We start from the raw sequence: 144,179 nt of genomic DNA on the forward strand, positions 1-144,179 counted from the left end.
CATCTGCTTTCCTACATGATGCCGTGTCCTTGAGGCTCCAGTTCACTATGATTTTAAAGCCTTTGTGATTCTATTAAATCAATTCAGCAAACATTCAATTTTCTAAGTACTTACTGAGCTCAGGAAGTCAGTAGAATTGACATCACTAATGCTTCGGCATGCTTCTTGTCTTCATGCAGTCAGTCTAGCTTTGGGAAACAGAGACAAAAGTAGCTCAGAGTGACTCAAAGCTCTGCTTTGGTTCTCTTTCTGTGAGCATATTTTAACTGGGATTTCCTCTCTTTGTGTCTCCAGGGAACAGTCTATGTCTTATTAAGACCCTTACGTCTTTTTAAGACAAGAATCCATTTTCATCTACTTCTTTGTAACTAGATTCTTGTGAAATTTAAGTATGAAAGACTTTCAAGCATATAAGGAAACTCATATATATTTTAATATCTTCTATAGACAAAGCATTAAAGTAGATTATTTACATAATTATATAATTCCAAAGTAATAGGAAATAGTATCTTTATTTTGTAGAAGGACAAACTAAAATCAGCAAAGACAAACAACTTGCCCAAGTGAACAGATGAGTTGAGAGTAAAACTCAGTTTGACTCCAAAGTCTTATACATTTTTCATAATACTAGGGTTCTTGGAAGTTGGTACTGTTGGATTTGGGGACAGATAATTCTCATTGTTTTCATATATTACATGTTTTATGGTGTCTTACATCATTACTAAGCTATACTAGGAGATGTCCATAGCATTTCCAATGTTTGTGATAGTCAACATCTTTTCCTTGATATTTCCAAATATCTCACAATTAAATAAAATTACCATATGCTAGACTAAAAGAAAACATCCATTAAATTACCTAATTTTTCTATATTACAGAGAAAATTTATATTTATCAAATTATGTAGGGTAGCATGTTGGGAACTCTGGCAGTACAAAGCTGTATGTAGCATTCTACATTTGTTAGTAAGATGGGATTAAAATGGCTAGGACTCTAGCTCAGTGTTAAAGCACTGGTCTACCATGCAAAAAGCTCTAAGTTTGATCCTTAGCAACACACACACACACACACACACACACACACACACACACACACACACACGGATTGAAATCAAGAAAAGATTTTAGGATTGGGCGAGGTCAGCAGTGTAGCACAGGGAGTAACCTGCTTCTTCTCATAGCTGATAACCTGAATTTATCTGATTCCCCAGGATAAGCATCCTAGGAGAGAATGAACTTCTAAAATTTTCCTCTGTCTCCACATATATGCCATGACATGTGCATGCATGCCCATACAATTAAATAAATAAATTAAACAAATTAAATAAATAATTTAAAGGTGCTGGGACTTCTTACAGATATAGCAATCTATCTCATCTACCAAGAGGGGGAAACTTTTGAAGTGAAGCACTGTCATTTCTTCGATGATCTGACCAACCTCATCAACACCCTAGCTAACTGTTTCTCAGCCATTGAGCTAAGATCAAGTGTAACAGCCTTAAATGATGAGACAACATGTGAGTAGTTATTATCACAATCATAACAATTATGTTAAAAGATTGACGGGCTTTTGCTGATTTTAAAAATAAAGATGTTGAGGCTGAGAGAAATAAAGACAGGGATGTCAAATCGCCTATCCGTGAAAAAGAAAGGCCAGAATGTGCATTCATTTCTGTCTGTTTCCAGCCAGAGTTCAGAAGCATCTCAAACACTGGACAGTCACAGATGCTGTAAGAGACCCAAGTGCAAGCAGTTGCCATAAGCCTCGGAAGTAAAGTGAAAACAGCAAATTAGGCATGAGTTTCAGTGCTATGCAAAATGAGAATATTAATCATTCATATTTAGAGAAGACAGCCCAGATGTCTAGAGACATTAGCCTGCTTATGCAGCATAAATGAAGACATCACTTTGTCTAATGATCATTTAAGAATCAAATTGTAGTATGTTTTTGCCTCAAACATGGAAGGCTGGTTCTAACTAGTGACATATTAAACTTGTGCAAATTAGGAACACTGGGGCAATGGACAGCAACCATTAAAACATAGTCTTGATAGGTTAGGAGAAAAAAAACACCACTAATATAATGTTCTTTTTGCATTCCCTAGTGAAATGCCTGGAATATGGCTGTGTGAGGCCTGACTTTCCTTCACGTGATCTAGTAACAATGTCAGCAGAGAGTTTGCCAGTCTGTTTCTTTGGGAGGCCATCAGGACCGTGCAGAGGTGTTGTTATGAGAGAAAATGGACAAGCTTACAGCGCCACTGGTTTCAAACAGTGTCAAGTATTTGTTGGGTGAGTCTTTTTAGACTTGATTCTGCCCACCCTGAAATAGAATGTATTGCCCTCTTTGTGACCCCCTCAATTTCACTATTCCCCAAAATATTTTTTGTTTCATTTAAAATACCAATCTCTCTGGAATCTTCAGATAAATATATTTTCCTGTTTTGAGGAGAGGTGTTTAATAAATAATAAAAGACAAAATATTTAAACTTAGCAATTAGATGGTAATTCCATGGTGCTCTGACATGTCTATCTATAATATTCCTTCTTTATAAATGTATCTTCACATAACTGTCTCGGAGTTGCTTATGGAAGACAGAATTTGTTCTGTATAGTAAGTGGTAAACGTACACTTGCTGCCTTCAGTTAACCCAAGTGAGGAAAAAAAAAAAAAAACATTATAGAAGAAGAACTAGACAAAGAATTTAGAGACTTTAGCTTCTAGTTCCGAGTTCCCACTGGCTTGGCTTGGCTTCAGTTAGTGACTGAGTTTCTCTGGATTGAATACATCTTAACCCTCCAACCCAACTCATACTATGTATCTCCTAAATCTCCAGTAACTGAAAAACTACAGACTCATAAGTTTGTTCAATGCCTACAGGTTCCACTTTAATTAAGTTCATGTAAATTCAGTAATTGCAGTCATTATAAGAATACCATTTCGTATTTCATGGAATCACCATGCAAACTCAAAACCATCACAACATGCACAATAAATGTTAGCTGGTGAAACAGTGGTTGTGGCAGCCCTATTGAAAAGTTTATAAGTGGGAAATTTAGAATTTTAATTAGTTATTTTTGAAAAGCATGTCTTTTAGTTACCTATAGTATCTGAATATGACTTTTCCTTGGCATAACTTGATACATTTTACTATTTTTACGCACTAAGTTTAGAGTTCTAATAAGAAGCAAAATAGTCAATCAAGTTCACTAGTACAGAACGTGAGATGAATTATTTATTAGTAGCTTAGGAATGTCTCAGTTTTTTCCTCTGGCAGAATATTCTGGTTAGCTTTAACTGTCAACTTGGCACAGTCTAGAGCTATATGAAAAGAGAGTCTCAAGTAAAGAATCACCCAGATCAGACTGACTTGTGGCCATGTCTATGGGGAGCTGTCTTAATTGTTAATTACTGAAGGAATGCCCATTCCCTTTTGGGTGGTACCACTCTGGGCAGGTGTTCATGAGCTATATAAGAATTTAGAAAACATGAGCCTGTAGGTGAGGCAACAGGATGCATTCTTTCATGGTTTACGCTACAAATTCCTTCTTGAGTTCCTTCCCTGACTTCCCTCAATGAGGGAAAGAACAAGAAGTAAGAGGAAAGGAGGGAGAAACTTGGGTTACATCATGATTTTCACTCATTTGTTGGAAACTCACTTGTTAAAAAAGAATGCTTTGCAATCAACAGATTCTATGCAATCCCCATCAAAATCCCACCGCAATTCTTCACACAACTCAAAAGAACAATACTCAACTTCATATGGTAAAACAAAAAATGCAGGATAGTTAAAACAATCCTGTTACAATATAGGAACTTCTGGAGGCATCACCATCCCTGACCTCAAGCTTCACTCTAGAGCTATACTAATAGAAATAGTTCAGTATTTGCATAAAAACAGACATATGGATCAATGGAATTGAATTGAAGACCCTGACATAAATCCACACACCTATGAACACCTGATTTTTGACAAAGCCAAAAATAAACAATGGAAAAAAGAAAGCATCTTCAACAAATGGTGCTGGCATAACTGAATGGTAACATGTAGAAGAGTGCAAATAGATCTATATCTATCACCCTGCACAAAACTCAAGTCCAAGTGGATCAAAGACCTCAATGTAAATCCAATTACATTGAAGCTGACAGATGAGAAAGTGGGATGTAGCCTTGAACACATTGACACAAGAGACTATTTCCTGAATATAACACCAGTAGCATAGACACTGGGAGCAATAATTAATATTTAGGATCTCATGAAATTGAAAAGCTTCTGTAAGGCAAAGGACACTATCAATAAGACAAAATGACAGCCTACAGAATGGGAAAAGATCTTCACCAACCCCACATCTGACAGAGGGCTGATATCCAAAATACATAAAAAACTCAAGAAACTAGACAACAAAATACCAAATAATCCTATTAAAAAAGGGGGTACAGATTTAAACAGAGAATTCTCCACAGAAGAATCTTAAATGGCCAAGATATACTTAAAGAAGTATTCAACATCCTTAGCTATCAGGGAAATGTAAATCAAAATGACTCTGAGATACCATCTTACACCTGTCAGAATGGCCAAGATCAAAAACATTAATGACAGCCTATGTTGGAGAGGATGTATAGTAAGCAGAGCACTCCTCCACTGCTCTTGGGAATGCAAACTTGTACAGCCACTTTGGAAATCAGTCTGGTGGGTTCTCAGAAAATTGGGAATCAATCTACCTCAAGGTCCATCAATACCACTCTTGGGCATATAACCAATGGGTTACTCAACCATACCACAAGGACACTTACTCAACTGTGTTCATAGCAGCATTATTCCTAATAGCCAGAACCTAGAAACAACCTAGAAGTCCCTCAACCAAGGAATGGATAAAGAAATATGCAATGGAGTGAAAAAAAATGACATCATGAAACTTGCAGGCAAATGGATAAAACTATAAAAAAAAAATCATCCTGAGTGAGGTAACCCAGCCCCCAAAAGACAAACATAGTATATACTCACTCATAGGTTGATATTAGATGTAAAACAAAGGATAACCATACTACAATCCTCAGCCCCAGAGAAACTAGGTAACAAGGACTCTAAGGGATGTGTTGACATCCCTGGGAAGAGGAAATAGATATGTCCTGGGTAAACTGGGGGCAGGGGGTGGGTAGAGAGGATCAGGATAGTTGAGTTGGGGATTGGACAGAGGGAGAGAGTAGAGAAATAGATATCTTGATAGAGAGGGCCATTATGGGGTTAGGGAGAAATCTGGTGCCAGCAAAATTCCCAGGAAACTACAAGGATGACCCCAGTTAAGACTCCTAGCAATAGTGGAAAGGGTGTGTGAACTGGCCTTCCCCTGTAATCATATTGGTGACTACCCTAATTGTCATCATAGAGCTTTTATCCAATGCCTGATAGAAACAGATGCAGGGATCCACAGCCAAGCACTGGGCTGAGCTCCGAGAATCCAGTTGCAGAGAAGGTAGAGGGATTATATGAGCAAGGAAGCATCAAGATCATGATGGGAATACCCACAGAGACAGCTCACCTGAGCTTGTGGGAGCTCATGGACTCTGAATGGACAGCTAGGGAGCCAGCATGGGAGTGACCTAGGCCCTTTGCATCTGGGTGACAGTTGTATAGCTCGGTCTTTTTTGAGGCCCCTAGCGATGGGACCAGGACCTGTTCCTAATACATGAACTGGCTCCTTGAAACCTATTTCCTACGGTGAGATGCCTTCTTCATCCTTGAGGCAGTGGGGAGGAGCTTGGTCCTAACTCAACTTAATATGTTGTGCTTTGTTGATTCCCAAGGGAGACCTTACCCCATCTGAATGGAGACGGAGAAGTGAATGGGGGAGCAGTTTGAAGGGAGGTAGATTGAGGAAACAGGAGGAGAGGAGGGAGGGGAAATGTGCTTGGTACGTAAAATAAAATAAAGATAAAAAGGAAAATATTTACAGGAAAAAAGAAGAATGCTTTGAAGGTGATATAGATCTACCAATTTTCACATGATATTGAAAATTTTACTTATGAGGACATACGTATAACAAATACTTCTAGTTTATTTTAGACTATTTAATATTATTTTCACTTTATTATTATTAAATACTCTTTATTGGGCTAGAATCAGAGACAGAAACAGAAAGAGAGAGAAGAGGGACCACTTGTGATTTAAACTTTATCAATATAGTTGCTTATTTCATTAATGCACAAGGAAATTTTACCACTCCATTCCACTATGAAACAGTACTTCATAATGCTACCTAATGATAAGTGTGACACCTCATCATTGTTCATGTTCTCTTAGCAACACAACACAAGAATATTACACAGCTCATTCAAGAAGGGAGAAATACACATAGACATGAATATTGGATAAGAATGGCTGTGATCAATCCAAGTGTGCTAGTGTACTTTCTTTAAAAACAAACTAATTAAAGAAAAACCTTCTATTTGACTAAGGCCTCCATATCTAATTACTAAGGTAAAGAAGTACAAGTTGGGGGTGGGGAGGACACAGCAAACATCATCACAGGCTTGCAAGCAGCAAAAGCTTAACTATAACAAACAAACAAACAAACAATAATTCCAGAAAACTGTTTAATTTGTTCACTAAGTCGTGAAGAAAAATAGAAAGTTATGAATGATGGAAGAAGACCAGAGAGGCATATCAATAAAAGTTGATTCTACAAATTGAAAAAAAAAAAAGCATACTGAAAACCAGGTGTCTCTTTTCTTGGTACACGAGATATATTTGGTTATATTTTTGTAAGGTACCATTCTCTTTGTAATATTGGTAATGAAATATACATATGAAATGACGCTCTACAATGGGAGCTTCCCATCAGCATACCAGTGTGTGAATTAAGGAACTTAGAAGGTGGAATTAAGCTGTTTTACAATGTTCATTGCCTTATATGTTGAAAATTTCCAGTTTACATAAGACTGAGTTAAAACAGTCCAGTAGAATATTTTAGTCAAATGTATAGTCTTGGCGTATAAAACTAGTGTCTCTTGCTGTCAAGTGATTTCACGTACATAAAAAGAAAAGAAAAGAAGAGAAAAGAAAAGATATTAAATTCATGGTATGGAAAACAAACAGAAAACTAATCAAGCAGAGTTTAGTATCCTATCTATGACAAAATTTGCAGTTAGAAGCAAATAGAATAACTCATAATTTAATCAGACTCTCCCCATCATGTATAAAAACACATTATTTGACATTTGAAATTACCCTTAGATTATCAATTTTATAGCCTTGGATTTGTAATTTTGATAGCCCTGGGGAAGGCTGCATTCTTATACCCACTTGAAAATGACCTAGGAAAAAAATGATTTGTGAGATTTCTCTTTGAGTGATACCACAAGGAGTGCTGGGAAAATAAGCCATCTCCTGTCAGAAAGTATGTGACCACAATTTCACTAAGGATCTTCACTTCGCCTAGGATACAGAATCTTACAAACACATGCCCAGAAGGAATTTTACATTTTTCTTTGTTCATGAAACTCCCAGGTCCCACTGGAAATGGATAAATTCTATCACTGTAAAAGTTTATACTGGGACAGATCATTGTAATGTGCCATATCAGTGACTGGAGATAAACTATCACTAAGGAGAATTTTAAGCGTTGGGAAAGATCCTTGTGTGATGAATGACCAAATGCAACTATGTAAAAGAAAGTATAGTAAAAAGTTGGTATTCAGAAAGATGGACTATATCAGTCAATGGGAAAACATTTGCTATTTGCTTCTACTGGCAAATAGGAAAATAGCTTTCCATAATCCATTTGCCGTCCTTAACTATAACTATGTGACTGCTACTGGCCAATGCCATGTAACATGTTGAATGTTGCTTCCAAGACAAGCCTGTTAAACCATGTAACATTCTGTGTGTTCCTGTCTCCTAACCATGTTTTGCATGGTAAATAAAAAGCTGAAAGAAAAGAGTCTGGACTGACATGGGTTGGCATATGAAGGCAAGTGTACAAAACTTTTGGTTCACATCAGACTACAATCGGCATCAGAAAAGAACTTAATTCCATAAGCCTCTGAAATTCCGGTAATGTTTGTTAAAGCAATGAGATTCATATTTTGTGGTAAAACTTGATTTAAGCTCTCAGAACTTAAGTAATAAGAATGTCATATAATTTGACTTGGAGTGGATTTGAAATTACCTGTGCAGTTGATAGCTTAGGGTATCTTTAATCATGGTATTTGGGGAGGGTTTTTTTAATCTTTTTTTTTTTGAGGGTCTAGTGCTTACCAAATGTTATCCTTGATACTAGGAATTGATCAGAAAATAAATACCCACCTTATATATGACACATATTCTAGTGGGAAATAATCACATTCAGAAATTTGCTGAAATCTCTAGGGAAAGATAAGGCTTCATACTATATTTTTTTCATTGGTCCATGATTCTTGATTTTTTTTTTGCCATCCCTGTTGCAATCTTTGTATGGTCAGAGCTCTGTTGAACCCAATATTTAACAAGCTTTTGGCATCTCCCTCTCAGCTCCAGGTATGAAGGGAGAGTTTGAGAGTTATCTTTCCGCTCAATATACAATGCTCTGTGAAGGCTCGTTTTGCAAATATTACCTTTTCTGTGGCTTGTTTTGCAAATATTGCCCCTTCTGTAGCACAACCATGTTTTACAAGTTCAATAGAAACTAAGATTTCCCCTATAATTATTGAATCAATGTGGTACACAATAAGCCTCATCTCTTGTTATCAAGTAGTCCAGATATTCTTCTTGCCCTTGGAACTCACTTTTAATCCTTTTTCTTCAGTATACAATGCCCTGAGATTCTGGGATTTTAAAGGTGTTTGAGAGTGGGGAACTGCTGAATGGGGTGGAGAGAGAAATAGATAAATTCTAAAACTACTTTCCAGAATCATTGCACCTTCAAAAGCAGGTATAGGCAACAGAATATCTCAATATGTTTTTCTATTCTCTTGGGAAGAGATACTATATCGAACAGTAGAGAAGAAAGGAGTAGAGAAGTCTTGATTTTTACTTTTCCACTCAAAATCTGTATGATGTGTGTCTTTGAGCAAGCCAGTTAACCCAACTAATATATCTTCCTAATATACAAACAGGCATATTCATAGTAAGTCCTTGTAGGTTGCTATGAGAACTGAATTATGTACTTAGTTAGCATGGATATTGGGTAATGGAGAGTGACCTTAAATTGTATCTCAGAAATGCACTTTTCAGTTTATGATCACTGTGACATAGAGGAAAATGTCCTTGTGATTTGATCAATTGTCTTGTTTGAAATTTACATTTGAGATTCAGTTTTCTATATATTTACAGATGGAAAGCTGGAAAGTGACATATGGGGCAAGGTTATTATAAAATTAGAAGCTGCTGCATCATTGAAGGAGGGAACAAATCTGAAGTGACCCAGCTTTGCAAAGACACTGCTTTGTTTTAAAATCATCAAAGGAGCAAGGGCCCTTCACTGACATGATTTAGAATTTAAATGTGTGCTTGTCACAGAGGGCTAGACATCTAACAGGTTTACCTGATTGCTGAAATCCTCTCTAAGAGGCACCCTGACTCTTTGCTGGCTCACTGCACAGCAGAGGCATTGACAGCAGTTCACTACCTTCGTTCTTACTGGGTGAGCTGCCATTTCAAAATGCTGCCAGAGGTGACTTTTAAAGACCTCACCCCAGCCTTGCTACAAATAAATACATTCTAATAAATACATACTATTGCCACAAAATGTATCCTGCATCTCACATCCTTACTAAACATTTACAGATGGTATTTTTTTTCTTTATGGAGTTTTGTAAAAAATGTGAAAACACCATCTCTCTAATCAGTAAATTAGGTTACTTCAGATCTTGCTTCTTTCTGTGCTTCAATCTGTGTCTAAAATAAGACAATAAGAATTAGAAAGCATAGGGCAATATGCTGTGTTTTGTCCAGAGGAGTGGTGTTAAGTAGTTAAATGCAAGGGCTTTGCACTAAAAGACTTGTGGATTTCAGTTCAGTGGAGATACCAGTAAATGTGAAGTGGATTAAATAATTTGATCATTCAAGTCCTTAGTTTTTTTTAAGTGAAAGTAGACATAAAACCAAAGCAGGCAAACACACAAACAAACCAATACTACAATTCTAAGCAAATCCTGTTGGCAAATATCTGTAACTCCAGTATTTGAGGGACTGAAGTAAGAAGACCATGAATAAGGCTACTCTGGGTTCCACAAACTATTCTAAGCTAACCTGGGCTTCACGGTAAGCCGCTATCTCAAAACAAACAAGCAAACAAAATAAACTAAATAAATGAATAAAAAAAAAATCACTTAATTCCATGTGATATTTCTCCTGTCAGTTTCCTGTTGGGGTGTAATTTCCTAATAAGGAAACACCCATACCCAATGGTAATCAACATCTGTCAAGGCAGAGTGCATTTTTATAAGTTCATGTACTTCCTTGGGGCTATTTCCCACTCACTCTCTGCTGTTCCACTCCAGAGACAACCACCGTTCTGACTTATTTTATTTTAAATTAGGTTTCCCTTAAATGAATCTAACTGTAAATGTAAGAATGGATTTGGAGTGCTTAAAATATTTGTTGTTGCCTAGTAAATGTTCACTTAACTATTTCCCTTATTATTAATAATATATCCACACAAAGAGAAAACTACGACATTGATGAATCATCAGCGCTAGTGGCAAAGACATGAGAAAGTCTAGATTAACAGAAATAGGGTTATATAAGGGTAGAAGTTTTGAAAAAATAACTAGAAGCAGGAGGTTGTTTAACGCCTGTTGAATGACTGCTGGATGCCAACATTATGTCAATAGTTTATTTAATTTAATAATAATATGTCAAAGTAGATGTTCTCTCTCTCTCTATGTCTCTCTCTTTCTGTCTCTCTCTGTCTCTCTGTCTCTGTCTCTCTCTGTCTCTCTGTCTCTGTCTCTCTGTCTCTGTCTCTCTCTCTCTCTCTCCCTCCCTCCACAGACACAGACATTAAGCAGTCCTTAATATAACATTACATCACTAAATAACAGGTGCTATAATTTAGAAATGGCGGGCCCAAGTCTTGGCCTGTTGGAGCGGGTGAGAGAGAGAGACACCATGCAGACAGCGCTCAGTGCTCACGTAGAGGATTTTATTAGCTGAAGGGAAGAAGGGACGCAGAGGGCAGCTCTGGAGGTAAGGGCCGAGGAGAGGAGGAATAAGAGAGAAAGAGAAAGGAAGAGAAGAAGAGACAGGAAAGGGTGAAGAAAGGAGGTGCAGACTCCCAAAAGAGATGGGAGGAAAGGTTTGCCTTTAATAATGGGATTCAGTGCATGTGTATATAGACTAAATCCACCCAGAGCATGTTCACCGTAGGACCTGGGCTGTCTAGGCATTTGCCTGAATGTTAGCAAATGCATCCTGTCAGGTCCCCTAAGGGTGGTCCAGGTGATGTCTAAATGCTAACAACAGGGACGAATTTAAGCCTTCTCCCAGCTCTAGAGCTCCAGCATTTCCACTAGAAAACTGGGACTCCTGCATTAGAAAGCAGCACAGGAAAGGACAAGGACACTAGTTGAGTCTGAAAATAGAAACACAATCATAATGGTGTTTGCTTTCCAAATATTATTTCATCTAACCATCAGAAATACCATTTTTCCTCCTTTTAGTTGTGTGGAATCTGCAGTGCAAAAGAGCTGAGCATCATGTGATTTTTCTTAGCTTCAACTGTCAATTTTCTACTTTTCAAGAACAGAAACTAACTAACTAACTAACATAATGTGTTCAGGTACAAAAGCTGGAAAATGAGGCACAATATCAGATCTAACTAAGTATTTAATGTTATGGGTATAGCTTCTGAAATTACTAAGAGACACAATCTCACAGCAAGCTCCTCGATCCTCGATCCTGTGGCTCTTAAAATCTCTCTGCTGTCTCTTCCATGGTATTCCCTAAATCTTAGATGTGGGAGTTGGTTTGTAGAGATACTAGTTACCAACACCAAATGAGCAGCCTCTAAAACATACATACAAGCAACATCAAACAGGCTAAACAGGTTTTTTTAATATATATATATGAAATATGGATGTATGCATCCATATATGCATGAAACAACAATAAATAAAAAACATGCTATGAATTCAGAAAAGAGCAATGAGGGGGTATATGGGAGGGTTTGGAAGGGAGAAAGGATGTAATTATAATATAATCTCAACAAAAAGAAAAAGAAAAGAAAATTATGTATGGATTGTGTTAAACACCTCTGCTGTGGGATGGTCTGTATGTCAAGTGTGTTGCTGATTGGTCAGTAAATAAATCACTGATTGGCCATTGGCTAGGCAGGAAGTATAGGCGGGACAAGGAAAAGAATTCTGGGAAGTGGAAGGCTGAGAGAGAGACACTGCCAGCCGCCATGAGGACAAGGAAGATGTAAAGTACCGGTAAGCCACAAGCCATGTGGCAAAGTAAAGATTAATAGAAATGGGCTAAATATAAGAGTAAGAGCTAGACATTGACAGGCCTGAGCTAATGGCCAAGCAGTTTATATAATGTAAGAGTTCGTGTGTTTATTTTATAAGTGGGCTCTGGAACTGGTGGGACTTGGTGGCGGGAGCTGGAGAGAAATTCTCCAGCAACAAATGGCGTCCAACGTGGTGGCAAGAGTTTCCACCTAAAAACTGAGAAAAAAGATTCTAAAACGGAGCTAAAAACAGCTTCCTAATTGTCTCTCTCAAATGAGCAGCAGCTGCTGGTTTGAGCTACTGGCGGGTTCCTGGCGTGTGCGCTCAACCTGCAGTATGGCGGGAATCAGGCCTCTGCAAGTGGCACATTAAGCTGCGTGGTGGATTTAGCCTTTGCAGGTACAAAACAAAAAAAGAGGTTTCTGGGCTACACGCTGCTTGGATAAAAGCATTGACCCACGATAGCTCCCAGAGCTGGCGGTAAATGTAGCCATGTTGGGAAGCTGAGGTGGGCGGAGCCAGCAGCCACAGCTGCTGCAGTTTAAGGCAAGAGATTCACAATAAGACAGATTCAGATGTAATAGTTTACAATGTGTGTAAAAGATACGTAGGCTTGAAAGAGACAAAAAAGGTGATATATAGAGTTATAGAAACAAATACATAGTTTTAAAAAATAAAGTCATTAAAGAGACAGTAAAGGTAGTATAAAAATAAGCCACGTAAAAATGGATATTACACAGAGAATCTGGATTGTGTTGTCTTTGGGATTTTTAACTGCAGAAAAACATTTGATTGTAAAAGCTATAGAGTTATGCCAAAATGTATATTTTAAAGATACCTTGACTTCAAAATTTGGATATAAGGATATGTTGCTTTGGAAAAGAGTCTCTTTTGTTTCCACAGAAAGCCAGAGGCTATGGATTTGTTCCAGATTAAGATACATCAGGTTTGACCAGCCAAGACCACCTGAAAGGTCTCCAATGACACCATGGCCCTGATGATCCAACATCCAGAATGGTTTCAAGGCAACTGGCTCAGACGACATACCCTCATGGACTATTCCATAATTCTAAAATTTTCTTTGTATTCCCATAAGATACAGCGCCCCCCTCCAGCAGGAAGTAGTAAGAGAAACTACGCCCAAATTCCCAAATATACCAAGCTGGCTTTAGAGATGGAATTGGCTCACTCCCCCTCTAAACCCAGACATATTGCTCAAAAAAAAAAAAAATGGTTAAGAGATTCTTGTGTCCCAAATCAGAAGAGCCCTCTGGTGTGGGACAGAGAAAAAACAATATTTTTATTTAAATCAGGTTGATTATAAATACAATCTCTTTCTAAAACAAAAAGGGGGATAGTTTAGATATGATAGGATGAAAGGGTAGATTAATGAACCTACTTTTAAAGAGTAACAACTTGTTTAAAATGTTTTACATTGCTATAGATTTTAGTTTATTGATACAAGTTTAAACTTAATTTTGTTATACTGTATATATATTTCTATTCTTGTTTGAGGTATTATGTTTATGTAACTCATTTAAAATTATAATGGATAATTAAAAAATAGATTAATAATTAGTCATCTATGATAATCATATTTGTAGCCATGTTAGTTAAGTCTTCTAGGTATACATAGTTATATTTCAGATAGATAGGTAGTCTTCAAACACTTCAAAGACCTACAGAATATGGCATTTAAAATGTTTTAAAAATTTAGACTTTCTGGACAGTGAGACATGTCTGCTCCTGACAGCACCGATTTACTTCAGAGAGGAGGATGGGCATCAAAGACACTCCATACGGAGCTTATCTTCACCTTGACAAAAATAGCCATTTGGGCAAGAAACTGTTCTTGCCTGGACTGCCTGATCAACTGGACATGCAGGACCCATACAAAGGTGACCACTGAACTTTGCTTGACAAAATGGTCCTTCAGGTTCCTGCTTTGCAGAGAAAACTGCCAGACATTCTACAGGACACAGAAAAAAGTGAATAAGAGACTCTAGGCCTGTGGGCTAAAGACAGATGCCCCAACTTTACAAGAGAACTTTGAATGACTGTCCAGGCTGCCAGCTGTCTCTGTCTACCCTACAAGACTCCTAAAAGTTGCTTATATCCTTCTCCATTTCTCAGGTAGTAGTATATCCTTCTGAGGTCTTTGATGTGGTTAAAGACTAGATACTTACAATTTTCCTTAGTGATAATAAGAGATAAGTTAGATATAAAACCTTAAACTTACAAATATAAGATAGATAGGATCTCTTCTTTAATATTGTAACTGTAATTCTTGCTTGATAATTGTTTTGTTATATGTAATTTTACTATGTTAAAGTTAAAACCTTCCTTTTTAAGAAAAGAAAAGGGGAAGTGCTGTGGGATGGTCTGTATGTCAAGTGTGTTGCTGATTGGTCAGTAAATAAATCACTGATTGGCCATTGGCTAGGCAGGAAGTATAGGCGGGACAAGGAAAAGAATTCTGGGAAGTGGAAGGCTGAGAGAGAGACACTGCCAGCCGCCATGAGGACAAGGAAGATGTAAAGTACCGGTAAGCCACAAGCCATGTGGCAAAGTAAAGATTAATAGAAATGGGCTAAATATAAGAGTAAGAGCTAGACATTGACAGGCCTGAGCTAATGGCCAAGCAGTTTATATAATGTAAGAGTTCGTGTGTTTATTTTATAAGTGGGCTCTGGAACTGGTGGGACTTGGTGGCGGGAGCTGGAGAGAAATTCTCCAGCAACACACCTCATTATTAATTTAGTTGTATTTACTTTGGATAATGGATCAATTAAATTGGTTTTTTAAACTATTTTTTAAATTTTTATTATATACTTCAAATGTGGAAGTACTTACTGATTGATAAATAGAGCAATAAAGAGCTCTAAACCTTATACAATCTTGAAGTAACCCATTAAAACACAGGATGTATGTTGTAACAACAATTAATAAAAAAAAATCCAGGCCCCACTCTCCTTTCTTCCCCCTCTCTCTCCAGATGGAATGTACCGCCTCACCTTATTCTGCCTCACCATTGGCCAAACAGCTTTATTTATCAACCAATCAGAGCAACACATATTCACAGCATACAGAAACACATCCGACAGCACTAGATAGATACAGTTACAATCTTCTTGTATCTTAGCTAGAACATATTAGTACTAGAGTCAGAATCTTCAAGATAGGACAGTTATTGGAGTAATCCTGGTAATTTGCCATTTACCTATGTTCTTGACATTTCTGGACATTTAGCCTGTCTTTCTTGTTGGATGTTATTCTTGTTAGTTGTAGTTCCATTTTTGTTTATGTTATTATCCTTTGTTTTTCCTGGACAGTATTTGATAATCATTCTTATTGTATATAGTTTGCATTAAGACTAGAACCTTCTTATCTAGACAAAAAGGGGAAATGTAGTGTTTGCTCCACCCATGACCTTGGGCTAAATGGCCCAAAGGAGGCAGTGCTTCCTGTCATTGTACATGACCTCTTTTAAGGAGTTGGAGAAGGGTCACATGACCCTTCTCCCTGCTCCAGTCTGTGAGGTGGATTCTTTCCTGGTCAGATCAGAGGAAGACTTCTGCTGTCTACTCTCTTCTGTAATCATGAGTGTATTTCCTCAATTTATATCTTAATACATTTTGTTACCCATTTAATAGACTCACATGGATTGATCATAATAATTATTCCAAGGAGTTTTAATTTCTCAGTTAACAAAACTCCAAAATCATGTACTTACAGCTTCAGTACATTTTTTGCTAGTCTGATGATTAGTAGATGAATCAGTCAGGAATAAATCTACTCTATAAGGCCATGTCATGAATAAAGCATAATACAACTGTGCATAAAGCATAAAATATGAACCTGGGCTGCTCTGGTGTGTGTTCTTGCTAAGGCTCCTTCCTTATACAGCTTCTTATCTTTCCTGAAGAAATCGGCAGTTCTATGTCAACCCAACTGCACCATTTATCAGAAAAGCAAATGAAATGAAGAGGTAAAAATATCATATCAGAGTCCAAGGAGAAACATGCCCAGGACAGCCAATGCTACTGCTCTTCCCTTTGACCATGCACAGCTTAAAGAATGCTCTACTTTAAGAGCCTAGCTGTTAATGTGCAAAGTGCTAACATTTAATTCTGATGTGAATTGATGAGCTCTTACACATGCTCATCCAATTACTCAGCCTCAGAATACCCCAAAAGATAGATGGTAGGGCTATGATAGGAGTTCAATTCAGCATGTCCAGATCAGTCAAATGATCAATTTTGTATTTGAATTTCTTCACTATGCTAGTAAATAGTATATATGCCTTTGATGTCAGAATATTAGCAAATAAAAAAGTAGATAAACAGATAGAAAGATTAGATAAATATTTAGGTAAAGTAGTTTGGACTTTACTGTCTTCCCTGAATGTGCCTCTGGTTTTAAATGCCTCATGCACAAAATGGAGAAGCTTCTTTCATATGTCTCTATAATGCAGGGTTTGGGGGGCTAGAGATAAACTTCTTACCACAGTTCCAATTCCTAGCACCTAGTAAATGTCCAAAAAAATGTGTTTATTATTTATGCTGGAAAAACACCAAATGCACTAAAACGTGGACTGCATAGTGTTCTGGAACATTGAGAAGGATGGGGAAACTTTTCAGAGGTCTTGCAACACAAATCTCACTAAGACAAAGAACAAAGAGGTGCAGGGATGGCGTGGAGAGAAACTGGACATTGGTTGATTCTCTTTCCTCTGACAGGCATCACTGACCTTTCTGAGCATGATATTACCTCAGTTGAATACTAGATTTTCAGTCCTGTTACTAGAGGTCAGTCAGAGGACGTGAAAGCTCAAGACCTACCCTGTCCCCCAGAGCAAAGCCTTCCTGAGAAACGGACTAGGCCTTACCATTTACTCTTACCGTTTTAAATACTTAGTCATAAAGAATGTGCTCTGTGGTTGTCAATGGTGATTAATTCCAATCTTTGCCACATGTATGATAAATTCATATAAGTCACAGTTTAGGAGTGACTAGTAAACATATGAAAGACACTGCTCAAATGTTTTTTCCTCAGAGGAACTATACAGATTATCAAAGTTTGGGAAAAGATCTCTAAACTCATGAGAATTTATTTTAAGGGCATGTGGGATCATAAAAGAAGACAGGATTTTCTTTTAATGTAACCATACCTAAAAAAGATAAGAACTCTGGAACTTGAAAATCGTGTAACATACAGAGCATCTCTTTATGCTTGTCTGGGGTCCCATTATCATCATGGCTTATCATACAAGTCTGCTTCCTTTGTTCCAAACAAGGTAAGTTAATCATCTTTCTTTATGTATGTTTCAGCTTTAGACTACTTTGGGAAAACTTCTGATTAACTTGCAACAGCAAACTCTTTGGTGAGTCTCCACATGTCCCCAAGGGCAGGCATTCCTTAGTAAGCTGCTTCACAGACTTTGGTGACTTTCTCACGGACACACCCAGAGATGCACTCTCAGTCCTCATTTCTGGGCCTGTCAGCAGCTTGTGACATTATTTCCCTCAACTCTTGAAACTCTTATTTGTGTTCCAGGAGGCTATTTTTTTTCACCAAGGACCAGGCTTTGCTTTGCCTTTTATTCTGTTCTTTCACATCTCCCAATGTTGAGTATCTGAGGACCTCCCTAAAATTGTTTGTTTTTATAGTATTTACATGTATTTACTATTAACATCATAACTTTAAATACTGTGTATATGCTTTCAAAGTTTTGATAAAATCTTGCACTTTTTCTCTATTCTAATGTCATGCATCACATGTCTAACTATTTTATATCAGATTCACCAAGCTTAAATTTAACTCCTAACCTCTACACCATCATCACGACTTCTCTCATTCATCCCAGAACTTTTAGAGTCAAGATAAAACTCTCAAATCTCTTCTGACTTCTTACGGTCCAATCTATCAGAAACTCTCACTGACTTTTAAAACTTTGTAAGCCAGCGAGTAGCTCACCCTAGTTTGCCATTCCACTCCTGGCAAACAGACCCCTCTAAACTCTTCTAGGCATGCACTGGGTCATCCTTCTTCACAGTAATTGTTATTGATCATCTGAGAGTTCTTTTTACTCAGTTTGCATAGAAATTCTGAAAATGCAGACTCAAGCTTCCTTGTTATCAGCTCTTAGCTCTTTGTTTTTACAGTTCCAGATGACCAGCCCTTAGTGGTCACCACCTCAGCCCCTGGTTCTTCCATGCAATTCAAGAAAAAAATCATGAAAAAGGTAAACCCAAACTATCCAGTTGAGACATTATTGGAGCTTATGATGCAGCACACAGAAGGCAGTACACGGGACAGTTTTTTTGTACTGTCTCCCCAAGGATGGGAGGAGTGAATCTTACATAGACAAAAGGTGTGGATTAACACACTCACAATCTGCTGTCAGCCACAGCATTTCTGTACAATCATGCCAGCTCTTTGCCCTAGGCACTGCAGTTTGTTTGTACTTGAAAGGCACTCTACTCTTTTGCTGGGTTTCTGCATTTAGCTGTCATAGGAGAGAGGTGGGATGCTCATCCAAAGGCTATAGGATATTCGCTGACAAGTGTTTGGGAAGTAAGCAGCTGAAGCAATGGTGATTGTTCCTGCTGCAGAGATGGGGCAGCTGAAGCAATGCTGCCGCAGCAGTCACAACATCAGATGCTCTTGCCAGGACACCCTAAGAGTGAGAACGGCTGCAGCAGCAGTAGAGCAGTCACAGCAGCAGCTGCTCTCCACTGAGCACCCTAATCCTGTCCGGAGATGCTGGCACCACCACAGTATCTCAGCACACCCTGCTCTAAGTCCTGAGTCTCTACTGAAGGCACCTGGCATCACAGGAGGCATGACTTCTGCCTTGCCTTCATCCCATCTTGCACACAGTGTGGCCTTAGCAATCCACAAAAACAATCTGTGCACAGACAAGTACCCACCTCAGGAAGGTGACCTTACCCTATCTCATAATAGTTTCTTATTTTGTTTGAGTCAAAATCAAGGTAAGAAGTCCTATAGTGTCTTCACACTCCTTGCTACAGCATTATTCACTCATTCGTTGGTAATCTCCAATACTGTCTTCATGTCCCTGGCTTTCTTGGGTTCCTTGGATACTCCAAAAACATCTCTACCTTGAGATCGCTATGTTTGCTCTTCTGTTTTCCTAGAATTTTGTCTTCCAGGACATTTTCAGACCTTGCTTTCTCATGTCCCATTTATTTCTGCTCTACTTTCATCTCAGAAGATTTCCTTGACTAACTTATAAAACAACTCAGCACACACACTGTCTTCCACTCAAGTATTTTACCTTGAACATTAATGTTGTAATACCTAATATACCACATATTTATTGGTGTACATTGACTGCACATTTGTATTAGCTATGTGATAGTGGGGATCTTGCTTTATTTATAACATACCTCAACAATGTCAAGAAAACTAGCAAGTTTTTAAATAAATGAACTACACTTGAAGAAAGTATTTTATTGTAGCAAGAATGCAGAAGTGAAAAAAGAAATAAAACAAAAATAAAGCAGAAAGACTAAAATAAACGAAGTATAGAACAAAAAAGGCAGGGGGAGGAAAGGAAGGAAGAATAGTGTCAAAATAAAGTTCCATGTGAACAAAAATTTCTCTTATTTGGGGTAGAAATGAATGTGTAACTTGATATATTATTTATATTTTTAAATGAACGAAAATGCCTATAATATATATACAGAGAGAAAGTACTGTAGAAACATAAATAGCAGAATAGTAACAGAGTGTACAATTCAGCATTGTGATTATAGAGAAAATATTTGCAGAGAAACAGGATTCTATTTTTTGTTGTTATTTTATATCTAGAAAACAAACCAAAGAAACCCTCAGATTTTCCCCTGTGAACAGTGTGTGTATGTGTGTGCACAGTCATATGCATGTGGATACTAGAAGACAACCTTGGGTGTCACTCCTCAAAGTTTTTCTCTTATTCTCAGGTAGAGTGTCTTGTGGCCCAAAACTCACTAAGTAGTCCAAGATGGGGGCTGTGAGGCCCTTGAATCTGCCTGTCTCCAGAACTGGGATTGCAGGTGCTCTTCACCAGGTCTATTTGTTAGTATTGTTGCTTACTTGCTTCCTTTATTTGTTCAAGTATATTCTAGGGATGGAATTCAAGTCCCTAGGCTTGCTTGGTAAGTACTTCACTGACTGGGGTACTTGTGAATGTTTTTGAACAGAAAAAAAATGTCTTAAGAATAATAAGATGTAGTAAAGATAAAAGAAGAATGTGTGTTACTATTTTCCCATCTGCTTCCTAAGCAGAAAGCTCAACCACTGGACTAGAATTGATATAGAAACCGTTTTACCCATGAGGGAGAGACTTCCCTTCCTACTCCCATTTCCTCTGACTTTTCAGACTTCATTCAAAATCCACAGTATAAAAAACATGCACTGTGTAGAAGTATATTGTAACAGGTCCAATTTCAGATGTACCTCTAGGCAAAAACAAATGGCAAGCACCTACATGATTGAGCTAAGTACAGAGGTAATAGTATACCCATCCATGCCCCACAAAGAGTGTAAACTATCAGGAAGAAAATAGTGTTTGTATTTGGGAAATAAAGCAGTGTCTGTGTCACTCATGTGTCTTAGTCTTTAGGAACACAGAGAAAAAAGTAAACAAGAATACAGTGGAAACTTCCTGAAATAAACCAGGGATGCTGCAGGGTATCTGGACATGCTCATAGTCTAAGGAGCCTTGTGGTGTTCTCCTTTGTGACTCAGGTATGGGAGGGAGTTGATGGCTACACAAGGATCGAGATCATTTGCTACTGTGCAAAGAATGAAAACTCTTTTATCTCTTATATCCCTTTGTAGCTCTACACATGTACACCGGGGATAATCCATTTCCAAACTTAAAGAAATTCTAACATGAGTAGAAAATCCTTACAATAAGAAAAGGACAGACTGGGGCTTCTGATTGTGTGTCTATATAACTGAGGTCTTAATCTAAGGTCCCAGAGTTTTGGCTGTCATATCAGCACAAGACATGGTTTTCAATACTGGGCAAAGTTTTACACATTAAACCAACTCAACAAAACAGCATCACTTCATCAGTGGCTAGTACTTATAGCTTTCTTTTGTGGGGTCAATCCTTCCAGAAATCCATTGACTTTTTTTTGGGGGGGGGAGTGAAACTGGAAGATCAGAGAGACAGAACAGGCCACAGCTAACCTTACCTGGCCAACTTCTCAGCTGGTTTTGTTTCCTCAGACTGGAAGCCTCTGAGTCCTCATCCAAAATGAATCTCAGCTGAACTGCTGCTCCAAAGCCTGAAAGCTTAACCAGCCAAATGCGTCTTGTTCCTGGTCCTCATGCCTTATATATCTTTCTGCCTTCTACCATCACTCCCTGGGATTAAAGGCTCGCTTTCTGGGATTAAAGGCATGAGTCACCATGCTTGGCTGTATCCTTGAACACATGGATTTCTGCCTAGCTCTGCCTCCCGAGTGCTGGGATTAAAGGCGTGTGCTACCACTGCCTATCCTCTATGTTTAATATTGTAGCTGTTCTGTCTCTGACCCCAGATAAGTTTATTAGGGTGCACAATATTTTGGGGAACACAATACCACCACATTTCCCCTTTTTTGTCTAAAATTAAAAAAAGATTATAACTAATACAAGAAAAATTATATCCAATAAGTATATACAATATACACAGTCAAGATTACATTAACAATGTCTAGTCCATTAACATTTGACAGATTTAGACAAAAAATTCATATATATACATATAAAACAATGTCCAGTCCAGTAACATTTGATAAACTCAGACAAAAAATTTTCATTACTTATCTTATTTAAAACAAGTAGCTCCTTTTTAAAAGTATTTTTCTTTTCATAATAGATTCAGTAATCTACCTTTTGTCATTTTTATATCTTCCCCTTTTTCTTTTTAGTGTAGATTCAGTGATCTACCCATTTATCCTATTATTTATCTTTTTTTAAACAAAAACTCTGAAACTAATCTCCTTGTTCAGCTTTTTTTCCTGACCATTAACAATTAACAACCTGTAACCAACCATCATAAACAATGACAATATCCAAAACTCATTAAATGACCAAAAACTATCCACCCCACTTCTTGGGAATGTGGGTGTCTTTTTCTTAAAATTACTTCCTGCTTTCTAGGGGTGAAGAATCTTTAGGGAATCCTGAAAAGAAAATTTTTGGGTTAATTGTCAAGTCCTGTATCATTTGTTCAGTCTCTGCATAATAGGAAAGTTCAGGGCATGTCACAAGTCCTTGTTTGAGTAGTCTGTCAGGCTGGATCATCTCAGCTAGCCATCTCAAAATTGTCTTGAGTAGTTTGTAGGCCAAAGCAGATCTTTCCATGGTGTTAATCAGCTTAATGGCTTTACCATAGTCCATGTGGCACCGTCATTGTGGGATCCTGTCATCTTTTTGAAGATTTCAAAGTTGCTGTTAGGCATGGTCATGACTTTTTGTGTGTGTGTGGTTTGGAGCAATCACAGTCTGATAAATGTCTGTCTCTTTCTCTTTTTTTGATTTGTCAATAGAAGTTATTCAAGACCTTAGGAATCTCCACCAGGCCCATTTATATGCCAGTATGTATCAGCTATTCTAGAAATGTAGTCACACCAACAGACAAAAGAATATACCCTTATGATGGTTATTCTCTAGCATCTCATCCGAAATTTAATGCAACAACAGATAAAATAGCAAAATCAAAGGGATTTCAACACCAAATATGGAATAGTGTGGTTTTAAAACCACCTAGCTTTTAAAAGGGTGTATTAAAATAATAGGGTGTTCTGTTTTTACCAACACCCTGCAGAAGCATCTATGAATCAAAAAAAAAAATCAAACTCAAAGCTGGGCTGTCACTATGCATTGAAGGTGACCTATAGTGGTATTTGCTCTGCCCATGACCTTGGGATATAGGGCCTGAAGGAGGTGGTGACATTATATGTGACCTCTAAAAAGTAGAGGGAACCTCCTCAGGAGTCTCTCACAGGCCCCTAAATTGAACATGGTCCAAACATTTCCAATCATTGTAGAGGAAATTCCTCCAAGGATGATTAAATAACCCAGGGCCTAATATAAAGAATGATACTGCACTGGATAATAGAACAACTTTGATAGATGGATAAAAATTCCAAAAAACACCATGAAATGAATATTTTAGCAGACTTCCATAAATGAACAAAGACCAAAGCTTAAATTGGGAATTAATAACACTTTCCTTGAAAGATTACTGGACACAGGTGTGGATGTGACTGTAATTACACCAAAATCAAGGCATCCGAATTCGCCTCTTCAAGAGGTAGATGTCCATTTTCTCAGCTAGCTCAGTTGGTAGAGCATGGGACTCTTAAATCTCAGGGTCCTGGGTTTGTGCTCCACATTGGGTGCCACTTAATAAATCAATCCACAAGAGTCTATTTAATGGGTAATGGGGATTTATTAAGATATAAATTGAGGAAATATACTCATGAATACAGAACTGAGTAGACAGCTGAAGTCATCCTCTAATCTTACCAGGAGCAAATCTACCTCACAGTCAGAGTCAGGGAGAAGGGGCCTGTGACCCTTCTCCCTCTCTTTTTTAGAGGTCACATACAGTGGCAGGAAGTACCACCTCCCTAGAGCCCTATAGCCCAAGGCCATGGGTGGAGCAAATACACTATACTGACATGCTCACTGTTTTAGAATTTGGATTGGTCAGGTCAGGCTAAGGGGAACCTGTATCCTGTGTTTACATTTCCACCATGTACTGGAGAACAGACCCAACGCCTGTGAAACCCAAAACAACCTTTTCATTTTTTGTCTTCTGAACAACAATGATATTAAATGATTTTTGTTATTGTTTCACCTTTTATAGGTTTGAGGAAATAATAAAAATTAATTCCTTTTACTTAGAAAAGTTAATACCAAACTAAATCATTGATATTTATTTCCACTTGAATACATAGTAGATCCAAGGAACTGCAAGTGTTTCCTTAGTGTTCACTTTGGTTTTAAATAAAGTTCTTTGGTCTCTTCTGATTGTTTTAGTAATTGCTTAAATATTACAGATAACTATATCTGGCCTTTATCAAAACATAATCTAAATATAAGGAGGAACTTCTCTTCGATTTTCTCATATGTACACTGATTATGTATAGTGTATAAAATGCAATAATATAATGACAAATAAACTCTGAGATTAAAATAAAGCCTGAGTTGTTATTAAATATTCAGTGACATTCATGCCCTGGAGCACAGGAAAATCTCTTTCCTTGTTATGTTATTTTATTTTTCAATTTTCACAGAATTCATTACCACTTCTCAAGTTGTAGGTTTTCTTTGATTGATGTTCTGCAAAATGAAAGGAGGTGGTGAAAGGAAACTTCATGTGCACCTATGTGGAAATTTTTCACACTGAATTCTGTTGTCACCAGCTAGAATCTTCAGAATCGAGTGAATGGATTCAAAGTGTAAGCATAGATGGCTCAGCAGTGGGTTGGGTAAGGAGGAAGAGAGGATCTGGTAGAAGCTGAGGGAGGAAAATATCATGATTAAAATATAATGTCTGCTTCTAAAAGTGGGAGCAGGGGTTGTCCCTAAAACTTTGGCTGGCTTTTGGAAACCTGTTCCTCATACTGGGTTGCCTTGCTCAGCTTGAATAAAAAGGGAGGAGCTTAGTCCTACTGTACCTTGATATGCCATATTTTGTTGATACTCATGGGAGCCCTGCCCCTTTCTGGACTGAAACAAAGGAGAAATGGATGAGGGGAAGAGGTTCAGAGAAGAAATGGGAGGAGAGGCTGAAGGGAAAACTGTGGTCAGGATGTAAAATAAACAAATTTAATAAAAAATATAATGTCTGGAAAAGTTTAAGTGAAATAGAAAAGAAGTGTGAACTGCTCTTACAAAAGAATGGAGTTCAGTTCCCAGGAGACTCACAAGTGCCTATAAGTCCAGCTCCAAGGCATCTGATGCTTCTGGCACCTGCCTAGACTTCCATAGATTATGCATTCATAATGCACATATATGCTGTGGGAAGTTCTGTATGGCAAATGTGTTGCTAATTAGTCGATAAATAAAACACTGATTGGCCATTGGCTAGGCAGGAAGTGTAGGCGGGACAAGGAGGAGAATAAAGCTGGGAAGTGCAAGGCTGTGTCAGAGAGACACTGCCAGCCGCCATGATGAGAAACAGCTTGTGAAGATGCCGGTAAGCCACGAGCTATGTGGCAAGGTATAGATTAATGGAAATGGATTAATTTAAGCTATAAGAACAGTTAGCAAGAAGCCTGCCACGGCCATACAGTTTGAAAGCAATATAAGTCTCTGTGTTTACTTGGTCGGGTCTGAGTGGTTGTGGGACTGGCAGGTGATAGAGATTTGTCCTGACTGTGGGCCAGGCAGGAAAACTCTAGCTACACATATACATTATTAAAAAATAATAAAAATAAACCTTGAAAATGTTTCAGGCATATGTGTGAGTATACACATGTGCACACAAACCCCACAAACCCACAGAGTTTCATCCAAGAGATTCCATTGAATGAGAGAATATACTTAGAGGTGTCAAATGAACTTTTGTAATTCCATTAGTGTTTGTTACACTCTTAGAACAAAGATTAGGGTCAAATGTCTCAAATTTAAATGTATAGTTGTTGTAGAACATGCTCTCAGCACAGAAGGTCACAAATGCCTTTTGTTTTGTGTGACATTTGAATTCCAATCACATCAGAATATCACTAGCTAACATCTTTGGAGAGCAAAAAAGTCAGGGACAACTCTAAATATTCTACATCGGTTATCTCTCTTAATTCACTGAGGAATTCCATTATCAGGATCTTAAAGTTTTATCAGCAAATGTTTAATCATGAGTTGCTTCCGAAGGCTTCCCCTAGAAGAAATTAAAGCTCAAACAGGCCATACAGTGAAAGGAAAGAGAGAGGAGAGCAGGGAATTACCCAAAAGTTTTTTTGAGATTTTTGAGATTATAAATACAGCATTTCTCCATTCCCTTTTCCCCCTTCAAGCCCTCCCATATACCTCTCCAGGCTTTTCTTCAAATTCATAATCTCTTCTCTTATTGTTACTGTATGCATACATATGTATATATGTATACATGCATCCATGCATAAATATGTATATATTCCTAAATTTAACCTGTTGAGTCTGTTTAATGTTTCTTGTATGTATGTCTTCAGGACTGACCACCTGGCACTGGACAACCAATTGGTGTGCTCTTCCCGGCGAAAATCATATATCCTACTCAGTTACCTATAGTTCTTTGTGTGCAGGATACCTGAAAGTTTTTTCAAAAGTCATTCTGTCTCCTACTCTAAATTTCAAAGAAGAGAGTAACTGGTATGATATTAACAAGTATCATTAATTCCAATTCAAAGTCAGCCAAGATAAACTGAAAATTAAAAGTATGAAGTACCAAAGGGGATGGTGTGATTATGTGTAGCTTTAACACAAGAAAATCACATAAACAAGTCTTTAAAATGGTAGATTAATATTATTTTCCATAATCCAGAGGTTCTTAGTATCTAATATTTTGTAAATTTCCAATCTAATGGACCAAATAACGTGATTTTTGTTTACATTTTTGAGACTCACTACATAGAGTCAGAACAAAGTGATGTCCAATGTAGTATTCTCCTGCCTCAGACTTTCTGAGTGCTGGGATGAGATTACAGACATATGACACAAGGGCTTGCAAACCTCTATAGATTAAGGTAAAAAACAAAACTAAATTTTAAAAAAAAACCTAAATTTTGCTGGGGACATACTTTATGCTGATTTATTCTGTCACTGTAATTCAATTTTCTTCAAGATTAAAATGAAAGCAGACTCAATAGTGTTTTTTAAAATGCATTTTTTGTCTTAGATTGAAAGCAGGCTAAGAAGATTCTATTATGATTTCAAAAATGTTATAATTTATAGTGCTTTGGTAGAATAAACATAATACCATAAAACACAATACTTGACTCATTGATTTCATTAATATTATTTGCCAGCAGATTTACTGAAGCCTACAGGTTACATCTCCCTAGCAGATAAAAGACTCCTAGGAAAACCAATTTGTGCTTATCATTTTTTATTTAGTGCCGTGACACTTCTCCCCAAGGACTTGAGTGCAAACTGACTCTTTTCAAGTGTACTGAGGAGAGGAGGGAAGTGTCTACGTTTGTGTTTAATCGGGTCTCCAGTAAAAAATGACGTCATGCCTTTGGTATCTGCAGGGATTTCTCTTCTATTCATACATTTGCCAGTCCACCCCAGCACATACACAGGGAGGTTTTCTGCAAAGAATCTGCAACAGTTCTAAGTCCGGGCAGAAAAGAGGAACCTAGGTTGCTCTGCTCACTGATTATTTTCAAATATCCTCATGAGAAGGAGAGATCAGTACATGATTTCTGCAAAACAATTTTCAGGTGGCTTTAAAATTTTGCATAAATTATGAATCAGTAGTTTCATTTCCAGAAATTTATTCTAATGAATTAATCATGACTATATATAAAGGCTTATCTTTGAGATATTTTAAATTAAAATTATTGGTGAAAACAAATAAGTTTCTCATTAGTGATGTGATTGCATACATAAACTATACTGGATTATAATGTGTATAATTTTTATCCACACTTGAAATTTATGATATATAAGAAGTTCACCAACTACAAAGATATTCATCATAAAGAGAAAAAATCAGATTTCATCATCAGTTTAAACATTAATTCCCTTTAGACAGAAAAATGGTGGTTACTTTGGGAAGTGAAATCACTCATGACTTTTGTATTTATTTTATTTTTCAAAACATACAGAAGCTTATAAAGACCTAATCACTCTTTTGTAGAATTAAAAACATTTTTATTTCTTTAACCACATGCTTCCTAACAACATCTTTTGCATCTGATTATCAGGTTACCAACAAAGAAACAATAGTATATGTAGTTAACCAAATTAAAATTAAGTGCTACATATTCATAGTTGTAGTGTTATATATCATTTGCATAGTTACATTGCTGTCCATATAGAAACAGTTGGGCACTATTTCAATTAATTTTCATGGAATTCAGGGAAGACAGACTGAAATATGAACTGGAATAGTTATTATTGTGATCATGGAGAAAGTGGGGAACTAACAAAAACGAAAGCTTTCTACGTGCTTGAAATACTTCTCTCCATGCAAAGCACTCATTGCTGTGCCTGCAACAAAGCATGTACTGCAATATTCCTGACATTTCTACTGTCCATGTTGTTGCTGTGGAATCTTCACAGTAACCAGAGACTATGTACGGTATGATTAGCAACACTTCAATTTTGCAAATTAAAGAGCCAAAGGGTTAGAGTATGTGTGGAAAATGCATGCTAGGCTTTACCAATATCAAAGCTTCTACATGTAGAATTTCTTCAAATACAAGGTTCATGGCAAGGCAACCATTATCTGGCACACAGATGATTTTTTAAAAATCTGTAAATTTGATCACTACAAAAAAATAGGCTTTTCTGGTTCCCACTATAAACCACAATTTGAATACTTTTCTTATCATATCCTCTTTAGGATACCTACACATGTATGGATTTCTCTTCCAGCCTTCCTAATTACTAATTAAATATTTACTGAATATCAATACATGCAGTAAGTATCATCATTTTTTAAAATTATATATACAATAACTGAATTTGGGACATTTGGACATGCTAAAACTTAAAAATGAACAAATTACTTAAAAATCTGGTGTGGCAAAGACGAGATTACATTGTCTCTGGCACATTCTCAGATTCTCATAGAACTAGGAGCCTGAATTCTGGTCAGCTCAGTGTGAGCAAGTGTTTAATACAACACTTATAAGACTGTCTCTACTCTTAGGAACTTCTCTCATTCACTTCTGTCTGCATATCTAGAAGCAAAGGACTCCAGGGTGATGGAGAAACTCAAGATAGGAATAACCTCATCTGGCAAGCTCCACACCATGATTTCAGTGACAGGGAAATGGTTAAGTTACGCCTGAAACATGAGGAGTCTTTTATGGTTGAACTATTGTGGCTTAGCATAATTATCACAGTGTGTTGGTTATCGGTTTATTGCATTTCTATTCCAAATTCGGTCTGTGGTCCTTGCCTTATCTCTTTTTTATTTTTAAAATTTTCTCTAATTTCCTTGCAGGTTACCAGGGTTCTTTATGGCATTTTCATGCATACTTTGTTGGGGTTCATCCCTTCTTCTGTCCCTCCACTTTTGTATCTCATGTGCTCTATTGCCCACCCTTTCTTCTCTTAGATTCTGGGGTTTTCTATATTCTCACTTATTCTCTTGTTTCCTAGACAGTCCTGACAGCTACTGCCACTTAATACTTGCAGTTAACAGTAAGAAGCTAGGGTCTGCACTGTCTTTCCTTTGGTTCCAGAGGTGAGCCTTCTTCTAATCTTCTGTCCTTTGCCAGCATGCACAGTGCACAGCCTTGCCAGTAGAGGGTGCTAGAAAGATCCCAAGGGGAGGAGGGGACTTTTCTGCTTAGATCCAGTGCTGGTCTTCCTTCTACAGTCTGATGCCAAAGGATTCTGTCCTAGCTAGCAGTTCTTTTGTCAGAAGACTTTGGTAGTGGTGCTCACCTCCCAGTGGGTTTCCGTAGCATCCTTGCCAATGATTTCCAGAGAGTGGTCCCTGTGTATCTACTCATGCACAAATCTCTTCACATTTATCCACTGGGTTCTCTGGACCTCAGCAGATTCTCTAGCAGTGTCCCCATGTCAGCCTCAGGCAGAGGATGAGAAGTACGGAGGCTTGACTAAGTTTTCTCCCTTGAGGAAGTGCTCTCTCAGAAGTGCCGGCTTTCTTCTATATTCCTTAACTACTTCTTCCTAATTAATCTCCACTTTCTAAGAAGGAAATCCTCCTATTACATGTTCTTTGTTCAACTTCACATATGTCTCTCTCTTTACTGAAATTCTACAGTTTCACATGCAAAACAAGTACATTTGAAAATTATCATTTCATTACTATCAAATAGCTGTTATTACATGGAGAAATGTTCAAACTGTGGTTCCTGAGCTTTCGGCAGTCCCTTACTTCTGGTGTCCTTGCTTGAATTACAGGTCTTACCATCATGCCAGCTCCTCTCACACTTCTTTGGGCGATATTCAATGGGTCCATCTAATTCCATATTTTCATAAAATTTTTATTCCTATCTTTTTTAAATTTTCCTCAGAATTAGCCATCTTTCTTTAAAATAGACTCCCAAATTATAGTTCATAGGCTTTTTTAAAAAATTGCTTTCCTAATGGATATATAAATATACTTGAAACATTTCTGTACTAATTTTTAAATACAAATTGATACACAATGCAAAATGCTCTTTGTCTAACATACTGTTCTCTATAATCTTACCAAGTAATTTAATCACAAAATCTTAATATGATTGTTTTTATCAGGTAGGCCACGTTTTACCATTTTATTATTTTTTTGTGAGACCAACTGATTTTTATTAGCATGAAGCACCCATTCCTTCATCAACTTTATATTTCTATACTACTAGAATATTTGAAGATAAAAGCCCAATTAAAAAAGTGGGAGTTGTAGTTGTTAATGAGCATTATGGTCAGGAATGTGGGCGTTGTGGACCATGAACACAATTAACAGGTGTGTTCGTTGGGGTTTCTATTACTGCTTTGAAAACACCATGACCAAACAGCAAGTTGAGGAAGGAAAGGATTTATTTGGCTTACATTTCAACATTGCTGTTCATCACTGAAGGAAATCAGGACAAGCACTCAAACAGGGCAGCATCTGGGAGGTAGGAGTTGATGTAGAGGTCATAGAGTGGAGGTGCTTATTGGCTTGCTTCCCCTGCTTACTCAGCTCGCTTTATTATAGAACCCAGGACCACCAGCCCAGGCATGGCACCACCCACAATGGGATGGGCCCTCCCCCACTGACCACTAAGTGAGAAAATGCCTTACAGTTGGATATCATGGAAGCTCAATTTTCTCAATTGAAGCTCCTTCCACTCTGATTACTCTACCTTGTCTCAAGTTGACACACAAAGCCAGACAGTACAACAGGATACAGGTCTAACCCACTCTTGCTATGTAGAACTTGGACTCTGCTATAGTAGTCAGGGACATTTGGTTTATGGACAGTAGAAAATCAGCTCAATCTTTACTGAACAAAAATGCAAAGAAACAAAATGAGAATTTCTTATTTCTTATAGCAAGATAGTAAAGGTTAAATCAGGATTCTTGCATCGTTGAAACCCAGAGACTTAGACAGTCTCTTCCACTGTCTTTGCTGCCCCACTCTCGGTGCTTGGCTCTCACTCCACTGTGTACAGGTTAGGAGTTTGCTGACCTACTGCTGGAGTGAGAAAATGACAGACACACCCTGTAGTCTGCTTTACTAAAGTTTAGAGGTGGGGAGCACAGAGGACTGCATGGTACAGCCTGCATCACAAATACATCCCTGCATCTCACATTAGTTAAGGAGGGAGTATTCAAATTAACCAGAAAGGCAGATATACTGGCTACAAATCTCTCCAGAATCATGATAAGAACATTTTTCTTTTTCTATAAGCTTATTTATTTATTTATTTATTTATTTATTTATTTATTTATTTATTTATTTATTGCTATAATTTGAAACCCTCCAACCAACAGAATAGTAAGGATTATTAAAAGGCACTGTATTTGGAAGAGATATATTGTAGAGTCTAGCAATAAATAATATCTATTACCTCTTACTGTAATAAAAAATACTATAAAAATGAAGACTGCCACATAGTAGAAACAGAGACAATCACCTCCATCCTTGGTTCCATCTTTTCCCTGTCTTATTAACCACTCTCTCTTCCTCTAAGGAAATTCCAAACTTAAAGTGCAGAGAACCATGACATTTTATTCTTCAGGTTTCCATGACAACAGCTATCACAGAAAAAAAAACTAACACATATTAAGCACTATGTATTTTGTTACAAACCTTGACAGGTGGCCTATTTAATACAAATACAGAGACATGCTCAGAGCAGTGACTTGATAGCTATTTGATTAAAGACTTCTATGAATACAAATTGATTGATGTTGCACATCCAACATAACTTCTTAAAACTTCAGTTCAAGGTAACAGAAAATACAAGAACGTATTACAAGTATCAGCACATCCTTTGGTATTTGATGTGGAAAAGCAAAAGCAAAAGAAACATTTGCATAAGGTTGATTCATGTTCGAATGGAAAGCATGATCCAGACCTTCTGCATTGTTAACTTCCTGGGCCTTATGTCTAAAGTCAGCTAGCATACTGAATTTAGGAATATACTGCCTGTGCCTGGACAACTAATTCGACTGAAGAAAATAAGCTGGTTGTTGAAATGGAGCATTTCAGACTTAGCCGTGCTAACAAACATGTGTGCAGCCACACTAACAAACGTATGTGCAGCCACGCTGACAAACGTATGTGCGGCCATGCTTTGCAGAGGCACTTTCCTCCCGTGTTTCAGACTCTTGCTTTAGTTCATCTGTTCTTCTCACCTTGCATTTGGAGTTTCTTATGCTCCTTTCCTTCCAGTATTGGAAGATGTTCTATTGATTGGGGGAATTCAGAGCCCCAAAGAATATCAGCAGCTAAATTTAAAGCTATGCACAATGGTACTTCCCAGCATCTGAGAGCAAGTGGTGAGTTCAGCAGGGTGGGCTGGGGAGACAGATATCAACAGTGATACGAGCCCACTTCAGAAGACACCTTCCTATGGCATCAGATCATGACAATTTCCCCCAGCTGAACTACATTAATGCTTCAGAAAAAAAACAACTTTGTATTTCTTTTTTTTTTTCTGGCTTTTCTTTGTTTCTTGTGAGGACTTTGTAATTTATTTGCTCACTATTTATCCCACCTTTCACTGGATTTTAATATATTCATGAAGTTGTGTGTCTATCATTACAATTAATTTTCTACTGTTTTTGTTTTTCCCCAAAGAAAATCATTCTTTTCAGCTATCACTGAAAGCAACCACTAACCTGTACCAGTGAGTGAGTTCTACGGCTGTATACATCTCTAAAACATATATGTCATCTCATCAGATGATTATGCTCGCACTTCTTTAGCTTAGTAATAACTAAGTCAACAGGAGAATAGCACAATAATCACTTTTTACTACTTGCCATGTTCTAGGCACTGTGCTAAGTGTTTGTATAGTGTGTAGCAGCATCTCTCTCAGTGCTAAAGAGAAGTACTTGGTAGCAGCTGGTATTTTAGCAGCACTGCATCCTGCAATCATCTAAGAAGAGAGTTTACCATAACATTTAACAACATGGCCATTGGTATCAGGCTTCCTGGGTGTGAGTCCTTGTTCTGACAGCAAGCAGCTGAATGAACTTGGAAAGTAGACCACTGACTACAGAGATGAGTGATCCCATATTACTACACTGTTGTTTGGATCCTTTATTCTAAGACAGCCCTTCCCCCCAGACAGGCACACAAAAAACAAACAAGCATACTAACAAACAAAACCCCCGAACCCTAAAAAACCCAGAATATTCCAAATAACAGGAAAAGGTAGCCAAACAAATTTTTCTAGGTGTCTAAATCTTGATGTTCTAGGAAGAGAATCATAGGAACACACCTTTTCCCCCCTTAATTACAATTATAGCTAATGTCCCAACATCTAAAAACAAATTATATTTTAATAAGAAATATTTTACCTTATTGGACATTTACCTTCTTTCTTAGCACAAAATGAATTGCTTATGTGTTTGCGTCTTTGACCATAGCATCTTAAGGTCTAAGACCATGACTTAGTCATTTATCTCTCCAGAAACAATCCCAGCTGCAGTAGTGGCAACATAGTGATTGAGAAATAAATATAAGTTAGTGGAGAAGGTCAATGAATTACCTGGTTTAGCAGGTAAAAGTGCCTCTTGCCGAGCTTGATGACCTGAGTTTGATTCCTGGGCCCCACAATGTGATGGTAAGAGAAAACCGATTTCTGAAGTTTTTTTTTTTTTTTTTTTTTTTTACAGCCTCCACACATGTTTTCAAGAATGAGTGTCCATGCATGTATACACACATACAAAATAAAGAAATAAATGTAATTTTAAAATTTGTGATGATGTATAATATTAATAATTAGTAAATAATAAATATGATTATACAAATTTAGATGACAGCTTCTGTCTTTAAAAACATGTATCAGCCCTATGCATCAGTGGATATTATATATATATATATATATATATATAATATATATATATTATAATATATATATATATAATGTAGGAGCTGGAATGAAGGTGAGTGATGAGAGCACTGGATGCTCTTCCAGAGGCCCAATGTTCTATTTTCAGCATCCACAATTCAGTTCACAATTGTCTGTAACTTCAGTTCCAGTAGATCCAAAGCCCAGTTCCAGCTTCCAGCAGTACTGCACAAACACGATACACAGATATACTAATAGGCAAAATACCCCTACAAATGAAATAATAAAATTTAAACATTTTAGAAATTAAGTAGTAATGGCTGGGTGGGGTGGCACACACCTGTAATTCCAGTTACTCGGGAGACTAAGGTAGGGATAACACGAGCTTGAGGCCACTCTGTATCAACAAATCAAAACAAATACAACAAGCAAAAAATGTAGTGTTTTATAAATTTCACAGTTACCGACTAGATGCCCTGATGTCTTAAGATCCACAAGCACTCAGAGCTCAAACAAAAATGAAAATTACTTACAGATCCTGAGACTCACTGTCGATAAGACAGAAAATGGAGGCAGGGACGAACAGAAACCGAACAGGTTGCAATAATCAGTTTTCCACTCAGTGTAACTTTGTCTTTGGAGGCCTCTGGAGGAGGAAGCCTGAGGTTTATTCAAGCCAAAGTGAGAAAGGTAGACTATTTGCTAATTTACACTAGTCTTGCATGAGGCTTGTCCAGGAGGTCTGAATTCTGTGGTGCTCTGACCCTAGGCATCGACTAGAGCAAGCTTGTAGGCAACGGCACAGAAGACTGTAGCAGATCTTCCACAGAAGGTCTTTGGTATCCCTTGCTATTGTCTGTGTACTCTGCATGTACTCATTCTGCATCTTCAGAACACTCTGGTCTTTCATGAATTTTTCAAGAAAGTCACTGGTTTTAAGCATTTTTTGACTTGTGACCCCTTCTCACAGAGAAACTTTTGCAAAACCATGAGCATATAGGTATACAGACTAGGTATAGATCTCAAATATTTACAGATAACAAATAATAAATGAATAAATTTTAAAAATTCCTTGCTGTACATCCAATTTTACCATTTTTTGAAAATTAAAATCTATTTGCATCTTAATGAGAGGGATGTGATTATTTTTTTCATAAAGAATTAAATTTTTCAGAACATGGATGATCTTTCAAGGATATTTCATGTTGTTTGATGTCCTGATTTTGTAGTCATTAATGTTGACAACTCTACTTCATATAAATATGTAGTACGAAATGGTAGAAGTGCATTTAGGGTCATTTCAGCAATTGCTTAAAAGTCTATCTTAACCCCAAGTCAAAACTCCTTTAATGGTTTTTTGAAATTCAGTTCAGAAATTTAAATAGCAACTTTTCAAATCAAGTATTCTGACATGATGCAATTCAAATCGTTCAAATATTTATTTTACATGTACATGCTGAGGCATGGACGTCAGGAAAACATTAAAAGTTTTCTCTTTACAGAATTACGACACTACACTTCTGTAAGAGGAGAAAACTCTTTATGTACAATAAAAGCACTGCAATTCTCAACACACAATAATCTCCAATCTGAGCCAAAGTGCTTCAGGCAGCATTTGGTGGCATTACACACCCAGTGAAAAGAGCATGTGTCTTATATTCAAAACTAAGGCTTCAGTAAGACCTTGTGATACAGCACAGGTTGAGTGCAGCCAGAAACACACTGTATTCATGATATGTTTGTTTTTAAAATAAGGTTGAGTGGTAGTGTGTTCAGGAATCCTTTAGTGTTGCTGAATTTTCACAATCCCTACATTTGATTATTTTGTCCCTTAAAAAGTCCTGACCCACAGTTTATGAAGCTTGAGTCTTATTAATAAGGAAAAGGGGAGGGATAAGGAGAGAGTAATAAAAATAGGAAGGGGAGTGGAACAATCTCTGCTACCTTCTGTTGTGGTTTATCTTTGAGATCATAACTAATGTTCATGATTTTTCTCTACCACTCTCATTCTCTTGACTCAGTTGCTTCTAGACCAAGTATTCCATATAACACTACAGGTCAGACTTTGTCCCCAGGAGTGTGAGTCCCTGGTTATCCTCACCAGGGATATTGCAATTGCTCCAGCAGCTATCATTATGCATGGAAACATCAGAAGGATCCCAGTGAGCCCAGACTTCCAGACATATGCCTCCCTGATCCATTGGTGTTCAGCAATCCTGTTTCCTCTTGCACATCATGATGAATTATCCTGTCTGAATTAAGTACCTTTCCTAAGTACCAGTTTATGAACATAAGTGTCCAGAACTAATCAAGCAGCAGCTGACAGTGAAGTAGAATCCTTCCTAAGTATCAAGATTTCTAGTTCTAGTTTGCTACAAATGACAGGATCATATTCTTTTTTATGGATAAGTGATATTCCACAGCTATCTACACATTTTCTTCATCCATTTGTCTGCCAATGGATACCTTGGTTGACACCACAACTTAGTTGTTGTGAATAGCGATGCAATAAATATTTGTTTGATATGCTCTTCTCAATTCCTTTTGAGTATAGATCTAGAAATGTATGGCTAAACCATGTAGTAGATACATTTTTAGATTTTTAAGGACATTTATATTGCTCATCATAGCTGTTGTATTAGTTTTCATCCCTATCAACAGTGTATGACTTTCATTTTCTTTATATTTTATCAGCATTTGTTATTTTTTCTTCTGTGATGTTAGCTATTCTGATTAGAGTAGAATTATATTTCATAGTGTAGAATTACATCTATTTCTTTGATGTCTAGTTATGTTCTACCTTTATTCGGTGACCATTGACATTTTTCACATTGGAGGAGAATCTCTTCAGATCATTTTTATTGGGTTATTATTAATGTTAATGAGTTTTTAGAGTTCCCATATAATTTATATGAAATCTTTATCAGGTGAATCGTTTGAACACGTCTTCCATTCTGTAATTTGTCTCCTCGTACTCTTGATTGTATCCTTTGCGCAAAAGCTTGAGTTTGAAAGAATTATATTTAATCTTCAGCTGTCTTCTACCCACCTCATGAGAATCTTAGTAATCTGGTACTACTGCTTACAGCTTTTCTCACCCAGCAATGAGTCCATCCTGGCTGTGCCTTGTTTGGAAATGAGTCAATTAAAGCATCTGATACTAAGACTCTTCCTCCTCAGTTTACCTCCATCTTAACAAACTTAGGTTGTCTTTCACATAGTAAGACCTGGATTTGCATGAATGTGATTTGTTTGGAAAGTTAGCCCAAGAACATCAGTAGAGGAACAAGGTAATCATTTTGAATAAATCAAATGGAAAATTCTCTCCATAAAAACCAGGTACTTAATGTCACTAGGGACAGTCCTCAGAACATGCACTATTCTTTGTGACTGAAAAGAAATTTGAGGGTACATATAGCTCATTCTTTGCTCTTATATGTGAGAGCTGGTTCAAGAAACATGAATTCCCAGAAAATTCTGGACTATCTGCCTCATGGGCCAACTGCATCAGAGGTAAGTGCACCTCTTAAGGGAAAAAGAAACACAATACTAACATGTGTGTGATGCTTACAGAAATAATGAATGTCGAGAGTATACACTAAAAATATATGTTGTAAAATTTGAAGATTTTGTGAGTGTACTGTGAATATCAAAGGAAAATAGTTCTATTAAAAATGTTACCCACCTGCAATGTTTCAACAATATGGCCAGTTGTTTGTTTTTATATTCACTGTTCTGTAACATTCCTGGTCAGAATGTATAGATATATTTCTGTAATTAGCCAAAAATGCATGAACACTGGCTATTTCCTTGACCTAAATACTGAATGAAACAGTTGACGCAGACAGAATGAACTCATCCCAATTCCTCACCTCCTTTCTAAAATCAAATGTAGAAATGGAATTTGAGAAACACGATTGCATTGTCAAAAAAAGCCACAGTACTAAGAAAGAAATTGAAGGCAATATCAGAAATAGGGAAACAGCATCTTTAATGTTTTATTTTCCACTTGTGAAAATATATATATAATATATCTTACATGTACAGAGCAGTCCCACAGCTTGAGTCCGGGGATACTAAAAGAAAGGCACATACAGGGAGCAGATCTTTCCACACAGTTTTCAGTTAAACCAGCATTCGGGGCACAGCAAGTAACGACAAAGGCAACAAAAGCACAGGCTGCCTGTGCTCACGACTCTGAAGAGCAACATCACAGATAACCCTCAGGTCTGCCAAGAACGGCAAAAATACCGTTTCTATTTAATAGACCTATAGGACCACCCAGAAACAAATTGAAACCTGAACAAAGAGACATACCGGGGCAAGGCAAATCCCACACTTAGTTTGACCTCTGCCTTGCTCTCTTATTCCCCTTCTCAAGAAGACCAGAGGCCTCAGCTGATTTAAAGGAACATGTATCCCGGCTGGATGTGTCCCTGAGTGACTTTGCTCAGTGATAAAACAGCATTTTACAACACACTAATATTTAAAAAGCTTGTAAACACTGTGCTGATGGTTGGGAAAACATATAAAGAACATTTGCTGTTCCTCTCTGACAGGAAACATGCCATCATACGTCTTTGGCTTGTCACGTGTGCTCCTCTATCCTGACACTTACTCAAAATGGTAATAAAGCAGAATTGAGGCACAATTCTTTAGGGCCATGGGGTTCTGTCTGGCATATGCCAGCAGAGGCGCCTTCTAGGATTTGGCACAGCCAGAGCAGCTGACAACCTTGGGTGATGTGAGGTGGGGCTTCACAATGTCCGGTTCTATAGTCTCTATAAGGTCACACTCATTTGCAAGTATGTGCTTCACCAGGCATCTTGAAGCTTCATCAATGTTTATATTTTCCTGAGGGGGAGAAAAAAACAGTTTTCTTTTAATACAACATTGTAAAATAATAGTCTTATATAAGACAAAATCCAATATTTAAAGTAGTGTGTGTGTGTGTGTGTGTGTGTGTGTGTGTGTGTGTGTATGTTGCTTTTGTCTCCATGCATATGTGTGTATAGGCATGTAGAGGTCTGACGACAACCTCAAGTGTTGTGTTTCAGGTACCTCCACCTCGCTTTGAGACCTTGAGTCTCACTGGCCTGGAACTAGCCAAATAGATTAGTCTGGCTGGCAAGTGGGGCTCAAGTATCTGCCTGTGTCTGCCTCCCTGGCACTGGGTTTAAAGGTATCTTTGTAGCAGCTTGTCTGGATTTGTTGCCTTGGTTCTGGGGATCAAATGCTAATCCCTGTGCTTGCAAAACAAGTACTTTACCCACTGAGCTTTCTCCCCAGCCAGGGCAGTGTTTTTGGTGATTCATGTAAAAATCATTTCTGTACATTATCTGTATATCCTCTTATTTTCCCTTACTCTTACTGCCTTCTTCCTTCCTTCTTTCCTTCCTTCCTTCCTTCCTTCTTTCCTTCCTTCCTTCCTTCCTTCCTTCCTTCCTTCCTTCCTACCTCTCTCCCTTCCTCCCTCCTTCTCTCCCTCCCTCCCTCCCTCCCTTCTTTCCTTCTTTCCTTTCTTATTTTGCTCCTTTCTTTCTCTTTTTCTATCTCTTGGTTCTTCACAAAAGTTAAGGTATAGATTTTATTTTGTCAAATAGAAACAATATTGTTTGCTGGATTTATTTAATGTTACTTTTTTTAGATTTCAATTTTCTTATTTTTCACCTGTTATATAATCTTATAAGAAAAAATACACTTTCAGTCTAGCTTAGATTTATAATTGCACCAATGCATATTGCTTTTAAAGTCTCAGTAGGAATAGAGGACAGCAGTCTTTTGCAACAGTCATTAGCAGTTTAACCAATATTTCTATCTTTTCGCCTGCCAGACAACTGCCATGTTTCTGGCTTCCTTGAATTCAGGTATGAACATGTGACAGCTGGCAGCCAACTCAATATGAGAAGCACAAAAAGGTATATGCCCTACTTTCTTAGCTAGAAACAATAAAAGTTAGTATTTAATTGTCCTGCATTCTTTTCATATGAATTCATGGAAACTTTGAGGTGGGGAATTCTAAGACTCTGTTCCAATGAGCTCATGATGAGACACGCAGCATAGGTGGGAATTATGCCTTTGCTATTTGAAATCACTAAGATTACAAATCATTTTACTGTGGCATCACCTAGCCACTCCTGATGGAGGTAACTCTTTAAAGGAAAATGTAAAATCATAAGTGGATCCAGGGCTGAGAAGACAGCCCAGTGAGCAGCACTTGCTGAACAAACCTAAGGATCTGAGTTCAGAGCCTCAGAATCCACGTGGAAACCTGGATGCAGTAGCCCAAGTGTTTGTAAGGTTAGTGCATCCCTGCTGTGAAGATGTGAGACACAGACAGTAATGCAGTAATGTCTGGATTCTATCCCTTCATTGGCAGTTCGGTACATTGAGATTGAAAAAGAGTAAGTAGCTAGCCCCAAGCCACAGGTGTGAGTGCAGAGAAAACAGTAAATAGTGATAATGACCACATGCTTACCGCCGAAAGGTGAGGGAAGTGTGCATGTAATGTCGAAAGCCAGCTTGAACTCATTTCAACTCTTCTAAAGATTTCCATAGTAAAAAAGGAATAAAATGGGCAGGGTACTCTGAGACAGGCTACATTGTTTTAGCTTCTTTTTCTTTTCTTTTTCTTCTTTTTTTTAAATCAAAATTTTTTTCATTTATTTTACACACCAATCAAAGATCCTCCTCTTCCCTCCTTCAGCCCCCCCAGCCTCCCCCCAATGCACCCTCACTCCCCCCTACAAGAAGGCAAGGCCTCACATGGGGAGGCACATTCAGTAGAGGCAAGTCTAAGCCCTTCCCCGTGCCTTAAGGCTGCACAAGGTGTCCCATCATAGGTAGTGGGCTCCAAAAAGCCCCTTCATGCACCAGGGATGGATTCAGACTCTACCTCCAGGGGGCCCCCCAAGTAGATCAAGCTACACAATTGTCTCACCATGCAGAGGGCCTATCCCATGCAGGCTCTACAGCCATTGATCCAACTTTCATGAGTTCCCACTAGTTTCGTTTGGTTGTCTCTGCAGGTTTCTCCATCGTGATCCTGATGCACTTGCTCATAGAATCCCTCCTCTCTCTCTCTCTCTCTCCTAGTGGACTCCTGGAGCTGGGGTGATGGGTTGGCAATGGAGGGTAGGGGATGGGGGATGAGAACAAAAGGGAATGGGATGACAGAGCTGGAACATGGATGGAGTGGGAAAGCAATGAGAGAGATACCATGATGAAGGGAGATATCATGGGGATGGAGAGAAACCCAATGCTAGGGAAATTGCCAGGAATCTCTAAGGGTAACACCAGCTTGGACTACTAGAAATAATGGAGAGGGTGCCTGAACTGAACTGGCTTGCCCCATTGATCAGATCGGTGAATACCTTAACTGTCATCACAGAACTTTTCTCCAATGTTTTAACTTTCTTACAGGACCCCACAGAGATATCATCCCTCCCTAGACAGCAGGAAGGAATTTTAAGAAAATGACACCCCCTTTCCCAACAGGTTTTTTTTTTCTCAGTGTTATGGATAATTGTCATTTGCTAGGGTTTGGTTGTAAGTTGTAATAGGGTTGCAGTTCCATTTTTGTTACGTTATTACCCTTCTTTCTCCTGGAAAATACTTGATAATCAATCATTCTTATTGTATATGGTTTGTATTAGGTTTAGAACCTTCTTATTTAGACAAAAAGGGGAAGTATAGTGGTATTGTTTCACCCATGACCTTGGACTATACAGCCAGAAAGAGGCAGTGCTTCTTGCCTGTATATGTGACCTCTTAAAAGGAAAGAGAGATGGGTCACGCTCTCTTCTTGGTGCGATCAGATACGAGATGGCCAGATGCATTCGCTCCTGGGCAGAACAGAGGACAACTTCGGCTGTTTACTCGGTTCTGTATCCATGAGTATATTTCCTCCAACTTACATCTTCTTTAAAAAATTAATTTATTTTTTATTAAGGAATCTTTTTATTCATTTTACATACCAATCACAGATACCCCTCTTCTCTCTTCTCCTGCCCCTCCTGCCTCCCCACCACCACCAACCCACTCCCATTCCCTCCTACAAAAAGGTAAGGCCTCCCATAGGAAGTCAGCAAAGCCTGGCACATTCAGTTGAAGCAGGTCCAAGCCCTTTCCCCTGCTGTGTGAGGTGTTCTATCATAGGTAATGGGCTCCAAAAAGCCAGCTCATGCACCAGGAATGGATCCTGACCCTACTGCCAAGGGGCCCCTTAAGCAGATTAAGCTACACAACTGTCTCTCTTAATAAATACCAATTACCCATTAAACTGACTCACGTGGATTGATCTTAACAGGTGTGTGTGTGTGTGTGTGTGTGTGTGTGTGTGTGTGTCCATGCATGCCAACTTGAGGAAGTCGGTTCTCTCCTTCCACAGGGGATTGAACTCAGATCACCAGGTTTGACAGTAGGTACGCTTACTTTCTGAGTCCCCTCTCTAGCATAATATAGATCAAAATTCTCGCCTCTTTTGTCTCAAGGCCAAGGTGGATGATCAAACACTGCCTGTTAAAACTTCAGTTATGTTTCGGGTACCACTGAGCTAGTTGGCATCTAGGTAGACAAAGTCAGGCTCATACTGCAGGTGACTGTGCAGAAATAGACCTGCTGGCTAAACTGTAAAGTGCTTTCTGGGGATTTTTGTATGCATATGTGACTCAGAGCAGTAACAGCATCCCAAGAGCATCTTCTGCCTGAAGGGGAATTTACACATTCTGTAACACCCAAGCTACACACAAGCTAGCAGAATCTGGCTGATTCATTCACACATGTGCAGTATGAGGAGATGGTCTGCTGTTCTGGCCACTTCAGGTCAGAAGGCTCAGGCTGAGGCCACTGCTATGGGTTTGCTTCACTGTATCAATAGATAAAGGCTTAAAACTGCCAATAAAGCATTTCACTAAAACAAATGTTGTGAGTGGTATGGTTAGACAAGTGGGTTATTTACAAAATAGTGTTCTTATAAACTCACCACACATACACACACACACACACACACACAATCTATGAAAACAACTTGACGCCATATTCTAAAGGTAAGGAAGCCGTAAGGCCAGGAAAACTCACCCAGAGCAGAGCTTGCCCTTGCTCAATCTGTCATTTCCATCAAGACTCAACTTCTGTGCTGCTCTCCGAGCACTACACATAGTTTCTCAGGTTTAAAACAGATAGAAAAATAGCCTCACTTCTAAACCCAGAGTTCTCAGTCATGGCTGCATCTGTCTACCATGTTAGTTTACAAATGTACATAACCAGGCTCCCCCTCTCAGGCATAGATTCAATTGATCTAGCATAATAACCCACATGGACATGCTTCAAAAGATTCTGGGCTGAGGAGATGACTCAGCTGGTAAGAGCACTTGTTATGCAAGCCTGAGCATCTGCATCCAAGTCTTCAGCATGCATGTAACAGCTGGGTATCAGAAAGGTGGAGAGGTAGATCCAAGGAGTTCACTAGCCAGTCAGCCTAGCTGAAAAAGACTGAGCTTCTGGTTCAGTGAAAGATGCTGTTGTAAGAGAATAAGGCAGACAGCAGTACATGAATACACCAATGGCCTCTACATGCACAAGTACTAGGGTGTGGGCACCCATGGACACACACAAATATTCGTTCCTTCATATATACATACAGTACACATACATATGGACAACACACACACACACATTCAGACCAGGGAGGTGGATTAATTGGTAAAGTGCCTGAGTTCAGTTCCCCAACATCCATGCAAAAACTGAGTGAGGTGCCATGCATCTCTCATCCCAGCACTGGAGGGACAGAGACAGGAGGGTCCCTGGGACTTGCCTGCAAGCCAGTCTGCCAAGCTGGTGAGCTCCAGATTATGTGAGAAAACCTGTCCCAACAAAGGAGCGGGGGATTGATTAAGTAAGGCCCTTAATGTGAGCCACTGGTTTCCATATATACATGCATACATGTACACAGGCAGAGTATATGCACCTCCTTTATGAACAAAAATACACAAAAATTTAGAAATAAAATGTGCATCCAGTTATAAGACACCCATAGTAAAGATATCTTTATAGTATAGATATCTTTAAATACTCTGTCCTTTTTATTTTTATTTTGGAACTTCTGAAAATATAATTCAGTAAGTGCTCTACACTGGAGTGATTCTGATTTTTCCCTGGAGTAAAGCATCTAAGTCTATGTGAGGTCAGGAGATCTTGTCAGTTTTTTAATCAACTCTTTAGGACATCTGTCTGAGGTTGAATTATTTAATCTTTGACTGCCAGTGCCGGGGGGAGGGGAACACTAGCAGAAAACTTTCACATCTGCCTCATTAGAAGCTGGTGAAGAATTCACTTTCCACAATCTTTCCAAATACATCAACCTCAAACAAAATACCAAATGTACCAGAGGCCTGAGGTTAGGGCACCAAATTCCTCAGCACTGTGATGTTCTAATTAGAGCCGGTGGAAGGTGGGTAATAACACTACAGTAAGAAGTCTCACACAGACAGGGACTTAAAACTCCTTACTCCGAGGAGAACATGCGTCACTTGTCTATTGAATGTGCCAAAAGGTCTCTTGCTCCTTGTTGGTCGATATTTCTTTTCTGTGGTCGATGTGAACACTGGTGACAGACTTGAATTTGTGTCTGCCTTGCCCTTTCTTCCTCTCCTCCATTTTGTTTGGGACTTCCTGACCCTTGTGGATCCCAAGCTTTGACTAGGACTTCCTTCATCTGGAACTTATGCCTCACACCCTGTTCTCAGAATGAAGTTTTTCACTTAATCTTCATGGTAATACTCAGTGATTTTTTTTTTAAAGAGAAAATTCAGTTCGTAGAATGTACACAGGATCCTGTAACAGTAAGGTACGGGACCTGGCTCATTCCTTCACAGCCTGCATTTTCCATTTGCTTGCAAAATGCTTGACTACCTTTCACTTATGTCCAAGCAAGCTATTAGTCACAAGCACCCAAGGCTTTGTACTCTGCTCCTATTTCTGGATGAGAAGGCACATGTGGTACATTAAGAGAAACTAAAAGTTAGCCAGCATCAGTCTAAGGCTATTGGAAAGGACAGACTGAGCTGTGTCACTACTCATCTGGGCACAGAAGGACCATGCTGTCAGCAGAGAGAAGTTTTCAAATGCACTGAGCTAAGAGGATGATGTTCCTCTGCCAACACTGCTCCTGTGGCCACCTTGCTCTTATGGTCTTACTGTCCTTTACTTTCAATGGTTATTTTTTCCGGTGCTATGGTTTGAACCTGGGGCTTTTGGCATACAAGGCTACTGCCCTCCTACATCACCTACCATGTGTCCTTTACTTTTTTAGGAGTGAAAGCCCAATTCAACCTTCTTGTGTGTTTTCCTCCCGCTTTGGGGATCTGCCTCTCTTATCTGCCAATGAACGCTTCCTCCATCACCCAGGCAGTCGTGCACCCCACTTTAGCCCTGAAAGCACCCTAGATTTACAGAGTCACCAAATACTAATGAGGAAGGGAAAGAAGTCATCACTACTTCATCCTCCTCTGACACCCCAGAAACTGAAGGAAAGGTGACATCCATACATTACACAGGCTATTGGACTGCACAGGGGGACAGGCCACATGAACCCCTCTTAGCTTTTGCTGCCTATTCGCATCCTCATTTCTGAAAACAAATTATCTTCTGAGCGGCCTTGTGTCTGTTTTGTGAAATGCTTCCTCTATGTTCTCTGGCTCTTTCTAGCCTCCTCAAGTGACCCTGAGGACTGTGTCTTTCATGCCTTTTGCTGGTGTCCCCACAACAGAACTATGTTTAACTATAATACACACTGTGTGTTACTAGCTTCCAACATGACAAGAGCTCTCTAAATCATATTATGCAATATTACTAATACCTATGGACAAGCTATTATAAATCATATACCATTTACATCCTTTCCTGTCTCAGCTAAGTTAATCCTCCACCCAGAAAAACTCTAAGCAAGAAAAAGGAGATTACAAAACTTTCCCAGCATTACCCATACCCATATATGATGCAGAAATATATTATATCAAGACAGGGCCACAGACCAGTTGAGTTCCTGTTCTTAGCCTACTCTTCTCCATAAATGCTTATGTAAGGCACCAGGCATCAGCTCGCCTTCCTCCTTGCTCTATTGCTTTCTTTATAAACCTGAAAGATTAGATATGGGCAGTCTACAATGTTTTTCACTTGATCTATGGCTAGTAATTAATTTGGTGGCTTTCAGGTTTACTGCCTTTAAATGGCATATGCATACTGTCTCTAGCTTGTTACCTAACTCATTCATTTCCATTAAATTCCTGAATCTGAAGAAACATGGCATCATACCTGTTGTTTTCTCCTCCATCAAATGCCTGCAACCCTAAAATTAGGAGGACAGCTTTTTGAGTTTGCCATTCCTGAGAAGTATTTTCCAAATTCAGTATGTGTAACTTACCATGAATGATCACTCAGTCAGAATACTCTTGGATTCTGCTACTATTAACACTTCACTTTTAATTTAGTCATGTCTTAATTACCCTCACTGTGAGTCTTTTGCTAACACAGTGTTAAGACACCCAATAATCAGTTTTAAAAAGAGAATACCCAAGTTTCAATGCTATTACTTAGTCAGACTTAATAACTCCATTCATGAAGAATAGCTTCAGTTAATATCCTTTCTCATTTGTCAGCTCTGGAAGGCAAATGACCCAACAGACACAAATATTAATAGTAATAATTGCTAATACTTCTTGAACACTTACTCAGTATTCTGCTCTGCATGCTGCTACATACATCAACTCATCTGAGAAGTAATATACTATTAACCCCACTTTAGTGAAGAGAAGATTGAGACACATATAGAATAAACACTTAGCCACAGCATGCGCTGGATGTATTTGGTTCAATTTCAAGTGTTATTGATTACCACCATGAGCAGAAATGATCTGTCTTAAAATCTATTTCTGTTTTGATTAAATGCTTTTGTTCTGGTAACTCTGTGTGTTAAGACGGCAGACTGAAATAGGAACATCATTGTCTCAGGAAGCAGCAGGGTGTAATGGAATTAAAGAAAGCTTCAGAGTCAAGATCTATAGTGTGAATTATCTCTGGGACCAAGGAGAAGTCAAAAGGTTCTGCCTCCATTTCTTAGTCTGCAAAATGAGACCAGTAATAACTCTATTTCACAGGGCTCTTGATAGAGTCAAATGATAAACAGAGATGAAGCACCCAGACATTACTCCAATACAGCCACGGGTACTTCAACAAATGTAAGTCCCTACTCCTATCTCATTCTCATCTTGCTTCAAGTCATACTTTGGTTATCATATTCTGTGGGGAGTCTCATGATTTGCTTTGGCTGGAACAGAAGCCCTTCAAACACTGTCACATAGTTCAGATCAGCAGAAAAAGGCTTATTTGTATGCATCCTTCACTGAGATGCCAGGGCTATTGCTGTATTCCACGTCCACCACAGTGGCTGTAGACAGCATGTGAGTAAATGAACAGCCAATCAACTGACTAAATGATTGATCATGTCCTCAGAAGAGTGACAAGTTCTGGTTCCAAAATGAAAATAAGTTTAGATATGGGTGATTTGAGCAGAGAGTGAGAAAGAAAACATGCTCACAACAGAATTTACTCCACAAGCCATGCTGCCTATTCTAATTTGTTCCCAGTTGCCAACATCACTCCATCCAGAGAAATCTGGGCAGATTGACTGAACCAGTTTATTATCATTGAACTGGATTCAGTTAGATAATTGGACTTTCACTCAATCTGACCTAACTTGTATATTTATTTCCTTTAGAAATAATTACTTATATTTGTTGTTCCTAACTGCTTAGACCAACCATTGCTGCTTAATAACTCAATTTATTTAGGCAAAAAACTTAATTTTCTTGAGCTTTACCTATATAAGGTAGAACTAGTTAATGAAACCCACTTCTCAGAATGTTCAAGTTACATTTCCACTGATGAGAGAAAAACATCCTGACAAAATAGGGAAGAAAGGGTTTATTTGGCTTGTTCCAGGCTACAGATCTTTACTGAGGGGGAACTAGGCAGAAACTTATAGGATCGCATCCACAGTCAAGAGCAGGGGGAGAATGAGTGCATGGATCCTTGCTCACTTGCTCTGATGACTTTCTCTTCCCTTACCTGCCCCGGGTGCTGTGCTTAGGAAACGGTGGCATGTGCAGTGGGCCAGGTCTTCCAACATCAGTTAACAGTCAAGACAGTTCCACACAGCCACAACCACAGAACAACTTGATCTAGGTCATTCCTCATTCAAAACTTCTTTTGTGCTGGAGACATCTCAGCTGTTAAAAGCACTGGCTGCTTTTGTAGAGGACCTGGATTAGGTTCCCAGTACCCACATGGTGGCTCACAACTGTCTTTAACTCTGGTCCTGAGGGATTGGATACTTGTTTCTGGCCTCCACGTGTGTCAAACACAGAAAGAGTGTGCATATACATACATACATATATATATGTGTGTGTGTGTGTGTGTATGTGTGTGTGTGTGCAGGTGGAGCACTTATGTTCATAAAATAAAAATAAAACAATTTTAATTAAAAAACTGTCAAAGTGACAGTTAAAAACTAAGAGGTGCACAGAACTATAAGGATTATAAATATTACATTTGGCAATATGTATACATATTACATAATATATACATAGTATATAATATGTAAGTGCTGCTATTTATGAATGGATGCAAATATCGTACATATGTCTATATAGGTATATAATTAGTATTATCTTTCCATAACACTTTTTTTTTATAAAATTAAATGAGTGGTCAGTTTAAGACTGATAATATCCTTTCAGTGTTTCAGTTTGTTTTTTCTTTATATATTATCCTTTGGTTCATTCATCTGTTAACTCTTTAGCAAGTGTAGTGGTTTGAATGTGGTGGTAGGAATGGCCCTCATATTTGAACGCTTGGTCATTAGAAAGCAGTACTACTTGACAAGGATTAGGAAGTATGGCTTTGTTGGACTAGGTGTGGCCTTGTTGGAGGAAGTGTGTCACTGGGGGTAGGCTTTGGAGTTTCAAATGCTCAAGCCAGGCCCAATGTTTCTTTCTTCCTGCTGCCTGCAAATCTGATGTAGAACTCTCAGCTACCTCTCCAGCACCATGTCTGCTTGTGGGCCACCATGCTGCCCACCATGACAATAATGGACTCAACCTCTGAACTGTAAGTGAGCCCCAGTAAATGCTTACCTTTATAAGAGTTGCTGTGGTCATGGTGTCTCTTCACAGCAATAGAACCCTGACTAAGACATAGATACTTTGAAATTCTTGCTTTTTCAAGTAGTGCAAATAAATTTATCTTTAGCACTATAATCAGAATAATGCTAACTAGGATTAAAACAAAAAAGAGCAAGAATGGTGTGTAAAAGTGGAGATGGTGGAAAAAGCCAAGAAACTCATTTTTAATCACATTTTCATATCTGGAATGTCTGTGATGTTAGTTAACTACCAGAACCCTAGCCTGCACCCTGGAAACTAAGTCCACCAACCTCCCTTTCCAAATCCTTGAGTTCTAACTACTAAGTTCCACAGTCAGATAATGGGTCATCCGCAGCCTGTGAACATCCTGAAGTAGCACATAGCATCTGTTATATAATTTCTTTCTTTCTGATATAGAGTCATATATTCCTTTCTTCATTCCATAAATTTATAATTAGAAAATTAGACACTATAGGACTTGAAAGATCACATCACTAAAGAGAATAAATGATTAGTTAATATTAATTAAATGATTAGTTAATATTAATTAATAATTAAAAACAATTGATTAGCTAGGAAACAATCATGGGCTTTTCAACAGATCAGATACATATTGTCTCAGGCTGTATTTAAACACACTGGGTCAGGTACTGTGATTGTCACCATAGTCCAGGAGTCTTTGTTTATGTTTAGAGATAGTGGCAGACATGATGTGCCTTCCTCCCACACTCATTCTCCCCCTAGTTCATGCCCCATATAATCTCTTGAGCTTCATGCCTCCAGTTTCTATCCATTAACAGTCACCCTTCCTTTTCCTGCCAGGTTGTCTCCAGGCTATTTTAATGAAAGTATAATTCTGTTCATACCTCATCCTCATTATCAGCTTATAAAACTTTATTGGCTCAGACCACTTACTTGAATGAGTACAGGCTACTAAAGCATGCCAAGCTTGTTTCTATTGTCTCATTTCTACTGACTCCCCTGCTTAGCAAAGCTCAATTGAACTAGATCATAGGACTTGGTGAAGGCTAGAGCACTCATTGTGGCCTCTACCCAAGTTAGTCATACTTCCCTTTCAGGCTGTAGATCAACAATACAAATCTGGTTTGGTTATTCTTATTCCAACTCTCTGTGTAGATAACTTGCCCATTCAGAGCATCATGCAGAGAACACAGGAAGGTTTGTATCTACAGTGTATCATTAGGCCATGGTGGATTCCATTTGAAAATGGAGGATTAGAGAAAAGCAAAAAGAACTGCCACCCCATTTAATTCCTCCTGAGCTCACACATGGAAAGAGTACCAAGCAGTCATACCTGTGTCTGATCATAGGACTATTACATAATGCTGTATCTCTCAGGTTTAGAGCTTATCTTTATACAATTAGCAGCTACTAACTTGATGTAGTAGTGGTATGTAGGAGAGTAGTGGATGGAAAAGATGGACCAAGGGAGACATTTGTCAACTGTTTTTATATAACATGATATTTAACCTTTATCTATGTTATTTAACCTTTATCTATGGTGTACTTGTTGTGAGATATTTGATTACATTGTGTAAAGATATGTCACTGTGATTGGTTTAATAAAAAGCTAAGCAGCTAAATGGCCAATAGCTAGGCAGGAGGTATAGCAGGGACTTCTGGACAGAGAGAGCTCTGGGGAGAAGAAAGCCAGTGTCACCAGCCAGATACTGAGGAAGCAGGATGGGCAAAATGGAAATGAGGTAATGAGTGCATGGAAAATCATAGACTTAAAATATGGGTTAATTTAAGTTATAAGAGCTAGTTACAAACAAGCCTAAGCTAAGGCTGAGTTTTCATAATTAAGTCTCTGTGTCATTTTTTGTGTGTGCCAGAGACCCAAAGAAAAATCTGTCTATATATACTATTTCTACTTTTACCTTTTTCACCTTTCTCCATTTCTCTGAGTCTAGCTGAAATTGAAGTGTGTGTGTGTGTGTGTGTGTGTGTGTGTGAGTGTACACGCGAGTGTGTGCGCATGTATGCGAATATCATGTTAACAAAACAGAGTCACATAATGAAACACTTAAAACAGTGGGCCTGGTTGTTTATGAAAAGACATTGTATACTTTGATAGGTTGGTACGCCCTGCCAATCAAAATGAAGTGGGACTAGATATCTCTTCTAGGTGCTTCCTAGTACTCTCCTGCAGTACTATTGCCTGGTATGTAGGGAAATGGTTTTTAAAATGTCATTTTTAGGTAAGTTATCCTGTGAGAGAGAAAGAAAAATGAGGGGGAAAAGTATGAGCTGCCTATGTTGATATCCATTATACTGAAGTTCCTTTAAACTCAAGACCCATTAAGATAGGGAATTCATCTTGGCACTGGTGTCACTGCAAACTGTCCTAGTCATTAAAGGCATGTCAAATCTCTCTCTCTCTCTCTCTCTCTCTCTCTCTCTCTCTCTCTCTCTCTCTCTCTCTCTCTCTCTCTCTCTGTTTCACTAACTGTGAAGGCAGGAAATTTATACTTTATACTCTATCTTTTTCCAAACAGACTTGAAGATGACCCTTGAGACCATCTCTGTCTGTTGACTAATGCAGTGAAACTTCTGAGAGACCTTAGAATAATGCTCCTTTAATGTAGAAGATTTCTCATATTGAGGCTTTAAGTAGGAGACATTTGTTTAACGAATCACTTACTAGAGCAAGTACACTCTATCAACTTGATTAGCCATAAGTTTTTTGGCTATAAAATTTAGAAACCCATTGAATTGTCCAGGGCATCTGGAGTTTACTTCCTGGGAGTGACAGAATTGCTGAAAGACTCAGGCTATTCCATGAACATAAGGCAATAAAATTAGACTCTCAAATGCTATCAGGCCAGCTTCATTTCCTCCATCTGTAGTGGCTTTATGTATATGAAGAGACTTGGAGCTTCTAGGTTCATTGGTTCATCATTTTGATGTCTGAGAAAAAGATTTCCAGTCCTCAACTTCAAATGCAAAAATCTCTGAAGAAGAACTCAGATGACTTTAAATTTGGTTGCATGTTCACATTCAAGGCTAGAGCAACTTCCAGCCCAGGGGTTCCAGGAGTGGCCTCATTTAGATCTCATGGACACGATTAGTAATTGACAGTGATTTGATAGGCCCAGCACGAAAAAAATGGTAACTTATATTTATATAACATGCAGGGGAGGGAAAGAGGGACATGTATATGAGCAGAAAAGGAAACCTGACATGGTAGAATCATTTTGAACTTGAAAATCTTTAGTTGTCCATGTTATGTCACTTCATAGACATTTATACCATCAACACCAGTGTAGATAGGGTACATGCTTGTGTTTTAGATAGCCTAAACAAAACATGAACAAGAAAAATATTTTCCACAAAGCTAAATTCTCCAGCAAGTACAGGGACATCCAATAACTTCACCATGTGGTGGACACACGGATAATTTGGGCTACTTTACTAGGCATAGTGACAGAGATGCTGAAGAGAATAAAACAGGAATGCCTTGAAAGAATTACCTTAATCAGAAAGCTATTATTTCTCAATATATTCTTTTGTAAAACAATGATGATAATAATAATATAGAAATAACAATAAAATACTAAAATGACCTACTTGGAACTTAACTAAAACCTAATTCGTATTTTCTGGTTGCTTTATAGGATTTTATCAACTTATTAGAACAAAATGAACAACATCTTTGCCAAGTAGAAGAAGCTGCTGCTGCAGATGTGAACTTTAAATTTTTAGCATTATTGCTGGGAACGTCTTAAGGTATATACACACTGCCCACATCATCAAGCCTTATTCAGAAGAGGAGTTTCTGTCACTAAGCGTATTCGCTTCTCTACTTATGCAGCTGTTACTGTACATGCAACAATATACCTATAAATAACAACTATGTGCCTGTAGATAATGAATCCATCCTGAGGACTGAAGTGTCAAAATAAACATAGTAGTTCGAACAGAAATAGAACAGTGGTTAATGGGGCTGGCTGCTCTTCCACGGGGCCTAGGTTTGATTCTCAGCGACCACATGGTGGTTCACATGTACTTCCAGTTCCAGGATAAATGATGCCCTCTTCTGGCCTCCATGGATACCAGGTATGCCTATGGTACACAGACATACAAGCATACAAAATACCCTTACACATAAATATAAATAAGTAAAGTTATAAAAAGGAATAAACATGCATAGAAACTTAGGTTAGAGTTGTTTTTTTTAACAATTTCCTTATTGGTAAGAAACAAAATAAAATATTTACGGCTAATTCAATTAGTCATTAGATTTTAAATTAATGTTAATCTTGTGTTTTTAATTGTGATTATTTTCTAAGTTCTCCATATGATACTTATATGATAATATTTCCACTTAAAGGTAGAACCAAGAAAATAAGTTTTAAGCCATAAACAACATTAGAACACTTAAAGTTTATTTTACTCCTTAAGTGCAGACAATATGAAAGAAAGAACACACTGATAAAATGCAGAAACTAGAGAAATAAAGAGGAAAGTAATATAAAAAAATCAGTATAACTAAAAAAGATCAGGTTAAAATGAACTTGTACAGAGGAGAGACAGTCTGGTATCTTAATTCAGAACAGATTCAGAATTAGTATGAACTTGTACCAATAAAGTCACGAAGCGAACCCAAAATTTAGGACATGATTAAAGAAACTGCTAATGGTACTTTAGAACAAAAGTACTGTCACAGAATGCAGGAACTCACAGAATGGAAGGACTCACTAAAGTGAAGCTCTCCAAGGGAGATTAGATGGGGCTCTAGTTCCATTTTCTATGTGTTTCTTCAGCACCATTTGTTGAAGAGGCTGCCTTTCCTCCCATGTGTGTTTTTGATATTTTTATCAAATCTTGGGTGGCTGTTGTTATCTGGGATTTTACGTGAATCCTTTATTCTGTTCACCTACAATTTTGTTTTGGCCCCAGTATATGTCATTTTGAGTATTGTGGCTCTGTAGGAAAACTTTAAATCAGGTATGGTGATATTATCAGTATGATATTTTATGCTCAGCGTTGCTTTGACTATTCTGGGTCTTTTGTCTTTAGTGTGAATTTTTGGAAGTTTTTTTCTAGTTTGTTGGAGAACAAGACTGGAATTTTGATGGAAATTACATTGAATTTGTAGATTACCTTCATTGGTATAGTATTCTCACAATATTAATTCAGTTTATGTGAATAGTAGGTCTTTCCATCTTCTAGTGTCTACAATTTTCTTCTCAATGTTCAAGTATTTTCATTAGAGAGGGCTTTCTTACATTGGTTAGATTTGTTCTGGGGTTTGTTTACTTGTTTTGTTTTTGAGGTAATTGTGAATGAGACTGCTTTCCTAATATCTCTTTTATTACATCAATTACAATATATATTATTATTACCATTATATTTTAAAGACAGTTGCAGGGTTTCATAAGTTAATTTTTCATCCCACTGCTTTGGGGAAGTGTTTGTCAGTTCTAAGAGTATTCTGGTGGAGTTTTTATGGTCTCTTACATATAGGATTATATTTTCTGCAATAAGGATGTTTTGATGTCTTTCTCTTTCTTTCCTATTTGTATGTTTTTTATTCCCTTCAGTCATCTTATTGCTGTAAGACTTTGAGCAGAAGTTGGAGAGAGTAAGGAGGTCATGGTGGTTCTGGGAGGAGGTCATGAGAAGAATCAGGTGTTTGCATGAGCAAATACCTTGCATGTATAAAATTCTCAAAGAATAAATGAAAATACTTTCTAGAGTGTGAAAGTAGACATCCTTTTTTTTTCATGATATTAGTAAAGATGCTTGCAGGTTTTTCCCTTTTAAGATAATATTGGTGATAAGCCTGTGGTATATAGCCTGTATTATGTTGAGGTACATTTCTTCTACCAGTAGTTTTGTTATGGTTTTTATCATGAAGAGATGTTGGATGTTTTTTTCCAAAGGCCCACTCTTCTATCTAATGCATTGTCTTCAAACCCTGACAGTCTGCCTTCTACTTGACTCTCATTCTACTCCTGTGGGTTCTACTGAGATTTTTATTTGACTTAGAGTTTTCATTTCTAAAATTTAAACTTAGCTTTTAGTATTTCTAACATTGTGTGGAATTTTTCTTTATATGTTTTATTGAATTCTTTATTTCACTCAGCTGTTGATGTGTATTCTCTTTGAATACATTCAGGATTTTGTGTCCTTGATTTTGTTAAGTAGGCTTATAGTTATTTTTCTGACTTCCTTTGGGATTTCATCTAATCCACTCTAATTGGAATAGCTGACCATGCCACTATGTATCTGCAGTCAAGACTTGCTTTCCTGTTCTACCCTGTTTCTTGTGCATCTGCAAGGCTTAAGCGCTTGGGCTTGTGTAGTTGGTTGGATTTTTCTTTAATAACCCATATTCTTTAAAATGAAAGTAACTGCAATGTTCAACTTGGTCTAGGCTGTAATAGGGTTAAAGTGCCATTCTGCTTCTATTGGATTAGGGGAGTAGTTCACCAGCCATGATCTCCAGTAGCTTTCTGAGAGTAGAATACTAACTGTGAAACAATTATAGATAGTAAACCCATTGTGACCATGGTCAATTACAAACAATTCAGCTGTATTAACTTCAAGGGAATAAAGGAGCAGGAAAGTGTGGTATATAGAAAATATTCATTACTAAGGGTGAGAACTGAAGGAAAATAAGCTTAGTAAGACTAGGGATTAATATTCGAGTAAAAGAGAAAACTAAAGAAGAAAAAGAAAAGAAATAAGAAATAAAGAATAATTTTTTTAAATAAATGAATTTTTAAAAAATAAACGATTTTTATAAATAAGGAAAAAATGAAGAAAAGAGAAAGTTGGTTAAATAGTTTAAAATTATTAATGCTAGAGATACTTATATTGAAGAAGTAAAATCATGATTTGATAGTGGATAAAACAGAGAGAAAATAAGATATGAGAGAGATGAGAGTTACATGTATTGTAGGTAAACAGCAGAAAGAGCACAACAAAAGAGGTATAGAAACAAGTGGAATAATCACACAAACTAATTGAACAATATAAATAAAAAACAAAATAAGGAACACTTATATGTAAATGGATTTGTTACTTTTCTGTTGCCGTGATAAATCTCATGGCCAGGATAACTTATGTAAGAAAGAATTTAGTTTGGCTTATGTTTCTAGATGAGAATTCACCATGGAAAGGAAACAGCTATAGCAGTGAGCCGAGAACTCATTTCTTCCACCTCAGTCATGAAGCAAAGAGAGCAAATTGGAATTAGGGTAAGACTATGAGCACTCAAAGTTCACCCTAGCAACATACTTCCTCCAGAAAAGCCATACACCCCAAAGTTCCCTAAACCACACAACCACCTGGGAACCAAGTACCCAAGTGCTGGAACCTATGGGGGACATTTCTCATTTCAACCACCACAATAAATCAAAATTTCAAACAAATAAAAGCCAAAGTGGCATATATAGCTTCAGTCAATATCCCTTCTTTGCTGAGATGCATGTTAGATCCAAATTCTCCAGGAAATGTGGTGATATTTTATTTGGGCTCTAATAAATAAAGCTTGCCTGGGGATCAGAGGACAAAGCCAGCCACCATACTAAATGTAGAGGTCAGGCAATGGTAGCAAATGCCTTTAATCCTAGCATTTGGGAGGCAGAGATTCATCTGGATCCCTGTAAATTCAAGGCCACACTGGGAACAGAGCCAGGCATGGTGGCACATGCCTTTAATCCCAGCACTAGTTAGCCACAGAGGTCTGGAGGTCTGTACAAACAGACAGGAAGTAATAGAGCTTGGCAGAAAGAGGAAGTGGTGTAGCTGGGCGGAGAGAGGAAGTAAGATGGCAGGACACAGAAAGGTATATAAGGCATGAGTATATATGAAGTAGCTCTCTTGGGCTGAGGATTTCCTAGTGGAAAGAACTTGTGGCTGGCTTGTTCTATTCCTCTAATCTTTCAGCTTTCACTCCTGGTGTATTTTGTTAATAAGAATATTTAGGATTCGTGTTACAATGAAATATTTCCTAGAGCAAATTGATGATGGGGCATGCTGTTTGTATCTCCAGATGAAACCTGGTATATTTGATTGGTCAGTATGGATCTGTGCTGGATTTCTGCACAAACATCAGAAAGAGTGGGCCATCCTCCTGGAGTTTCCCAGACATCCATATTAAGTGTTGCCCAGAGTACCTCACCCACTAATGTGAAAGACTGGTACACTTCCCTGAGTAGATATCAGCACCCAAGGCTCTGACGTGGCAGGCCCTATTTACCTATACTCTTATCTTACTAATGCTTGGATTGCTTGTGTCAGCATCATTAGCCTTGGCTTGAATAAGTTTGCTCTCCTAAGCTTGAGTTTAGGTTGGCTCCCATGAGGTTCTCTGGGCCTCACACTGTTAATGGGAAGATGAGGGTTTGGTGTTCTAGTGACACCATGGTGCGGCATTGTCTCTCTAAGCACCCCCCTCCCAGCTGAGCAGCTTGATTGGAAAGTTTCTCTTGGGATCTGTTCCTTCCTTACTCCAGCACTGTAGGCGGTAATGAAGCATGACTGACAGTGGGTGCATCCTCACCCAGCAGCCTCTCTATGGGTCTTTCAGGTCTTTTGCTTTCACATCTACAGATTTTCCATTGCTTTCTTTTTGGCGCAAGCCCAATTCTCTCTTTCCCCTCCTGCTTTCTTCAGCGTTCTGGGTTTGACTGTGAATTCCCTTATAAAGTTACCATTCAATATTTCTATATTTTATCTAGTCTCTTACAGTACGAAAATTACTGTGATCGTCTGTCGCCATTCCACACTCTTCACCTCTTTTTGGAGTCACAGATGTGTTCCTTCAGATTTATCAGAGCATAGGAAAGTGCTGCCTGTCCATACTGGGCCACCTTCCTTCTCCCTATGACATTCTCATTGTTTTAGGACATAACTGGGCACAGCAGGATAAGCCAGCCTTTGAGTACTGTCCCAGCATGTCAGGTCAGTGGGCTGGCGGCTGAGGAGCTCTGCTACTCCTCACTTAAGTCTAATGGGATATTGATTTTCCCCCAATCTCAGCAGGCTCTTGCAAGAAATCAATATCTCACTTGCAGTGAAGCAGACAGAGATGAAATGGAAGGCCTTGGGATGATAAGGCTGTCACCAACAAATCAAGAATGCTTCAAAGACGGCAAACAAGACACCATCAGAGAAGGCAAAGCGCCACAAAACAGGGGCCAAACAAAGTCAATACAGAAAACAATGAAGTAGCATGAGGAGGGAGAAGGCAAACAGGTCTTAACAAGGAAGCCCTCCTGAAACAGGAAAACCTTTGCCAGGTTTAGAAAGAGGAGAGAGACATTGGTTCTGACAGAGGAGGCACAGCTTTTGTCCATTTTTTTTTATTATTATTTTAAGTAGGAAGCTGGCAAGGAGAGCATGTTGGTGAATCAACTGTCACGAATTTCAGTCCCAGCTTGGATACTAACTGGATGACTGGAAGTAAAGTCTACTTACTCATCTACTGCTACATTTTACTCCCCACATGATAAAATTAGGACAAAATACTATTTTTCAATTGCAATAATTGGTATATATTAACAAGGATTGGAGTGAGAAAGCAATCAGCAAGTAAACAAGAACATGTACACATTTCAGTTAGGCATGGCAGGACAAGGAAATGTGCCCATTTATTTTCTTTACCAATATTCTGCAAAAATCACCTGAGAGTAATACAATACATTAAATAGCATCTTAATGATTAAAATAAGAAAAATGTGCATTTATGAGATCTTGACATAGTTTTAGAAACTTGGAAGTAATGGAAAATTGGTAATGGGTTGGTTAGCATGTAGATAGCATAGTCTGAAGTTCGTGTAGAGGGAGATGCAAATGAGAGAAACTTCATGTTCACAGAATCCAACCATCCTTAAAATTACATGTTAAGGTAGCTAAAGTCAGAGGGACAAACTGAAAGAATGTAGCACTCCATTCCTTCTGCATTCTACTACCTAAAATACCAGCAACATTGGCAACATCTAGAGTCTGTATCAAATATACCCATATCCTCCAAGCAGCCTAATAATAAAAGAATAGAATGTTTAATCAAAATGAATACAATAAAATAAAGATTAAAAAGTATCGAAATTATGTGGAAAAATGAAAAGTTCACAGACTTAAATGAAGTTACACTAAATCAGAAAAATCAAAAGGAAAGAACAACAAAATAGTAGAAAACTACCAAAGGAATATTTTTTTTTTAGACTATAAATGTCTGTGTTAAAAGGACTCAGAGTCCAGGAAGATAAATGAGCAACAGCCATAGACAGCAATAATGTGTGAAATTACAGATTACCAGGCTTAAGTATATGACCCCAAAACCTGACAGACAATGGAAAATATCTTCAACATAAACTTGTAAGCATCAGAAGGTAGGAGCCCTCTACAGAGCAACACAGAGTATTATCCAACAGTGGAGCAAGGCTTTCCAGCAACAAAGGGAAATAGTTTTAAATCTAAAATTTGATACCCATCCAGAGAACTAAAATTGAGTGAAGCTGAGAAAACTCATACTTGAAGCTATCAGAATCTGAAATGTCCATGCAGCTTTCCCTAAACAATCTCAGAAGCCTGTGTTCCAATAAAATAGAGCTGTAGCACAGGGCACCAGGGAGCGGGTGAGTCATACAGTGGAAGAGCAAAGGCGACCCCATTGAGGGGAAGAGCGAAGTTCCAGAATTCCAAGTTGTATGATGAGTCTTCAGGGCAATCAAAACAAACAGGAAGTGGGAAATAGAGGAGCCTGGGATGGAGCCTACTAGAACAAAGCTATCTCAACAGAATAATCAGTATGAGGGAGAATTTTTGAAAACACTGAAGAATAAAGTTTCACTGAGGATAATCCTTAATTACAAACTACTTATGGAAATAAAGTTGTCATGTTTAATTATATCAGATAGAGTTATTACTTATGATTGAACTAAAAGCAGTGGCAGAACCACTGGAGAGATTTGGGGTCATTGAAGTGGAAACAGACATGGACAGGAAGTCACCTAATACAGCAAACAACATGTATATTTGTCTATGTACCACAGACTAAGACAAAATAATAGGAAACTTCTATTTATATTTTTGGAAATGAGGAAAATAACATGGAATATGAGGTTTGGATAAAGAGAGCTGCATTCTAATTCAGACTCTGCCACAAGCTAAACAGATGATCCCAGGCAAATAAGTTACCTTCTCCAGCATCTGCTTGTGCTTCATAAAGGTTGGTGAGAAGCTGGTAGAATGAATAACTGAATAACTTAGGAGAAAGTCCCTTTAAAAGAAAACATGCATGTTTATAAAGTTCCATTAATATTAGAATTCTCTGTGGCCTTGTAGTGACAATTTTCTAAGGACTTGTAAAGTTAGATAACTCTGGAGTAGCAGCAACATGCTCTTGCGTAGACACTTGACATTGAGATGAGAAGTTTGAGTGCCTTCAACAGTTCCTGGGTCCCTAATGTAGTTCCTAAGGCTCCACTCTACACCCATGAAAAAGGAGTTATCCTGAGTTCCCCTTGAGTCTTTCCTTAGTACCTCCTTATGCTCAGTGACCCTGAACAAACAGAAAGCAAGGTGCTTCGCCAAGATGTGGGTAGCAGTTTTACTAGCAAATTCTCTCACAGTTCTTACTGAGAGGACTTTTTTTTTTAAACCAAACTTCACACTGTACCAGAGTTGTTTTGTGGGCTTTCTCCTAGGGGACCGGGGGCTCTTTGATTAAGAGAAACTGACCTTAGTTTTCAGTGTCTCAGCACTTAGCAAAGGGCCCACCTGCAAACACAGCAGACATTCACAGAATACTTTGGGAATGAATGAATGAATGGATGAACATTAATACAATGATGTTAATTAGTTTCCAAATCAAAGTCACTAAAGCAGAATTTTCCACACACAAAAAATGCATTTTTCTACAGTTATTTCTAAAAATTAGACCAAAGCACCTACAATTTCAATAAGCCCCTTAGATGTCCCTGATGAGAAAGCATCTTCAAAACTCATTCACTGTCAGTGGGCAGATCATTGGCCTAGATCTGAAGATGAGACCTGATATGTTCAATAAACATCATTGAAAAACTTTCCTGGGGCTCTAGGGGTGGCTTAGCATGCTTATTACTCTTGTAGAGGGCCTGAATTCTGTTCTTAGCATGCACATTGCAGCTCACAACCACCTTTATCTCCAGTTCTGGGAGATTTGATGTCCACTTTTGGCCTCCTCAGACTCCTATATACATGAAATTCATAGAAACTCAGTTAAGCAAGCACACATACATATAAATGAGTGAACAAACATTTTAAAGAAATTTTATAAGTTTTCTTAGAATTCTGTTCTTTATTAGTAAAAACAGACAAATATGATAGCCATTTTGTATGCCACAAATGACAGTACCAGAAAGACATGAGAGGACCATGCAAAAGAAAATCAGTGAGGAGAAAATGTAGAATACCCTGGGGGATCAGATCCACGGACTAATGTCAGGTTCTTATTGGACTCTAGGTAGCATTATCAGAGTTTGCAATCCCAGTTTAGGACAGAGGGCGTTGAGGGAGGAGGAGGCCTCCTTCACCTTCTTTCTCCCCTCTGGTCCCATTCCCCATCCACACAGCAGGGTACAGTAGCAATCTGCTTCCTGTGCTAAGTATCTGGAGAGCTTTCTAGATGAAAGGACTTACATACTGTAGAGTCCTTCTGGAAAACACAGAAGTAATTCAATTTTTCTTCTCTGCAGAGTTCTCTAAAGATAGAAATTGTCCATAAATGGCAGGGAGAGAATAATACAGTAGACAAATTTTCTGGAAGTGGCCTTGAAAGGCACAGCAGTAAAGAATGCTATTCTATTCAGTAGCTTCTGACAAAGCGATCACCTTCTCTGTAATAGACATTGCATTGGGTGACAAACAGGGACACTCACAGATGAGGGTAGGGCCCAAGCTATAGAAGAAATGATTACTACATAAAGTCTGAAGTGAAGGAAGAGATAATCTGTGGTCAGTAATCTTGTATATCAAGCTGAGTCCTGAATGAAGAGAACTAGGTTCATAAAGGTAGGAAGTAGATTCTTCCAAGCAGAAGGGTACAAAGACCTAGAGAAGACTTCATGCCATGCAGCATAATTATGGAAGGAGATGAAGTAAAAATAAATAAATAAATAAATAAACAGCAAAGCTCTGGGGAAGCAGGTAAGAAGCTCTCTATGGGAGTTTTTGATGCTCAGGAGAGAAGATCCTAAAGGATGAGTAAGAGGCTATAGTAAAGATTAGTTTAGCTAACTCTATGTGAAGTTAGCTAACATCTAAAAAAGATGGTGGTATTTGTAGAAATGCACCACAGTCTAGACACATCAGTTTTGCAGTCTCTGGGTGGTAAGAAGGCACAGATCTATAAAGAGATGGAAATCTAAAGAGTGGAAAGAATTAACGCCTAGAGGTAGATATCCAAACAGAAACAAGAATCCATATTCAAATTCTGGTTGTATTTAATCATCTCTTGAATGAGGGTGATGACAATGTGGTCTACTGGTAGAGACTAGAGTCCAAAATTTAGTTATAACTTACACCTGGTTGCACACAAGCAGTATTTTCATCCCTAACACCCCAGAGCTTTGTGAGATGTTCTTATTACCTACAGTTTTATGAAGAAGGGTTTTTGTGTTTCCTATGAAGCTTGAGCTAGGTGGAGCCTTGGTAGGATCTTTAATCTTTGCAATTCCAAAAAGAAGTGCATAGCTCTTTTTTTCTTAAAAAAAAAAAACTATTGAAATAAGTATGATGTAGAGTTGGGAAATGATTAAAGGAGAGTGCAAAATGAAATTTTGAGTGTCTAGGGAGATAGATCAGTGGATAAAACACTTGCCTTGAAAGCATGAGGAATGGAGTTCAGATCCCCAAAACCCACATAAAAGCTTGGCGGGTATAATGAGCCCCTTGCAATACTAGCACTTGAGTGACAGAAACAGAGGATCCTCTAGGCAAGTTGATTAGTGAGACTAGCTGGAGTCAGAGAGAGACCATGACTCAATAAATAAGGTGGGAAGTGATTGTAAAAAAGACACTTGACAGTGATTCTGGGCCTCCACATGCATGTGCACACATGCATATGCACTCCCTCACACTTGTGCAGCCACACCCTTGTGAACACACATATACACATGCACATAACATACATGCAAACAAAACAAAAAAGAATCCACTTCTTACAGATCCTGTTAACTCCAGCCTTCCTCTAGATAAGCTCATTAGTATGTAACTTTTGTTCCCTTTCCCACAGTGAATTCATTCCTACAAGAACCATCCCTAAACCCATAAAATATATCTCTCAGGAGAAGGATGGAGACAGTGGGACCATCTACCAAGGTATCTGGCAAAGTTCTTTGAGTTTTCATTAAAGGAGCTCCCCCATTCTCTCCTCTCCAATTCTGATACTCAGTCCTCCCTGCAAATCACACTCTTGCACTCTGAATGTGTTTCAAAGAAGACTTAAGAAATTCAAGGCACTAAGGGAGCAACTACAGAGAATTCCATGATTTGATTGACAGGATTTTCAGAAAATCCTTTGGAATCCAGGTGCAGTGACTGCATGGAGGTGTGTTATGTATGTCTTATGTATGGCATTTGAAAATTTCATACTTGAATATAACATTTTTGGTCAAGTTCATTCCCTATTCCTACCACTCTAATCCCTCATCTATGACCCACATCTGCCCTATTCTCTCCAAATTCCAAGTGTTCATTAAAAAAAAAAATGCTAAAAGCACTGTTTTAGTTAAGGTCTATGTCGCTGTAAAGAGACACCATGACCATGGCAACTCTTATAAAGGAAAAACACTTAATTGGGGTGTCTTACATTTTCATAGGTTCAGTCCATTATCATCATGGTGCAACATGGTGGCATGCAGGCAGACATGGTGCTGGAGAGAGAGCTGAGAGTATCACATCTTGACTTACAGGCAATAGGAAGTGGTCTGGCTCACTGGGGGTGGCTTGAGCATATATGAGAACTCAAAGCACACCTCCACAGTGCCACCTAGTCCAAAAAGACCACACCTCCTGATAGTGCCACTCCCTTTGGTGGCCAATTTCTTTCAAACCTCCACAAACACTGAGTCTACTTAGTGCTATCTGTACATGCATGGGGTGTAAGGCCGTCAACTGGGGCACAGTTAGCCACTCAAGGGTCGAATCGCTGAAGAAAACTGACACTTCTTTTCCCAGAAGCCATTAATTGCCAATAGATTCTCAACCGGAAGTAAGACTTTATGCCCACTTTCCCTCTCCATGCTGAGATTTGGTCTGGCTCGATCCTCACATAGGTCTTGTACATGCTGATACAACCTGAATCCATATGTCCAACTGCTTTATGTGTTCAGAAAACATTATTTTGCTGTAGTTATCCACTATCTCTATCTTTTAAAGTCTTTCTGTTCCATCTTCTGCAATGACTCTGAGTCACAAGAGGAAGAGAAGTAATAGAGATGTCCCAATTAGGGCTGAGTACTCCAAATTCTCTGCATATTGATCAGTTGTATAAATTGTCACCCACTGCAAGAAGTTTTTTTAAAATGTATTTTTTTTATTGAAAATAGATGCTTCTCTCATATAATACATCCTGACCACAGTTTCCCCTTCCTCTATTTTTCCCAGTTAACCCTCACATCCTCTCTGTCCCAGATCCACCAACCCCATTTTCTCTTCAGAAAACAGCAAGCCTCCAAGAGACAACAGTCAAACAGGACAAAATAAAGTACAATAAGATGAGGCAAAGGGCCCTCATATTGAGGCTGGACAAGGGAACCCAATAGGAGGAAAAGTCTCAAGAGCAGGCAAAGGAGTTAGAGATATGCCTGCTCCCACTGGTAAGATTCCCACAAAAACACTAAGCTAATAGCCATAATGTGTATGCAGAGGACTTGATGCAGACCCAAGAAAGCCCACCTTGCCACCCTGCTTAGTTGATTCTCTGGGCCATGCTCTCCTGGTGTCCCTTTGACTCCTATAATCTTTCCTCTCCCTCTTTCCAGGGGTTACCCATTCTCCTAGGGAAGGGACATGATGGAGACCTCCAATTTAGACTCTCTTTCCCCATAATGTCTGGATTTATTTATTTATTTATTTATTTATTTATTTATTTATTTATTTATTTATTTATTTGAACTAGGGACTGAACCCAGAGACCTGTATTTGTTAGGTAAGTGCTTTGACACTGAGGTAAATCTCCAGCCTAATTCATAATTTGATGGCATTATTAGGAGGTAGTAGAAGTTCTCAAAGTTGGGGTATACTTAGGTTAAGTAGGTCATGAGGGGTGTACCCTAAAAGAGTACTTCTTGTCCATGTTTCCCCTTCTTCTTAGCCTCACTCTCTCTTTCCTAGTCCTCCCTTTTTTCTCTTTTTTTCTTTTTCCCCTGATCTTACCCAGTCTATCCTTGCTCCTGTCTTTTTCTGATTCACATGATGTTGCCCTCACCTCAGTCAAAAAACCATGGATTGAAACCTCTGAAACAGTGGACTGAGAAATCTATGTAGACCTCTCTTTCTTCTGAGGTATTTCTGTCGGGCATTTTGTCACAGTGAAAGAAAGGCCTATTTTCATTGCATGTGTCCTCTCATTAGACCCTAATCTTCTGGAAAACAGGCTCAGACTTTACTATCTGCAAGTGTCAGTTGCTCAGTAAGTAGTTATTATAGACGGCCACAATAGGGGAAAGCTACAAGGTAGCACAATGTGCTGTTTGGGTGATTAAGATGGGCTGTTGAGACACCTGCATTGAAATCTCACCTTTCTTACATGCTAAGCATGAGTACTGTGACTAGTCATTTACACTTTCTACTTTAAACTTTAATGTCCTCATCTGTAAAACAGAAAGCTAACAGCAGCTTATTTACAAACTTGTTTGAAGGAAATCAATAGCACAGTATTTTATGTAAACCCATAATACTTTGATAAGAGAAGCTGTTTTTATAATAAAACATCCAAGGCAAACTTTACAAAGGGACAGATGTTGAACAGTTCAGGGTTTGCAGTCTACAATGCCTCTGTGTAACTTAGATGTGCAGGTTACAAGGCCTCTGTAGTTGAAGCAGTACAGGAGCCATTAGGAACCTGTAAACCAGGAGCACAGCTCTGCTCTAATAGAAGCTTAGGTTAATACAGAAGAGGCTTGTATGTTGCCCATGGGTCAAAGTTTACTGACACTTGCTAAGTTGTCTGAATATTAATCATTAATAAATGGACCTTATTGGAGATTATTGATATAGGCAGTAAATAAATAAAAAACAATCCCTGTTCAGGGTGAGTTTCAGCATATGGCATATAGTTGGAAGTTTTTCTGTGTCCCGCCTGGCCCGTGGTCGGGACAAATCTCTCACCCACAGTCCCGCAGCTTTTTATAAAATAATCACAGAAAAGCTTAATGTAACTGCTTGGCCATTTACTCAAGCTTATTATTCACTAGCTCTTCCATTTAAATTAACCCATAATTCTTATCTATGTTTAGCATGTGGCTTGGTACCTTTTTTCCATTCTGTCTTCACATCTTGCTTTCTCTGTGCCTGTTTGGCCAATCCTGACTCAGCCTTCCTCTTCCCAGAATTCTCCTTGTCTGCTTATCCTGCCTATCTTCCTGCCTGGCTACTGGCCAATCAGCGTTTTATTTATCAACCAGTCAGAGCAACACACGTTCACAGCATACAGAACGATACTCCACAGCAATGGTACCTAAACTAGGCTCCCCTGAACATGTCTCAAGATGAGATACTATAGTTTTCTAAATGTGAAAAAGTAAAGGTTGGAAGTCTGAGTTATAAAATCGAGAAATATGAAGGACAGAGTGACAGGTACAATACTGTGCCTTCTAATCACCAAACCATGGTTATATTTGCTTATAGTCTTTTTCTACTATCCTGAAATGGGATGCCAACCTATCTAGTGAACTATAAGCACATAGCCAGAGTATATTTAGAGAACTAATTAGGTAAAAACGAAAGTGTTATTATTAATTTATACTGATCTGTAAGCAGATGGGTAGCTTGAGTTTGTGACTAGGGCATAAGCCACTCTCAAACTCAGGAAAAGATTTCCATTTCTCAAGTAAGGAATTAAGACTCTCTCAGAAATAATTATTCAGATGATGGTAATACAGACTGGTAGTCATTATGAAACCAATCACGACTATTAAACACACCCATAATCTCCTTTAAATTATACCTTCTAACTTCAATTTGACTTTAGATTTCAAATGGGTCTCATTCTTTTATGTTCCCAAGTTCTAACAGCTCCAACCAGAAGAACTAAAAATGCAGGGTAAAATGTATGACCAGGTTAAAAGCCATGGCCAGAGAAGTCAGTTAGCTGCATCCTCTAACTTCATTGAAATCCATGGGAGCTGAGTGTGTAAACTGATGTATTTTCCTTAGGACTTTGTTAAAAAAAAATGTTTCTTTCAACACACTATGTGCTTAGGGTATACCATTCATAACACAGATCCTGAAAGAGGTCACCTGATACAAATTGTGCTCATCAATGAATACACAAGGGACTATCAAGGTTTCTTTTTTTCACATTTTGACATTTGAAAACTAGAAAGAATCAGAGATGGCTTATTACTTGATTTAATAGAAAAAGATTTTTAAAATAATGTGTTATGCTCAACTCATTAAAAAGGAAATTAGAGTAACTATTTACCCATACCCAAGTTCAATTATCTATGCAATTCCAGTTTGTATAAATGCAAGTTTTATAACTGTTTATTTTCTACATGCCTGTAAAATAAATGATGTGTGAGACTACCCTTGAAAAAGCTTCCAGAAAACTCGCCAGTCTTAACTGCTTTCTATGCCAGATTCCGAATAGCTTAAAAATAATAAAAGAGCTCACTAAATTTAATGAAACACACAGAAAACTTTCCCTTTACAACAACAACAACATAATACTAGGCTATCATTCCCACTGCTCTGTTTAACATGGGGCAAAACACTTAGGAACTGCCACTCGATACAGTTGTCTAATAGAAGAAACAGGAAAAAAAAACCTGCTGCGTGTTATGACACAGCATCGGACTACAGACCACACCTTAATTTTTAAAATGCACTATAATTAGATATAAAGAAATGTGTATTAAAATAAAGAAATAAAATAACTAGGCAACTTTAAGGTGGTCACTTATGCCTCAATTTTTATTTCTTTTGAATGATAATAATGCCTACCCCATGAAGTCTTACAAACAATTGAGTGGGTTCTTACACAAAAATCTTTGTACAAAGTAACATCAAGGGTTGGAGAGATGGCTCAGTGGCTAGAGGTGCTTCCTGTCCTACTTCCAGAAGAAGCAACTGAGGAAAATATGAAGAAGTGGGATGGTTTCGTGGGTAGTGGTGCTTGCTGTCAAGTCTGACAACCTTCCATTCCTGGAACCCACATGGTGGAAGGAAAGACCTGCTCCTTTGCAAAGGTTATTCTTGGACATGTGTCAACACACACACACCAAAACAGATAAAAGTAATAAAACTATTATAAATAGCATATTAAAGTGTGCTTGTCAAGACTATGCAAAGCTTAGAGTTCAGTTCAATTTGTATCACCTCATGAAATCTGTGGGCACATGCTTGGAATCCCAGGGCTTAGAATGTGGTGGCAGAAAGATCAACACTATAAAGTCAGCCTTGGCTACACAGTGAGTTTGAGGCCAGCCTAGGATGTGCAAGACTTGTCTCAAAAGTGAAAGAAAAGAAAGAAAGAAAGAAAGAAAGAAAGAAAGAAAGAAAGAAAGAAAGAAACAAACAAACAAACAAACAAACAAACAAACAAAGAAAAAAGGAAGGAAGGAAGGAAAGCAAAACAAAACAAAACAAAACAAAAGATTTATAGATTTTTTTTGCATAGGTGAGCTAAAAAAAATCCCTAAAGATAATAAATATGTTTAGCACTTACTAAAATTCCAAAAACCGCTGCAGTGTAAAATGTCCACTCTTCTACTACAATAAGTCACACCATCTCAGAAGGTGTATAGTCAAGCACATTCATTCTCTGAGCAGAAGGCATCCACAGGCATATTTACTTTTAAGCCAAATTTGGGAGATTTAATTTAAAATAGTTGCTTCCCAATGTACCTATTGATCCTAGAGCACTCTTGGAGATGTGGGTCTAGAGAGTCACTATACACAGAATAGAAATAGTTGAGGAAATTTGTTGGAAATGGGGCTTGAGCTAAAGGAAAACAAGAATGAAGACACTGTAGGTTTTCCTCTGTGGATTTGACTCATCTCAGTACTACACAGGTACAACATGCTTCATTATTTCCGGCTACACTGTCGGCACATAATGTCCTACTTGTGAACACAACTGCACCTGAAGCACTACACTTGAAGAGCAATAGGAAGTGAGTGGCAGGTGGGGGTGGGGGGGTCGGGGGGCGGGGGACTAAGATACAGGAGGACTTCTCTCACCAGACTGCAGCTCTGTGTGCCTCAGAGCCAAACACAGAAAGTAAAAACCAGACTAGCTGCTGGGCTATGGTAACAATCAGTAGGAGTGTGTGTGTGTGTGTGTGTGTGTGTGTGTGTGTGTGTGTCTGTGTGTGCCTGTGTGTGTGTCTGTGTGTATATGATACAGTGGAATCAGATTTAATGCATCTGAGAAATCCAAATACATTTTCACAATGATTACAACAGCTTCAGAAGGTGGAGAGAAAGCAAATCCCAAAGCTGTAAGAGGGAAGACTCAGATAAAAGGCACCAGTAATGCACCAGGTGAACCTGTTAGCAGGTAGTAGGGTTCAGTCAACACTTGAGATGAGCCCAGATGGCAGGACCCCAAACTTTTAGTATGAAAGCACATTAAGAAGATTATCTATGACCACAGGAAAGCATAAAACATTCATTGTTAGAGTAAATTCAAAGAGTAAGGTAGACTGGGCGCCTGAGCAATGTACACATATAAGTGTAGGAAATTTTAATAATTATTTTAAAATAGCAAGCATAAACCAGGAATGTTTGGGGGAAACTGAGACATTTGAGCAAACAATCACATGCTACCTAGAGAATCCACAGGGAGCATTCATTCAGGCAGGCTGCACAGAAAATCTGATTTAGTAAAGATCATTTTTCTTTCCTTTGAATTTAGTATAAAAAGAGATAATCTAAAGATTAGATGTACCACAATAAAGATATATATTGTTTTCATCTTAAAATTTGTTAGTCAGCCAGGGGCTACCATATTGTTCCAGCAATAATAACAGGTACAAAGGCTCTCACACAAAGTTGCTACAGAAAATGGAAGGCTAAGACAGGAAGTCCTACTCAGCGATGGAGTCAGCAGCAGGGCAGACAGTGGTTTCAATCACAAGCTCTAGTTTCATTTAAGAAAGGGCAAGGCTGCTGCTGCTGCTTTCCACAGGATCTCTAACAGGAAGTGTCCATGAGGGTAAGCCAGAGCGTGTGGCTTTGGCTCATTAGTAGTTTTGGAGATGTAAAAGGAGAAGAATGGAAATCAGATGTTCATCGCCAGCTGATTATGATGTCATGCAAGAGATCTTTAACTGTTTAAAGATCTCCTTTATAAAAACGCTTTCTACTCGACATGTCCCCTGACCCCAAATGCAATCAAAGAAGGAACTGTTTGCTGTTCCCAAATGCTGCCATCTCAGGAACCAACAGCAGTCTAACCTGAGGCTCAGCTTCATAAAGGGTGCAATGCTGTACTCAAAAGTGAGCAGACCTTTATCTCAGATCTGTGAGCAGCTTGGCACTTCACTATGCCCATGATGCATATTATTTCAGAGGTTCCTAATACTGCTGGGGAAAGTTAGCCCAGTGTCAGCCAGCCGTTTGCTTGAGGACACTCAGAAGGGCAACTCCAACTGCATTGCTTACAGAGAAGAGGGAAGTACAATGTGGATTCGTGGTTCACCACAAGGTCTTGTACTCTTGTCAACATGTTGCTGTGAAATTCCATGCCCTGCTCTCCCACACTTGTCCACAGCCTCTCTTCAGACTTAACACTAGTGGGAACTTGAAGGATTAGAAACGCAGTACTTAAGTGGGAGGGTCAGCCAGACCTTAAGTTAATGAGCATAGTATTCTCAAACATATACGGTTTGGCACTGCAGTGAATGAACCAAGAACGTCAGAGTGAAGTGAGGAAAACAAAGTGAAGGAAGTTCTTAGGCCCCAAAGTAATTCCAACCCTCCCCATAGCTCATAGCCTCCTCTCTTTCTTCTTATTAGTTGTCAATCACTATTCAGCACACTATAGATTTTACTTATGCTGTGCTATGGCTCTCTATGAAGACAAAATTGTGTCTGTTTTTACAAACTTTTGCAGTTTCACTCACAGAACTCGTAACTGGTAAGTAAGAAATACTTGATGGTTTTTAATGCAATGAAAGAGTAATAAAAGACCACTTCTCCATAGAAATCATTTGGTCCAGTTTACCCATAGCTATGAAAAGTAATCCAGAACCCTATGTCTCCTTATGCCTAGCTGAAGAGTTTAAAAAAGAAAGAAAAAGAAAGAAAGGAAGGAAGGAAAGAAGGAAGGAAGGAAAGAAAGAAGGAAGGACGAAAGGAAAATGCAGAAGATATGAAGGTAGAGTGTGTGACTTGGGAAAAAGAGCGAGTGAATTAGCTTATATTTTGAAATAAAAAAGAAAATCCAGGCTAACATCCAGGGCAAGACTGTAGTTGTGAAACTTCTGTAAGTTAATTAAGAACCAAGGGAAGAATAATAAGAAACGGGCAACTAAGGACTAAAAGAACTGGAGACGTGCTCTAGAACAGGAGAGCCTTTTTAAAAAGACAACACTGGGAACCGGGGACAATGACCTCTACACACAGGAAAGCTCCGAGGCAGCACATAGGTGGGCCAAGTAATAAGAGTGTCCTGGAAATCACTATAACAGACACTGTTTCAGGTAGGATCCCATCAGAGACCACCAATTCCCTTCCCCTTTTTCTCATTTTGTGAGTTAAGGGGCAACTTAATCCTGCTGGGTTTACACTTCAGGGATACTCTCAAACAAACTTTTTCTTTTCTATCCCTGTAGCCACTGATCTTGAGCAAGGTCATTTTCCCATAGGAATCCAGGTTAGGTTGAAATCAAAGTAAACCTGTTTAATGAAACGTATTATTCTCCCTATTTTAACATATATAGCTATATTTAAGATATACAATAATTATTATATTTATAGTCAGTGTACTATGTAATAGAGCACCCCCCAACCCACTTTAAATGATAGCTATTGAAGAAATTTCACACACAATTTTCTGGGGACATGTACAAATGTCTATAATGAAAACTACATATGAACTCCATAAGTAGAGACAATACCTGTCTTATGCACACCTGAATCCCAAACAAGTATCAAATGCTTGGGCTTCACAAATATCTAAATATTTTACACTAACAAAAGTAGAACAGCCATGACAAAAAGTATACAGATTGAAATCCTAATAATCTAAAAGATATATTTAAATTCACACAGAAAACTATAACAAGCTAAGGTGATGAATATGCTAAGTGTCCTACATTGACTATTATTCAATGAATAAATGAGTCAAGGCAGTACAGTGCGTGTCATAAACTTGTGTTATATTATATGCCAATTAAAAGTAAAATGAATGAAATAAATTTATGTTCAAAGATACTTTCTTTTAAGATTGAGATTTAAAATATAAACCAAAAAGGGAGCTGAGAGTGAGCATAGAAAAGAAAACTTGTACTAACAAATCAGAGATCAGCGAAAGGCCCAATTTTAAGTGTAATGCCTTTTTGTACCACAAAGGATCTTGTCTTGCAGCCTTGCATAGGCTCCCACTTCCTGGTACTTCCCAGTCTCCCAGGAGAATCAGAAGTACCAAGCTATGCTATGTACTCCACACTTTCTTACCCTATCATTTTAGTATTCCCAATATGGTGGTCCTATATTATTGTCATTACTTCATTCATATGACAAAGTGTAACTCCTGACATGCAGGTGAATGGATTTAACAGTCACAGTGTGAATTTAAGAATAAGACGATGACACAGAATGTCACATCCATTTCTTTCATTTCCTATGAAATTGTAGGATCTTATAAAGACTAAGCACAAGAACGCTTGTGAAACACACCTGGTATATAGTGAGCTCACAAGAGTTGTGCACAGTACAAGAATGCTTGTGAAACACACCAGTGTATAGCTATCTCACAAAAGTTGTGGACGTTTATAAACTATTACCAGTGTGGCCATGTACAAGTGGTTTTCCTTCCTTAGTCATAATCATTTTAAATAATAGGTAATAATTTCATTCCCACCCACTCATTACCTTGCTATGAGACAGAGCATAAAGCAATTTGCAAACTATATCATTGGGCAGAAATATCACAGTAATCTATGATAATGATAATGGTTATGTGCCAGGTTCTTTGTGAATCTTAGTCTATTAGACTTATTGTTTAATGTGGCCTTACCTTGGCTGAAGTTTCAAACCATCCTACGAAACCATGCTCCTTGCAGAACTGGTCCATCTTGAGTCCATTGTTCACAAGCACATCCTTCCCCTGGTCACATTTGTTGGCCAATAAAACCACTGACACTGGCTTACCATTAGGGAGAGTTAACTTTGAGTCCAAATCATTTTTCCACTTTGCCACTGCTTCAAATGTGGCTGGCCTGGTGACATCGAAGACAATAAATGCTCCCATCGCTTCTCGGTAATAGACTCTTGTCATGTTTCCAAATCTTTCTTGACCTATCACCAAAAAGAAACAGAATTCAGAGAGTTTTTAAAATTGGAATCATAATTACACACTACACTAGAGACTCATGGGGCCTTCAAAATGAGAAGATGATGCAATAGAGAGTTCTATCGCTAATTTGGAGTGGATAAATATATAGTTATGTAGCTGCGTTATTTAATCTTTACAGCCAGAAGGGAATCTTTCATTAAAAAAAAAATGGGGTTTTGTATACTGGGTCTGTGAGATGGCTCAGCAGTTAAAAGCTCTTGCTGCTTAGCCCTAGGCATGCATTCAGTCCCCAGACCCTACATGTGAAATGGAGAAGACAAACTTCTCCTACAGCTTATCCTCTGACCTCCACCAGTGTGTTATAGTATGTGTGCGTGTGTATTTGTATGTGTGTGTTTGTGTGTTCAAACACATGCGTACAAAATAAGTAAATAACTGTGAAAATTATGAAATATTTATTGAGAAAGTATTGTGTAGTGTGTAATATTCTAGAGCTCTGCTTATATAGTATCTTGATAGGTGTATGTGATTATTTACATTAAATTTATTACTACTGAATAAAATTCGAAATTCAGTCTACGAGTCACAGTAGTTAGCTACATTTCAAATATTTAGTAACTACATGAAGTCTTCTTTGAAGTTCAGGATAAGATGACAGATTAGAAGCTGTGTCTGAGCCAGTTGCTGGTGGCTCACACCTTTAATCCCAGCACTCTAGGGAAGCATAGGCAGGCATATCTTTATGAGCTTGAGGCCAGCCTTGTCACAAAGCAGTTCCAGGACAGCCAGAGCTGTTACACAGATAAACCCTGTCTCAAAGCAACAACAACAACAACAAAAACAAAAACAAAAAACACACAAAAAACAAACAAACAAAAAACAAAACAAGAAGCTGTGTCTGTGAGATTGGATGAAAAAAAAAGTTACTATAAAAAGCAATAGATCCTTTTCCTATAAGAGAAAGAGCTATGGAAAACAGAAATATACTTTGGTTGATTTTTGCCCACAAAGCAGCCAACACTCCAGCCAAGCCACACTGTCTGTATGTACCCTGGCAAATTCAACTGTAGCTACCTGGGAAGAGGGTTCACAGGCAACCAACAATGTAAGAGGTAGAGAGAGACAGTCCAGATTTCAGAAACTAGAGGGTGGACATACAATTCAGGGAAAGGTGGCCCGAGTACAGCCAGCTGGGGAGGTGGAGGAAGTGTGGCAGAGGTGTGTAAAGCTGAGAGGAGCCCAGCACTCTCACACCCACTCCTGCTCTCTGCCTGAATGAACTAAAGCTCAAAGGACCTTGGGAGTGGAACTTAGTGCAGTGTCCTGATGGGTGCAACAAAGCTTCAAGCAGAACAGGCTGAAGAGAGCATCAGGAGTGTGAACCTGAAGTTGAAACTTCTCAAGAGGCCTCAACCTACACTCCTGCCACTGCCTAGATAAGCTAGAAAACTTGGTACGGTATTCAGATAGCCTCCATAAAAGGTAAGCAAGGGGCAGGTCTCCCAAACTCCTTCACAATCTCAATCACAGAAAGTTCTGACAAAAAGAATGATCTTCAAAACACCAGAGACAAAGTTGTAATGTGGCAGCAGATATCACAGACTGCAAATTCTGGCAGAAAGTGGACTTCAGCTATACATTTTTTTCTCACTTGCAAGGACAAACTGACGTAACTTGTTTGAATTATTGACACTATAAATCTCCCCTACCCACCTATGAAGACTGGTTTAAAAGACAATACAGCCGGGCGGTGGTGGCGCACGCCTTTAATCCCAGCACTCGGGAGGCAGAGCTGGGCGGATCTCTGTGAGTTTGAGGCCAGCCTGGGCTACCAAGTGAGTTCCAGGAAAGGCACAAAGCTACACAGAGAAACCCTGTCTAGAAAAACCAAAAAAAAAAAAAAAAAAAGGACAATACAAAGTGAAGAAAAAACCATATCTTCCCAAGTAACACTCATAACGCCTTCTTCTATTTCACTGAAAAGCTATTATCATCATCATCATCATCATTATTTACACTTTTATAAATTAATTGTTTTGTTATTATGTTTTAACTTGGATCTCAGGGTTTTTTTTAAAGCTTTTATAACTGTCCTTCCTTTCTCTATACCTACTCTAAAATATTTTCTCTGGTAATTCTCACAATTTTATTTCATATAATTTCCTTCTTATTATTCTATCTTTCCCTCTTCCACATCCTCTCTTCACCTCACTCATAAATATTGATACCCTTACCTCTAAAGGCGTTACAAAATATAGTCCTTTAACAAGTACCCTAGAAGCCCTATTTCTAAACTCTGTCAGAACTTAAGCAAGAGAACAAATTATCTTCTTCCGAACATTAAGATTGAGATTACTATTAAATCTGAGGCTGTGGTTGGTTCCCCCTCTAAACAACATTCTAGAACATAAACCTAAGTAAAGACAGCTCACCAGGGAATGAACATAAAAAATAAAAATAAAAAACAATAGAAAAAATAGGAAAAAATAGAAGCTGAGAATACCTCTAATTTAACAGAAGTGTGAAGTACAAATGTATGAAACAATCCACTCTGACATTTCCACAAGCTCCCAACTCTTCAATACTAGAAACCAAAGATAATGAGATTCAAAAAATGCTAGAGAAAGAGCTCAGAGTCCTATGTTTAAAAAAAAAAAAAGATCAGAGACTGCAACGAAAGCTCAAAAAAGCATATGAATGAAGTAAGGAAATCGGAACCTGGACAACAAAGATACTAAAGTAGATAAAACAGTAACTTGGAGAAGAAATTCAAATATCAAGTACTTGGAGAACAATTTCAGAAAGGGTATTGAAACTCCAAAAAGAGAATCAAACAGAAATTTTAGAAATTAAAGAACAAAATCAATCAAATAAAGAACAGTGAGAAGTATGTTCAACAGAGAATCCCAAGCAGAAGATTCTATTCAGGAACAAAGGACAGAGCTGGGAAAATAACAAATTCACTTATGTAAAGATGAAATTAATGAACATAATCAAAACTCCCAAGAACTATTGTATGTGTTCAAGATACAGAATCTAAGAATCCATGAGGTACAAAATGGATCTGGTAAAGCCTAGTGGAATAGAAAATATATTAAATTATAAGAGAAATTTTCCCATACCTAGAGAGATATTTAAACATAAGAGGCATTTAGAACCTTCAAATAGATATGACTAGAGAAGAATCCACCACAATATACCTGTTGAAATGTCAAAGTTACCAAAAAACAAAACCCAAAAGAACATTGAAAGCTGAAAGTTAAACATGTCAACTCATTACATGGACAAATATATCAGAATAACATCAGCTCTCATATTAGCAACCTTCAAACCCAGTGTGAAGCTTTATCACTTCAGAATTGCTATTCTAATATTATTCTGATATGTTCATTGAGGCTTATAGATTTTGAGCCTTACTAATCTCATTGCATACTGTGTTTTACTTGCAAGTGCTTTACAATATAGTTTGAATTATTAAAAAGAAAAGCCATGTAAGCATGAAATGCTATGTTTTAAGCCCCCAAAGTAAAAAAAAAAATTGCTATTCACAAGAAAGTCATCTCTTAAAATTGACAGACAATTAAAAACCATTTCAAGATAAGAACAAATTAAGTTACTTAAGACAATCAGGCCAATAGCGCAAACGAGGTTAAAAAGGGAAACTACACAGTGAAAGAAGAAGCAGATTCATCAGTGAGCACACAGGAAATAATACAATTTGTTTTGGGAATAGATAAAAGATGGAGAATTGGTCAGGGATCAATCATGTACAACACAGTAAAGCAGAAAACCCCAAAATGAACAGAAGGGAGGAAGAACCAACAGCCAAAGAAAAGCATGAGAATATCAAATCCCTCTCAGCAACAACCTGAAATGCAAACAGACTCAACTCATCAATCGAAAAGATATAGACCAACTGATAGATTAAAAACAACATTCAGCTAAAATCAATAATAAAGTCCATTACTTTATATACTCTTTTTTTTTTTTTTTTTTTTTTTTTTTTTTGGTTTTTCGAGACAGGATTTCTCTATGTAGCTTTGCACCTTTCCTGGATCTCGCTCTGTAGACCAGGCTGGCCTCAAACTCACAAAGATAGGCCTGGCTCTGCCTCCCGAGTGCTGGGATTAAAGGCATGCGCCACCACCGCCCGGCTTTATGTATTCATTTTTTTTTTAAATTTATTAAAGAGAGCAAATTTTTTAAATAACCACTATATTTAGTGGCTGCTACATTATATGATGACAATACAGAATATTTGAATCAACACAGGTCATTGTACTGAGCTACGGTGCTCTGAATACTTGACATGCAATGATGTTAAAAATCTCTGTTCTTGGGAGTTTATATTTTAGTGGAAAGACAGATGAACAATTAAAGTATGTAGTATTATAAGGAAACATCCAAAATCAATTTCCATCAAAGGTAATAAAACTAGTTAGTATACTCTATATGTTTACTGCTCATCAAAAATATAATTTATACAAATGACCATGAAAGTATAATTATTATCTTCACTGTTTAGTTTCTTATCATTATTCATGTTATGGAGATTAGGATCAAATCTATATTAGGAGTGTTAGGTAAGCAACTCTACCACAGGGCTATGTTCCCAACCATTATCCATAGTTTAAAATGAGAAAATTGAGAATTGGAACGTCTGTGTAGTTTGCTCAATTAAAACAGATGGTGAGTTTGCAAAGTCAGAATTCAAACCTCAGCTGCCTGATTCCAAAGCCATGTTATCCACCAACATCAAGTACTTTCAGCTTCTAAACCACACTCTTGAGCTAACTTGACTCCAGATTTATGTTCCAGAAACAGCCAACTCAATCCAATTTTACAGATACTTGCTGGGGATCTTTAGAATCTGTGCCAGTCTGTGTCTTCACAATATAACAGTGAACCAAACAGTCTCTCCATTAAGGAGTCTGCAACCCATTAGACAAAGAAATAAGCCTGGTATTGAAGAAAATCATTTTCTTTTAAAGAATAGATTGGTTTGGGAATTAGTTGCAGTTGGCCAGAATCAGTTTTGCTCTGAAAATCTTCCTAATGAGTACTGGCAAGTTTCTTATGCTTTCTCAATTAAGCCCTCCTCATCTGGAAAGTGTCTCTAAGACTTTGAAGACCAGTTTTGTGCAGATGGAATGCATTAACATAGACTAAGCACCCAACAGTCAAAATTTCTTTCCAAAACATAATAGAAATATGATATAGGTCCTATAAACAGTGTTCTGGATCAGAATTTAAGGCAAAACACTATTATAGGTACTTCAGCAGAGACAAAAAGTGAGAAAAATCCTATTACCTTTAATTATGTCCACTAGTGATTTCTGTAGGCAGAGACTAACGATGGATGGATTTTTATTTTATAAGCCCCAAACCTTTATTTACAATGGATCATAAAATTATATAAACCAGAACAAAAATAGGTATGCATCAGTTTTCTTAGATAGAATAAAATATTGAAATACAATGTATTTAGGAAAATGAATGTCAACACAACCTCAAAAATACTTTAGGTAAATTTAGAACACAAGAATTTGTGCTGGTGAATTTTAATTCGAAGTAATGAATGTTTTGTAGATTGTTTTCACACTAGTATTAAAGAAAGGATGCTTTCCTAAGCACGTTATGGGAACCGATAGAACTCGACGGCTCTTGCCTTAGTATCTGAGCAACTGCTCATGAATGTGTGCTGGAAAACAGCATTTCATCAGGATCTGCACTTGACAATCTGATAGTTCTTACATCAGTTGCACCACAAAGAAATCTGAAGCTGTTTTCATAGTCATTCAGTCAATGAAGGAGAAGGGTAAAACATTTTTCATATGACACACAACCCTCGGATGAACTTCCCTTTTTCCCAAATGACCTCTCTTTTTTTTTTCTTTTTTAATGCATGATACAAATAATGATCTCCTTTGATACTGTTCGGGGTGGGGTATGACATTTCAGAACAAAAGGGAAAAAAGCCTTCTGTGATCATTCAGAACTCTGAGGGCCTCTAGGCTTGTTAAGGATGTCTTATGATCTCTCTAGAGATCTAACCAGATGAAGGGCAGTCATGGGTTATTCAACAATCTGCTTGTCCAGGGGTTTGCAAAATACATGGCTCCCAAGAATGAAGATTTTAAACTTCAACATATGGACGAGGATCATATTCATACTATGCAAAAAGCAACATATGGTATCTTATCCTGACTGGTATTTTAAAAGGACAATGAGTGTAAGAAAGTGTGTGAGTGAATGGATCAGAAACAAGTAGAAGGCGACATTTCTAGACAGAAAAGATCTTTGTATGTGGAGGTCACTGGGCCAACCCACTGGGAAAGTTTGTATTTTTGACATTCCAAGAAGGGGTCACAGGCAGACCGGAGCAGTTCTGGCTCTCACATCTTATCCTTCCTCTGTCAGCTGACAGCCCTCTCTGCTACTTCTTGTTAAACGTGAGAATCATGTGAGCCTCCGCGAGTGCCTACTTGTAGGTAGAACAGAAGCTTGTCCCATCTATCCTAAGCAAATTTACTTTAAAACAAAACAAAGACTATAATTCAAAACCCATCTCTGTGTAACACTACGCACTCAACACACATTTACTGGACAGCTACTTAACTCTGTGCCACTAATACGTAGGGCTTCTGGACACGAGAAGTTTCTTAAACAAGGAGAGTCATACTTGGCTTTTCTGCTGAAAGCCTACTTCACCAGGTGGAACACTTTCCGTATACCCTCTGAACACACACACTCCATCGTAATATGGATATGGCTCATGATTCTGCTCCATGCTTTGAGGGATGTGAAATTGTAAACACGTTTCTTTAAGGAGTCAAAAGACACGAGCCTTAATTTTATCACTAGTGGTCTTAAACCAAGATAATTTTAAACAAATGTTTCTCTCTGAATCTAGATAGGGCTGATCGTTAAGGTCCCCCAGCTGCTCTCTTTTCTAAGATTTAGTCAAACCTTGGCTCTGTTTTCTAACAGCCTGAAATGGTTTCCTTGGTGTCACAAGCTCAGGTAAAAATATACACAAATGTCACAACCATAATGTGTATTTAATGGTATTTTTACTTAATAATGAGTGTTCTTGTTTGTTTTCTGTTGCTGTGATAAAATACTAACCAAATCAACCAGATGAAAAGGGTTTATTTCGTTTTAGATTCATCTTCAAAGGAAGTCAAGGAAGTGAGTCAAGGCAGGAATCTGGAATCAGTAACTGAAGCAGAGATCACTGAGAAATGCTGCTTACCAGCTTGCTTTAAGGCTCGGAATCTGCTAGCATTTTTAAAGTCGGGGCCTACTTGCCTGCAGATCAGGCAGTACTGCCCACAGTAGGCTAGGCCCTCCTACATCAATTTACAATTGAAGTTCCCTCTTCCCAGGTGGCTCTAGGCTTCTTTCAAGTTGACTGTAACAATTAGTACCCTAGATGTTCTCACTAGGAACAACCAAGCAGTGAGTCTCCTAAACAGGCATAAAACCTATACAGAAGTATAGAAGGTTATAATCTACAAAGCATTCATTACTTCATATTGAATTTTACCATTACATCATCTTGTTTTCAAAATTTATCTAAAGTATTTTTTGAGGTTATGCTGACATGCATTTTCCCTAAATACATTGCATTTTCAGTATTTTATTCTTCCTAAGAAAAGTGATGTGTACCTACTTTTGTGATTCAATGTAAATAAAGGTTTGGGCTCATAAAATAAAAATACACCCTTTATTAGTCCCTGCCTCCAGCAACCACTAGTAGACAAGTTAGAGGTAATAGAATTTTGTTTACTTTTTTGTCTCTTCTTAAGCACCTGTAATAACATTTTGTCTTAAACTCTGATCCAAAACTGTTTTTAGAGCTTTGCATCATATTTCTATTAAGTTTTTAACACAGTAAAGAAATTTTGACTGCTGACTGCTTAGTCTACTTTTGTTTACTGAGTGCGTTCCATCTGCACAAAATGGTCTTCATATTCTTATAGACACTTTCCAGATGAGGAGGGCTGAACTGAGAAAGTACAGAGACTCACCAAAACTAAGCAGATGCTTTTAGCCAACTGACCCTAAGCCACCAGTCTGTGACTTCAGATTAGTCTGTTCACCATAATGGGTCTCAGTTTTCTCACTCTTTATTGTAAACTACATTTCTCACTGTTTCTGGCAATCTGGCAACTGTAAGAGCCATTATGATTAAGTTCACAGGAACTAGAATTGCCCACAATATAAGTATCTAGGCTTGCCTATGAAGGATTATCTGGATGAGGTTCAGGAAAAAAAAAATTAACTGAGGACAGCACCATAACAAGAGGTAGGGTCCTAGTCTAAAAAGGAGAAGGAGAAAGTGAGCTGAATCCTGATATTTACTGTTTTTTGATTCCTGAGTGTGACTGCCATGTGACCAGCCACCTCCGGCTCCTGCCACCACACATGCCAAGGTGAACTCTATGTCATGGAAGTGGATGCAAATGAACCCATCCTTAAGTCGCTTCGATCAGGTATTTTATCAGAGAAAGGAGACAAGCAACTGACCCAGCAGGTGCACAGCTGCTCCTCTCCCACCAGCCCTGTTTGTCCCTCTGATTCATGGCGTCACTTACACAACAACCACCCACAATGAACTGTCAGGCTATCTTCCAACACACTTTATTTTCCCATCCACAGAGTCTCTATTACCCATCCCAAATTCCATTTGTGAAGTGGCTCTTAACTCTGTCACCTCCTATCCATCAAAATCGCCACTGCTCAGCAGAGCCATGTAGACCATCACCTGGATCCTTGGTAGGTCTTTTACTGTCCCTCATCACTTTCTCGATACCAAGATATAAATATAAGTAAGTGTGAGTTTAACTGTACCAACACAGGTCTTCCAACAGTTTCAATCTGGTAGCATTTTTAAGAAATCTGAAATATCTATAGAATACCTATTCCTGTCCTACACTCTTTGTTTTTGTTTGTTTGGTTTTTGGTATTTGGTTTTTTGAGATAGGGTTTCTCTGTGTAGCTTTGGTGCTTTTCCTAGAACTCACTCTGTACACCAGGCTGGCCTCGAACTCACAGAGATCTGCCTGGCTCTGCCTCCCTCATGTGAGATTAAAGGCGTTCTCCACCACCACCTGGCCTGTCCTACACTCTTTAGAGAAGTATTTAGTATGGAGCCTAGAAGTCTCCACTTTTAAACACCCTCTAGGTGACATTAATATATGCCCTAGTCTTATAACTCCAGTTTTATTATGAACTACCCACAAAAGGTAATTATTACCCTTATTCTTTGTCATTTCAGTTGTTCATTATTCACACAAATTTAAGAAAAAGTATTTTTATTAACACTATAGTTAATGCTGTATGTCTTTTGTCTCCATCTACTTTTACAACTTCATCTCACTTCCTTCAAGATGCAGTATGGCCCAGTCATATTGGAAAATTCATCTCCCTAAGAGTCTTAGGCAGCTTTTATGTGAGCACTAAGGATGTGAACTTGGGTCCTCGCGAGCTCTCTTACTCTTTGAACCATCTCCCCAGGCCCACACCGCTGTCTTAGCCTACATCGTGATTACCTATTATGGTGTGTATTCATGCTTCAACTTCTCTCATGGCACTGAAAATCTCAGAGAGCAGGTTAGTCGTGTTTTGATGCTGTAAAGCTCAAGGGCCATTTCTTCCTCTTTAGGATACAGTGAGAGCAGAGAATGCGATAATGAAAATAAATTGAGTTGAAAGTTTCATTTTTTCTACAATCCATCAGCATATATTCACAAGCCACTGGTACATGCTAGCATACTTACTTTATAATCAACTCTCATTTCTAGTGAATAAATAATAAGTGTTCATTGGAAGAGAAAAATCAACATTATTCTACCAAGGTCACGTACATATCTGTTGCAGTAAGTTTCAGACTAGAAGGCTATATACTTTTGTAGCCATTCTCATCCTTAAGGAATTGTCCCTTGTGATGAATTTACTATAAATAGTATTTTTGGGGAGTTATGGTCCAATCATAAGATCTAAAGGGGACATATATGCTCTCTGTACTTATATGACTAATATGTGAAAAGAAGGAAACCTATATAAAAATCAAAAGTAAATATAGCTATTTCACAATGCTCTGAAAGAAAAATAATCAAATTATTTAGTTCCTGCTGTAGTGAAAAGAACACTGAGCTGTCAGTACAGAAAGCTTGTTCTGAAGGCTTAGGGAAACCCATGTACTCCAAGAGATAACATCCTATGAAAGTTTTCTTGTTTTTAGGTGCCTCAGTGCTCATCTGGTGGAAGGATTTTAATCTCTTCTCTCCTCACTATTTTTCCCTGATATGCCAGTGACAGACAGGTATCTATTAATCACTAGTTTTCCTCATTTAGGCATAGATTATACTTAGTACCAACCTCTTATAATCACCCCTGAAACACTACCAACTAATCCACAACCATGATCAAATTTCTATCACCCCATGACCAGCTTTGAACTCTGTACAGTTAAAGTTCATTAAGGTTCATCTGCTGTGTGAAGGAGACACTCTATGTTGTGATTCGACAGGAAGAGTCTCCTAAAAAGGTTCAAGTGCTGAAAGCCTGAGCTTTACCCTAGCTGAGGAGACTGGATCATTAAGTTACTGGTTTCATATAGCCAAGGATGATTTCACACTGAACAGAGATGAGACCTAGCTGGAGGAAGACCTTGTCTGTGGGCCTCTCTCTCTCTCTCTTTCCCTCTCTCTCTCTTCCTCTCTCTCCATGTATATAGTGATGTTTTGAATAAGAATAGCCTCCATAGGATCATAAATTTGAATGCCAAGTTACAAGGGAGTAGCACTATTTGAGAAGGATTAGCAAGTGTGGCCTTGTTGAGAGTAGATGCAGACTTGTTGGAGGAGTTGTGGACTTGTTGGAGGATGTGTGTCACTGGAGGTGGACTTTGAGGTTTCAAAAGCCTATGCCAGGACTATTTCTCTCTGTGCTCATGGATCAGGATGTAGAACTCTCAGCTACTTCTCCAGTGCCATTTCTTCCCACCACTGTGGTCTCTGCCATGATAATGGACTAAACCTCTGAAACTGTAAACAAGCCTCCAATTAAATGCTTTATTTTATAAGAGTTGCCTTGGTCATGGTGTCTCTTCACAGCAATGGAAAAGTAACTAAGATATCTGCATGTGTGTTTGGGGCGGGGGGTGGGGATGGGGGTATGTTGTTGGAGTAGGTGTGGTCTTGTTGGAGGAGTTGTGGCTGTGTTGGAGGAAGTGTGTCAATGAAGGTGGGCTTTGAGGTTTCATATTTATGTGATGTGATGTGATGTGTGTGTGTGTGTCTTATCTTTTCCCTACCTTTCTTTCCTAGGTTTCCTGGGTGCAATGAGATGATAAAAATAAACCTTTTTACTTTATTAAGTGTTTTCCCCTCAGATAGTTTGTCACAGTGCCAGAAAAGCTAGCTAATAGTCCTAATCCCTTAGCTCCCTCCCAACAGACGAGTGTAAGCTTACCAAGTCTTAAACATGCCTATCTTGTCTGTATATTCTGCACTGTCCTTCTACTTGAACTGGAATAAACCATTTCATCATGCAACAATAAACAAACAAACAAAACATTGTAATGCTTATGATTTTCTAGGAATTATTCCAGCAATTAGAAAAAAATTTCTTTGACTCCATGGTGATTACATTCCACTGGTGAGAGGTAAACAGGAAATTTAAAAAGAAGTAAGTTAAATTGAGAGAATACTATCTATGTGGTTTTAAAAAACATCATGAGGAGAAAAAAATGAAGCAGGAAAAGAGAAAAAAGTATTGAGGGTAGGGACAGAATTTTAAAAGGCGGATAAGGAAACGTCCAGAAAATGTATATCATTTAAGCAAACACCAGAAGCATAAAGTAAGAAACTACATGAACATTTTGTAGGTTTAAACAGAGGGAATGCTTGGCACAAAGATAAAGAAACACAGGTCAGTCTGGCAAGTCTTTGGGAAGTAGTAAAGGGATTAGGTGGGATACTAAAGACTGCTCATGCGTCAGAGTACACTGGGATAAAACAGAGACCATGAGGCCCAGAGGATATACAGTTTGGTGCCATTGTATTGATACTGTCTTTAATTCCGGGCAAGATATGAAAATACTGAAGGATTGAAAACTGATGAGAAATCACAGATTAGTAAGGGTGCTGCATTGAGAAACGGTTTGTGGGAGTGAAGACAGAACTGGAGACACCAGTTAGGAAGGTATTGCAATGACTAGCGAGAGATTATTATTTGAACTAAAATAGTAGTTGTGAGGATTGTTTGTTTCCTGTATACAACTGGAGATGGAGATAGCAGAGGAATTGTGCAGGGAATAATTCAGGTATGACTCCTAGACCCTCAAAGAAAACATGGCTTTACCACAGCTAGGATAGGGATGGAGGCAGTCAGGGCTGTAGATTTAATTTATTCTCTTTTAATTTCTATATATTACTACCAAATTCACTTTCCGTGGCACTGTGTCTCAGTATCAACACTTGTAGAGATTCATGTGCTTAGAGCCTGGAGCTGAGGTACATAATTAGAAGTTAGACTGCTAATGTGTGATGTGATCCACATCAGGTTTCAAACAATTTAAATTATTCCCTTTGGACCATTATAATAGAAAGGAAGTGGTATCATAAATATCCACATATTGGAATATTTGAAAATTTCTGAATACTTGGAAATACAGGACTCATATTAATTATAAACTAGCTCCATATATGATTCACTTGTGAACACTTTTGAACTAACCAATACTAAACTCCTAAATTTCCATTTGAAGGAGGAAATGTGCTGAGACAACTACTTCCTTCATATAGTCATATTCAAGAAAAAAACATTTTAAATGTAAGTTTTGCATTCATAATATTTTAATAAAATAAGTACCTTCTTTCTAACCAAAATATGTAGCAATCAGTGAAAGATACAATTTTATTTTCTCAGAAACCACTGCAACTGTCCATTGTTGTATGGTTCTAATTAGGAATTACTTAGGACATCCTGGTGGTTTCTGTTTTGTTCTGCTTTGCTTTGCTTTTTCATCAAAGCACATGAACATACTTTGGTTTATTCAAATAGAAAAGCACAGACCCAAGGCCGTGGAGAAGCTTGGTTCCCATTTCTTAGGGGAAGGGGAACAATTGCTTGAGTTATCCAAAACTGGGAATACATTTTCAGAAAGTCTTTTAAAAGACGAACATTTGCCTTCTGGTCCCCTGTGGGAATTTGGGGATTGTCTACCTAAGAGTTGTGTTAAGAGCAAATCAAACTATGCCTTGTTAGTCTCTGCTAAGTCCTGTGTCTAATATTGAAACCTTCACGTTAAGGTGACCAACTCTCACTGCAACATAACCTCTTCCGTATCTTCCTCCAAACCAAATTCTACCCAGCCTTCAATGTTGAACCCAAGCCCAACCTTCCTGGAAACTATGACTATTTGCCTTTGCACTCATTTCTCTGTAGGTTCCCATAGCAGTGACTCATTATATCACCCTCTCGGCTATTTAACTCAACACCTGTTTGTAGTATTTTTCATGTTCTTCAAGCCTCTACAGTGTGTCCCCAGTGACACTGCAGACTTCTCAAACCACGTATTCAATTACTCAATCACAGTACCCATGTCTGCACAGCACGTAGACCATAAGAGGCTCTAAGTATGTGCTCCTAATAGATTTACATAACACATGAAACTAGCAATACAGAGACTTCGTATAACAAAGTGAATATTACATTAGTGAGAAGGAGCCCTGACAAGGAAAGGAGTAGAGCAAATAGAGCAGAATCTTAGATCCTGTGTTTTTACTGCCTATTCCTACTAAACTGTTCATAAAGATCTCAACCTTCGTGTAATTCAGAACTACACAGGTGCTTCTCATCATTTTAGATCTCCTGTAAACACCTCTAATTTCATTCTCTTGGTAGTTAACATTTCTTGAATCTATCCATCAGGAATAAACAAGTTATTTGTGATATACTTAACTGAACCAAAATATGCAAGAAAACATGACTCCATAATTTTTTTTTTACTCTGTAACCCAAGCTAGTTTTGAGTTTGTGATCCTCCTGCTTCGCATACCAAATGCTAAGATCATAGGTATACACTACCTTCCCTGATCTTAATTTTTAAAATTTTATGATGCCTTTCATTCCAATTATTAAACACCAACAATTTGTAACTAAAAATTTTGTTGCTCTAAAATTACTAATAGTCAACCTAAAATACGTTCATGAAATAATAAGCTTAATACATACAATGGAAAACAAGCTTTGAATTACTTGGCATTCAAAATAGTAGCTCTAAGTAGCCTTTAAAGACAATTTAATACATAACATATAAAAACACACTCTTAATTCCTAAATCTTGATTCCTGAAGGATTTCTAGACTCCTTTAGAATACAAATTCCCCCAAACACATGCCAGAAATGCTCTAATATGCCCCCAGGAAACCCATGTGATATTTCAAAATCTTGGGGCAAACACAGTAGTATTTGTGGTCAAGCAGATATATCAGACACTATTAACTAAGAGTAGTTTAATTTTGAAAATTTCTGTCATAGAAAACAAGAATCATGCGAAGAATCAATGTGAACAGGAAATGGGGGTAGTGGGGCCACTGTGTCTCAAGGTTTCAAGAGATCATTCTATAACCAAAGGCACACACGTAACCCTAAACTGTAGTTTTTAAAAATCAAATAATAATAATTCTCTCTTATAAGTTATACTATTTTTCTCAAATGGATAATTATTTGCTAGAAGATACTTTTGTGTGTGTGTATAACAAAGCCTCATGTAGTCCAGGCTGGCCTTGAAATTGCTACACAGCCCAGGATGACCTTCACATTTTGATCCTTCTGCCTCCACTTCTGGAGTGCTGAGATTACAGGCAACATCACCAGGCCTGGCTGTACATAGTGCTGGAGATCAAACCTAGAGCTAAGAAGTTTGCCAAATAAACACTCTACTGATTGAGTTACATCCCTAACCCTAAAACATACGCTTATTAAGTCAGCTGGTGTTAATTTTTTAAAGAACATAATTTTTAGGTATTTCTTTTGGCTGAAGGGCATAATAAGAAATTACTTTGACACTAAGAATTTGGTGAGTGAAGAGTGTGAGATTTTCTGCCTTAGCCTCCAGATACTACTCTATTTTCTTTAAATTTAGAATAGACATACATAAATACATATCCACAGAAAGATTGTCCTGTCACCATAGGAATTAGTTATTATTTGGATAGCGTGCAGCTATTCTTAGCTATGTTTCTCAAATAAGAGACTTCTGCCTCTCAGGTACTGTAGCATTCCAGCCTAAAAGTCATATATGAGGATGGTTGTTATTAAGGCCAGTGATCATGAGCTTTCATTGATAATGGATGTAAAGAATTTAGTTACCCTATAGGCAAAATTTAAACTATCTATGAGTTGCAAAACTATTGTATCATTTCATCATATATTGGGAAGGATTATAGCATAGACTAGTCAGAAAATAGGAGTTGTGGCCAGATAAATCACAAATCGTAACTCAGCAGAATTCCTTATCTGTATGCCTTTCAAAATTTTTATGTGCTTCTCATTTTTATAGCCTAAATAAGCAGAGTTTTCTTGTCTCCATGTAATAAGAGTGTCCAGATAAGCTCATTATGAGCAATAAATATAATGATGCATATGCCTACAATATGCCTGACCTTCAGTAAATAGAGCTATTAATAACATATTATATTGTAGAGGAAAACAGCTGTCTCGGCAAGGACTTTGAATCAATTTGTTTTGAACTTCCCCCTATGAATTAGACAGAAATTTTTGGAATGCCCCTTACACTATAAATATTTCATCTGTATTAGACTCGGGAAGTAAACAAGAAAGTTCATCATTCTTCCTAGGAGAGCAATTTTATGCAAGAGTGGTAAACCAATTAAAAGTTAAATTTGAATATAAATATAGGGAACAAAGGTTAACTAATGCATCAGGATAACGTATACCACAAAAATTACAGAATCAAGGAAAAAGATGACAAAACACTTAAAACAGTTCAGTCTTCTTAAATTCGTGATCATAGCTTCAAATAATTAGGATTTTTCTTGATTGTGCTCTGAGATGACAGAGTCTAGATGGGCCCCTGGGCACACCTGTGGGAGATTATCTTGATTATGTTAAATGACATGGGAAGACCCAGTTTAACTGTGTGTTTGCCTGAACTGTATAAAACAGAGAAAGCAAGCTAAGCATTAACATGCATTTGTTATTCTCTGCTTTCTGACTGTGAATATGATGCTTCAGGCTTCTGCTCTTGACTCCCCTACCTTGACGGACTGTGAGCTAGAAGAACCCCATTCTCACTTACGTTGCTGCTGTTGGAATATTTTATTTCAATAGGAAAAGTAACTAGGACACCCTAAGTAGCATTTTCTCTTTCTCTACTTCTTTGCTGACTACGATCATCTAATTAAATTGTATACCAAGAAACTCATGGCTGAGTCTTCTGAAACTTGCAAAGGATATCTACAAAAGAACAAAATAACTTTTATACCAGACTTGGTAAGAGAAGTACTACAGGGTAATAAAAGCAAAAAAGTCACATGAGACTGAAGGAGGAAGAAGCTACAGCTGACAAAAAAAAAAAAAAAAAATTGGGGGATTTCCGGAGAGGAGTTACTTTTCAAATGAGTCAAATATTAGCAAGAACTATGATATGTGGAAACAAACAAAAAAAAAATCACATGGATCTGTAGGAAGACTAGACAAAGAAAGAATAGAGAGATTTAACATTGGACCAAACAGGGAATGCCAAGGAGTTAAAATGACTGAAATATAAATATCCCAAAATAGTCAGTAGGATAGTTTTAATTTTAAAATCGTTATTAAAGTGCCTGAGGATGTAGCTCCATGGTATATCCCTTGCATAGCCTTTACAAGGCTCTGAGTTCCATTCCTAGAACTATAGAAAAAAGATGTATGGTTAGCAACTGAACTGTGGATCCCTCTTGCCTATCCAATTCCCTGACCATTGAACTTCAGTGCTTAACATAACATCAGACATCTAACGTTAAAAAAGGGGGAGGGGGAGGTTACTTCTCCAGAGTGCACCAATAGTAAACATGGAATTAGTTCTACTATTAATAAGTTCTATGGGCCTGAGAATCCAATGCTAACCCCCTTCCAAATCATAGCTGCCTTGTCTCTAAAAGGACTTGCATGGTTTAGATGAGTACTTACAAGATGATGTAACTATAAAATTACTTTTAACAAGTTATTACTCCATTTAATATAATGAAAAATCACAAAGAAGATAGCTTTCCACTTGACCTTCAAATGAGTGACATTTTACTTCAAATTATGGAGATTTTGATAAATGAAGAATCACAGCTTTCATAGTCATATTTAAGCTCATTCCCCAGTTTTTATATTTCCTGCACAATATTGAAAATTCTCCATTTCTGCTTACTGTACACTCTGTTTAGCTGTAAGCTCACAATATGTCATTCCACATAGTGATCTGAAAACCTATAATTATCCAGGACAGAAAGGAGGCAACAAATTCTCCTGCAGAAATGGGTCCATCCTTGGATTCATTTTTGTTTTACTTGACATGCTTGTTTTCAAAAGTTAGCCTTTTCTATATATCTATATCTCTTGCCAAGACACTTAAACCTTATAAAATTCATGAGATAATTATTTTTAGACATAAATACTAAGGAAGTGGCCCAGGACAAACCCTTCCTTCAGTTTAGTTCACAGCATGAGAGTTTGGAAACTACAAAGCAGCCTACCATGGTGACCCAAGTGAATAAGAACAGACAGTACAGCTGAGTCCTGCATGGACTGAATATAAATGCTGTTCTCATAAGTTGGGTCTTCTCAGATGTCACTGTCATGTAGAAGATGAAACTTCTCCATGGTGAAGAAACAGTCTATCTGCAAATATGATGTTTTACATTGCATTTGTTGAATTTGGAGTTGGGTCTTGTGATGACAAGCAGACTCAGTCAAGTTTTACACACACACACACACACACACACACACACACACACACACACATACACATTTCCGTTAGGCAAATACACTATTTCTGCCCTTCTGTGAGCAAGTCCCTTGCTTCTTTGATTCTTGACCTTCATTAGTATAAAATGACTTTGATACTATCTTCTCTATCTACATGAAGATCAAGCAGGAAATGTATATAAAAGTAGTTTATACTAATGGCAACTATCATAATAAGAATAAAAATAGTAATGTGTTTATTATGTGTCAGGAGTGTTCATGAATTAACTCATTTATTTCTTATAACAACTCTAACAGATACAAGTTCTGTTGCCCTCATCTTACAGACAAGGCAGAGGATATGAAACTTGTATGTCAAGACTCACAATTAAGAAAGTTAGGGAAAACTATCATGTATTACCTACAGTGCAGGCAAGGTGAGGCTATGATATTAACATTGGTGGAGGCTGAAAGAAAGAACATCTTCCAAATGTGATATCATAGACAAATAAAATAATTGCTATTTTATGGGTGGAACACCTGAGGTCCAGTAAGATTTCATGACTTGACCAATATTATATTATATTTTCATCATATATAATCCATACTACATATAGAATGTATCTGAAACACTGTACTGTTAAACCAGAGGAAGTAGAGAGAAGCTACTAGGAAAGGTGGGGAGGGGCATGGTCAACAGCCATGTTTTAAATTGTGACACTACCATATGCCAGCTATTTTACTAGGAAATTAAATGTCTTTGGACAACCATAAGAATAGGTGCTTAAAGGATGGTACCTGCTAGGTCTGCAATTGTCTTAATTCCTAAAGCTGTGTCCCAGAGTACATCAGATGCTTCAAGGAGAATTATTCATGTCTCTGAATGGGCTAATGTGGCAATTGCTGGTATCAGGTTTGGAGAGTAGTTAGAAAAAGAAGTCTCAAGTGTAAACTTTTTTTCATTGTTGATGTATATAGATAAGGGGAAATATAAACTCACATCTGAGCCAATGATAAAATTTTCAAAAAAATTTTTTCATTCATTCATTTCCATTTTCTCCATACTGGTATCTAATAACATCCAAAAAATTATGGGAGAAAATAAAGGATTACCGAATAACTAAAGAAAGGGAAAGGTGGGGAACAAGTGGGAAGAGTAGGGAAGGGGAAAGGATAAGCAAAATGTATCATATGAAGAAAATCTATTTTTAATAAAAGGAAAAATGAAAGAAGAAGGTTAGGATTATCTACCAACCAAAGAAAGGAAGAGGGCCTTATTCACAAGAACTCACAGGTACTCACAGGCTGGTGGACTTGCAGAACATAGTATGATTTCAAATCACAGAATAGGCACAATCCTGCCTGTCCACTGTTAACAGGTTCATCTTGGACAAAATAACATCTTTGACTCTACCAAGAACATCTGAACAGAGTTGACCCAGATGCTCCCTTGTGGTGTACTTGCTCAGATCTGGAGCAAACACTGTTCCCTGTGTGGTTTGGGGGAAATTACCTTGTTTCACAAGCCCTTAATGTCTTGAAACTTTCAGATTGGCTACTCAAAGTGACTATTAGATACATATCATGGGAATACAAATGAGGCCTTATATCACTGAATCAAATAAAACGCAAAGTCTACCTAGGGGGAAAAATAAAAACCTTTAACATAAGCTAGTATCATATTGGGCCAGAGTAAGTCCTTTCCATCTCATCAGGAGTGTCAAGGTTGAAGATAATCTCAATGGGCAAAGTAATTACCTAACACGCACAAGTCCCTTAATTTTGTTCCCAATATTGTATAAACCGAATATGGTAGCAATTGCATGTAACCTCAGCATTTGGGAAGTATAAGAAGATGAGACGTTTCAATCATCTTTAGCTTCACAGTGAGTTCAAGAGTAATCTGGGCTACATTGTCTCAACAACAAAACAAAACAAGGGGAGGGACTAGAGAAATGGCTCAGCAGTTAGGAGCCCTGTCTGCACTTGCAAAGGACCTACCTGAGTTCAATTCCCAGCACTCATTTGGTAGCTCAAAATTATCTGTAACTCCAGTTTCAGAGGATCCAATGCTCTCTTCTGGCTTCTGTGTTCAATGCATACTCATTGTGTACAGACATATGTGCAGATAAAACATCCATACACATAAAATAATGTTTTTGTTTATAAGTTAAAAGAAAAGAATTTGAAAATTCTCGAAACTTGCTTGCTCAAAACTTAACTATGCTGATACACAGCATAGTTAAGAAAAACAGGATGACATTTTGTGACTTGAGTGTACTAGAAGACATACTAACCTAACTTGAATCTGAGTGAAGAGTTAAGGTTGGATTTCACATCACCTTATAGCCCAATATATTTTGAAACATTTATGTTACAACCATCCTATCCCCAGTTACCTAGCTTTTTACCTAAAAAAGCTTTCAACCTCTAACTCAGTAGTTCAGGGCCTTTGAGTTTGAGGCTCTCAAAGAAAGAGTGAACTGGGCATTACCACGAGGATGAATGCCATTCTGCCTGTCAAATGGATCTCAGATCCTTGAGACTTTCTACTTGCACAGACTTCTGTAATTATAGCCTTCACCACAACTTTGGTCTGAAACTATGGCTTAGAAATGCACTCCCAAGTCTGGGAGTTAAATTTTTCTGACAGCAAGTTTGGAACTTAACCTGCTTTATGCTGCAAAATGGGTGAGACTAAAAAATGATACTGGCATTTGAAGACAGGATATATGTGGGCTATAGGAATTGCATCTTATGAGGATTTAATTGCTACATGTATACCATGTTCCTCTTGTTTCATCTGTGTAATTGTTCAGAAAGTGGTAATTTAATGAGCTCCTGGATAGTAGGCATTATTGTCTTTACCTTGAACTATTGGTTATGCTTCTCCAATTTGGTGGAATAAAACACACTCCCTGTTTATAGATAAGAAAAATAAAACAGATTGGGGGATTTGTCAATAATCACATAATACATATGAAATAAAGCAAGATTCAGAAGGAGGTATTCCACAGTAGGTATCCCATTCTAGAATTTGAGCTCAGAATCATTATACCTTTCTCATCCTCCCATTTGGAAGAGGAAACTAAAACTCACAGATGTTTAACAAGGCTAGAGACATAATATTACTAGGACTTGAAATTAGTGCTAGTAACAGCTCCATCTTTTAAACAGTAAGCTATTCTAAACTGAGATCCTGGGGGCTTTGGTGCAGTCAGAAGACACCTCAAACACTAAAACACGCAGCAACAGAATCCACAGACTTGGAGGAAAACTTCGAAAGACTCTAGTTGATGCCATCTTCAAGTCTCCAACAGCTCATGTTTCTCTAAATCTGCTAAAGACTCCAAACTATGAACTTGTCTACACTAGCCTTATCATAAGACCTGGCAAAGCTCATGGTTACAAAAGCCCTGGCTCTCAAGACCAGAAATGTCCTTTCAGGAATCTTCTTCCTTGGTTCTCATTTCTAGTCATGACAAAATGTTTGCAGTCAAATGCACTAGCTGAAATGAACGTATTTTCTGAACAAGTATTGTTTACTTTAGATCTGGCACCTATCAAAGGGTTCTTGGTGCCCCAAACCATGAACAAAGATTAAGTAGGCTATTTGAAGTGGACCATGGAGAATCTCATTGGAGCTTAAAACTTCTGAACTGGAAGATGCTGAGCCATTACTACCTTGCAGCTTAACAAGGATGCTGCTGATCAGGTAGGTGACTAAGCATCTAGAATAAGAAGCTAGTCATGCCCAGGTTACAAGCAGAAAAGTAGGACTCACTCTTGAATGAAAACTGCCTCCTCAGTTTTCACTGTGCCTATGAGCTGGTATACCTGTTAGTCAAATTCTGGTTTCAAACACCATAAAAATGTTTACCAGATTTTGGATTTCTCAAAGAATATACCAGGATCAAATCAAGAAATCTTAAAAGCAAATGCCATGAACATTATCACAACCCCCACCCCTCTTCACCACCGCCATCTCTGACACTGGGGAGGCAGTAGCAAGTGGATCTCTATGAGTTTGAGGTCAGCTTGGTCTACATAGGGAATTCCAGGCTAGTCACAGTTAGATGGTAAGACCCTGTCTCAGAAAAAAACAGTTGTCCTAAAACACATACACAGTCTCCTTTCTGAGATAGACTATGGAGAGAGAGCCAGAGATATAAAGGGATGGAGAAGAGGGGAGTGGTATGGGAAGAGATAGTTTGTCCTAGATGTATACAAAATCAACAATCTCAAACTTTCTTGACTGAAGAGATGACCATAGTAGTGAAATTTGGAATAACCTAAATTCCTGAAACTCAAGAATGGACAAACAAGAGTTAACCTGAAACAATCCTGTTCCCTCTTAAGTTTCCTGGGGGCTTCCCCTCTGCTGGCCAGAATGAAGGCCACGTGGGAAACTCTGGACTGAGTCCGGGCTACTTGTGTCCAGAAAAGGACTAGAATGGAAACAGAAGGGCGCTATAGTCTTCTGGGTCCCAGCCACAGACTGACTGCTCTGAACCCAGGAATCCCAGAGGAAAGTGGAAGAACCAGCTTGTGCTATGGCCACAGAACACCCAGTGAGAGCGAAGTTACTTCAAGTTGCAGCTAGGGTTGGGTAAGAATCCAACAGAAACAACAGCAAAACCAAGAAAACACTTTCTTTTCTTTGAAAGTAGGTTTCCAAGCCACTAGCCAAAGTTTCCTAGAGTGGACCACTCTGGCGATCTGGATCTCCTACTTGATTGCACGCCAGGATCCCAGAACTGGAAATCAGCTGAAAAGTCACTCTCCACTCCCCCAACCCCTCCCCTTTGCGCGCGCTGCTCAGAGCGCTCACCTGCAATGTCCCAGAGCTGCAAGCGCACTACGGTCTCTGGGTCCCAGTGGAGCACTTTCAGCGCGAAGTCCACACCAATGGTGGCCCGGTAGTGCGAGGAGAAGTTCTGGTGCACGTAGCGCTTGATGATGCTGGTCTTGCCCACACCCAGGTCGCCGATCACCAGCAGCTTGTACAGATGCTCCTTGTGCGGGGCCTGCATCCTGGAGACCCGTCGGACTTGCAGAGCCTGGAGCCTGCCCTGGGAAGCGCAGCCGGGGCTTGGGCGCAGGAGGAGACCCAAGCGCTGTCTGGGCGCGTAGGCCGGGCGTGCTGGTGCAGGCTGGGGAGCTGGGGCGGAACTCCTCCCTCGGGGTTAATCCTCCTTCCTACACTGCGGTCTCCAAAGTGGGAGGAGACAGGAGCGACTCCTGGGACTACAAGCTAAAGGACCTGAGTGCTATTGACAATTCCAGCTCTTATTTGCACAGCACTTCATACCTTTTGCAGAGAGTTTTCTCGCCTTTCGTCCAGGGCACAAACTTGTAAGCCGTGGGGTTTGTTTTCCATTATTCTACCAGGCAGAGAACTGAGTGTCAAAAATACCCGGGTCTTCTGAGGTTCCGGAGCCCTGCTGCCACCCACACTGTGGTGTGAGGTTGGGGAACGCCATGAGAAATACCAGTGTAGAAGGCTCAACTCTTCGGTTTGGGTTGAGCCAGGCCCCTGAAACTGAATGACATTGGGCAACCCTTTGAGCTCCTCAGCCTGGATGTCTGTAAAATGGTAATGCTCTTAGCACCTTTTCACCTATTAAACTGTTAATGACCTTAATGTACCCCCTCCCCGTGAGATGAAATGTTGAGGGTTTGCTAAACTTTCAGCCTCCACTCCCATCCTAAGGCATCCCAGCTATACTGACCGACTAGACAGCATGAGATCTTATCATTCATTATAAGTAGCAACAAATGTTTATAAATCCTCTCACATACGCCACTTATTCATCCTGGCAGTCCTAAAAATCAGTGTAATTTTTCTTCCTCTTTTACAAATGAGGAGCCCCGAGAACTGGATATACCTCACAAGTGTAAAGCAAACACCCGTTTCAAACCCTAGTCCGGCTGGCATCAACACCTTCTTTCTTACTCTTTCACACATAATGGTGTGCTCTATGCAGATATCTGTGTGCTTGTGGGAATATAAAAAGAATCACAGACCCACAGCGAGATAAATGCACCCGTAAAATGGGAAAAAGAATGTGGAAACTCTGTGTGGGCTTGGCTGTTTATTTAGGGAGGCCAGAAAAGGTCTTCCTGGGCAGGTGAGTATTCCCTGAGGAGCTTAAGGAAGTGAGGAAAGGAACATGCGGATATTGGGGATCAGCATTTCTTGTCAAAATGAGTAATTTTTGTACTCATTACGCTCAGAAGGGAAGGGAGCTCAGTCTGAGTAATCTTATTTCATCTTTACATTCCTTTATGAAGTGAGAAATTTGTGCAGCTATAAAGGAGGAAAGCAAGATTGAGAGCTGCCCTCCCAAGGTACCATATAGCTAGAGAGTATAAGAAATGAGATGTAAACTATGTAAAACAGTGGATGAAAAGTTTGCTACGGCCAAAGTCTTTCTGCTCTGCTTCTCTGAAATTACATAATACTTTCACCTTCAGCCTCCATTAGCCCTTCATGAGCAGAGAGATCCTTTCCTGGGTGACTACACACATGCACCTATATGAACTTTGGTTTTCAGAACAAAAGAAAATAATAATGTCTAAATGACCTGAGGTGTGTGTGTGTGTGTGTGTGTGTGTGTGTGTGTGTGTGTGTGTATGGTGTGTATGTGTGTATGGTGTGTGTATGGTGTGTGTGTATGGTGTGTGTGTGTAGTAGGTGCCGATTAACTGTGACTAAATGACAGCTCTTAATGGGAAATGACAGGCAAGTTTTAACTCTGTCAGTATGGGTTTCTCAGCTTTGTTTCTCCTTACAGGAGAATTCAGAAGCTTTGCTCATAATGGAACACTTAAGGGAAGATGTGTAGAACCATTCTGGCTTCTTTGTTGAAAATGCGTAGGTATCTGGGTAAGCATCATCCATTGGTTTCCACATACACAATGCGCAGATTATATCTAACAAGTAAGAGAAACATTCTGCCTGCTGACAGAATTGTCCAATACTGTATCTTCACTTCCCAGGAAGAGCCTAGGGAACTGGAAGTACTTAAACCTTTTTATCATCAACAAAATCAGAGATTCTGACAAAATAAGACCCTTGCCAGATCCCAAACCACACCTCTGTAGATATGGAAACAAACAAACAGACAAACAAACAAACAAACAAACCTTATTGTAGGCAAAGATCTGATGGAAGAAACTAGCAGATGGGTAGAATTTTGAGACACAATATGGCCCATCCCTCACTATTTCACCTGCCCCAACATATTTGCAGGCCCCGGCCTGTTTCCCAAGCCAGATACCAGCTGTGTCATCTTGACCTTGATCTGATCTCTCCTGGTTAGGAACACTTTGGGACATTAGATATTCAAATGTATGATTTAGGACAGGTGGAACAAGACTCAGGACTTCTGGAGCCAATGTGTATAAAAATGGACGGCGGGGTGGGGGTGGGGGTACCTCTTTAAGCAAAAGAACACAAAGTTAAAACTTAAAAAGTAGGTCTAGGGCCATGGAAGGAGCCCTGCCATGTCTGTTTAGATGACCTTCTCAGGAACTGTACCCAACTAGAGTTATCAGGCACTCTGACTAGGCAGGACTTGTGTGTAATTTGTTTCCATAGGTATTCATTGTAGTCTTATGACAATTCCTCATAATGGGAAGACATTACTCTCAGTTTCTTTTTAAACCCTTTAGACTTCAGTGGCATGGGAAGTACAGGCTAGCAGTCCAGTGAAACCTAACTAGGTCCCTGAACCTGTAAGGGCACCATCTCAATATCATATTTGCATCAGGGAAACCGGTTTTTCCCAGTGACTCTCCACACATCCCTGGCACTGTTTTCATGCTGTTATGATGTTCCTCTTGCCAAACCACTGCACACCCTCTCCCCAGCAACAGAAAGGCAGATGACTCAAGTCATAAAGTTGTGAGACTACAAAGTACTCCCAGTTCAAGGCCTTCATGATATCCCAGAAAGCACAGTGGCAGCTGTCTCTGTCTCCAGTCACATGCTGTCCAGTGTGGATACAAAAGCTTTCACTTATTAAATGGAAAACCTAATTTAAATTATTGGAAATTGCTTTGCAAATATAAACTTGAAAGGCCAATCCCTTTTGCTTCTCTCTGGGGTTGCCAAATTAGATGAAGCTCCGAAAAGTTACTTTATTTGCTTTTGCCATTAAAAGAACCACAGGGAGTTACTTGTTAGGTTATATGAGCTCTTAATTATTGCATCAAAGAAATACTTAAAGGACTGCAAGATAGAGTTGGTCCCAGAGGCTTTGTTGTAGGAAAGGTAAGCTAAATTTTCTTAGATTAACACAAGGAAGATATCATAAAGAAGGTGGGCTTTTGCTCTACAAGGGACCTTTGAAGAGATGACCATATAATTTATTATCCAAAATCGGATCTCTTGGGAACAGAAAGGTACATTACTAATAATTACACCAAATAAAAGGAATGAGCCAAGGCACTCTTCAAATATATTCATTCCTGAGGCAAAAGCAGGGAGTTAAAGATCTGAGATCTGCATTTACCAGTGGCATCTGAAAACCTCCTAAAGCAGGATTTCAACAAATGAAGCTGCAAAGTTAAGGCTGCAGTTTGTTATTCTGTTATCTTCAAAGAGTTCCCCTTTTATCCGCTAGGCTTGTCTGAAACCTGTTCTTCTCAAACCTGTGCTCACTTGTAATGGGCATTAGTTATATCCAGCATTGATTCAGGAATGCAGCAGTTCTCTACAAGTGGACATTAACATTCAGATTATTTGGAGAGAGGCCCAGGTGGATTTAGTGTTGAAAGTGCTTCAAATAAACACATTTCCATCAGTAAAAATTCTGATGTTGGAATGTTTTTCCTCCAAAAGCTTATAAAAAATCATTTAGCAATTATTATCAGAAATTAACTGCAGTTGAGGTTTTGAACTCTCAATTAGTCTACATCAGGAAAATCTGATTCAGTCCTAAATCATTTTAGGTTATAGATTCATTGAAAGAATTATGTTTGTAGCTGCATGTGTTAGGCTTGCATTGGACAGATCTGTGGGACCTTGATCCTCTGTCCTTTCTTACCTGCTCAACATGGATGAGGAGACATAAGCTATGGAACAGCTGAAAGGCAAGTATGTGAGAAGTACATGCATCAAAACATTCCAAATGGAGTCAAATTTAAAGTTCTTTACACTTTTTTTTTTAGCTGAATTTATTCAAGCCTCATAATTATCCTGGAGAAAGTACCTTCTCTTTATTTGAGCAAATTAGGCATTAAATCACTTAAACTATCACCCCAGAGTCACAGTAACATACTGTGAATTTCAATACATAGCTCCAACAATTGTTTTTTTTTTTTGTATGTACCACATTTCTTCAGCATCTGACAAGATATAGATCCAAATTTCTTCTCCAGATTTTTTTGTGCTACACTATCCTATATTCAGGCTACACAGAAAAGAATTTGTTCTATTCCTAGTTTACAAAGCTTACAAAATGGTAAGTTTAATGATAAAAATATATATTCCACACTTGCTCAAAAAATACAAATAGCATTCTTTTTATTTGAACAGTGATCCAACCTCGTATCTATAGCAAACATGTGCCAGGGTATCTTCTTCCATTGCTCCCAGAGAAGGCAGTAACATTATGATCCTGAGGATAGATATTCAGTGTTGAGTGAGCCCTGAGTCTGCACAAGTAACGATATAAGAAGTCATGCAATGTAGCCAGAAGGACAAAATTATGCCAGAAAAACTATTGATACATTATTAAAGCATCAAAGATATTTACATGAAAAACACTACATTGGACACCTTTTTTTAAACTTTTATTGATTCTTGGTGGATTTCACATCATGTATTCTAATCCCACTTATCTCCTCATCTCCTGGAATCTGCCCTCTGCCCTTGCAACCTCCCCCTCCAAACAAAACCAAATTTAAAGGAAAAGCCAAAAATCAAACAAAACAAAGAGACAAAACAGAACAAAAACTACCATCATACAATGGACAGTTTTAGGGTAAAGGTCAAAACAAGGATCTCACTTCTATCTGAAGAGTAGGAAAGACATAAGCCCCTACCATCAAAATGCACCCATTCTGATTAAGCTACCAACATGGTCCTCTACCTACTCTGAACATTTCTGAAACTCCTTCATGTAGCATGAATCTTAAAAGGTCTTATTAATTAAATCAAACCTAAGGCCAGTTATTGTGGTGAATGCTGGAAGATCAGAGAAGCAGAACAAGCCACAGCCACCTCACCTTGCCAATTCCTCAGCTGATCCTGTTTCCTCAGACTGGATGCCTCTCAGCTGAACTGTGCTGCTCAAAGCCTAAAAGCTTAACGAGCCAAAAGCTTCTAGTTTCTGGTCTTGATGCCTTATATACTTTTCTGCTTTCTGCCATCACTACCTGGGATTAAAGGCTCACTTTCTGGGATTAAAGGCTTGAGTCACCATGCTTGGCTGTATCCTTGAACACACAGAGATCCAGGTAGATCTCTGCCTCTGGAATGCTAGGATTAAAGGCGTGTGCTACCACTGTCTATCCTCTATGTTTAATATTGTGACTGTTCTGTTCTCTGACCCCAGATAAGTTTATTAGCGTGCACAATATTTCAGGGAACACAATACCACCACACCTTCAATGGCAACTTCTTTTCTTTTATGTCTGTCTAGTATTTTGCTGTTTTCTATCCTTTGGATCCTATCTCTCTTTACTTGAACTCATTCACTCTGTTACAGTTTATCAAATTAGTGCAAAGATTAAGTTTTCATTCAAGTTCTACCACTACCAAGTAGTAAGACCTTAGTAACTTAATTTCTGTAGCTATGTTCCTTCCTACATACAATGAGAACAGTAATGACTTTTACATAATAAATTCTTTTAGAAGACTAAATGAAAAATGCAATAAAGCATTTTTCATAATTCCTGGCCCAAGATATACACAAAAAAGAAAATGTTAAACTATCAAATGTTTGGCTGATAGTTTCTGCAGCTGCATTTTAAACCCCAGCATTACTCTTGCATTCCTTACACTGCCAACAAACTGCCTACCAGGCATTTCTGCCAGGTTTTCTGGCAGGCATTTCAACTGCAACATGGGCAAAACTGAATTCGTTATCTACCCTAACAGACTTGTTCCTTTTCCTGTACTCATGGCTTTTGGTCTGTGGTTCCACCCTAACATCATATACAAAGCCTGGAAAGTCAGCCACATTTGACTCCTCCCTCTCTGTTACCAACATCCATCAGCTGATCCCTCTGATTCTCTGCAGGCCAGTTCCGGAGTGTGCTTCCTTTTTACCGCAGCAGTAGTATTAGCAGATAAAGGCGAATGGTTACTCAATAGTATTGCTAGGATGGATCACATGAAGGCAGGAATGATAAAAGGAAAATACTCTGTGTACATGTGCAAGTCTATGTGTGTTTGTGTGTGTGTGGTGTGTGTGGTGTGTGTGGTTGCATGTGTTAGTGCATGTTTGTGTATTTGTTTTTTTATATGTCACTGTGTGTGCTTGTGTATATGTATTCGTGTGTTTGTATGTATGTATGTCTTTGGAAATGACAAAAGACAGATGGAAACTGGTTGGAAATTTACAACTAAGAAAGGAAAAGTGGTATATATACATAAATATATATGGTATATATACATAAATTCTCATTAAATTATTTTCAAAACAACCCCAAAAGTAAAAGAGCAAAGATGTAAAAAAAAAACAACTTGGTACACAAGAAATACAAAAACCCAATAATATGAAAAAATATTTTCTATCAATTTAAAGAGTGAAAATTGAACAATCTAGATACCAACAAGACACTGAAATATGTTCACCACATTTTCCTTATAACATTTATTTTAAAAATGGGCAAAAAATCAAATCACAACCTATAATCACCAGTTACAAATAAAGCATATACTTTTTTAACTTTTATTACACAAACACATTGATATATTATTGATAGAAGCAAATCAAAAAATAGACCATTGTATACAACTGAAGTGTATTCTTGGGTGGTGAGACAGCTGCCTTTTGACAGCTGTGCTGCTCCTGCTTTCCTAGTTTTCTGTTTTACCTGTACAGGCAACACTACTGGGACCTAAAAGAGATAAGAATCCGAGTGTACAAGTAGGCCCTGGACAAGGAGTTTCAGCAACTCTAAATGCGGGTTTCAGGGTTCAGTGTGCAACGACAATGACATCCAAAGTCTTGCTGCCAAGTTCTCAGCTGAGTGTCAGTATTTTTCCAGCCAACATTTGTCATTCTCATCCCACTGATCTTATCAGTGCTGAGAAGATTTCCCTCACCACAAACCAACACACCATTTCATGTGACACTCAGAACCAGTCAGACAGGGCCTGGCTGCTGTCCTCAGTGACTGCCACAGCAACCCATGCTTAGCTCAGGAAGCATTGATGGGCGCTATCCCCATGAGCTCATTGGGGTTAAAATTCCTCCCAGGCTCATGGATGTCATCAGATAATATCCTTGTCTTCTTCCTGATCCTTCTCCGGTTTCCAATGGGCAGCACTGTGCTGATTCTTGTCTCCAGTGCCTCTCCCATTCATCTTGTCCTGTCCCCTATTCTCACTCTCTTTTTCTCTCTCTCTCTCCTTACTCCTCCATTTATTTATTTTGTGGAGGAGGAATAGGGGTACATGAATGCCACAATGTAAGTGTGGATGTCAGAGAACAGCTTGCAGTGTCACTTTCCTCCTTCTACTATGTGGGTTCTGGGGATCAAACTCAGGTCATCAGACTTGGCAGTAAGCACCTTTACCAGCTGAACTGTCTCACTGGCCCAATTTTATTCTTAATACCTCACCAAGTAGCTGCTTCCTAAAAAAATCTCTCTGACTTAGTTTCCCAAAGCCTGAGCTCTGTCACCAGCCTCACATCAATATTCTTCAAAAATAAAATAGTATATATTTTCTCCATAACTTTGAGATTACTTTATGTATGAGAATATATTCTATTTTGTTTAACCACTAGTTCGGTTGAGTTTTGTTATATGCAGTCAAACTCAATCTTAAGTGATACATGCCATTGAGTCTGAAAAGAGAGTTATGCCCCTCCACAGTACACTTGTGTAATAGCAGATTCCACGAGAGCTCCTTGCCATTTCCTCTCTACAAACTTTGTTTCTGGAGACATTGACTGACTGCTCTTTGACTCTACTTGTGAGATTATGAGCATATACCCTTTCAGCACATGGTACTGTGCCTGTCACATCATACCTAGAAGCCTGAGACATTTTTCACAACTATTCAGGTACAGCTATGTTTGATGATCTGCCTTACACATGTGCTCAAGAATCATTTAATAATAGTATATTATTAATATACTATAAATAGGAAATCTGAAAGGCTGTGTCTTCTGTTGCTGTGAACCTTAAGTGTACTAAGGTTCCCCCTTTTTTTGGTTGTGTGGCTGTTGCGGTTGTCATTGCTTGCCTCTAAGACATGAGCATTCCAACAGGCACGTATAGAAAGCAATGGGAAGATGGAAGTCCAAAGATTGCTGGGAAAGAAGCTTTAAGGGCTATCTTTCCATTCGGAATCTGTCACTGACTCCAGCATCAACCTAGTTTTGCTACCTCACACTGTGCTACAGCCTGTTATACAGCTACTCAAAATTATAAAGACCTTCATAAATGTGTGCATCAAGGGTTTGAAACAGAAACACAATTATCCAACAAATGGTATAAGCTATGTAAGCAGTGTCTTCTTAAGAATCTACTCTAAAGAAATTAGCAATCTTTCAAAACTGTGGCATAAAATATTTAATATATCACTAATTTCAATAGCAACCAGAATATACATCAATAGAAAGTTGGTATGACAACAATGTCATGTCCATAAAATTTAATAACTTACAGTCATTTAACATTTAACTCATGAAATTTAGTTAATGGAAATGATAAGCTTCCTATTATGCTATTTGAAAATGTAACATTTAAAGTTACATGTGATATGTTTTTATGTATCAATTATATCATTCATATATACAATAGTTTGAAAAAGTATTAAATAACGCATTTATCATCTCTCTGTATATGAACATTACAATAGTAATTCTATAGACATATGGACATGATTATATATTAGAATATAGTTATATATTACCTATATCTATATTTATCATATATGTATGTGCATATAACTGGAAAGAAAGATACCAAGATAAGGGTATTGTTTTTAAACTTGGTGCATAATTATTAAGAAAATCTTTTATTTTTATTTCCACTTAGTATTTTGAAGTTTTGCAGTGATATATTTGGCTTAAGTCACTAAATATTTTTTCTTCTAAATGCTCACCTTTTTCTTCTTTTAAAAAAGCATTTTTACATTATTACTTTGACCATTTTCTCTACATTTTAATGTGTCCTCAGTATTTCAAAACGTTTCACATCTAACTAACACTAGACCATGATGAAGACATTAAAATATATTTTACATTTTATTGTTTCTGAAGGATTTGCCCAACTTGGTTATCTACATCTTTCATAGAAAAAGTTTTACTAGATTGTTTATTTCTATAAACTATTTAGATGCATATGCAACTATTAAATTAATATGTTCCTATCACATACATTTACAGCTTAAATCATTAAGCTTTCTGTGTTGATGTTTGATAATAATATCCTTTCAGGTTCCTAAAAAACAAACTGGAAAATTCACTACTTAAGGACATCTGCTGTGGAATAATCCTCTTGTACCCTGTAAAGATTTGTCACTCAAATTGGTTTAATAAAATGTTAATTGGTCAGTAGCCAGGCGGGAAGTATGGGAGGTACCACCAAACTAAGGATAATGGGAAGGAGAAGGGCAGAGTTAGGAGTGCCAGCCAGATGCTTGGGAGTAGGAGATGAACGTGCCATGCTAATAAAATAAAGGTACTGCCATGTGGCAAAGCAAAGGAGAAATATGGGTTAATTTAAGTGTAAGAGTTAGCTAGTAACCAGCCTGCACAATTGGCCCAAAATTTAGAAGTAATATTAAGCCTTCCAGTCAGTTATCTGGAAGCAGCTGCCAGATATTTGGGAAAAGGTGGGTGGGAAAGAAACCTCCAATTACAGACATCACTTTCCCATCCTGCCACATTGACAGTATTTTAAAGAAAGGAAATTGTATATTGCCTGTAGATTTGCAAACCTGACATATCTGAGTTTCAACAATAACCTAGATGTTTTGCAATAGAGATAATCGATGATTTATGGAAATTAGAACTCCTTTGATTACACATTGGAAGAAAATCTGATGAGCTAAACTGATGTTCATCCACTTCGGAAGGCAGGTGAGAGATGACAGGTTTCTGTCATTTTACTTGAAGTCAATTAAAGACCATCAGAACTTTGGGTAAAGAAATATTCACACAAAAGGTAGAATGGAAATGGTGAGGAAAGATCAGAGGGGTTTGTTTTTAGTTGGCTGTTTATCAAAACAGTCTCTCAGCTCAGGAATATTTAAATCTTTTCGGTAGCGACAGATTCTGTGGTGCAAATGATTGGTGCCAGCCCTTCTTAGCCAGTTCACCCATGATAATTTCTGCAAATGAGGTGTATTGTTGCATAATACGCTCATGTCAGAAGGAAGAGAGATGCCTCTAAAGGCGTGTCTACTAGGCTTCTTGAGGTACACTCTCATGATAAATTCTAAAAAGAGGCATGAGGCCCAGTATCTGAAGACTCAGATCAGAACTGTACACAGCCTGGCCAGGCCCCACATAGGACAAATGTTTGCACGAGTTGTTGGTAGAACCATTATTTTTAATAAATGTGGTCATAGCATTGCTGATCCTCCATTTGATGCAATGGTTCTGCAAACAAATGTCACCACTTCTTTAAAGCTCTCAAGTTAATCTTGTCTGGACACATGGTCTCTGGGACACATTTTCCAAGGTTCTCTATAGTCCTAAAGTGAAGTCTGTGGATACATAAAAAGCTAATGTTAGCTTTATGACCTGAGAAATTTTAGGAGGGTAATCAGTCATCCATCAGGTAGGTTTCCTGTGAGTCACTCTACCATACTTCAGTTTGTTCTCTGTTCTACTGTGGTTTTGTTGTTATTGTTCATTTGTTTTGAAAATAAAGGTTTTCAGTGTTTTAAATCTTCTTGATTTAGTAATCATCTCCAATGCTAGGAACTTCTTTCTTAAGTCATTTCTAAAGTAGCTCTCTTGGTAAATTGCCATGGGACAAGTGAACTTCTAAAATATGTCTACTTCCATCCTTATTGGGGTCAAGACCTAGTCTTCTAGTTCCTGGTATGTAAGACTAGCATTCCTTTCTGCTGGGGCAGACTCCTGAGACTCAGTCTAAAGGATTAGACAGCCTCCTGCCCTCCAGGGAAACAGGCCAAATAAATAATAATTGAAGATGAAAGAGACTTTCACAGTTTCAACTAAGGCTAAGAAGATTACAGCTACTTTAACCCCAATCACAGTAGTAGCCTTATTGCAACTTGAGTTCACAATGAGGTCACAAGTCACAGACAGCAAATAGGGGCTTTGGAAGGTAAGAGTTATGTATCAACACGCAGTGTCTGCCATTTGCTAATTAGATGGTACTACCTGACACTCATTATATAGAGAAGCTAGCACGACTAGGAAAAAAGGAGGTTTAGAACACTGGATCTGCAGGAATTGCCAAAGGCTTTAATTATGAGTCTCACCAAAGGAAAGGATGGCCATTTTGCCTGAAAGAAGGAAATGCTTATAGCAGATTCCAGAGACATACTCTGTTGGGAGGCCAGCTATTCACTTTTTGGAAGGCACTTTAATTTCCACCATAGCAGTTATATTATCTAGTTTAATATCAGCTCCATGCCTTGCCTGCAGTACGAACTTGGAAAGTCACTGAACCTCTTTGAACCTCAGAATCTACACTTGATATTAACCAAAAGACCAGGAAGGAATAAACCTCACATCTTAGCAGCAAACACCATAATTCTCTCTGGCTGTAAAAAATCAAATCAGAAAATTGACTGAATAGTAGTTTAAGAAATCTCTATATGAAAAGTAAAGTATGGATTTCTCTCCTGTTGAACATGCCATAAATTCTTCAATTTATTGAGTATTAAGGCTAAATACTAATCACAATAAATTTTTTTACTGAAGTAATAAAGACTAAATACTGTACTGCCTGACTAAATATCAAGCCTATCCTATAAGCATAAAACAACTTGACTGAGTCAAGCTAAAAACTAAAAACTTAAAGAATTCTTCCTTCTTTAAGGAGGCATTCCTGAGTACTGCCAACTAGAGTGACTCTAGCCTCTCTGACATGTGGTGACACATGCTGTTTTGCATCAATGAACTTGAACTGAGACTGCAGCACTCATTAACTGTGCAAGCTCATAGAAGTCACTTAATGCGCCAAGACACATTTTTCATGTTTGTATCCTATATATAATTCAAGTACACCCTTTCTTTAACAACAAACAGTATGATTATTGCCATTTATTCATGTGGAAACTCAAGCTGAGAGGATAGGGTCCTTTTCCAAAGATATATTATAAATAATCTATACTATATAAATTCTTGAACTGGGTTTTTTAAGTTATTTTATTTGACGAAATTATATGTAATAGCATATATGTATATCATGGACAGCACATTCTTTGAGATACACACACATACACATACACACATATAATAGGATGGCTAAATTGAGTTATTTTAAATATGCATTATCTCACATACTTACCATCTTTGGATGTAATACAACTTAAGTCTTCTGTCATAGAAACTGGCAAGAAACCACCGTTATCACTGTAGGAGATAGAACTGTTCCATAATAGATCTTTTGCATGTAATTTTTTGGGAGTGGAATTTAAACCCAGGACCTTCCAGATCTTGAGACATATTCATCTTCCTTGACAGTGACACATAAACCAAAGTATAAAATAACTCAGTGACACATAAACTAAAGTATAAAGTAACAGTAAAGTATAAAGTAAAGCTGGTGGATACAGGCAGAACATTCTATTTAAGAGCTGGTTAAGAATATGGGCCTCAAGTAAAGTTCTTTGTTTCATTTTGGTGAAAATAGTTATTAATTGTGGGACCTTGTGCAACATAGTTAAGCATAAGCATGTGGCTGGGGAAGTCAAAGGCTCTAGTGGGGAATTTACTGTTATTGTTTTGCTAAATGAACATGATGTTCCTGTCAAATTCCCTATATAACTGTGTTTATATTCATAAAATAGTGCTGCTGTTAGCATTAGGCAGAGAAGCTCCTTTTGCAGTATCCAGAAGTAACTGCAGAGATGCATGATTGGTCAAAGAACTGAGAATAAACTGAATGGCTAGCCATAAATGCAAGACCTGTACCACTCTCACCAAAACTCAGGAATTTTGTGGAAGAAGTCCCTGAAACTAATGTAAGAGCCAAAGGAAAGGAAAAAGTCATGGTACAATACTAACTTCTGGGCATAGCAAAGGTGTTACACTCTTGAACTCACAGTAGATCATCCCCTGCACAAAATCTCCAGAAGATTGGTCCTATCAAAAACCTATCATGCAATGAAAGGAGCCTCAAGGTCCCCACAGTTGCCCGTGGATTTAAATACAATTAACCATAGATGGGGGATAACATACATTTTCTCCTGTGATATAATCTCTGGTAAAGTACTTGTGTTCCTTTTGAGACACTCTTACCTCAAACTTCTGTAAACAACCATAATGAAATTCACTGGGATGCACACCCAACCCCAACCCACACACATACACAAGCACACATACCATATAGAGGCCTAGTTGGGAAGAGGAAATGGATCATTTAGAATAAGGGAGGGTAATAGGATGAATGTAATCTAAATACACTATGTTCATGTATAAAAGTACCATAATGAAATCTACCTTATGTATAATTAATATATGCTAGCAAGAAACACTAAAAGGATGCTTTAGTCTTCTGTTTCTGTTTTTTCCTCTAAAATGAAGTCATTCTGGGGAGATGAAATCAGTGGTTAAGAGTGCTGTGGGGTGCTCTGTATGTCAAATTGCTCTGATTGGTCAATAAATAAAACACTGATTGGCCAGTGGCTAGGCAGGAAGTATAGGCAGGACAAGGAGGAGAATAAAATTGGGAAGAGGAAGGCTGAGTCAGAGACACTGCCAGCCACCATGATGACAAACAGCATGTGAAGATGCCGGTAAGCCACGAGCCACGTGGCAAGGTATAGATTTATGGAAATGGATTAATTTAAGCTATAAGAACAGTTAGCAATAAGCCTGCCACGGCCATACAGTTTGTAAGCAATATAAGTCTCTGTGTTTACTTGGGCGGGTCTGAGCAACTGTGGGACTGGTGGGTGACAGAGATGTGTCCTGACTATGGGCCAGGCAGGAAAACTCTAGCTACATAAGAGCACTTGCTGCTCTTGCAGAAGAGCCAAGCTTGGTTCCCAGTACCCACATTGAACAGTGTACAACTGCCTATAACTCAAGCTCCAGGAAATCTAGTATCTTCTGTTTACCCCCTTGAGCACTTGTAACATACACATACACACACACACACACACACACACACACACACACACACAAACACACTTTTTAAAAATGTTATATACAATCTCAAATTATTCTGAGAATTGAGTTAATGCATGTATTGTACTTAAAGTCAGCATCCTACTAGAAAAGGAAAAATAATTAATTTACCTGGGTATGAACTCTGTGAGATACAGTCACAACTGGCCTGACAAGACATGGCCACTGATGCAAAAGTGTCATGAATGTCATGGGAGTAATTAGCCACTTTCTAGTAGAATTTAAGGCCCCTTATGTAAAATGAAGCCCATTCCTGGCACCATTATTAGATCAAGAAACAATGGCTAGACATAGCATGGACCCTATGAGAGAACACACTATTATTATTCTGCTAAATGGACATAGTATCAAACCAAGCCCTAATGACCTATCAGTATACCCATATATTAAGGCATTTATCAAAGTTCATCATAGAAGCTTCTGTTTTCATTAGATGAGGCTCAACACAGAGACCTAAAATGTGCAGAAACTAAGAGATTTCAAAATACCCAGCTCTAAATGAATATATATATATATATATATATATATATATATATATATATGTTTAAGAGAGAGAGAGAGAGAGAGAGAGAGAGAGAGAGAGAGAGAGAGAGAGAACACCCCTCTTGCAAATGCTCAAGGGTCATTGGGGAAGAGGGGGCAAAGAGTGTAAAAGCCAGAGGCAGTGGATGACAACTACAAGAAAACAGTATTTTCTAAACACAGCAAGGAAATTACACATGAATTCATAGTGGTTGTAACATCATGAAAAAGACCTGTACACATCTATAACAAGCCGAATCAAAGAATGTAGTGGGGATTGGGGCAAGAATTTTCAATCTTATTCAAGGAACTATTGGCAGTTCTTAGCTGTTGGGAAAGGGAGGGTCGGTTATGTCAAAAATTATAGCTCATGTTAAGTTGAGCATACTCTAGTGGAAGCCACACATCCAAGAATGTTTGAACCATATAAACTGGACTTCATGGGAAAAGGATGGGTGGAGGACACCAAATTGGGTGGGAAGAGAAGGGCAAGTAAATCGTGTAAGAGTTTGGAGAAGGGATATGACGAAAACATATTGTGTGATATTCTCTAGGAACTAATTTTAAAAGTTCCATTGTTTTTGAGTATTGAGTTGGCACATGTACTTAAAGTAAGCCATGGAAAATAGTACATGTCTATAATCTCAATGTGCAGGAAACTGAGGCAGAAGGATCTTGAGTTCAAGGTCATCCTGGGGTACCCCTATGTTATGAAAAAAATCAGTACTCAATAAAAAAATATCCTACTATGGCTTAATAACAATGAATTTTATAACTACCAATCCACAATGTAAATATACTACATTGCTATCTACTTCATGAAGAAGCAAGGAATCATCACCAAAAACAATTTTGAAGAGTTACTAGTGAGTCATAAATGCTTATGCTGATATATATCATTAAATGGTGAATTTATATTCATTATTGAGTCAAATTAGCAGGCATTTTCTCTTTTAATTTTATAAGAATTTCTTACAGATGCGTCTTCAAGAAGTTGGCAAACACAGAAAGTAGAGAAAATAAATCCATCAAAATATCATCATCTAACACAATCATTTTCAAAATTCATTGCATCATATTCTCTTATTTATTTCTATCTGTTAATACATATGTATATATGTAGACATGTAAATATGCTTAGAAGATTAATAGGTATATAAACATCTTATTCTACTTGTTTACATAATGATTATTTCTTTGCTTTTAAATATTAGACATTAATTTTTTCATCATATCTGCTCTCAAAAATGTTCTCCTTAGTAGCCTATATCTGTCTGTGGCCTCCCAAACATGCTCTTTCACACTATGTGAAACTTTCTGGATTCCAATAACAGGGACTGCAGTGAGTATTCCTAGAAATATCCAATGTTGGCCTCTACCATCATGAAGGTGAATATCAATCTGACTGAATCTCTGTAGCCTTTGTAACCCAATCTGTAGCTGGAGAGTTTCTCACCAGTTCCCACCTTCTAGCTAGCTGTTCTTACATCTTAAATTAACCCATTTCTATAAATCTATACTTTGCCACATGGCTTGTGGCTTACCAGTATCTTACATGTTGGTACTCATGGCAGTGGCTGGCAGCATCTCTCTGCCTCAGCCTTTCCCTTTCCCGAATTCTCCTCTCTCCTTGTCCTGCCTATACTTCCTGCCTGGCTAGTGGTCAATCAGTGTTTTATTTATTAACCAATCAGAGCAACACATTTAACATACAGAACATCTCACAGCACTTCCCCTTTTCTTTTTCTTCAAAAAGGAAGGTTTTTAACTTTCACATATTTGGCAAAATTAAAGAAGATATCCTATCTATCCTATATTTGTGAGTCTAAGGTTTCATATCTAACTTATCTTTTATCATAACTAAGGAAAATTATAACTATCTAGTCTTCAACTACATCAAAGATCCCAGAAGGATATAATATTACCTGAGAAATGGGAGAAGGACACAAGCAACTTTCGGGAGTCTTGCGAGAGTAAATAGAGACAGCTGGCAGCCTGGACAGTCACCTAATGTTCTTTTGTAAAGTTGGGGCATCTGTCTTTAGCCCACAGGCCTAGAGTCTCTCAGTCACTTCTCTCCGTGTCCTGTAGAATGTCTGGCAGTTTCCTCTGTGAAGCAGGAACCTGAAGGACCATTTTGCCAAGTAAAGTTCAGTGGTCATTTTCCTATGGGTCCTACATGTCCAGTCGATCAAGCAGTCCAAGCAAGAACAGCTTCTTGCCCAAATGGCTATTTTTGCCAAGAAGAAGATAAACTCCATATAGAGTGTCTTCGATGCCCATCCTCCTCTCTGAAGTAAATCAGTGCTGCCAGGAGCAGACATGTCTCACTGTCCAGAAAGTCAAATTTTTTAAAACATTTTAAATGCCATATTCTGTAGGTCTTTGAAGTATTTGAAGATTACCTATCTATCTGAAATATATCTATGTATACCTAAGAAAACTTAACATGACTGTAAGTTTGACTATCATAGAAGACTAACTGTTCCATTACAATTTAAATGAGTTGTATAAACATAATACCTCATACAAGAATAGAAACATATATACAGTATAAAAATAATTAAGTTAGAATTTGTATCAATAAACTAAAATCCATAGCAATGTAAAACATTTTTAAACAAGTTGCTCTTTAAAAGTAGGTTCAATAATCTACCCCTTTATCTTATCATTATCTATACTGTCCCCTTTTGTTCTTTAGAAAGAGATTGTATTTATAATCAACCTGTTTTAAATAAAAATATTGGTTTTTTTCTGTCCCACACCAGAGGGCTCTTCTGATATGGGACACAAAAATCTTTCAACCTTTTTTTTTTTTTTTTTTTTTTTCAATATGCTTGGGTTTAGAGAAGGAGTGAGCCAATTCCAAATCCAGCTTGGTATATTTTGGAATTTGGGCATAGCTTCTCATACTACTTCCTGATGGATGGGGGTACTGTATCTTATGGGGACACAAAGAAAACTTTAGAATTATGGAGTAGTCCGTGAGGCTGTATTGTCTGAGCCAGTTGCCTTCAAACCATTCTGGATGTTGGATCATCTGGGTCATGGTGTCATCGGAGATCTTTTAGGGGCTCTTGGCTGGTCAAACCTGATGTATCTTAATCTGGAACAAATCCATAGCCTCTGGCTTTCTGTGGAAACAAAAGCAGAGCCTCCTCTCCAAAGCAACATATCCTTAGATCCAAATTTTGAAGTCAAGGTTTCTTTAAAATATACATCTTGGCTTAACTCAACAGCTTTTACAATCAAATGTTTTTTTGCAGTTAAAAATATCAAAGACAACACAATCTAGATTCTCTGTGTAATATCCATCTTTACATGGCTTATTTTTATACTACCTTTACTGTCTCTTTAAAGACTTTATTTTTAAAAACTATCTATTTGTTTATATAATTGTATATGTCACTTTTTTTCCTCTTTCAAGCCTACATATATTTTACACACATTGTAAACTATTTCATTTGAATCTGTCTTATTGTGAACCTATTGCTTTAAACTGCAGCATTGCAAGACTGAAACGGTGCTGTAGCTACTGGCTCAACCCACCTCAGCTTCCCAACATGGCGATGGTACATTTACCGCCAGCTCTGGGAGCCATCAACTCTTAGAAACAGAGGGTCTATGCTTTTATCCAAGTAGCATGTAGCCCAGAAACTTTTTTTTTAACTAGTAAAGGCTAAATCCACCATGCACCATGTTGTGCGGCTTACAAGACCATCTGTGTAACTTGGGTGGAATAGGTCAAGCCCACATGTCTTGAACCCACCATAGAGCAGCTCAAGCCTGCATGTTGTGGCATCTAGCCTCCTGTATGAGATATGAAGCAGGAACCTGGTTTTGGCTCCGTTTAGAATTGCTTATTAAATATTCTTAGGTTTATGTAGAAACTCGAGCCGTTGGGCACCATTTGTTGCTGGAGAGTTTCTTTCCAGCTCCCACCAAGCCTCTGCAGTCCTGCAGCCCACTTATAAAATAAACATATAGACACTTATATTATGTAAACTGTTTGGCCTAATGGCTCAGGCTTCTAGCTAGCTGTTCTTACATCTTAAATTAACCCATTTCTATAAATCTATACCTTGCCACATGGCTTGTGGCTTACCAGTATCTTGCATGTTGGTACTCATGGCAATGGCTGGCAGCGTCTCTCTGCCTCAGCCTTCCACTTCCCTTAATTCTCCTCTCACTTTGGCTCAGAAAGATCTGGATCACCTCATCTGGAACCATGAATTCCACAAGGGTACTGGCACATGACAACAGGTATAGATATGGATTGAGGTATCCATAGCACCTGTAGGGGCCACTGAGAGTGGAATTCAGAGAACCCATGGAGAATATTAGAAATATGCTCATGATCTAGAAGAAAGTAGCCTGAATGCCCTGCCATGGCCCTGTGCCTAACCCCTTGCATATGTCACAGCCACTGTGGGACAGATACACTGCAGAATAAAATTCTGGAGTATTCTTCTGTGAGGAGAAGTCACAGCCAAGGCCAACACTGAAAGCAACTTAAAGGTGTGGGCCACACTTCTCCCTTTTATATGCAGAAAACAGAAACCAGTTCCCAGTGACAACCTCTGCTCATCACCCTCCTGTTATCATTATTCACAGACCCCCACTGCCAGTGCATCTATGACCCACAATGTCTCCACGGGAGAAGGTAGCTTCGCTGTGTTAAGTAAAAGTCTTGCTATACTTTCCTTTTGTTAAAAACAGATCCACATCCATAGGTCAACCCTACCAGACTTAATTTGTCATGAGAATCTGAACATGACAATGATCACATTAAGCAAAATACAATCCAGCAGTCTCAATCAAAACCTAAAAAAAAAGAAAGAAAAAAATGTTCTTAAGAGAAAGATTAGCAAGTTATAACTTTTTAATCCAGTGTGGCATTTCCAAATATAACATCTCTAGAGTCTTAATAAGATGTTTTCTTACTTTAAACACATTATATATGAAGTGATATATCATAGGAAATAACATTTTAAGCAAAATCATTTCCTTCCTCAAAGATAATAAAACATCTGCTTTTTTCCAAAATAAAATACAGATATAAAAATAGTCTTCTTGAGCTACATAAGTTATCTTTTATATTTTTAGGGAGCTCCTTCAAAGTGCAAATTTTACAAAAGTCTTTGTGGTCTTTGAACATGATTTTCAGCATATGCAAATTATCCACACCTAATTATGCTTAGCACTTCTTATCAGGGCTGCATCAAAGCATTTCACACTGCTGAATAAAGACTCAAAGCTTTTAATTAAAGATTTAACTTGAGGTAATATGAACAAAGAAAATTTCACTGAAATCCCTTACATAAGAGACTATATGCAAAACCATATGGTTACAGACATTGTAAAATTCTAAAACAAATGTTCTCTATTCAAGATAAATGCACAGCAAGTGCAGTTCAAAAACCCATTCTTTCCCTTTGAAAAACTCATTATGATTACTTTCTAAAATGAAACCAATCCAAATAGTGATGCTTTAAGTCAAGCATAATCAAGGATGAGTAAGTAAATAGTTTTAAAGATTTTATTAAATCCTCATGTGGTTTTACTGTCCATTTAAATTTTTCTCCCTATAATTTTCCAGCTTCTGACCATCTTTTCAGATATTTAAAAGCTCATTATCAGTGGCACCAATAAAGCAAGAGCAGGAAGTGTCTGTGATGTCTTATCCAAAGAAGACACTCCAGAAGTCTCAGTAGGGTAGAATATTTAGACCTAATAAAGAACATTTTAATCATATTCTTAATTAGATTATTCAAAGGGCAGAGATTCTGAAGTACTTGTATAAAGAGTATTTGTTCAGACTTCAGTTATAATTTTGGAAGGGGAGAATTTAGCCATATTTACTTTGAAAGGGGAATGAGTTCATTGAGAAGACAGAAAAGAAGGAAGAATCTAAGAAAAGGAAGAGGAGAAGGTAAGAGGTTGGATGGAGGAAGGCTAACCCCAACCCTAAACCTAACCCAAAAGGAAAAGGGGTTAATATTTTTGACATGTGTTTTTATTAGCATTGTGTTATTTAGCTCTTAGCCTAAACCTGAAATGTACACGCTGGCTTCAGTTTACCAATTAAATTGAAGGTGAGAGTAGTATAATTTAATTTAATAATGAAATAACTTGTATTAACTGAATTGGAGCTTAAACTGAATAATGTCTGACTTCAAAGCTTACATTTGTTTTTACATTTATTTGTTATTACCTGACCATTATGTACATGTATATATTACTTTGTAACAGTCTTTCCATTTCTTTGCTCTTTCCTATTCCTCTTCTGCTCAGGCTGAACCTTATTTTACTATAAACTTGCTTCCTATTTTCATGTTTTACTTTTGTTTATTTTGTTGTCGCTGTTTTCTATGAACTCAAGCAGGGCATTCTTTGTTTGTTGATATAAATGGAAAACTTGTCTGGCAACTGTGTTAATTACAGTATTTGATATAGTAAGTAGGAGAAAATCAAATTTAATTGACCTTCAGCATTGAATTTAGCGATATGATAAAACTTGATCCAGTAACTTAAGGTACCCAGTTACTTCCAGTTGGCTTCTGTATAGAAACTGGTTAGTTGCTTTCCTGGAAGGTATAAATTTCTTAACACTATAATTAAGTTTGGCCCCATTATTGGCGAAATTATTAAGGCCACTCCTCGTAGTTAAAAAGATTTATTTAGTGGGTAACTTACAAATGAAGGGATAGGTAGGTCGCGGGGTCTGGGGAAGGTGTATCGCAGTCCAGCGGTGTTCTCTGGAGCTCTGCTTGGTCAACCTCCACCATCCAGGGTCCAGGAACAGAGCGCGCTGGCCCATCCTGATCTCGGGTCTCTCCGTGCCTCCCTTGGCCCAGCCTTGTAGGCGTGACAGTTGCCAAAGCCTCAATGGGGGTTGGAACTTCCAGATCAAAGCTGGAATGGCTACCCACTACATCTCCCCCTTTTTGTCTAAATAGGAAGGTTCTAACCTAATACAAGACTATATACAAAGGAATGGTTATCAAATATTGTCCAGGAATAATGAGGGATAATGACCTAGATAAGATGGAACTACAACAATGGAAACAATATCAAGCAAGAAACACATACTAAAGTCAAGAGAAGTATAGAGCATAGGTAAATGGCATATTACAAAGATCGTTTTAAAAGGTGTTCTATCCTAAAGAACCTGAATCTAATACTTAATATGTTCTATCTAAGATACTTCATATATATATATGAATTAATATATTAGGAATTAATATTAGGAATTAATATATATAGGCAGGAATTAGGCCTCTGTAAGTGACACATTAAGCTGCATGGTGGATTTAGCCTTTGCTAGTGCAAAACAAAAAAAGAGGTTTCTGGGCTACATGCTGCTTGGATAAAAGCATAGACCCACGATAGCTCCCAGAGCTGGTGGTAAACATACCACCGCCATGTTGGGAAGCTGAGGTGGGCGGAGCCAGCAGCCATAGCGCTGTTTCAGTCTTACAAATGCTGCAGTTTAAAGCAATAGGTTCACAATAAGACTGATTCAGATAAAATAGTTTACAATATATGTAAAAATGTGCATAGGCTTCAAAGAGAGAAAAAAGAAATATATACAGTTATATAAACAGATAGTTTTTAAAAATAAAGTCTTTAAAATAAGCCACATAAAGATGGCTATTACACACAAAATCTAGATTATGTTCTCTTTGATATTCCTAACTGAAAAAAAACCACATTTGATTGTAAAAGCTGTTGAGTTATGCCAAAATGTAAATTTAAAGTTACCTTGAGTTCAAAATTTGGATATAAGGATATGTTGCTTTGGAAAAGAGGTTCTGCTTTTGTTTCCACAGAAAGCCAGAGGCTATGGATTTGTTCCAGATTAAGATACATCAGGTTTGACCAGCCAAGACCCCCTAAAAGGTTTCCGATGACACCATGACCCAGATGATCCAACATCCAGAATGGTTTGAAGGCAACTGGCTCAGACAATACAGCCTCATGGACTACTCCATAATTCTAAAATTTTCTTTGTGTCCCCATAAGATACAGTGCCCCCCTCCAGCAGGAAGTAGTACGAGAAGCTACGCCCAAATTCTCAAATTATATGTAATTTTACTTTGTTAAGGTTAAAACCTTCTTTTTTGAAAAAAAAAAAAGAAAAGAAAAGGGTAAGTGCTGTGGGATGTTCTGTATGGCAAATGTGTTGCTCTGATTGGTTAGTAAATAAAACACTGACTGGCCAGTAGTCAGGTAGGAGGAAGTATAGGTGGGACAAGGAGGAGAAGAATTCTGGGAAATGGAAGGCTGAGTCAGAGACACTGCCAGCCGCCGCCATGACTAGTAGCATGTGAAGATGCCGGTAAGCCACAAGCCACGTGGCAAGGTATAGATTTATAGAAATGGATTAATTAAGATATAAGAAGTTAGCAAGAAGCCTGCCACGGCCATATAGTTTGTAAGCAATATAAGTCTCTGTGTTTACGTGGCTGGGTCTGAGCGGCTGTGGGACTGGCGGGTGTCAGAGATTTGTCCTGACTGTGGGCCAGACAGAAAAACTCTAGCTACACCCCTTGACTGAGTTCTGACCAGAGGGTAGGGGGCAAAGTTTTGTCTCCCTCCAGCCCAAGATACATTCTTATACAAGCCAATGAGCTAAGCTTTACAATCTTAAAAACCACAGGTAAAAGATGGGAAGCTTGAATTCAAGTCAGATGAAGGGCCACCTGCCAGTAAGAACACCATTTGGGATTCAGACAGACAGCAATAGTGTTGGGATGTTTGAAGTATTGCATAACGTTACTGACTTACATTAAAACATCACTATTGGAGCTAGTGAGTGGACTGAGTATATAGGAATACTTGCTACACGGTAAGAGGGCCTGAACTTGAATATCTAGCACATACATAAAAAGCCAGGCTTGACTGTTTGCATCTAAAGCTCCTGCACTGTCAAGGATGGAGACAAACACATCCCAGTGCCTTGCTGGCTGCATGCTTTGCTCCAGATTCAGTGATAAAACCCTGTTTCAAAGGGATAAGAAAAAAGAGATAGAGTAGGACACTAGATATTCTCTTCTTTGCTTCCTTACATATGTATAAAACACACAAATAAGTAAATAAATGATTCAAAAAACATTATTTTATATTTCTAACACTACTTTATTCTGTGATACCCTCTCTATATCAGTTAAACACTTACTTGTCATCTTATATGTTTAATACTTACATATTTTTTAAGTTCCCTCACTAACTCTCTCCTTCTTAGATATAAGTCCAGAACCTTAAACAGAGCTGTGGTCATAGGTCAATGAATATTCACTAATCTTATTATGGAGTTATAGAATAAATTGCATATTTTTTCAGTTTTGACTGTGAAGATTATAGTGGTATATGAAAGTTTTCTGTTGTAGAACACATGAAAATTACTAGCTGCAATAGGTTCAGTATGAACACCAGAAAAAAAAACACAGTAACATCGTAGAACACATGCCCTGTGATTCACAAACACTCAGAATTGTATTTTTTTCTCTCTATCTCTATTCAATGAGCATAAGAAATAAATGCAACAAGAAATGGGTGAATTGTTTACAGGAAAATTCTCCATTTGGTTGCTGAAGACATTGAGAAAGGAGTATGCATTTATCAATGATCTCAAAGTTTAGTTAAAAAAACAACCTCCAATCAAGGGTGTTTTATGTAATCATGGAAAATAAATGAAGATGCAGTCCAATCAAGCTGTGAGTGAGTCAGACAGAAGACGCAAGAACTGCCCCAGCCACCATCAATCATATGTCAATGACCTGAAGGAAGTCACAGGAAAGTTTATGGAATTATTGTTCTGTTACTACTAACTACTAGAAATAGAAAGTCTTGAAAAAGCCTGCTTCTTCATGCTTCCAACAAAAGTGTTCCGGTCCTACTAAGTAAGGGTCATGGGAAAGAATGAGGAACCAGAGAGTCTTGTCTGATGAACGTTCTTCAAATCAAGACTTATTCCAACTGATCAGTCATTTGGTCAGTGGGTGTAGCCTAGAAGGAGCTGAATTTTACTCCATAGTTGATACAAATAATTTAATAGCATTGACCAGAGGGTATGAGGTAGAGTCTTTTCTAAAATTCCCTTGACACTATAGACATGTATGTATGTTAATATACATGCTTATGTATATTTGAAGACATTTGTTAACTAAATGTAATATTATGACCATTTTTTTAATTTTTCTTTATTAAGAAATTTTCTACTCACTCTACATACTACCCACAGATCCCACCTCCTCCCTCCTCCCACCCTCCAGTGCTCCTTCCCAAGCCACCTCACATCCCCATATCCCCCAAATCAGGGTCTCCCATGGGGAGTCAGCAGAGCCTGGCACACTGAGCCTAGGCAGGTCCAAGCCCCTTCCCACTGCACCAAGGCTGGACAAAGCATCACACCACAGGCACCAGATTCCCAAAATCCTGCCCATGCACCAGGGACAGACTAGGCCCTCTGGATATGGAAGATGGTTGTTTGGCTCGAAATGTTTGGGGGGCACCCAGGCATTTATCTTTGATGTCATGCCAAAATTTAAAGAGTGCAATTGAGAGGAAGTATTATTATTATTATTATTATTATTATTATTATTATTTTGTTTTTTTGAGACAAGTTTCCCTGTATAGCCCTGGCTGTCCTGGAACTTGCTCTGTTAATTAGGCTGGCCTTGAACTCAGAGATCCACCTGCCTCTACCTCCTGAGTGCTCGAATTAAAGGTGTGTGCCATCATGTACTTCTTAACTAGGTTTTCTACCAAAGCCAATAAAACTTTTAATTGTTTTGTACTTAATATATTTCTATATTAACAACAACAGTAGATACTGATGCCAGAAGTAGAATGATATGTATCTGACATCCTGAATTTTTTAACATCAATTACCTTTCCCAGTTGTAGTTGGTTTAGTTACAGAGGAAATATATTAGTGATTCATGTTGTGAAATAAAAAATAATAATAAAACTAATGTTTATGTAATTAGAAAGATAATATATGAATTTGTAGCATTAGAGAATATGTCAAAAATCTAAGAATTTGTTGCTACTATTTATTGTTTAATAATTGGTTGTAAGGAAAAGTTCAGCTCAGGAAATAGGTTTCTTTTTTTAAGATTTATTTATTTAATGTGCACTGGTGTTTTGCCTGTATATACTCTGTGTGTCGTGTTGGATCCCCTGGAAATGGAGTTCAGACAGCTGTGAACTGCCATGTCAGTGCTGAGAATTGAACCCACATCCTCTCGAAAGTGAGCCAGAGCTATTAGCCATTGAACCATCTCTCCAGCCCCACCACAGAATAGTTTTCAATAATGAATAAAAGATGATAGATTCCAGAATTTGAGAACTAAAAAAAATATTGGAAAAGATGACTGGTTATAGAACCCAAAAAATGATTTTATAAAAGCTTAGATAACGGTAACTGAATAGGTTTTCTACACATTCTTCACAATGGTTCTAGGGAGCCATCTTTTAACATTAAATGTGACAGATGTGTTGAAAATAAAGCAAAAGAAAAAATAAATCAGGTTTCAGAGTGATGTCGAAAAATTCTAAAGAATATTCCTGGTTTCATTTAGAAGTATGCATACTCTGCTGTCTGACAAAGCATACTATAAATGTTTGTCAGGAACATATGACTACTTCTTTGTTTTTAAATAATTTTTAATCTGAATGTCATATCTCTTGTTGAAATTGGAATATTGAAGTTTAGTATTACTTCTTCTTTTTTATCTACCAGTATTTGCTTTACATATTTAGGTACTCTGATGTGGCATGGATATGTATGTATAATTATTATGTCTTCCTGGTGAATATACCTACTTTATCTGACATGAGTGTAGTCACTCTCTTTGGGTTACATTAGTGTAGAATATATTTTTATGTCCCTGTCAGCCTATGTGTACTTCAAACCTAAAGTGAGTCTCTTATATTCAGCATATAGCTGGATCTTATTTTATCCATTCCATTATTCTAGTATTTTAAATTGGTTAGTTTAATTCACTTACATTGAAAGCTGTAGGCAGAAGTTTTCTTGTGTCCTACAGCTGCTCAGCCCCAAGTAAACACATAGAGGTTTATATTAATTACAAACTGTTTGGCTGATGGCTGAGGCTTATCATTAACTAGCTCTTACAACTTAACTCAACCCATTTCTATTAATCTGTGTTTTGCCATGTGGCTTTGTGGTGTTACCTGTGTTTCATTACATCTTGCTCCCCCGGCAGTGCTCAGCATCTCCTTTGACTCTGCCTTCTTCCTTTTGTCTCTCTGCTTGTATTTCCCTCCTGGCTCTCTTCTTCCTTGCCATAGACCACAGCAGCTTCTTTATTAACCAATGGTAGCAATATATATTTACAGTGTACAGAAAGACCATCCCACAACACTTCCCCTTTTCTGTCTAATCAAAAAGGAAGGTTTTCATTTTAATATGGTAAATTTCATAATAACAAAACAGTTATCAAGCAAGAATTATAGTTATAATATCTAGTCTATTTGTATTTAGCAAAATCAAAGAAAATATTCTATCATCTATCCTATATTCATGTCTAGAGTTTATTATCTAATTTACTTTTTATCATAATTAAGGAAAACTATAATTATAACTATTTAGTCTTTAATTCCATCAAAGACCCCAGAAGGATTTAATATTACCTAAATAAACAGGAAGTGCATTGTAAGCAACTTCCAAAATTCTAAACAGTCACCCAAAATTCTTCTGCAACATTGGGGCTCCATCACAGCCTACAGGCCTGGCATACTTTTTAATGAAGCAGGAAATTTGAAGGATTGTCTTGCCTGTATGTCTAGTTCATACAACATACTGTCAAGCAGTCCAGGAAAGAGTAGTTTCTTGTCCAAATGGCTAACTTTTACCACAAAGAAACAAACTCTATATGGAGTTTCTTCAATGCCCATCATCTTCTCTGAAGTAGATTGGTGCTGCCAGGAGCAGATATGTCTCAATGTCCAGAAAAGTCTAAGTTCTTTAAACATTTTAAATGCCATATTCTGTAGGTCTTTGAAGTGTTTGAAGATTACCTACCTAACAGAAACATACCTATGTGTACCCAGAAAACTTAACTAACATGACTATAAATTTGATTATCATAGATGACTATTAATCTGTATTTCTTAATTATATATTACAATTTTAAATGAGTTTCATAAATATAATACCTTAAACAAGAATAGAAATATATATACAGTGTAAAAAAACTTTAAATTTGTATTAATAAACCAAAAATCCATACTAATGTAAAATAGATAAGATTAATAATAGTTGCTTTATAGATTAAAGTAGATTCAACAATCAACACTTTTATTCTATCATTTCTATATCTCCTTTTCTTTTCAGAATGAGATCTCTGAATCTAATCTCCTTGTTCAGCTTTTTTCTGACCATTAACCATAACAACTTGTAGCCAACTCCCCTAAACAAATGACAAATATCCATAATTTATTTTGGGGAATGTGAGCATAGTTTTCTAGACTACATCCTGCTGACTGGGGGCACTGGTAATCTTATAGGGACCCAAAGAAGATTTAGGATTATGGTCAAGTCCTGACTGGAGTAGTCTGTGAGGCTGGATCATCTCAGCCAGCAGCCTGAAAGCTTTCCTGGATGCAGATCTCAGAGGAAACTGCAACACAGGTGCTCTGAAACTTTGAATCATCTGGGCCACCTGTTCCCATTGGAGATTTTTCAGGAGGTCTTGCTCAATCAAACCATATTAACTAAGAAGGAATCTATGGGTTCTCATCTTCTGTGGAAACAAAAGCAGAACTTTTTTTTCCAAAGCAACATATCCTTAGACTCAAATTTTGAAGTCAAAATACCTTTGTAATATATATGTTGGTTTAACTTAGCAGCCTTTACAACTAAAAGTATTTCTGCAGCTAGCTCATTAACAGTCAAAAATGTCAAAGAAAATACAATAATATATGTAATCCTGACTCTCTGTATATTTTCCATCTTTAAGTGGCTGTTTCTTTTTTAAAACTATTATTTTTTTGTGTAACTGCCTAAATTTTTTCCTTCTCTTTCCCAAGCCTATGTACATTATATATATATATATATATATATATATATATATATACACTGTAAACCATTTAGAGGTTTTTTTCTATCTGAATCTGCCCTATTGTGTATCTATAATCCTTTTTTTGGACCAGGAGAGTTTTTAAACTGTTAAACTACATGGCTAGGACTGAAGCTACGGTTTTGGCTGATGACTCCAGACTGCTCAGTTTTTCAACATGGCAGAGGTATGTTCACTTACAGCTCTGGGAGCCATGCTCACCATCAACTCTGGGAAGCAGCGGGTCTATGCCTCCACCAAGCAGCATGCAGCACGGATATCTTATAGCAAAAGCTAAATCTGCCAGCATGCTGTGCGGCTTAGAGATGCCTCTGTGTCCTGTGGCAGCGTGCTGTGCTCAAGCTTGAATGCCATGGCATCTCTGTACTGCGGCCCAGCCCACATGAGAGACATGAACTAGGAAGCTGCTCTTAGCTCCATTCTATAATCTCTTCTTAAGTTTTCTCAGGTTTTAGGTGGAAACTCTTGCCACCATGTCTGGGTGCCAATTGTAGGCAGTTTTCCTGTTTCCCAGAGCCTCTCGGTCCCAAGTAAACACACAGAGGCTTATATGAACTACAAACTGTTTGGTCTATGGCTCAGGCTTATCATTAACTAGCTCTTACAACTTAATTTAACTCACTTCTATTAATCTATGTTTTGCAACGTGGCTTCGTGGTGTTACCTGTGTTTCATTACATCTTGCTCCCAGCAGTGCACAGCATCTCCTCTGATTCTGCCTTCTTTCTTTTGTTTGTCTCTCCGCTTGGAGTCCCCATCCCCTGGCTTTATTCTGCCTTGCCATAGGCCAGAGCAACTTCTTTACTGCTTTATTAACCAATGGTAGCAACCCATATTTACAGTGTACAGAAAACACCATCCCACAGCATAAAGTAATTATTAATAGGTAAGGATTTACTAGTGCCATTCGATTCACTGATTTTCATTTTTTTATTTTTGTAATCCATTTGTTCCTTTCTTCCCTTTATATCAGTTTTGAGCTGATGGCTTTATTGACTTGATTTGATTTCTTTTTCTTTCTTTTGTAGGTTTACTTTAGGTATTTTCATGGTTAATCCCATAATTACAGTATCTTATCTTTAGGAGTTAATAACTTCATAGTCAAACAGAGGAAATACACATTTTTCAGTATCAATTTACTTCAATTTGTTTTCTTCTAATTAATTTTTAAAGTTCTCATGACATGCACAGTAACAGGTTCCCTTTTGTTATTTTTACACATATGTTTCATTGTATTTCATCCATATGCACCCTCCTTTCATACCACTCTCCCCTTTCCTATGCCCCCATAGTTCCGATTGCCCCCCAATAGGTTTTCCCTTCTACTCTCATGTGACATGTATTTTGTCACCATTTTCTCCCACCCTCTCCCTTAACATCTGCTGTTCATGGAAGTCAAAAGAAGGCATCAGATCAGGTCCCCTGAAACTGAGAGTTACAGACAGTTGTAAGCCACTGTGTGGGTGTTAGAACCCAAACTCTGGTCATCTGCAATAGATGAAGTGCTCTTAACCACTGAGCCATCTCCCCAGGCCCATCTGTTTTCTTTTTAAGATTAGGTATCCTTTATCGCATGTAACCCATGTAGCGTTATCATGTGGCAGAGCCTGACCTTGAACTTCTGATCATCCTGTCTTAGCCTCCTTATCATTGGGATTACAGGCATGTGGCATCATTCTAGTTAACCCTGGGACTTGACAGTTCTTGACTGGCAGAATTTTTATCAACACTGTGAGCCAAAAAATGAAGTAGTATTCTACTATTTTCTTTGTCTAAATGGAAGTTTCAATTAAAGGTCTTTCTTCTGTTTTCTGATTTGTTGTTGTTGTTGTGTGGACATAAGAGAGGTCTTTACTTATTTTTAAGTCTCAAATTCTAAGAGTTAATTAAAAACAACATCCAGATCCAATGGAGAAGATCATAAGTGATAGACTTCATACTGTTTCCCTTAACATGGAATGGTACTCTATATTGTATGAGAGAGGAAGTAATATAGGCATTTGGCACCCATAAATGTGCAGTGTGCTATGGACTGGGGTACAGACTGGCTACTGTTCCCTATTGACCTTTTAAGCAAATGCACCTGTGGGATATTAACTGGGTGACTATTTTCAGATGTAACTCACAAAAATGACCCCCAGATGATCTTTCATGGTCTGAACTCAGAGATAGAGAAGATTAAGACTTGTACATTAACAATGCCAAAGAATTCAAGAAGCTTGGGTATGGGATAAGATGGATGGAAGAAAGGATCTAAATTTACCCATCTTCTTTAAATAAAAAATAAACCAAATAAAATACTTGAAGCATCATCTTCCTAAATACTGGGCATTGGTATTAAGCAATGAAGGACAGCAATACAGTAAGGTAAGCCCTGATTCATTCTAGTTTACTGCCCACTTCAAGACCTGATTCAGGGAGAGGAAGTCAATGTAGAACCTACAACAGTCTCTAATGAGTCAGAGGTGAGAGTTAGAGGAATAAAGAGAAGTAGAGGTCACAGGCTAGAATAACAGAAAAGGAAGATTTATCCTGATAGAGTTTAGAAGCTATGCGCAAGATACATATGCATGCATCTCCTGGTAGTCAACAACACACTGACCAGCAAACATATGTGAGTAAACTGTCTGAGCTTGGAAAATTAGTAATCTAAGAAGAGGAATACCAGAAGCACCAAGGCAAGGAACTGGTGTTTCTTTCTACCAAGTAGTCAATAAGTGTCATAGTTCATAAGGCTTGTAGTATAGTTTTCAGGAAGAACTTGTCCCTGTAGTGAAGTAAGATTACTTTATCTAGTCCTGCCCATTGAATAATAAAAACAAGTCTTAAAGAATAAGAATGCAAGAAAGGATAAGGCAGTCCAGTTCATCATGGGGCTGTTTGGAAAAACCCAGGAGAAGCCTCCCAAAGAGCTGGTCAATGAATGGTCATTGAAGATCAGAAAGGAAATGAGAGTTGTTGACAGGCAAATAAGAGATATCCAAAGAGAAGAAGAGGAAGTAAAATGGTCTGTGAAAGATGCAACCAAGAAGGGCCAAAAAGATGATTGTGTAGTTCTGGCCAAGCAGATGATCAGCTCAAGGAAGGCTGTGAGCAAGCTCTATGCGTCCAAAGCACACATGAACTCTGTGCTGATGGGGATGAAGAACCAGCTTGTGGTTCTAAGAGTAGCTGGTTCCCTGCAAAAGAGCACAGAAGTGATGGAGACTGTACAGAGTCTTGTGAAGATCCCAGAAATCCAGGACACCTTGCGTGAGCTGTCCAAAGAGATGATGAAGGGTGGAATCATAGAGATGTTAGAGGATACATTTGAAAGCATGGATGATCAGGAAGAAATGGAAGAATCAGCAGAAGATGAGATGGATAGAATCCTCTTTGAAATCACAGCAGGAGCCTTGGGCAAAACACCCAGAAGTAACCGACACCCTTCCTGAGCCTGAATCTTCAGGAGCAATGGCTGCCTCAGAAGAGGGAGAGGATGAGGAGGATGAGGAGAATGAAGAGGACCTGGAGGTCTTGCAGTCCCAGCTGGCCACATTGCGAAGATAGGGCCACCCAGTTGGGGCCTCAGCTCTATGGTGCCTTCCTCTAGGTGTGGGCACAACCTCTGGGGAATCCCCATTTCCTGTATCTCTTGCACTACACTTCTGTTGTGAAGCACTGCATTTTGGAGAGGGTTCTATGCTAGTATATCTTCACTGTTTGCAGTGGTCTTAAGGACTGTTTTTATGAAGGTGGTGTAATCAAATGCATTATTATCAAGAGCATAAACAGCAGAAGTATCTTTCTTGGGGGAGGGTAAAGAAACCCATTTTCGCATGAAGCAATTCTTAGAAGAGTTGATTGAATGTTGAGGACTCTCTACTGGTGGGTATATGTAAAATACTACATAAGTGGATGTCAATAAACTTCTACTTAAAAAAAAAAAAAGAGTAAGAGTGCTTCTACCTGCCAGAACTATCCCCAGAACAGCTATAAATGATGTTTCCAGGGTTACAACAATATCTAGCATATATCAAACCTCAATGAATAACAATATTTGGCATCCAGTAAAAATGTCCAGAGAATCAAAGAAGCAGGAAAATACTGTCCACAATAAAAAGGGAAACCGTTGCACTGAAAACCCTCACAGGAGCAACACAGATCATAGAAATACTAGACAAAGAAATTAGTAATTACACTAACTGTGTTCCATATATTGAGAGTTATTATAATGTACTGAAAATGCCTTAAATATGAAAACTATAATGATTAGAATTACGAAAATCACTAGGTGATAGTAATAACCAACTTGTCGGGAAATTAGTGAGATAAAGATAATAAGACTTAAAAGAAATGTAAAACCAAAGCATTTAAAGATAATATAAAATAGAGAACCTAATTGGAAAATTATCTTGTAATTTTCTTTAAAAGTTAAGCAGACACCAAGCATATGATGCAGCTATTCTGTTTTTAAGTGTTCACCTATAAGAATTGAAAGCATATGCCTATAAAACATATATGAATATATATATGTTCAATTTATTTCTGATCCCCTACATTGGAAACAACCCATATATTAGTTAACCATCGAATACTTTTAGAGTATTTGTATAATGGCTTTTACTTAGCATTAAGGAATAATTACAGGTACATGCAATCATGTGTATTTATCTCAAAGTAATTATTCTCTGAAGAAGACCAGTAGACTTTGTCTTGTGTAATGTTATGCCTGTGAAACTCTGAACAATAAAAACTGTCACATCATAACAGAAAGCAGAAGGATGGCAGCTTGAGAGCAGAGCAGAAGGGAAAGTTCTTAGAGGAAGGTTACCAAGCATAGAAAGATAATTTACAGATGGTACAATGTTCTTTCTTATCTGTTTGTATCTTTCAGAGTAGTATAATATATTTCCTGTCAATTATACATCCATAAAACTGATCACTATAAAAAATAAAGATCTTATGTCTTTGACAGCAATGAAATTAAAAATAATCCTGAATGTTATGTGAATTATAAATAAGCTCGTATTATTATTCGATCATGTTTGTTTATTACAACCCAGCTAATACAATGTCTTACTAGCATTGGTTTCAAGATTGTCTGATTTGATTTTTTTTTAATATTAGCCTGTTATGGCTAAGATTGTTTTGTTATTAGAGTCCAGTGGTGGAGAGTGTAACTTTAGTGGCTTACATAGAAGAAAGATATTTTTGTTCTTTAAAAATCCCAGTTAATAGCTGTTTTCTTGCATTTGAGTAGTATAAATTGATTCATGCAACAGTGTCTGAATGAGCCATGGCCAAGGTCACTACAGATAATTGTGTGGGTTTTAACTTGAACCTGGACACCCAATTAGGGGAATAGTCATGGGTCCCAAACCAGTGAACTTCTTTCTCACTAAACCACACAATCAGGTGGACTTCATTTACCCAGAGGAGTAATGAGTGTACTGTAATTTGAAGAGGTGCTAAGCAGTCTTATGTAGACTCTGGTCATAATGGCCAAGCAGAGAGACTACAGCAGGAAAATAGAAGAGAACAGAATACTACAGCTTAGGGTAAGGATAGTCAGAAAATGACTAACATAATACGTTAGTGACACAATTGCTAATGTGGCCACCAATCATTTACAATATTTCAGTGTTTTTTCAAATTCCTTAATAACAATGTCACTAATCAGAAGTTTTATACAACTTCATGTTATAAAATTTTCTCAGATTGTTTACAAGTTATTTAAAAACTCGAGAGCAAAACAGGGATGGACAAAATTTGGATGACTATATGAATCAAGAGTGTTTGGAATATTTGGTAAAACAGGAAAAGTTGGTACAGTGAGCAAAGCTTCCAGCATTGTCTCTATCATAAGTGGAATATGTAGTGGCATATGTGATCATATTACATACCTGATTCTGTAAAATGACTTCTTGAGCATGCAGTGTGTTCTTGAATAATGACTAAGATTTACAAGTTCTCTTAATGGGAGGCATCACTTCCAAGGAAGACTTCCTAAACATTTCCTTTGTGAAGAGGAAAGATCTTTTAACTCTGGAAGATAAAACACAGGAGTTGATGAGTCGCTACAGAACTAAATTAAAAATAATTTTGCCATTGATTTCTGTGTCATGACTTACTTTTGAACATACAGTCAGTTCAGTGCTATGTGCTATCTAGAATTTTTTATAGCATCATATTAATTGAGGTTCACTGAACTCAAACCAATCAGGGCCAGAAAGTTGGTTCAGGTTGCCAGCAAATATATGGACCAGGTCCTTCATTTGTACCTACCAACATGTACAAGTTCCTCAGCAGGATAAACAGCAGTAAATACAAAAGGAAAGAATGTTTAACAGACCTTTACATTTTCCAATATTTTCTTGTGTACCATTACCTCAGTTGCTCTTCTAAAATGATGTTTTGGTAATTACAAAAAATAAATAAGCCGGGCGGTGGTGGCACACGCCTTTAATCTCAGCACTCGGGAGGCAGAGCCAGGCGGATCTCTGTGAGTTCAAGGCCAGCCTGGTTTCCAAAGCAAGTTCCAGGAAAGGTACAAAGCTACACAGAGAATCCTTGTCTCGAAAAACCAAAAAAAAATAAATAAATAAATAAATAAAATAAATAAATAAATAATGAAAACTATCCAAAGAGATGGGACAGTTTAAAAGAACAAAAGAGATGAGATAGTTTAAAAAAAAGAGTACATGAAGAATAAATGTAAAGATACCGAGGCCAAGGGTGCAGACCTGTGTATCTCTGTGTCTCTCGTGCTTTTTGTGATTTTTTTTTCTCTTTTTCTTTCACATGTTTGTTTTGTCCCATTCTGACTTGTTTGGTTTTTATTTTATTTTGTTTCCCTTATTTAGATGCCTGTTTATTTTCTAACAAGAGACAGAAAGGGTTTGAATTCAGATGGAGGGGAGGTGGAGAGGAGCTCAGAGGAGTTGGGGAGGGGGAACAATAATCAGAATATATTTCATGAAAAAAATCTATTTTCAGTAAAAGAAAACTAGCAAAAAAAGATAATGAAATGTGTATTTTTATTTCAGGTGAAGGAGAAGTTACTACATTTAATATTGCTTCAATCACATATCACATCATTAATTACTATGTCAATTTTAACAAAATAAGTCATTGATTTAGATATTCAACCTATATATGTTTGGAGGGAAAGATTTTTGTAGATCTATGAGAACTAGTGAGTTCATACTTAGTCTTATTCTATTTTTGGCATATGGCCACTTATTTTTTGATTAAAAATATACAAGAAATACATCTAGACAGTAACTCACCACCAAACATTAGACTAGTGTTGTAATACTTTAGTCCTTGATTTAGAGCCCTCCAAATGATTCAACAAAGTTTCAAATTGGCTGCACTAGAGCACAGGATTTTTTTTTTTTTTTAACTTTTTGAGACAGGGATTCTCTGTGTAGCCCTGGCTGTCCTGGAACTCACTCTGTAGACCAGGGTGGCCTTCAACTCAGAGATCCACCTGCCTCTTGATTACTGGGATTAAAGGCAGGTGCCACCATCCCCTGGCTCAGATGAATTGCTTTTCATAAATATCTGGTAGAGAAAAAGAGGGATTTCCTAAAAACTAACACACAGGAAGCATTGTAGTTAATTAAGCATGTGACAGCCAGGGGTATTTCTTTGGCTTTAACAACTGAAATTGCTACATTGAAAACTTTGCAGAATTTTGCTATACTTCAGGGCTTTAAGTGATAGAGTTCTTGGCTGAAAAAAACTAAGCATTGCTCCTGCAGGCTTTTGCACAAGTCAGCAGGAGATGCTTGCTGTCTTCCTGAGCCTGCCTTACTACCTTTCTGTGAGTGTCCTATCATCAGACACTTAAGAGTTTTCCCCAAAGAAAAGTGTTAGGCTTTGGACATGAAAAGCTGTCCACCAGCTCACATTCTGACCACTTAGTCCCCAGCTGATGATGCTATTTTGGGAGATAATAATTTTAGGGGCTGAGGAATGGCGGAAGAAAGTAGGTCACTGGTAGATGTATTTTCTGTGGCTATCCTTGCTCCCTAGTTTCTTCTTCTTTCTCCTCCTCCTCTTCTTCTTACTTCTTCTCCTTTTCCTTCTCCTTCTTCATCTTTTCTTCTCAGAGTTTCCCTGTGATGATCTTGATCCCCCGCCCCTTGCTCATAGAATCCCTCTTCCCTGTCTTCGACTGGACTCCTGGAGCTTGGCCTGGTGCTTGGCTGTGGATCTTGAATCTGCAAGATCATGATGAGGAAACCTACAGAAAAAACTGAACCAAGCTAGTGGAAACTCATGAACTTTAGACCAACAGATGTGGAGTCTCCATGGGACCGGACTAGGCCCTCTGCATAAGTGAGACAGTTGTATAGCTTGGTCTGCTTAAAAGGCCCCTTGGCAGTAGAATCAGGATCTATCCCTGGTTCATTAGCTGGCTTTTTGGAGCCTATTACCTATGGTGGGACACATTGCAGCCTTGATGCAGGGGGAAGGGCTTGGATATGCCTCAGCTGAATGTACCAGGCTTTGCTGACTTCCCATGGGAGGCCTTACCTTTTCAGAGGAGGGACTGGAGGGTGGGTTGTGGGGAGGAAGGCTGGGGGGCAATGGGAGGAGGAAAGAGAGGGGGACTTGTAGTTCATATGTAAAAGTGAATAAAAAATTTCTTAATAAAGAAAAAAAAACAGGGTTTCTCTGTGTAGCCCTAGCTGTCCTGGAACTCACTCTGTAGATCAAGCTGGCCTCAAGTAGATCCACCTGCCTCTGCCTCCCAAGTGCTGGGATTAAAGGTATATACCATCGCTCTTGGCTTCAATAGTCTTTTCTTAATTTTCTGCTTCCTGTTTACCAGGAAGTGAGCCTCTGTCATATTCTCCCATCAACAGCTATTTGCCTCAATACAAGTGAGGAGTCAATGGAACTAAGCCATGAATATAAGCCTCTACAACTTTGGGATAAAATAATTCTCTTCTCCTACATTGTTATTTCAGGTGTTCACAGTGATACAAAAGCAGACTAATCAGAAACCTACTTTTTTTCTGCTTATTTCCAGTTCTTACCTAGCATTCAATCTTCCACCCAACATTTGCAGCTCTATTAGTACCACCTGCCTTGATGCCTTTCGGAACTAATGGCATTGTGCCTGGACAGCTAGCTGCCCCTCACAGTCGCCTGTAGAAGCTCTAGACTCCTGGACTCTTGACACTCAGAGGTCTGCATCCTCTAATGATCTAATCTGATCCCATCTTTCAAGGTGTCAGATTTTTCTTCCCTGACAGGCTTCAACTTTCAGAACCTTTGCACTATGCCTTCCAGAATTCCTGTCCAGCCTGCAAAGTCCTCCCCTTTGCTAACACTCTTTCCAAACAGTCACTACATCTCCACAAAACAAAATTTTGCACAGACCCCTTTCTCCCTCTATCGCTTTTGTAGCAATATAATCCAACATTTAATATAAATTTGGCATTTGAGAGGAAAGATCACTCCACATGGAGACTTCCAAGATTATTTTTAAACATCTAGGCCAAGGAGATTATGTGGCCATGTGATTACCACCAAAGACTTTATACAACTTTTGAAATATATTTTATGGGGTACGAATACCAGAATACATCAAAGAAAACCTTTCATTATAATCTCACTTTTTCTTCACACTAAGAACAAAAGCATTTAAAAGGTCTTTGTATGTCTCAGAGCCTGGACTATACTCACCTTGGGAGGTCAAGACACTTGCTCCTCGTCTTCTCTGAGTGCGTTTGTAAGATTGCTAAGCCTTCGAAGCCTCAAGTCTCTCACATTTTCTCTTAAGAGACTAGGACTTGCTCTGATATACAAACTGGCTTTGAACACTTAGGCTCAAGAGATCCACCTCAGTCTCTGGATTAGCAAGAACCACACACGTGTACCAACAGGCCTGACTGCTCTCTCCTTTTTTCTATTTTTTTGAATCTCCTGATTTCTATAGTGGAGGATATACTATATTTGAAATTATTTATGAAAAATTAATTAGATGTTTTACATGAAAATAATTCAGTAAAGGTGGCTACCAAACAAATTATGTTTTTTACCTTTTTTTTGAAATTGTCTTCAAAAAGGTATTAGTTTAAAGGGAAGCCATTGTTTCCCAGATTGTCCCTTTACCTCTGTATTATAAATGAAGAATAGCTTTATAAAAATAAGGGGAGAGTTAGGTACATGGAGTTTAATCTTTGAGCAGTGAGTGGCTTGGATCACTTGGATTTGGGTGTCTAACCCTCGAAATTTAGAGGAAAGATAGTGATGAGATAGGGGCAAGTAAGAACAAGACACAAATGTACGTGTGTGTATGCGCACGCGCGTAAAGTCATAATGAAACCAATTATTCTCTGCTAATTACTTTTAAAATATGAATACCACATCTGGACATTGTGGTTTTCCCTGTAATCCCAGCCTTTCTGCTGCTGAGGCAGGAGGGTCATGACTCTGAGGTCTGTAAAACAAGGACCTTTTAAAATAACAATAATAAATAATAATAACAACAGTGGAGCAGAGATTGTCACTTTCAAATGTAGTAGAGTAGGTCATACCTGTGCTTTCAGGGGATGAGTTACAATCCCAGAGAAAGTTAGATAAAATATACTATGTAGACGAATTTCTAAGTGGTCTTATTAAATAAAAAACACAGAGTCAAATATAGGGGCAAAAGCCTTAGAGAGATGAGGGAAATAGAGAAAGTCACCAGCCAACCTCACCTCATCAACTCCACAGCTTCCAAATGCGATTTCCAAATGCGAGCTACTTCCTGTCTACCCATGCCTTTATATGCCTTGCTTTTCTGCCTTCTCATTGGCTCTTAGTCCAGCTACCTCACTTCCTCTTCCTACACAGCTCTGTCACTTTCTGTCTGTCTGTACAGATCCCCAGACCTCTATGGTTGGTACTGGGAATAAAGGCATGTGTCACCACACTTGGCTCTGTTTCCTAGTGTGGCCTTGAACACACAGAGATCCTGTCTACTAATGGATAGGATTAAGGGCGTGTGCTACCATTGCCTCACTTCTTTGTTTACTTAAAATGGCTTGCTATTCCCTGTGATCTCCAGGCAAGCTTTATTTATTAAAGCACAAATAAAATATCACCACATTTCAGCATAAATAAAATATCACCACAATACTAATTCTGATTTTAAGTGCATTGAGAGACTATGAAGGCTAGACTGAAATTTCAGAGAAGGGAGTTATCATGGTTAATACTTTGAACTTTACAGCATCCAGAATCTCCTAAAAAAAAAAAAAAAAAAAAAAAAAAAAAAAAGCTTCTTGGTGTACCTGTGTGAGACTTTCTAGATTGGGTTAGTTGAAGTGGGAGGACCCACTCTAAATATGGGCAGTACCATTCCCTAGGCTGTGGTCCCCAACTAAGACACAGAGAGAGAGAGAGAGAGAGAGAGAGAGAGAGAGAGAGAGAGAGAGAGAGAGAGAGAGAGAGAGAGAGAGGAATTGCATAAATTGCATAGCTCTCTGCTTCCTGATTGGGGATACAGTGTAACCAGCTGCCACCATGCTGTCCCTGCCAGGGAGACTATATTCTCAAACTCATTGAAAATAGATCCAAATGCTGCATTTGTCAGGTATTTTCTCTCAGCAATGAGAAAAGTAACTAATATAGGAGTGCCCCCTGAAAAAGCAGGTTTTGGTCTCAAATCACCTTTCCTTTTGAACAGAAGCATTTGTCCATTCTGAAACTAGGCTGAGGTTCAAGTTAGGGGATGAGATGTAGGAGGCATTTTGACAATCATGTATGACTGATATACTGGAAACTCAAGAAGCCTGGGCATGAGCAGAGCTGGAGTTCTGTAAAAGTTTTTGTAAGAGAAAATTAGCACTCTGTTAGTCTCAGATGGCTAGAGTGCATCTAAGACCAGAAGAAGGAGATTAACATTAAATTATTCTCCTCCTCAAGACAAGGTACTCAATGTCTGAGGTGTAGGACTGAGGAGTTATTTGTGAAATTGCAGTCTTGTCCCTTCAAAGACACAAAGGCCCAATAAGCTCCCATTCTAAATCTTGGAATTTAGAATGAGTTTATGTTCTTGGTGAATTGTCTTCTCTATCATTGTATGATAATTTTTGTTGATAATTGTCCTCTTCTGGTATTTATTTTCTTTGTTGTGAATTTATTTAAGTAGCCAATGACCCCCTCCCATGCTACAAATCACACAGCTCTCTCACATTAACAACACAGTAGGTAATTTCACATTGTTAAATAGCCCTAAGGTTTCATATTTAATGTTAAATCCAGCAGCACACATGTGTGGGATGATCATGCTGTTAAAGACACAGTGTGGTATGTAATGTTTATGTCTGTTCAGGATGTGCATTCAACATTCAGTTGTGAAGAGATGTAAAGGATTGATGATTTTTTTACACTCAAAATAATCTCATAAACATACCTACATGCTGCAGTGAGTCTTGATGCATTGAGCTCCAGTTCTTCCACGTTTTCGCTTAGTCAGAAAGCAAATAAATAAGCCACGGTATTGAGCTAATTTACCCTTCTGTTTTAAGTATACCGTTTCTTGAAAATTTTGACTTTAGTTAACAACATATTAATACTAATAATATTCTCAGTACTAGTTAAAGGCAATTGCATAGCTAAAACAAAACAAGTACAGTGCTTGTTTAGTTACTGTTCTATTGTTGTGAGGAGACACTGTGACTGGGGCCATTCAGAAGAGAAAGTAATTAATTGAGAGCTTGTTTACAGTTCCATAACCTTTACAGCAGGTATGCAGGCATGGCACTAGAGCCAAAAGCATACATCTCATTCTTTCTTTCTTTCTTTCTTTCTTTCTTTCTTTCTTTCTTTCTTTCTTTCTTTCTTTCTTTCTTTCTTTCTTGTTTGTTTTTTCTTCTTCTTTTGATTTTTCGAGACAGGGTTTCTCTGTGTAACCTTGGCAGTCCTGGAACTTGGCTGTCCTGATTCTGCCTCCCAAGTGCTGGGATTAAAGGCAAGCTCTACCATAGTCCAGCTTGCATGCATCTCATCCACAAGTGGGAAGCAGAAGAGAGAGAGAGAGAGAGAGAGAGAGAGAGAGAGAGAGAGAGAGAGAGAGAGAGAGAGAGAGAGAGAGAGAGAGAAGAGGAAAGGAGAGGAGAGGAGAGGAGAGGAGAGGAGAGGAGAGGAGAGGAGAGGAGAGGAGAGGAGAGGAGAGGGAGACTGGGCTCAAAGCCCACCCCCAAAGTCCCCTCCTAGGGGCACACCTCCTCCAGCAAAGTCACACCTCCCAATTCTTTCCAAAACAATCCCACCAACTAGCCTTCAAATATATGAGGTTTATGAGGGCCATCATCATTCAACCACCACAGTGCTAGTCCTAACTCCTGCCCAATTCCCAAAGAGATTCTACACTTCTAACACAGGTTTCAAAGAACGTGACTAAAAATCCATCTCCCTAAATTACATTAAAGAATGAAGGTTTTTTTTTTTAAAGGAAAATAGCAGAAAGTTTTATGATCTGTCTCTACCACTTGTTTCCAAACAACAATGAAGATGCGTTTTCTTTTCCTCAAGTCAACTGAGAAGGTTTTCCTAACAACGGAGAAGGCCTAATATGCGTTAAAAATACTTTTGGAATTAATGCTGAAGAAATATAAACTTTAAATGCTGCTACTGAAAATGGTCTAGTACCAAAGTGAATCTACATTAAAAGCCAGCCTAGTTTCCACAGTCCACAGATTAATAGAAAAGACTATGTATTATTTTTCAAAGACTCAATATAGATCATGTAGCCAGAAGCTAGCCTGCGTCTAATTTTCAAAGAGACCCAGGTCAAGAGTTAGCCCATAAACAGGTTATCAGGTCTGCAAAGAAAGGAGTGGGGGTTGTGTATACAGAGCCTAAAGGAAAATATTAGGAATATATTTGAACATTGTAGAAATCCATTGTACTTGGTTGGAAAGCTTCCAATGAATCTACAATGTGTCCAAGAGAGAAAGAATAATCACTGAACATTTATCATGCCAGCAGATCACTGGCTACAGATCTCAGCTACAGAGCTTGAACATGGTGTTTTTGTAATCTGAAGTTTTTATATCACTTACCTCAATTCTGAAAAGCTCAGGATTCCAGCTAGTAGAAGAAACTCATCAATCTCCCTGCCCCATAACTGGCTTCTCAACAAAGTGGAGTATAAGCTAGAATAAAAAGACACCTTCAGTCTCAAATGATAGTGTAATTTTTCAAAAAGAATATGTTCAAAAATAGAAATAGCTATTATTCTGAGATGGCTCTTGGAATTAAAGCAATGTTTTGTTTCTTTGGAATGATTGGTACAGCTGTGATTAGACTGTTTTGAGGCAGAGCATGTGTGGGAGCCCACAAAGATTCCAACTTGTGGTTTGACTCAAGTCAGAGAGTCAGAGTTTATGTTGCTCTCCAAGGCTGCATAATAAGTGCAAAGACATGGTTAACAGGTGTCTTCAAGGCCTAATCACAAGATGCTTTGCCATGGGTTACCAGGTGTTTTGAAGGCTTTACACTTGGTTGTATGTTGTGCTTTGATCTTGAAAGGGGGAGGTCTTTTGCCTCTCCCCTTGCTAGTGTATAGAAAGCCCATTAGAAATAAACTCGAGGCAGCTGCTGGGCATTGATTGACTCAGGGCCCTCCTGAAGCTATCCTGTGTCTCTGTCTTTCTCTCCATCTACGTCTATATTTCTTCCTGTTACTTCCCAGTTCCTCACTCCCCGCTTCAAGGGACCCTTCGATAGGTTGGGGCTGAACCCCTACACTGGTCCTCTGACAAGCAGAAAAGAAACAGTTTAAAAGGAGTCAATGTAGAGCACACGCTATGTTTCTTTTAATAGCTTTGCAGAGATAAGCAAGGTGCTAACCAAACCTCTTTTCTCCAGAAAATACAAGAACAGTGATTTTCCGGCTTCCTTTGAAGTTAGGTCCTGGGTCATACAACTTGGGTATGACCAGTATGGCATGAAGATGGACTACCAGTACACTAGCCTGGCTAAAAGCCACTTCAGTGTCTCTCCCTCTAACTTCTTCCTGACATTGTTGCTAGAAGTAAAGGACTGAGAGATCCTAGAGCTGTAACAGTGAATATGACTGAATCACTGTTATGAAGCCTGTACTACCTAAAACCACTTAGCAAATGACTTGACCTGTGTGCATGGCAACATGGCCTCAAGATAAACCTTTACAGGTTCAATCCTGTAAGTGTGATTTGCTCTTGATTCTGATAGGAGCTGGAGCTAATTATTTGCTAACTATTGCTTAATTACATGTCTATAAAATTCTTCTGAATATTAACAATTATGTGCATTATGCATTATGATAAAGTCATCAGTCACTCTAAGCAGAAACTAAACTTAACTTTATATACTCTAGCCCTGATTTTGTGGTGATGGTGGAATATGCAAGCAGTACTGCTGGTGACATTTTTTAGATATAAACATGGCATTTAGGATAATGGTAAATATCAGCACAATAGCCACCTGTATTCTGTATTAACTGAGTTCTTAAAAGTGTACCAGATTTAAGAGAAAGATTTAAAGTGCCTGTTGGGTTGTGGGAGATGAAATGGATGCAGGAAGGAATAAGCATGATATAATTATGTTCCTTAAGCTTAAAGAAAATGTTACATTCTCACAAGTTAAACTGGTAGTTAACAGAGTTGAGGGTTTTTTACTTGAAATATCTGGTGTCACTAGAAAAAAAATGTCAGCTGAAGATTAAATATTTGTCATAGATAAGTCACATTTAGAGTCGTAGAAATATGCCATTTTCTAAAATGTATTTTTAAGTAAAAATGTGCCTTCTTTCCTAGAAAATAATTGGTAAATTAGGAACATTGCTTTCTACTCCTGTTATCATATATAAATCTCAAGTGACTTTTTTTGTATCTGTTGATCTCTCATCTTCAGAATGAGAAACAGAAAAAGTAATACTCTCAATAAGAATATAAGACTGTTTATTTTTCAGTTTCTATTTTTATTGCATTTTTCTCAAAATAATTTTGCTGTTATTTTTATTCATTCAATAATCAAATATTAGCTAAAGGCTGATGGAAGGAGCTGGATGAGTCTCCTTTTACTTATAAAAGTAAGCTTTAAAACAGTTATGGACTTCAAGTTAAGCACATATATATTCTAGTGTTGAAAATGATTATTATACAGAAAATGTATACAGATAACCACAAAACAAAGATTATAGCATTATAGATGAAAAGATCTTCAAATGCTTCTAATGCTGAACTGAGCATGAAGATATATAGGAATGGATCAGGGAGAAATGAAAAGTGTGGAAAACAAAATGTTTGCCTGCAAAACCATGTAATTACAGAGTTAAATTCATGATTAAATTTCCTGTTTGTACAATACTAATGTACAAATCTGACACATACCCTTAATCAATATCAGAGAACTTACTTCCTTGCTCTTGTTTTTAATTTGAAACACTTTCATATTTACTCATATCAAGGACTCTAATATATACAAAGATTTTAACATTGTAATTATGATTTCCCATTACCATTCTGCCTTTTAAGATGCATCTATTTACTGGGCGTTGGTGGTGCACACCTTTAATCTCAGCACTCAGGAGGCAGAGCCAGACGGATCTCTGTGAGTTCCAGGCCAGCCTGGTCTGCAGAGCGAGATCCAGGACAGGGACCAAAAGAACACAGAGAAACCGTGTCTCAAAAAACCAAAGGGAAAAAAAATGTATCTATTCAGGAATAATTCTAAAGTTCATACACGTATGAGAAAGTAATTATCTCTAATTGGCTTAAACAGTTACCAGAAAGAAAAAAAAAAACACTTTAATTCAGATCCATTAACCATTCAAATTTAATCCAACAAGAGGTAAGACTTGACTTACTAGCAGGTTTTGATGATTTTTTCAGGATGTTTCACAAAAATTTTTATGTTAATTTAAGGCTTTTTCAGAGCACTAATACACTGCAACGATAAACCATTTTCCAGGTTTCAGAGCAACATTTCTAAAAGTCACCATTTTTTTAAGAGTTTGTTGCAGAGGAAATGTACAGACTTAAAGTAGGCGTCTCTACAGAAGCTGCAAACTTCCAGCCAGAGCTACCTTTGTGGAGCATCAGCTTGTTGTGGAACACTCCTCAAAAGGATAGATCAGCAAATTCTCTAATGTGTGTTACGTTATTTTTTACAAATTTTCCAATTTAAAAATATGAATATATTATTTGACACTCCCACACATATATACAATGCATTGCTTGCCCCCCCCCCACCTTCTTTTATTACCTCTGTCACATCTTTACCTCACCCTACCAGTCTCTTTCCCATGTTCATGTCTCTCTCTTTTGTGTTGTAAACCACTGAGTTTAAGGAAAGCCATTCTCTGTGCTGACAGGAGAAAGCAATCCCTATTAGAAAAGAGAGGCAGAAAAGGAGGGAGAGAGAGAGAGAGAGAGAGAGAGAGAGAGAGAGAGAGAGAGAGAGCTCCTGAGGCTCAGTTATATTTATGCAATTGCAACAATTGTAATGAAATTCATTAAATAGTAGTGAAGAGTCACACAAACTTTGTCACA

General features: G+C 38.1%; 1 protein-coding gene and 1 pseudogene across 1 annotated transcript; one reads left to right on the forward strand and one right to left on the reverse strand.

Moving 5' to 3' along the window:
• Nucleotides 1-38,627: 38,627 nt before the first annotated feature.
• Nucleotides 38,628-97,629, reverse strand: Rab38 (RAB38, member RAS oncogene family). The gene is made up of 3 exons (XM_059253222.1): nt 97,324-97,629; nt 74,241-74,521; nt 38,628-39,467 (listed from the first exon to the last, which is right to left on the reverse strand). The coding sequence occupies exons 1-3, from the start codon at nt 97,523-97,525 to the stop codon at nt 39,315-39,317; spliced, it is 636 nt and encodes a 211-aa protein (XP_059109205.1). The 5' UTR covers nt 97,526-97,629; the 3' UTR covers nt 38,628-39,314.
• Nucleotides 97,630-129,511: 31,882 nt separating this feature from the next.
• On the forward strand, nt 129,512-130,200 carry LOC131914647 (charged multivesicular body protein 3-like; annotated as a pseudogene).
• Nucleotides 130,201-144,179: the final 13,979 nt, after the last annotated feature.

Source organism: Peromyscus eremicus, chromosome 1 (assembly GCF_949786415.1).
Source record: "Peromyscus eremicus chromosome 1, PerEre_H2_v1, whole genome shotgun sequence".
Taxonomy (NCBI): domain Eukaryota; kingdom Metazoa; phylum Chordata; class Mammalia; order Rodentia; family Cricetidae; genus Peromyscus; species Peromyscus eremicus.

What these genes read in the sequence shown, in the direction of transcription:
- Rab38 (XM_059253222.1), bottom strand. Translation starts at nt 97,525, where the DNA reads ATGCAGGCCCCGCACAAGGAGCATCTGTACAAGCTGCTGGTGATCGGC. An exon ending in GCAGCTCTGGGACATTGCAG is followed by an intron (nt 74,522 to 97,323) that starts GTGAGCGCTCTG and finishes TTTTGGTGATAG; the next exon opens with GTCAAGAAAGATTTGGAAAC. An exon ending in GGTTTGAAACTTCAGCCAAG is followed by an intron (nt 39,468 to 74,240) that starts GTAAGGCCACAT and finishes TCTCCCCCTCAG; the next exon opens with GAAAATATAAACATTGATGA.